The sequence below is a fragment of the Mustela erminea genome, chromosome 20, assembly GCF_009829155.1.
Source record: "Mustela erminea isolate mMusErm1 chromosome 20, mMusErm1.Pri, whole genome shotgun sequence".
Classification (NCBI taxonomy): domain Eukaryota; kingdom Metazoa; phylum Chordata; class Mammalia; order Carnivora; family Mustelidae; genus Mustela; species Mustela erminea.
The window spans coordinates 9,740,748-9,884,580 of record NC_045633.1 but is presented as its reverse complement, the minus strand read 5'-3'; the positions used below and the strand labels follow the sequence as shown (position 1 = coordinate 9,884,580).

The 143,833-nt window shown below is 47.8% G+C and overlaps 2 protein-coding genes and 1 non-coding gene across 5 annotated transcripts; all 3 read right to left on the bottom strand.

The window, feature by feature from the left end:
- Nucleotides 1–29,131: 29,131 nt before the first annotated feature.
- Nucleotides 29,132–49,455, bottom strand: CLEC19A (C-type lectin domain containing 19A). Its single transcript, XM_032327517.1, has 5 exons — nucleotides 49,247–49,455; nucleotides 40,497–40,662; nucleotides 34,806–34,899; nucleotides 31,891–32,023; nucleotides 29,132–30,727 (listed from the first exon to the last, which is right to left on the bottom strand). The coding sequence occupies exons 1-5, from the start codon at nucleotides 49,335–49,337 to the stop codon at nucleotides 30,648–30,650; spliced, it is 564 nt and encodes a 187-aa protein (XP_032183408.1). The 5' UTR covers nucleotides 49,338–49,455; the 3' UTR covers nucleotides 29,132–30,647.
- A 7,128-nt stretch (nucleotides 49,456–56,583) lies between these two features.
- On the bottom strand, nucleotides 56,584–140,033 carry SYT17 (synaptotagmin 17). 3 transcript variants are annotated; one of them, XM_032327515.1, is made up of 8 exons: nucleotides 139,581–140,033; nucleotides 135,858–135,875; nucleotides 135,036–135,184; nucleotides 128,396–128,544; nucleotides 124,880–125,499; nucleotides 87,660–87,780; nucleotides 85,964–86,119; nucleotides 56,584–56,844 (listed from the first exon to the last, which is right to left on the bottom strand). In XM_032327515.1, exons 1-8 carry the CDS (start codon nucleotides 139,593–139,595, stop codon nucleotides 56,648–56,650), a joined length of 1,425 nt encoding a protein of 474 aa, XP_032183406.1. In that variant the 5' UTR covers nucleotides 139,596–140,033; the 3' UTR covers nucleotides 56,584–56,647. The 3 variants fall into 3 exon arrangements, with proteins under 3 accessions (XP_032183406.1, XP_032183405.1, XP_032183407.1); XM_032327514.1 differs by lacking the exon at nucleotides 139,581–140,033 and adding an exon at nucleotides 136,041–136,324 and having other exon boundaries at nucleotides 135,858–135,880; XM_032327516.1 differs by lacking the exons at nucleotides 56,584–56,844; nucleotides 139,581–140,033 and adding exons at nucleotides 68,468–68,724; nucleotides 136,041–136,326 and having other exon boundaries at nucleotides 135,858–135,880.
- Nucleotides 104,904–104,976, bottom strand: TRNAK-CUU. The gene has a single exon. It is a non-coding gene; the product is annotated as a tRNA-Lys (tRNA).
- Nucleotides 140,034–143,833: the final 3,800 nt, after the last annotated feature.

Below are 143,833 nucleotides of genomic sequence, written 5' to 3'. Positions count from 1 at the left end.
TTTCATGTAGAGTTAAAATGGGTTAACTGGATGGTATAGTTTTGAGTATTTCTGATAAGCTTTAAAGGAAGGAAAGAAAGCATGTAATATAGATGGCTGTGACTGGAAGACACAAGCCCAAATGCCTGGCAGGTAGCCCAAAAAACATCTTTTAAAAGGGGGTGGGAGCTGCTGTCAGCACCAGTCTATTGTTCTGGCACGGGAAATAAGCCCCACTATTGAATCATCTTCTGACTTTTCAAAATAAGTCAGAAATGTGGGATTTGGTGTGAAATTTCTGATTTTTAGATGTGTACAATTATACCAGTTGGGGTTATCCAGTGCTAACAGAATTCTCTCTGGTTGGCTTAAGCAGAAGAAGGGTTAAGGAAAAGTTAAACAGTTCAGAAAATTGCCCTGAAGGTGTAGAGCTGGGCTCAGGAAATGGGCAAGAACCATGAGAGGCTCAGCAGCTGGGGACATATAGCCAGATTGCGCCAAGGGAGGTAGCTGGTAAAAATAAAATCAAATAAATAAATAAATAAAATCTTAAAAAAAAAAAAAAAAAAAGGATTGTAAGGACTTATAAGAATATGACTGTGGGGGCGCCTGGGTGGCTCAGTGGATTGAGCCTCTGCCTTCAGCTCAGGTCATGATCTCAGGGTCCTGGGATCAAGCCCTGCAGGGATCCTGATTCCCTCCCCCACCCCCACCTCCGCCTCCTGCCTCTCTGCCTACTTGTGATCTCTATCAAATAAATTAAAAAAAAAAAACAAAAAACCACATTGGTAGCTCTGCCTCAAGACATTGGGCAATGGTCCCCTGGTCCATCAGCCCCACTGTCTTTTAACTTCCCCCTCCATTCATAATGCTAGGGCTGCCCTTCCAGTGGCAGCACCTGCATCCCATGTTCCAGGAACTAAGAGAGGGAACATCTTCCCCTTTGACTTCCTTTAAATGGGAGAAGGACCTATTGGGGATTCTTATTTTTTTAGAATTTAAATGCTGGGAGGTTAAAAAAAACTGAGCACAGCAACCAGATTAGGAATGCTTTAGGCTGCAAACTACATAAATAGCTTAAAACATAAAGACACAAGAAACCAAAGACTGGCAGTCAGAGAGCTGACCCAGTAACAGCAGTGTCATCAAGGACCAGGTTTCTTTCTCTCTGTAGTCATCCTTTCCTTACTGGCTTTTTTTTACTCTTTGTCTCGTGACCACAAAGTGGCCACCACAGTTCTAGCATCACATCTCTATTCCAGTTGTGACTAAGGATGGGCTAGCATCCAGCAGTGCTCCTCATGAATCTGTCCCTTTTATCAGGGTTTGGTCACACAACCACCTTTAGATTCAATATAGGATAACATGGTATCTGGCTTTTTCCTTTTCTTTTTAAAAAATTTTCCCTTATTTTTATTAATTTTGGTGACTTCATTCTGAAATAATTTCAAACTTACAGCAAAGTTGCAAGAATAATATTAAGAGCTTCCAAATATCTTTACCCACATTCCCCAACTAACTTTTTTTTTTTTTTTTGGCCACATTTGCTTTATAATTCTATATTTTTTCATACCAATGTTTTCTGCATTATTTAAAAATAAGATGCAGGGGTGCCTGGCTGGCTCAGTCAGTAGAGCATGTGGCTCTTGATGTTGAGGTAATGAGGGTAATGAGCTCAAGATCCACATTGAGCCTAGAGCTCACTTTAAATAAATAAATAAACAAACAAACAAATAAATGAAAGTTGCAAACAGAACGCTCTTCATCTCTACACATTCCAGCATGTATTTCCTAAGTACAAGTTTCTTTTTACACATAACCACAATAGAATAATCAAATTCAGGAAATGACACATTTAATACAAGTATCTGGCTTTTTTCAGTCTCTGAAGTGGATGACTGGCTAGGAAGAAGGGAGTTGGGAAGAGCCATTGGGGTAGAAAACTGTAGCAACTATTTTTGAAAAACTCTCACCACATAGAGTGTCTGTAGACCACATCTCTCCGAGAGCCACTGATGTGGCTTTCCTGCTTTAAACTTCTGCTGAACTACATTTCTTTTCATCAGAATCGTGAGACTATTTGTATACTACACAATTCCACGTTTCATATTGATGTCATTTACTTCCTAAATGGTGTTGGAAAACTTCTACTAGAGAGAACAGGGAGGTGTAGGAAGAGTATTATTCTTTCCAAATTTTTACTGAATGGATAAAAAATGAACAGTTATTTTTTCTTTTCCTTCAATTTCCTGAAAACCTTCCCTAAATGATGTAATTATGTTGCCTTAACTCAATTTATAACGAAATCAGAAAATAAAAGAGGGATATTGAGAGTTCCTCCTCATCTCCCAGAATAATTAAATCCAAATTGTACTTGGAGAGATAGGAGATGGTCACGTGGAATGATATTTTTATATTATCTTTTAAATGAAATTGAGGATAGGAAGTGTTCTGCAAAAAGTGAGTGTTACAGGGGCCTGGTCTGCTTGGGGGTGTGGGGATGGTTATGTGTGACTGGCTAGGGGAAAGTCAGGGATGGGAGAGGTGTTAAGAAAGGAGGAGGGGGGCAGTGAGGTTTTACATGGGGAGAGGGAGAGGGAGAGACGTTTTGACTGTGTGGAATCTTTTGTTGTCTGAAAACTGTACCTCCTTTTGCCATCTTTCACGGATGTGCTGGAGGGTCTGAGCCCCAGGCAGAGGTTTAAGCAGGAATATGAAAGAATGGGATATAATACAGCTGGTCTCCACTCTGACAGGGAGGGAATTATTATTATTATTATTTAAAAAATTTTATCTATTTATTTGAGGCAGAGAGGGAAAGAGCTTAAGTAGGGAGAGGATCACGGGGAGTCGGCTTCTCCCCACTAAGCAGAGAGCCTGACTCAGGGCTTGATCCCAGGACCCTGGGATCATGACCCAAGCAGAAACAGATGCTTAACCACTTAACCGACTGAACCACCCAGGTGCCCAAAAGGAGTCTGTTTGGTTTTTTAATCATTCAAGAATATATAAATAAGGAGCTGAAGGGATTTTGCTGGTTACATTGAAAGCTAGGGTTCTGGAGGCTATCCAAAGGCAGCAGACATCCATGTTGACAAAAGCCAAGATCTTACTCATGACCAGCTTGAGGTCTCCCAGTGGCTTGATTACTGGGAATTGTGTGTAGGATATCATGGCAGATACTGTTAGTTGTTTACCTAGTAGACATTTTCCCTTTTTACATATCAACCATATTCTGGTCTTGTACAGATATTCTGTGGTCATGAGCTTCAAAGAATGTTGGTTGCCTCCCCAGCCCCATTGAATGGGGAGGGTAAATCCTGAATATTTCAAGCCAGCCATAATAATTCTGCTTCCTTGCCAGTGACCGGTTAAAAAATGGGCATGTGACACAATTCTGCCCAGTGAAGGAAAGCCCGGAGAGGCGGGCCTCTGCAAAAGTTTCCACATCTCATAAATGGACACAAGGAGGAAGTATATCCTCTTTTATTGCTTTGACCTTGGGATGTTGCTTTGAGGAGATGTGATTTTTGGACCTGTGGTAGTCATTGTGCACCCATAAGAAACAACACTGTATTTGGCAATGTGGAAAGCTCTAAAGAACTTAGGTATTTCATGATATTGTTGAACAATTAGGGACATCCCTCCCCTTCAGGCATCTTCTCATATGATTGTTTCGTACATTGATCCTATTCTGCAACCTTGTCAAACTCATTTGTTCTAGTAGTTGTTGTGTGGATACTTCAGGCTCTTCTCTGTAAATAATTATGCCATCTTCAGAGACTGTCCTACTTCTTCCCTTCTGATCTTTTTTTTTTCTTTAAAGATTTTATTTATTTATTTATTTGACAGAGAGAGAGAGAGAGAGAGAGAGATCACAAGTAGGCAGAGAGGCAGGCAGAGAAAGAGTGGGAAGCAGGCTCCCTGCTGAGCAGAGAGTGTGATGTGGGGCTTGATCCCAGGACCCTGAGATCATGACCTGAGCTGAAGGCAGAGGCTTAACACACTGAGTCACCCAGGCGCCCCTTCCCTTCTGATCTTTATTCAGAGTATTTATTCAGATCTTTATTCAGAATTTATGGTTATTTCTTTTTCTTGCTTTATTGCAATGGCAAGAACTGGCCTTACAATGTTGAAAAGAAGTGGTGAGAAGGAGCATTCTTATCTTGCTTATGATTTCATCCTGTTATTTGAGACTGTACATTTATCGTTGTTTAAGCCAGTTAAATTGTGGTTTCTGCAAGCCTTAATGCTTCCAGCTGAAAGTGCTGTTGCTGACATGTCTATTAAAGGAAAGAATGATCCCAGAAGACCTGGTTGTATATAGGTTGGTGTTACTGGTGAGATGGTGGAAATAATAACATTCAAGTTACTTCTAACCGCAGATCTGTTGGGTAGCATTTGAAAATACAGCTTTTTTGCTCCTGGGAATCCCTACTGTTCTCAGCGGTGTTGAGAACTGGATTTGAAATAGGGTGACCCAATCAGGCCAACATCTATGTCTCGTGAAATCCTGCCTGCATTCCCCACAGAATCAAGAAAGTACTAATACGGCTACATATTTCTGTGACGGGCTCCCAGTCTCCTAGGAGGAAGGCTGGAATTTGAGCTCTCTGATGCCAATTATCCAAAGAGGATGTGATCCAGAAGCCAGATAAGGATCAACAGGGCTCAGCTGGGATTTGGCCTTCTCCAAGTGGAAGGCATAAAATCTTTGGTTGGCTCTGAAAATGAAAACTAAACAAAATCTCAAGCGATCACAGACACAGTTCTTTGCTATCTATGAGCTTTTTTTTTTTTTTTAAAGATTATTTATTTAATTATTTGACACAGAGAGAGAAAGATGACAAGTAGGCAGAGACACAGGCAGAGAGAGAGGAAGGGAAGCAGGCTCCCTGCTGAAGCCCGAGGCGGGGGCTCGATCCCAGAACCCTGGGATCATGACCTGAGCCAAAGGCAGAGGCTTTAACCCACTGAGCCACCCAGGCACCCCTATCTATGATCTTTTTAAAAAAAAAAATTTTTTTTTAAACAAATGTTAAGATTCTCCTGTGTGGATCTTGACTTCGGCTTTTATGCTAAAACCCAACATCCCATTCAAAGCACCTGCAAGCCATATGTGCTCCAGCAAGGGCTTTGGGAATATCAGGGGGCACCGGTGGGCACTTTTGATCCCCACCTGCTGCCGCATGAATGCCCAGACCCATGGACTGCCAGTGCCTTTCTGAGCAGCCACCTGGAAGCCTGGCCAAAATATCGTGAAGCCAATTAAGATGAACAGAGGGCACCTGGCTTTCACCTGCAGCGCCCACCTTTCTAATACCGGAGGCTTTGAGGTTTTTCAGTTCCAAAAGCCATACGGCAGCTCTTAACCTGGAGAGAAGGCACATGGGAGAAGTGGCATTCTTCCAAAGCCTTGATTTCGGTCGTTTGGGCTAACTGGATTTTAAAATGCTGGTGCCTGTCATGTTCTTTCCAGCCTGACATTCGGGAGGAGGCGTGTCTAACTTTATAAATTTATGATGCATCATGAACCATGGAGAAATCATTTCAAGAATGTATTCTGGCGGCTTCTAAAGGGCCACTCCCACGGCTGCTGACACAGGTCGTTGACGGTGCTTGGATGGGGGTTATGAACAGTCAGTCAGTCACCGTATTTGGTTTGCCCTGGTTCTGAGCAGAGCTGAGCTCGCCGGCTGTTGACTTACGGTTTTGCCGTCCGTCATTAGGGCACGTTCGCAAGTCCGCAGGCTGGAACACAGCTCTCTTCTGCTTGTTCAAATATCTCTGTATGGACAGCAATATCCTTTGAATAAAACAGTAATATGAAACCCTCAGATCACATGTCATCTGTCCAAAATAGCTCAGACACTGTGACAGGAACAAATGAATATTTTTTTATTGTGGTAAATCGCACAGCATAGAATTTGCCATTTTATACTAAACGCCACTGAATTGTACTCAAAATATCCACTGTGTTACTAATTGCTTTGTGGTAATAGGATTTGGCTAAAAGTAGTTCATTTGGCAGAATCTTACTTTCCATCTGCCAAAGCCAAGGTCAAGGTTGAAATGGACATGCAGCCTCTTTGCTACTGCCATTTTAGTGTATTTTTCTAAAAGATTTTATTTATTTATTTATTTGTTTGTTTGTTTGTTTACGTGAGAGAGGGAAAGAGTGCCTGCACACGAGCAGGGGGAGGAGCATAGGGAAAAGGAGAAGCAGCCCCCCCCTCCCCACGCCTGGGTAAGCAGGGAGCTGGACACGGGGCTTGATCCCAGGACCCTGGCATCATGACTGAGCCAAAGGCAGACGTTTAACTGACTGAGCCACCCAGGCTCCTCTGTGTGTCTTTATATGTACTTGTGTGTGTGGGAGAGAGAGAGAGAAAGAGAGAGAGAGAGAGAGAAGTGCCCAAGATCACAGGCAGTGGCAAAACCAGTCTTTGAACTTGGCTCCTCTGCTCTGGCTTTTTTCGTTACTTTGTGCTGCCCTTGGTGGTGGAATTAGCAATTGGGAAGTAGCACCCTGAGCCCTGTAAGGGAAGCAGGAAGATAGGCAGACCTGGTTTGAAGCCCAGCATTACCACCCACTGGGGGACCAATTCGGAAACCAATTCCAGAGAACAAAAGATGTTAACTGACTTACTGTTTTATCTTCTGGGTCAAACTGACCCAGAAGTGTGGGCACCGGGATGGGCAAATGATGTGGGGTCCTCTTGAGTCAGGTGTTAAAACTCTGGCTCTATCACCTACCAGGTTTGTGACCTTGAGCAAGTCACTGGAGCTCCGTGCCTCAGTTTCCTCATCTGGAAAATGGTGACATCAGAATGGACCTACCCGGTAGGGTTGTGATGAAGTCATCTGCATACACAATAAGAGCTCGGCAAGTCACTATAAAATATAATGACAATTTTCTCTATGTGGGTGCATTTCTAGGGATGTTTTAGGACCATGCCTGTGACTCGGCACCAACTGTCCCATCCCTTAATTCAGTTTGGGACCTTCTGGACCCCCTCCCAGCCCCAGCCACTTTGCTAATCAGGTTCTCATCACCTCTCAGTCTGGGCTCTCCCAGACCAGGAAGGGACCCCCTGGGTCCTGCCAGCCTCCCGCCACTGTCTGTACAGCCCTCAGCTGGGGAGACAGAAACCAAATCCTTCCCAGAAGGATGCTGGGAAATTAGTTTAGCACCGTCTGCCGGTGTGTGGTGACTCAGAGGCAGCCAGCGTGGTGGGGCTCGTGGGCTCTAGAGTTTGATCAAGATTCATGTCATGAATGCAAAGTGAGGCGAGGCTGCTGGGCGTCCCGGAGGCTGGGGGGCAGGGAGAGCCGGGGCCTTCTGTCTGCTTCTTGGTTCTCCTAGGTGAGCTAAGGTTTGGGGCAGCAGGGCTGTCTTGGCCGCGCACTACCAGACGGCAGAGAACCCAGAGGGTTCTGAGGGGAGGCACTGGGGTACAGGGGAAAGCTAGCAGTTGGTTGGACTAATGTCAGTGGGCCCCCATCCTGATTGCTTACTGTGTGACCTTGGCAAGCAGCTTAACCTCTCTGAGCCTCTATTTCCTTGTTGGTCAGCCACGGGGGTTGCTGGGAAGATGAGTGAGATCCTGGATGTGAAGACCAGAGCTAAGCACAGCGCACCGTAAACGCTCAGGCGTCACTCCAATCACTAAGGTGGGACTTTATATGCTCCCTGTCTCTTCCTTTCTTCAAGCATTCCCATCCCTTTGGACACTTCAAAAGGACTTTCTGAAGGCAAACATTCACCAAAAGTGTGGAGAAGAAAAGGACCGGAACAAGTGTTGTGAGTGGGGCGCCTGGGTGGCTCAGTGGGTTAAGCTTCTACCTTCGGCTCAGGTCATAATCTCGGGGTCCTGGGATCGAGTCCCACATTGGGCTCTCTGCTCAGCAGGGAGCCTGCTTCCCACTCTCTCTCGGCCTGCCTCTCTGCCTACTTGTGAGCTCTCTGTCAAATAAATAAATAAAATCTTAAAAAAAAAAAAGTGTTGTGAGTGTATGTGTGTGTGTGTATGTGTAAGAAAGAGAAGGAGAGAGACACCCACACAGAAAGAGAAAGAGAGACGGGGGGAGTGGGGCTCCAAACCCTGGCTCTGCCACTCACTAGCTGTGTGACCACAGTCACTCAACTTCTTGGTGCCTCACCTTGGTCATCAGTACAACAGAGACAGCAACAGCCCCTTCCTCATTTCTAGGGTGAGTGTGAAGATTAAAGGAGTCCCTATAAAGAGGTTAGTAGAGAGCCTGGTACGTAGAAACTGCTCAGTGAATTGTGGCAGACAGGATTCCAAGATGGCGCCCCCGGTGTCCAGTCCCTATCCAGTCCCCTCCCCTGGAGCGTGGGTGAGACGTGGGAATATGGTGAGGCATGATCACTCTGCTGATGAGGTTACGTTATTCGGCAAAGTGAAAGAATGCTGCAGACGTAACTAAGGTCTCTAATAGCTCAGTTTACCAAATGAGAGATTATCCCGAGTGAGCCTGGTTTAATTATATCTTCAGAGACAGAAGAAATGAAGAAAATCAAAGCCTCCGCGATGCTCTCCAGTTGGCCTTGAAGAAGCAAACAGCCGTATGCCGAGAGGGCCCTGTGGCAGGGAACAGTGGGAAGCCTCCAGGAGCCAAGACCTCAGTCCCATGGCAGAAGGAACTGAGCTCTGTCAACAACCAGGAAAGCCCGGAAGAGGACCCCAGCCTCAGAGGAGACCCTAGCTGGCACCTTGACTCAGGCAGGTGAGACCCAGAGACATCGTGGTATTAAGATACTGACCCAGTCTACAGCTAATAGACGTCCGGGTTGTTTCCCATTCCAGCTGATACTTTTGCTTTGCTCTGCACACTTCTTCTTCTTCTTTTTTTTTTTTTTTAAATAACAGGGCTGATATAAAACTGTGAGAAATCCTGCCACTCCGTATTCATGCTACGGTTTGGTTCTACTTGGATAAGAGCTTCAGCTGAACCTAGACTGTGGCCCCTCCCTTGAACTTGGAGCCGGAAGGAGAGATGACCACCTAGACCAGCCCCATCACGCTACTGTTTGCAGAAGGGGAAGTGCCTTCCCTGAGATTACAGGGGAATAAACTTCCAGAGTAAGTTCATGGTTGAGCTGGAATTAGATCCAGGCATCTCGGAAAGAGCGTGAGCTTTGGAGTTCGGAGGATATTGGTTCCAACCACGCACTAGCTCCGTCATCTGGGAAAATCCCTAGGGCCCTCTGAGCCTCGGTTTTCTCATCTGTAAAATGGGGCATCTAGTAACACCTTGCAGGAAGGATTCATGAGTTAATACTCGAATGTGCTCAGCACAGTGCCTGGCCCTTAGCAAGCATTCAGGGGAGGGGTTCTGATCCCCAACGACACCCCTCCCTACTCTGGTGTGCTTGTCATGCACCTCGCTATCTACTTAATAACACGAAAGGGATCCCACGGTCTGAAAAGCTTCTGGCAGAACTCTGGCCAGACTCCTCTCAGTCCCTTCCCAGAGATAACTATTTATTCATCTGGAAAGATCTATCTCGGCTTATCTACAGTGAAGAACGTGTTTTGTTCCTTTAACGTCTGTTCTAGGGGCAGTAGACAGGAGCTGGTTTTTCACGGGAGGTGGAAGGAATGCCCCAGAGACAGGAAAATCAAGAGCTCTCCCCACCCCACCCCTAGCCCCTTTCTTTTTTCTTTCCTCTCTGCAGTCCCTTCATTAAATCTTCTTATGCCAAATACTAATACTCTTTAGTATCTGGGAGTACTTTCAAATTTTCAAATCCCTTCACGTCCTATCACATTTTAACTCCACAGCAATTTAGCTCTTAGCACAGGGCTATCAGAGGCTAATAGCTGGCAGGATAATAGTTATGATAAATGATATAATTATATGATAATTTAATAATGTCTAATATTTGTTGGTCATTTACAAAATGTTTGGCACTGTTTTAAGTGCTTTTATGGGTGTTATGGGTCTTTTTTTAAAAAAGATTTATTTATTTATTTGAGAGAGAGGGTGCATGTGCACGTGAGCGGGGGAGGGGTAGAGGGAGAGAATTGACAAGATGACTCCTCACTGAGCAGGGAGCCTGAGTCGGGGCTCGACCCTGAGATCATGACCTGAACTGAAACCAAGAGCAGGATACTTAATGGACAGAGCCACCCAGGCGCCCTGATGGGTGTTAATCTTCACAACAATCCTAGGAGGCAGATACCAATACAGCGATCAGTCTATAGGTGAGGAAACTGAGGCACAGACAGGCAAAGCAACTGGCCCTAAGTTGCACAGCTAGTAAATAGAGGAGCTGGGCGTTGAATCCAGGCGGGCAGAATTTTCTCCCTTTGTCTCCTTTGATCCAATGACTGCCCTTCTCTGCCCCACTGTGTGCTCCAGCACTCGACCTCTGTGGCCTGTTCCCTTGTGCTCTGGTTTCCAGCTGGGTCCAGCCAGGGCGAGGTATGGAGGACGGGAAGAGCTCTGGCTCTCTCTCACCTTCCTGCTCCCACTGTCCTGGCTGCAGTTTTGCTTGGCCACGCCTCTGTCTAGTGGCCCTTTCCCCCCCATCCTGGCTCTCCTCTGGCTCTGGGGACATGTCCTCTCTTCCTGTATCGAGGCGGGTGGCCCGGCTCCCTGCTTCTGCTAGTCCTGCCTGTTGTACAGCCTCATCGTTAAACTCTTTTAAAATAAACACTGTAGGGGCGCCCGGGTGGCTCAGTTGGTTAAGCAACTGCCTTCGGCTCAGGTCATGGTCCCAGAGTCCTGGGATCAAGTCCCACATTGGGCTCCCAGCTCCATGGGGAATCTGTTTCTCCCTCTGACCTCCCCTCTCATGCTCTCTCTCACTCTGTCTCTCTCTCTCTCTCTCAAAATAAATAAATAAATAAATAATCTTAAAATAAACACTGTAGCAGGTGCCCTATGTTTTCCTGGCTGAGACCCCAAGTAATCCAACCTCCGAGCCTGAACACTCAGCCACTACCTTACATTGCCTTGACTCAGACAGGAAGCGTTAGGATTCCCCTTGGAGAGGGAAATGAGAGAGCCTCTAGTCTAATTATCTCATTTCACAAATAAGAATGCTTTAGAAGGTGCTGCGTGAGCTGTCTTGCTTCTGACTGTAACAGATGCTGGTGGGGCTCTGGGCTCTCACCATTCAGTACAGACCCACAGCTTCTTACTGCCATGCACCTGTGATTTTTCTGTCTGGGCCACTCTGTGGCCCCAAGAATCAGTTCATGAATCACTCCAGTGAAGAGCTTCAAGCGGTAACAGAGAGAGGCTGGTGGATAAATGCCTCCACTCCCTCCCTGCTTAGATGAGTTTTAAACAGTCTCCCTGAAGTCCCTGGCTGGATTGGGTCCCAACAGTCCTAAGCAGTAACCCACTCACGAATGCACCCAGTATTGGTTTCCCTCTGGTCCCTGAGACTTCCCCATGGCCTGATGGTGCTTTCCAGGGGGTAATCTTGCAAATAAACTACTTGCATCAAATTCTTGTTTCTGGGATCTGCTTCTAGAGCTGGGGAGTGGGGTCTATCCCACTCGAGCCAAGGACTGAGTGAGAGTGGGGAGGAAGCTTCTCAGAACAAAAGGAAATTATAGGACAAGAGAAATCCCTGAGTGGTCCCCACCTTAGTTCGGGTTCTCTAGAGGTGGGGGGCACTCAGGGAGCATGGAACTCCATGCCCTTTCCTACATACCTTGCCCTAGATCTCTGCCGTCTGGTTATTCCTGAGTTATATCCTTTATTGTATCCTTTTGTAATAAACCAGTCATCTTGTAAATACATGTTTTCCTGAATTCAGTGAGTCTCTCTAGCAAATTCATGAAACCCATGGAGGGGGTCACGGAAACCTGCAATTTACAGCTGGTTGGTCAGAAGTAAAGGTAACAACTTGGACTTGCAATGGGCATCTGAAATCAGTTTGGGGGGTGGGGGGTCAGTCTTGTAGGACTGAGCCCTTCGCCTGTGGGATCCGATGCTAACTCCAGGTAGACAGTGTCAGAATGGACCAGAACTGTAGTTGGTGATCAAATCTTAGCGTGTCACTCAAAGCCAGACTCATAGAGATCAAGGTTAAGACTACCGGTAGGTAGAGAAGCCCTCCTTCCATGGGGTCACTGAATTCTATGAAGAACGGCGGTGGGACTGCCAGCAGACCTCTGCCCCCTCTGAGAGGAAGCTTGTCTACGAATGAAGCCAGCTCCAAGGAAAACAGGGCTGAGAGCGAGAGGAAAGAGAGAGACTTCTTTACGGCACTGTCTGTATCCCTATTTCATACGGTTTTGAGTTTATTTTATTATCTTATTTTAATTTAATTTTTTAAAAAGATTTAATTTATTTATTTGACAGAGAGAGAGAGAGGGGAAACACAAGCAGGGGGAGCGGGAGAGGGAGAAGCAGGCTTCCTGCCAAGCAGGGAGCCCGATGCAGGATTGGATCCCAGGATCTTGGCATCATGACCTGAGCTGAAGGCAGACGCTTAATGACTAAACCACCCAGGCACGCTCTATTTTTTGTTTTAAAGATTTTATTTGCCAGAGAGAGAGAGCACAAGCAGGGGGAGTAGCAGGCAGAAAGGGAGGGAGAGACGCAGACTCCCCGTGGAGCAGGGAGCCTGATGCCTCCGGCTCTATCCCAAGACCCTGGGATCATGACCTAGCCGAAGGCAGATCCTTAATAGACTGAGCCACCCAGGTGCCCTGTAGGTTTGTTCCTTTTTTTTTTTTTTTTTTAAAGGTTTTATCTATTTATTTGAGAGACAGAAGGCAAGCACAGGTTGGGGGGAGGGACAAACAGAGGAAAAAAGCAGACTCCTCGTTGAGGATTTTTTTTTTCCCCCAAGGTGGGGCTTGATCCCAGGACCCTAAGACCATTGACCTGAGCCGAAGTCAGACGCTTAACCGACTGAGCCACCCAGGTGTCGGGTGAGAGTCTTTATTGTGGTTTCTGGGGGAAGGGACCGGTGAGGCAGGGTGAGCAGGTTTGAATAACTTCAATGGGCCCTGGGGCTGTCCCTAATTGTTCATCTCCTGGCCCTGGGGCAAGAAGAGCCGGTGACTGGCACTTGGGTGTGATGAGGCCCCAAAGAAAAGGTGATGAGGGCGCAGACTCTGGATTTGTGCCTGGAAAGCACATCTGGAGGAGTTCTCGTGAGGAGCGAGAGTGACAAAGGAGGCAGGGGGCCCAGGCAAGGTGACTCGGAACTGAGGCCTATTATCGGGCTGTCTAGAACAAGGCGTGTCCAGCATATGCGGTGCAAACCGTAAAGCAACAAGTTTCCAAGATCTAGAAGCAGAGTGAATGTTGTCCCTGGATCCAGCCCTCTCTTGATTTTGGACTTAGTCACAGGAGTCAATAAATTCCCTATTCTTTTGCTGAAACCCTTTGACACGTTGTCACTTGCAAACCGGAAGAATTACGCCTCTGGTTGAAGGCAAGTTTGGCAGTAAGAAACCACACATCTTAATATCCAGGCCAGTCTTTCTTCCCATCGCTCCCTTGATTATGTTCTATGTGCCACGTGACCCCAGGACTGCAAGAACAGGGTGGGGGTGACAGGACTCCGTGGAGATCAGAATGACACCCAGGTGACCAGCCCCAGCCTCCCATCAAAGCTGGATGGGCGAATCAGGGATGAGACCTGTGCTCAGCCCGGGCAGGAAACCCATCAGCATGGGCTGGGCACCTACTCCTTCATTTCAGTCTCCCCAGGATCACAGATTAAAATTCCAGAAATGTGCACCTGTTCTGTATTCCGGAGATTGTTTTTGTGCATAAAGAGACCACCTGAGGCCCTGTAGGCAAAGACTTAATAGAGCTGAGTCAAAGTCTGGGAATGTGAGGAACTCACGTCCTCGGAGAGAGATGACTTGTGGGCATAAACGAACAGAGCAAATGTCATGGGATGGTGAGGACATTGCCGCTGGAAAGCGCTTTCCCATCCTGCGGGGTCTGCTACCAAAACAAAGCAGATACGCAGCCGCTCCAGAGGGTTTCATCCAGAGACCAGAAGTTCTCTGAATGCGGGAGAGGGAGATAGGACATTGTGTCGGTTAGCACAGCGGTTTGACGACTGTAACCAAAACTCAAAATAATTCCGGCTCTAACAAGATGGAAGTTTGTCTTTCTCTCTCAGGCAGAAGTCCCAGCTGGGACTCAATGAGCTGGGGCTCATTCTGTGACGTCATAAGGGTGCAGGCTCCTCCCATCTTGTCAGCCTGCCTCCCTGGGGGTGTTGCCCCCATCTGTGAGTTCCAAGATGGCCACCCCTACGTCTGAATTCCAGACATCAGGGAGCGGGAGAAGAGGAAGAAGAAGGCACACTTTTTCCTTGAAGGGCACTCATATTGCATTGGGCAGATCTTGGTCACATGCGGTCATTATTCCTGGCAGCCCGTGCCCAGCTGAAAATTAGGACTTTGTACCTTTAGAGCTTGGTTCCTTGGCCTTGGTGCCATTGATATTTTAGGTCAGATAATTCTGTGTCGTGGTGGGAGGGAGGGGGGTGCTATTCTGTGTGTTATAGGGTGATGAGCGATGTCCCTGGATGCCAGGTGTCCTCTCCTCCTCCATGCTGTGACAACCCAAATAATGTATCTCCAGACATCAACCAATGTTCCCTCCGAGGCAAAACCGTCCCTGTTTGAGAATCCAGTGAATGGTGCTTTGTAAAGATAAAGAGTTGTCTCTCACATGAAAAAAATCTGGAGGCAGGTGTCCAGAGTCGGAAAGAGAGCTCGGCATTGTCAGCAGAGATCCAGGTTCCTCTGGCTTTCTGCCCAACCATCATTAGCACGTGCCTTTCAATCTCAAGGTCGTCTCATGGTCACAAGTAGTCGCTGCAGCCACTGCTCTCTCATCCCCATGCCAAGTGGCAGGAAAGAAGGGATAGGAGCAAAAGCACGACTATCATCCCCTTTTCAGAGAGCTTTCCCAGAAACCTTACCCAACAACTTCTATTTCCATCTCATTGGCCAGAATTCTCCCTGAAAAAGGATCTAGGAAATAGAGTGAGTCAAATTCTGAAAGGAAGCATCAATCCTAGGAGCTGTTGGGTCTGGGTTGAGGAGAAGCAGATCAGGGCAGAGCTGGCTTGTCACTCCTATGCTGGGTCTTGCCCTTTTGGCTCTTGTCTACCGGAGAGGCTAAGTGCATGAGAGGACCTTGGTCAGGTTCAGGCTCATCCTGGGTACATGACTGAACCATCAACGTAAGCTCAGCTTGGCGGTTCTCAGGGATGGAGATGTCTGTGGCCTTGGGGATGGGTAAGGGTATCTGGATCTCTGGATCCCATCGCCACTTTGGTGGGTGGAGTCAGAGGTCAAGGTGGGAGGAAGCACTAAGCTCCAAAGTGCTGAGCTTGGGGCTCTTTCAGGGGCCTCTTGGCTGGATTCCTGGAGGAGTCCTGGCTCTTCTATGAAGTTACCTGGGGCTTTTTGACCTTGGAAGTCTTGGAATGCCCACTGGAGAGTTTCGAGCCTTCTGAATTAGGCTGGCGCCCTGTCTGGGGTATTCGTGATATAGGTTACTCGTTTTGTGAGTGAACAATAATAGGTCATGATCTCTGGGTCCTGGGATCGAGCCCCGCATCGGGCTCTCTGCTTGGCGGGGAGCCTGCTTCTCTCTCTCTGCCTGCTTCTCTGCCTACTTGTGATCTCTCTCCCTGTGTCAAATAAATAAATGAAATCTTTTTAAAAATAAATAAATAAATAAATAAATAGGGGTTCCTTGTGTGCCCACTGTACCAATGAGGTTTGTTCTCTCTTAGGATGCCTTTGTATTCCAACTGACGGACAAATTAAGTCAGGAATCCAATGAAGGGTCCTGGTTAAACATAGTAAATAGAGACAGCCCTGCCCCCAAGGCAGTGGCTTATCCTGGCTGCTTTCAGGAAGTTACCAGAATTTGGGCACCTCAGTGAGAAGGCCCAAGAGGACAGCGATATTATCATAGGGAGGGTGCTGGCCTGGGAGTCAGCCAACTTGGAACCAGAATCTTGACTCGCTCGGCTAATTCCTAGTTATGAGACTTGGGCCAAGCTACTTAAGTTCTTTATAGCTCAGTTTTCACATCAGTAAAATAGGAATAGTATCAATTAACCCACTGAGTTCTTAGAAGTCTCAGTTGAGATTATGCAAATAGAATGGCTGGCACACAGCGGGACCTTGAGAAGCACTGGCTCCTGGTATCGTCCCCCTGTTACAGAGTGCGTCCCACTCAGCTGCAGGTCCATTATTTTTATGTGAGCACTTGTCTTCCATACTGGATTATAAACCCCAAAAGTGGAGGCTGGATATAATCCAGTGTTTTCAGAGGCATACCCACCTGGCAGGCACCAGAGTAGGGTGATCAAACAGTTAGCAAACAACATTTCTTTAGATCTTTCCCCTCTTTTCCCATAGACTATCCCTATTTTTAAAAAAAAAAAAAGATTTTTATTTATTTATTTGACAGAGAGATAACGTGTTTAGACGCAGACCTCTTGATTTTTAAGCTACTTCCTCCATTTGCCTCTTTCATTAGTGATGGGCTCTTGGAAGGAAATGATTGGGTCAAAGCCCATGGAACACAGCCCACCTCTCGGCAGAAACCTCCAAACTGCCTCCACAAAAGTGTTACAACTTAAACGACCCAACAATATATGAGGGTGTCCATTTCACCATAACATCTCCAACAACAAATCTTTTCTGTTTTTTAGCTTTTTGCCTATCTGAAGGATGGAACCATCCGGGTCCTAGCCTTTACTTTACTATAGAGTCTGAATGTTATTTCCTACAGTTACTGGCCATGTGGTTTCCTATGAGACACCCTTCGGCAGTAGGGGCCATGCAGCTTGGATGACCACATTGGGACCTCTTTTTCATGTTTTCAAATTTCTGTGCTCCCAATGCCTACCACAGGGTATGGGATGAGGCTGGCCTTCCTTTGTGTCTGTTGAAGGGCACTGAATCTTTTTGCAGTCAGCAACGGTCTAACTAAGCTGTTCCCTGGGGTTGGAAACCATCCAGCTCTAGAAATCATACAAAAACAAATTGCAGAGAGTGAGCGGAATAAATATTTGAGCATTTCAGAGCCACGGTGGCTTTGATTGTTAAGCTGAGTGTCTTGCTGGGGGGCAGGTGTCTAGATGGACAGATTACAGGCTGTACAGCCCTTTGTGGGCCAGACCCACTGTGCTATTTGCCAAGTCTGTCCCCAAAGATTCATTTGGAAGCCACCCAATGAAGAGTCCAAGGCTACTGCAAGAAGCGCTGTCTCACGGGGCATGTGCTGGATGTGACCTGCCCTGTGAGTCAGAGGCTTCTTGGCTGCAAGGAATCCGGAGGGACCAATGTGAGCCTACCCTGACCACCAGCTTGCCACGTCATGCCCTTCACGACAGCCAGACTGCCCATAAAATTACCCACTTGTCCCTGAGCCTGGCCCTCTGCCGTGGAGCCTGGCCTTGGTCATGCTCCCCCAAGTCCTATCTACTATTATTTCCATTCCCTGCATCTTGAGCACAAGTGTTCCCACTTCCTTGGCTGTGGGCACGAAGTTTGAAATCAGAGACCTCTGCATTCACATCCTGAGTGCTGAGCGTGATGTCTGGTATATAAGAACTCCATCATCAATTAAAAATAAATGACTCCTTGCCACTCAAAGGAGGGTCCCTGAATCAGTAGCAAAGGCATCGCCTGGGAGCTTGTGAGAAACACAGCATCTCGGGGCCCTGCTCCAGACCTACTGGAGCAGGAAGTGCATTGTAACAAGACCCCCAGGCGATCCATATGCACCTTCGAATTCGAGAAGCACTGTCCTAATTTATACGCTTGTCCTGAAAGTCAATGACATCAGGTGTGTATGTGCCTTGCAAAGAGCTTGGTATATTACAGATGTGCAAATAACATGAGTCATTTCTTTCTCTGTCCCTTCTGCCCTAGACTGCAAAATCTCTGAAGCTAGGGGCCATGTCTCATTTCTTTTGAGATCACTAGTCAAGTTTAGTACCTGGCTTGTTGTCACGCTTATTAAGTTTTTAAGTGCTAAAGACGTAGGTTATCTTAGTAGAGTGATCTTTCCAGTTGCAGGTGGAAATCCATTAGTGGGTAGGGAAATAAACTAAGTGGGTTGCAACCATTTACAAAAATAATTAGGCGGTGCCTGGCTGGCTCAGTCCGTAGAGTGTGCGACTCTTGATCTTAGGGTTGTGAGTTCGAGCTCCAGGTTGGGTATGGATAGTACTTGCGATATAAACAAATAGATAAATAAAAATTAAAATAGAATAAAAAACAGAGTGCATCCCATGTAATAAGGGTGAGTTTTATTTTGTGAGATCTTGCTTTTGTCTTATGTGTGCATGTGTGTGCCTGTGGGTATGCATGGGGTCACTCTGTCAAGGGTAATTTCTTCCTGAGAGTCACAGTCTAACTTGGTCATACTAATCCATACTTAGTAATTCTGTGTGCAGTTCTAGAGTCAGAGAAAGATGGATCCAAATCCCCGTTCTCCTATTTATCAACTTTGTGGCCTTCGGCAAGTTACTTAACCTCTCAGTTGCTTCCAACGGTGAATAAAGTTGTTATAAACATCTATGTGCAGATTTTTGTGTGAACATAAGTTTTCAAACCCTTTGGGTAAATACCAAAAAGCATGATTGCTAAGTTGTATGCTAAGAGTATGTTCAGTTTTGTAGGTTTTTAAAAAGCTTTTATTGAATTCTTTTTTTTTTTTTTTTTTTTTTTTAAGGAGACTCCACACTCAGCATGGAGCCCAACATGGGGCTTGAACTCACGACCCTGAGATCAAGACCTGATCTGAAGTCAAGAGTAGGACACTTAATGGATTGAGTCATCCAGACGCCCCTTAAAAAGTTTTTATTTCAATTCCAGATAATTAACATACAGTGCTATGTTAGTCTCAGGTATAAAATACAGTGATTCAACTCTTCCATACATCACCCTGTGCCCATCATAACAGGTGCATGCCTTCATCCCCATCACCTGTTTCCCCGATCCCCCACCCACCTGCCCTCTGGCAACCATCAGTGTCTTCTCTGTAGTTAGGAGTCTGGTTCTTGGTTTGCCTCTCTCTTGCTCTTTTTCCCCACTTTGCTCGTTTGTTTCTTAAACTCCACACACGAGTGAAATCATATGGTATTTGTCTTTCTCTGACTTACTTCCCTTAGTGTTCTACTCTCAACCTCCATCCACGTCATTGCAAGTGGCGCAAGTATGCTTAGTTTTATAAGAAACCACCAAGCTGGCTTCCAAAGTATCTGCACTCTTTTGCATTCATTTCCACGAGCAATTAATCAGCGTTCCTGTTGCTCCCCATCTTTATCAGCATTTTTTTATTGTCAGTCTTCTGGATTTGGGCAATTCTAATCGGTATGCGGTGGTATCTCACTGTTGCTTTGATTTGCATGTCTCTCATGACATCTGATGTAGAGCCAACAATATGTTCAAGGTTCATCCGTGCTGTAGCAGGTGTCACTGCTTTGTTCCTTTTTATGGCTGAATAATACTCTCAATTATTTATAGTAGAAGAAATAAAGGAAGTAGGTCCTGGGTGTTTTGGTTTATTTTGTTTTAATGCTTCAACAACTACATGGGGGAAAATAAAAGTCACTTGTGTGTCATTTTCATGATGGCAGTATCACCTCCACGGTGCGAAGAACTGTCCCTAATGAACCTGTTGCGTGGCCTTAATATGCTTCTGTTTAAATTAGCTCTGCTGGAAAGAAGTTATTTGGTTTCCCCCACCACCCCTGCTTTCATTGGGCTGGTGATTTGGAGCTGGCAAACTGTGTCGAATTTGTATTATATCAATAGAACTGCCTTTCTCAGAACTTCCGTCCTTGCAGGGTTCCCCGTCAGCATGAGCTACAGACATATCTGTGCAAGATCTGAGAGCTGGAATTGGAGTGGCTGCCATGTTGCTGTCCATACGACAGAGATTATCTGGGTTTTTGGCTGTTGTTTTTCTGGTGTGGTTGTGTCCTTTTTTTTGCTCTCCCAACTAATCACCCAAGGCCAGGAGAAAGATCCAGATTATATAGAATCGGTTGGAAAGTATGTTCAGTGAATGGAAACCTAGAACAAAACATATGGATATACTTCCCAAATTTGAAAATAAACAACAAAGAGAATAAATTGGAAATGTGTGAATCACCAAATTTATTATGCATTTTCCCATATGAATCCCTCCTGTGAACACCTCCTCAATAAGCCCCTTGCACATACGTCCTTGTCTTGGGCTCTGCTTCTTGTAAATGGGACCTAAGAGAGCAGGAAGTCCTGGATGCGTGGAATGTGTACCTCCTAAATGCTGGTCTGGGGTCCTGAAAAGTCCGATAACAACAGCCCTTACCCACCTCTATGGGGACAAGGGACTATGTTTCCCAAATGCCAACTGCCTACAGGTCCATTTCACAAATCCAAATGTCTCCATGGCCTTTAAGATACTGATAAGTTCCAGGAAAAAAAAAGGAAACAAAGCAAGGAGTGTTATGGCACCATATAGCGGGGTCATCCCCTACCCCTCATCCTAGAAATGTACCTAAGAGCATGAGGTGGAGGGAGATGGTGGGAGCTGAAAGTGGGAGAAATACCATGGACTTGCAGGACTACTCCAGTGCAATGAAATGCTGATGTTAGGACTTGGACTTTGGGTCTTGCCTGCTGGGAGCACATTATGAAATCGGTGGGCAATACCTCTGATATATTGATGTGTTTAAGTCCCTGACTCACCCACTGTTAAAACAACAACAACAACAACAACAACAACAACAACAACAACAACAAAAAGACAGCCCACTTGGCCTGGGACTAGGGGCTTGGGGTGATGGCTAAGGAGTGTGTGTTTCCTTTTGCGGGTCATTAAAATATCCTAAAAGCGGGGTGCCTGGGTGGCTCAGTGGATTAAAGCCTCTGCCTTCAGCTTGGGTTCTGATTCCAGAGTCCTGGGATCGAGCCCCATGTCCGGCTCTCTGCTAGGCGGGGAGCCTGCTTCCTCCTCCTCTCTCTCTCTCTGCCTGCCTCTCTGCCTACTTGTGATCTCTATCTGTCAAATAAATAAATAAAATCTTAAAAAAGAAAAAAAAAGAATCTCTTAAAATATCCTAAAAGCGATTACTGTGATGGGTGCACACATCTGTGTATGTTCTAAAAGCCATAAACAATACACTTCAAACGAATGAATATTATGGTGTGTGCTATAGACCGAATGTATTGTTCCCCTCAACCCCCCTCCAACCTCTAATTCATAAGTTGAAATTTATCTCCAGTGTCATGGTAATCAGAGGTGGGGTCTTTGGGAGGTGATTAGGTCATGAGGTGGAATCCTCATGAATTAGTACGCACACAAAAGAGACCCCCAAGCATTCCCTCGGCCCCTCTCACACTCACGCTTTCCACCACATAAAGTCATGGTGGGAAGTTGGCACCATCTATGAACCAGGAAGCGGGTTCTCACCAGACACTAAATCTGCTGGTGACTCTCTAGTAGTGTGAGGGAGAAACTTGTTTATAAACTACCCAGTGTGCGGTGCTCTGTTATAGCAGCATGAACTAAGACAGCGTGTGAATTATATCTCAGAAAGCTATTTGAAAAAGAAACCCACCCAGACTTATTTCTGGCACACTCCCATGGTGACAGCAGAGGTGGTGTGCCGTGTGGCCACTTGGATGGATGGGGTTAGCAGTCGGGAGAAAATGATGGCGAAAGCAATCTCTCCCCAATTTATTGGAGAATGGCTACTAAGTCTTGGGAAGTCCCTTATACCAATAATAATCAAAATGTCACCCAATTGCCAACATGCCCCCAAGCCTTCTTGGCTGCCACTTTGATATTTGCCCCTCTGCACCCCCATTCCACCTAGGAATTGTTGTAGAACAACCTATAAGGTAGACCAGCAGGCCAGCTTTTCCCCAGTCCTTCCTAGCTTCTCCTAGGACTGGTTGTCTGCTCTCTGCTCAAAATGAAAGGCCTCCTCATTCCCAGAGCTTTAGGAGAGGGCTCTCCAATCTTTAATTCTGAGAACTCATGAGAAGGAAGTGACTTTCTAGACCATGTATTGTAAATCCTTACAGATCACTGAGTATTACTTAATGATCTTTTGGTTCCAAGTGTTAAGAACAATTATCCGCAAGTTTGAAAAAAGACAGCAGTAAAACTTTTCAAAATTAAATCAGAACACTATCTGCTTTAAGGTTATCTGATTTTCGAAGGGATGTAACTGTTTGACTTTGTTATTGACGGGGCCCCAATTCTATAAAGGTAGGTGTTAACTTGTAGAAAATTGATGAGTTGCAAACGATTTTTGTCCTGTGGAGATGCAGCTATTTTTGCCCAGTAGAGACAGTAATCTCAAAGATTATTGACATGTTATTATCTTCGAGCAGGGGTCAGCAAACTTCTTCTGTAAAGGGCCAGACAATAAATATTTCAGGCTTTGTGGGCCATACTAGTCCACTCTGCCATTGTTACGTGAAAGCCGCCATGGACTGCTGGGAATGAGCATGGTTGTGTTTCAATAAAACTTCATTTATGGGGGCACCTGGGTAGCTCAGTGGGTTAAATCCTCTCTGCCTTCGGCTCAGGTCATGGTCTTAGGGTCCTGGGATCGAGCCCCGCATCCGGCTCTATGCTCGGCAGGGATCCTGCTTCCTCCTCTCTCTCTGTCTGCCTCTCTGCCTGCTTGTGATCTCTCTCTCTCTGTCAAATAAATAAATAGACGTTTAAAAAAAAACTTCATTTATGGACATTGAAATTTGAATCATATGTCATTTTCATGTTATAGAATATTGTTCTTTCTTTCCCTAGCTGTGCAAAAATGTAAAAAAAAAAAAAAAAAACAAAACAAACAAATATAGGTGGTGGGTTTGATCACCAGGTCATAGTCTGCTAATTCTTGGCCTAAAAGTTGTATTGTCCTGGAGGTCCCTAACTAGTTTCATATTTAACTTAGAAATTTATTCCAATGTTCTTTTTCTTTTTAAGATTTTATTTTATTTATTTGAAAGAGAGAACACAAGCAGAGGGAAAGGGCAGAAGGAGAGTTCTTAGAGAAGCAGACTCCCCACGAGCAGGGAGACCCATACAGGGCTCAATCCCAGCACCCCAAAATCACGACCCAAGCTGAGCTGAAGGCACAAACTCAACTAACTGAGCCACCCAGATGCCCCCAAGATTTTGTTTTTTTAAGTAATCTCTACATCTAATGCAGGGCTCGAACTCACAACCCCAGCTCCACTGACTGAGCGAGGCAGGCACCTGGCATTCTTTTTTTCTTTCGAACCCTGTGCAGGTATATATATGGTGGCCATGTGGCTGTATTAGTTTCTTCTATTCTCTGAACCAGTTTTGCCATCTAACTGGTCCCTCCATTAATGGCTTAAGTACATCTTTGACACATGTCCACCATGTATTTCCAATTGAATGTGGAACCGTTTGGCTATCTCTTTCGTTCCCTGGGCTTCCTTCCTCTCCACCAAGTGCTTTATCAAGATGTTTGCCTAAATAAAGTCAGGTCTGTGCCTAAGAGAAATTCTGATGCCTATGACTTTTCTAGCCCTCTACTACTACGATGAGGCCCTTTGTGCTACAATATCTTCCCTCAAGAGACCAATTGCTGGATCTGGCAGTGGGCTGGCTTGTCTGGATGGAAGGTAATGAGTTAATGAAACAGATAGGGGGACATGCACAGCGGGGCTTGGCAATGAGTTACCAGTGAACGTCAAGCTGCCAGGACCCATGTGGAGGAAAGCAGGGCGCGTGTAGCCCCCAAGGACTCCTGCACTGTTTCCTGCTGTCTCTCCCCTGCCTCCATGCTCGCAGCACAGCTGGGCACTCATTCCTGGGGTGTCATTAGCAGGAACCAGGGCTCCCTAGAAGACTTGGCTCTGACAGGCCAGCGTTACTGCTGGAGACTTTCTACAGTGAGACAATAGCAATGACTCCAGTGGGCGTAGCGAGAAGCTAAGGCTCCTGCCGAAGGGAAGCTCTGTGGATGCCTAGTTGTTATTTGGTTCCATGGCGGGTAACTACCTATTAATTAAATAGTCCCTGGGTGGCAGGAGGGGGGGCTCTTCCCAGCTGAGGAGGGCTGGAAAGACTGGTACCTCTCCTCCCAATTCAAGATGGCGGCAATCACTATAAACAAATGCTCACCCTCACTGGTAATTGAAGAACTACTGTTTAAAATCAGAACCGGCAATGAATGTCATTATTTTTGTCATCTTTGGCTAGATTAGGGTGGAAATGGGTAGTAGCTTCTGGAAGGCATTTGGCAATAAATATATTAAACATATTGGTGTGTTGTCATGATTTCTGCAGTTGGTCCTGGGTCCCTGGCCAAGTCAAAGCTAACCTTAAGGGTTATGAGAGATAATGGGCTGAATTCAACATATTTTAGAAGTAGCTACTGGATGGACACCCCCTAGGGATCACAGAAGGAAAGATCTGTGGCCACAAAGAGATTCTCAATAGGTGCAGTCATCCAGGTTGAGTACAAAATGGGCGGCGTCCTGTCCTTGTCCTAGCTGACGAAGTGGGGATACCAGTCACCATAATACTGAGTGTCTACTGTGTGCCAGCCACTGCGTAAGCCCTCTTCATGGAGGGTCTCGCTCCAACCTCACAGCCTCAGAGGAATACTGGCATTCCTATTCGCATTTCCAAATGGAAGCCTGGCAAGGTGAAGCAGCTTGCCCAAGGTTACATTTTGCAAATGAGGCAGCCAGGGTCTGAGCCGTGAATCTGACTCCAAGCCCATGATCCTCACCTTGAGGCTCAACAGGGCCCCTGGTGTGGGGTTGTGGGGAGGACTGCATTGACTTCCATGCCTGAGGTCCCTGACAGTCAGTAGACGTTAGGAAGAAGTGCTGTGCGGTTAAACCTGGATAGAAAAGAAAGCTCTGGATTCTTCTAACATGGCATATTTGTGAGGACTGGCTTCCTCAAGAGAATTCCCCAGCTGGTGACAGCCTCCGTAAAAAAGACGGATGCTGGGCTTTTGGCTCCGAAATTCGCTTCAGAATAACAGAGGTCTGATTTCTCTGTTGTTTTTTCTTCTTTTTTTAATATTATTATTATTATCCTTTGAATTGGGCAAACCACTTAACGACATCCCACGTGTTTATTTTGACAGCTGATACAGTTCCTGATTCTCTTTTGCAGCTCTACAGAGAATATCCTACTTCTTATGAGCTGAGAACAGGGAAAAAAAGAAAAACTTCCTCCAAAGACTCTTCAAGGGAGTGAGTTGTGGTCTTGCTCTTCTCTGGGAAGACTGCCCTGAGGCTGCAGTTAGCTTTTTCTGTTTTCAACCTAGTTTGAAATTTAGAGTTTGTTCCTCACTGCCTTCTTGTGCTAGGGGTATTTTATTTTGTTTTCAATATGGCTTCCATTAGTTTTGTTTTGTTTTTGTTTTTTTTTGTTTTACAAAACTCACCTTTAATTCCTTCTGGAAAACCATGTGTCTTTGTTCTCAGGCTTGATTGCATGGACCCTGATTGACTTAAACAACCAATCTTATATCTTCCTGGCAATGATGATGGGTTGAATTGGCCAAATAACCCAGGTATAGCCAATGATACGAAAGGAGATGTTTGCCAGGGCTTCTGAGAAAGAGACACCCCTCTTTCTCCTGAAGGATATAAGATGTAGAATTATAATGGCCATTTTTGCTTTCCCAAATGGAGCGACTGGAGCCTCAGGATCAAGGCAACACCATGGAGACAAATATCTTTGGCAATATAATTTAAGCCCCTAGATCACGCTGAGCCTGAAGCTAGATACCTCTGGACTGTTCAGCTAGAGTAGATCAAAGTCTTTTTGTGTTTAAGGCAGGTTGGGTTGGGTTTTCTGTCACTAACAATTAAAACAGTCTCAATGATGCACTTGCCTCTGAGGACTGCCAAGGGAGCAGAAGGAGTATCCATCTGCTCACTGGGGCACAGTCTGAAGGTAGGGACCAATGTGTTGGCAAAAACACAGGTGAAGAAGAGCTCTTGTATACTGTAGGTATGAGTATAAGTTAGTATGAGCTGTTGTGGGAGTGTTTCATTATATTGTAGGTGTTTATGTGTTAATCTGGGTCCTCTGAGAAGCAGACGCAGGGATGGATTATATGTGCAAGGATTTTATTAGAGGAAACGCCTTTGTGAAGAAAATATGGAGGGAACCAGGGAAAGCTGGGAGAGGTGTCAGCCTGTGATGCAATCTGGCCCTCTAGTGAAGGACAGAAGGTGAAGGCTTCCTAGACTGGCCTGTAGTCTAAGTCAAGGTCAGCAAGGCCATCAGGGTATCCCTGACCCAAAGTCCACTACCAAGGTAATGCCATCCCCCAGGAATAAGGCTGCCTCACTTAGTCATGGCCTGAGAGCAGCTTATGGGAAGTAAGGCCTGCGAGAAAACAAAATGATGGATTTCACCCACCAAAGACAGGACCCTCAGTCAATTTCGTCCCTGGGAGTAGGAGGCCCTCGAGGTCCATTCTTATGGTGCTCAGGGTACACATGCCCAGAAAACACTATTAAAAGGTCAGTAGTGGTTAATTCTGGCTGGTGGGATTATGGGAGATACACACAAGACACTTTATAGATATTTCTGCAGTCCACATGCATATTTTTTGTAATAGAAAAGTAATCCTATTTTCCAAATGTGCTTACACTTTGAACTGGTAAATTCCACTTCTAGGAATATATCCCCAAGAAAATAATTGAACGTGTATGCACAGATGATTAACACCGTGCTATCTGTAGTCATGAAAACCTGGATGGCCCTGAAAAGACTACCAATAGAAGGTCTGTTAAATACATGTTGATATGTCTACATGTTGGGATCACATGTTTCATTTGTGATGATCGTATGGCTGATATATATTTACTGTCATGATCACCAGCCTCCCTGTCTGTCTGCCATCTATCTATCATCTAGGTTTCTCTAAAAATATCTCTTGATTGTTTCCACCCTTTCCTCTATCCATCCATGCATCCATCCATCTACCCATCTAACCATGTGTCCATCCTTCCATGCATGCATCCATGCATCATCCATCCATCTATCCATCTATCCATGCATCATCCATCCAACCAACCATCCAGCTACCCATGTGTGCATGCATCCATCCATGCATTATCCATCCATCCACCCATCCATCCATGCATAATCCATCTACCCATCTAACCATGTGTCCATGTACCCATGCATGCATCCATGCATCATTCATCCATCTATTCATCTATCTATGCATCATCCATCCAACCAACCATCCACCTACCTATGGATGCAGGCATGCATCCATGCATCATCCATCTACCCATCTAACCATGTGTCCATGCACCCATGCATGCATCCATGTATCATCCATCCAACCACCCATCCAACCATGCATCATTCATCCTATTCATCTATCCATGCATCATCCATCCAACCGTCCATCCATCCATGTATCATCCATCCATCTATTAATCTATCCATGCATCATCCATCCACCGTCCATCCATCCATGTATCATCCATCCATCTATTAATCTATCCATGCATCATCCATCCAACCAACCATCCACCTACCCATGCGTACATGCATCCATCCATGCATACTCCACCTACCCATCTAACCATCTATCCATCTACTCATACATCCATCCATGCATCATCCATCTACCCATCTAACCATGTGTCCATGTACCCATGCATGCATCCATCCATCTATTCATCTATCCAACCATGCATCCATCCATCCATCCAAGCATGCGTCCATCCATCCATGCATTATCCATCCATCCACCCACATATCATCCATCCATCCATCTATTCATCTATCCATGCATCATCCATCCAACCAACCATCCACCTACCTATGGATGCATGCATCCATCCATGCATCATCCATCTACCCATCTAACCATGTGTCCATGCACCCATGCATGCATCGTATGCATCATCCATCTATCCATCCATCCATGCATCCATGTAGCATCCATCCATCTATTCATCTATCCATGCATCATCCATCCAACCAACCATCCACCTACCCATGCGTGCATGCATCCATCCATGCAATCGGCCATTCATCTATTCATCTATCCATGCATCATCCATCCATGCATCATCCATCCATCCATCCATGAATCATCCATCTACCCAACTAACCATCTGTCCACCTACTCATGCATGTACCCATGCAACATCCATCCATCTATTCATCTATCCAACCATGCATCCATCCATCCATCCAAGCATGCGTCCATCCATCCATGCATTATCCATCCATCCACCCACATATCATCCATCCATCCATCTATTCATCTATCCAACCATGCATCCATCCATCCATCCAAGCATGCGTCCATCCATCCATGCATTATCCATCCATCCACCCACATATCATCCATGCATCCATCTGCACATCATCTATCCATCCATGCATCACCCACCCATCCATGCCTCCCTGCGTCTGTGCATGCACGCATCCATCATCGATCTATGTCCCCCACTTTCCCCCCACCCTCTCTCTCCCTCTCTTTTTCACAGATTATTCTCAGGCTTGGTTGCCTGGCTTCCCTGCCCACAGCATCTCAGCAGCAACAGTCTAGAAAAGATGGGAGATTCTGTGGGCTGTCAGAGACTGGCACAGTGACACCCAGATATGATGACAGGCGACAAAAATACCTGAAGTAGATGAAGCGCACATGACCCTGAATCATCGAGAAAAGACTAATCTTGTTGAATATCATCTGTTTAGGGAAGCAGGGAAATGTATACGTGGTTTAAAAAGATTGCCACCCAAAGTAGAAAAAATAGAGATAGTTGTGATGTTTGGGGAATGAGTTTCAGTTTTGGGAAAAGTCCCCTATGCAGAGCTCCTTGTTCCCCAGAGCTGTCTGATAAGTCACAGTCAGAGCTGGAGGGGAATGCATCTCCATTCTATAAATGAGGAAACTGAAACTCAGAGAGGTTAAGCCACTTTCATAAGGTCACATGGTAAGCTGCAGTGGTGGGATTTGAACTTTTTTTTTTTTTTTTTTTAAGATTTATTATGGGGGCGGGGCAGAGGGAGAAGAGAAAGAGAATCTTAAGCCGGCTCCACACTCAGCACAGTGTCCGACTCGGGGCTTGATCCCATGACCCTGAGATCATGACCTGAGCCGAAACCAAGAGTTGACTGCTTAACCAACTGAGTCACCCAGGCGCCCCCAACCTAGGTCTTTTTGATTCCAGTTGTGGTAACACGGAGTTGCACTACCCAGATCCCCCTTCGAGAAAGACAGCAGAGAGCTTTCAACCGTCAGCTCCTTCAGGGTCAGTATCAGCTCTGGAGAAATCACATCCTTTCTGGGGAAGACTGCGTCACCCACTGTATAAAGTTCGGGTCTAAAGATCTGGCCCTTTCCACCCCATGTGGTCCACTCTGATGGCAGTATTTCTTTCTCTTGCATCTCCCGCTAGGACCTTTGCCAGGTCACACCCCAGTTCCACTTCTTCCTCCGCTCTCCCTTCACAGGTATTGATCCTTAAATGATATCTACGCCAAATTTCGTCTCAGCGACGGCTACCAGAACACCCCATCTGGAACCACTGATATGGGAAACGGTCTGAAGAAGCAGGCAACAATGCAGGGCTAAGGAGCTGGATGGACTGCCTCCAGGCTGGCAATCGGTTGTGGTGGGTGGAGCATAGTCCATGGCACGAGGTGGTTTAAACCCTCTGGAGTGAGCAGGGAGGGTATCCTGGCAGGAGGGAACGCACCAGCAGAAGCCATGGATCGGGTAATTGATGAACAGAGAAAATAGTATGCAAAAGCATAAGTGGGTTGGATGGCTCTTGCTACAAGGCTTTGACGTTCTACTGTTCTACTGATAAGTAAGGATACTTATCAGTCAAGGATGAGTAATGGGCCCTTGCTCTGGGACTGAATGCCAGAGAGCCTCTTCGGTGGAAGACAAAGAAGACGGCAGGCCAGGACTCAGAGTGACCGAACTTCAAAGACAGTGTAGGTCCCCAGGTAGGCATGCATTATACTATAGTCAGGGACCTGGCTGGGACCCTGACCCATGGGATGAGGTCATCTGGGTGGTACCCCCGAAGATGTTTCCACTTTGGGGGCCATTCCAAATAATGCTGCAATGACCCCTCATGGTATATACCCAGAATTAGCATTTCTGGGTCATTCTATGTTGAACTTTTTAAGGAAACACCATCCTGTTTTCCAGAATGGCTTCACCATCTTATATTCCCACCAGCCATGTATGAATCTGTTGATGTGTTTCCCTCAGGAACTGCCCACCTCTTTGGGCCCACGTGGTTCAGAGGATATTGACTCCCATCCCTTTCTGCTCCAGAGATGGGCATCTAAGTGGGGTCTAGCCAAGGACATATGCCTAAGTGGAATGTGACTGATCCAGGCCAATGAAATTCAACTCTGAATCTAGAACAAACTTGGACTTCTGTTACTTAGAGCAGGAAATCCACCGCCCCCTTTTATTTACTAAGCCAGTTTAAGTTGTGTTTCCTGTCACTTATGACCAAATAACCACTCTGTAGCATTAAGGCTTGCTTATTTAAAATCTCTGCCTGGGAGCTTTATCTCCCCTGTGTTTCACATTTATTGAGTATTGGATCTACACTCAGTACAGCTATAAGACGGTGCTGGAGTCGGGCTCCCTGGGAGGGGGCAAGACCGGATCAGTGAATGGTCAGAGACGCGATCTTGCAGACAAAGGGGAACTCGTGGTTGCAGGTGTTATCATTCCATGACCTCAGAGCTGCGGTGGGAAGAAGCAGAGAATCTGGGTGAGGTCCACCTACCACAGTAAAAGTCACCTCACCACCCCACTGGAGTAAAAGCCCTCTCCAGTGGCTCATGTCTGCACTGGCACCCCTTTCTTGCTGATGTTTGATGAGGCTGCTGTCCAGCCTCTCTCTCTCATGAGGCTGATCTTGACTTGCCACTGTGCATGGGGCAGGACAAACTTCATGCAGAGGCTTGGCCCACCTCTGGCTCCCAGGAGTCCCCATTCTATCCCTTCTTCCTCTAATCAGGAAAAGATAAAGGAGCACAGAGGAAGTAGCAGGTGAGTGCTTGACTCTGGACTTTGGTAGGTTTTTTTGGAAATCTGCTTCACTACTTGCTGTGTGACCATGACCAAATCACTTAAGTTCTCTGAGCTTCCGTTTCTTCTCTGCTAAATGAAAATATTAATAGTTTCTACTTCTCAAGACTGGTTTGAAGAGTGATGATGTTGCTAATGCTGATGGCGGTGATTGCTCATACCCCATGGGGGCCACTGTGGCCACCTGATGTACATGAGCTTCTTTCTTCTTCACAGCAACCCGTTAAGTATCACGAACCCATTTTGCAGATGCAGCCACTGAGGTACCAAGAGGTTAAGGCATTCACTTTGGGCCACGCGATTCATAAGGAGTGGAGCTGTGCTGGACCAACTCTACCTCCTAGAACCTTCAGATCTGCCCTGTGGGTTGGAACGATTACTAAATCCATTCTACAGAAGAGGAAATGGAATGTCCGAGAGAATAAGTAATTTCCCACAAGGACACAGAGCTAGAAAGCAGCAGGGCCAGGGCTCGAACCCAGGTGTGTATTCTTCTCACTGCTTACCCCCGAGTACGGCCCCAGCACACCTCCATTCTAACACTCAGGAGCCTGGGGTAGGGGCTGACACTTGGGTACCCTGGTGAGCAGACACAGAAGCACCGCCCTTTGACCGATCTTTGTACAAATCCTTCCTCTGACCCGCCCCCACGCTTCTGCCACTAATACCTTTCCATGCAACACTGCACCACTATGTACTGTTAAATCTATCCGCCACAGAGAAGAATGCCCCAGCCACCCAATTCGCCGGTCTCCCTGCCGTCTGTGGCCCCTCCCCAGCACCCCTGCGAGAGTCCTGATCTCAGGGGCACCCACCGCTGGTGGGCCGGTACCATATCTGCACGCAATCCTCCTCTTCTGGGTCCGTGTGCAGGCCACCATCCGGCTGGCTCCCGTCCCAGTAGCTGTAGTCATAGGAGGAGCCGTCGGTCCATTCAAACTGCCCTTCCTGGGCACGCCCATCCGGCGCCGAGGAGGAAAGCCGGCGAAAGAAAGATCTGGCATTAGTGCCAGCCCCAGCTCAGGGACGACGTTCTAACACCTCCACGTGGAGCAGCGCAGACGTCCTCACGGAGATGTGAGATACTGTTATCGCTACCAGGTTTGCTGAAGCCTTATTAGGTGCCACGCCAGGCGCTGTCCTCCGAGTGGGCATCCCCATCTCCCTTTGACAGAGGAGGAAACCGAGACCCAGACGGGTCTAGGCAAATTCACACTCATAGGGCAGTGGTGCTGCGATTCAAACCCACGTCTTGACTGCGGTACCCAAGACCTCACCTGCTCCACTTTTTCAAATTTCTTATTTTTTTAATTTACCAGCGGACGGGGGTCACCCTTCATTTCTTACCTTTCACATAGTGTGTGTTTTTTCTCGCCCGAGGTGGGACGGCTCTGTCCAATTACAAGAAAACGCCCGTTGGGAATTTGATTGGTGTTAAAATAAATGTGCAAATTAAGTGGGGCGAGAAGCACGTCTTTGCAGTGTTCTGGAACACAAGCCGTTTCTGCATTTGTTCAGGCTCTGAGAAAAGTCTCCCCCGAAGCACTGATGATTACGGAGGGGGCGTCAGATAATGGAAATAGCATGCCGCCTCTGAGCGAGAGGCTCCAGCCTGCCGTTTGGGCTCTACCCACTTCCTCACTGCAGGCTGGACAAGGGACTTAACCTCTTGGGGCTCTCTCTGCACCTTTACAACGGGGCTAATGTCTCCCCCAGAAAGCTACGGTGAGGACTGACGACGTCGAGGGGCGCAAAGGGCTCGCGCGGTGCTCACCCGAGACGTTGAAAACACAGACCCTTTGACTCTATTGTTTGTAGCTATTATTCTTAAATCTTGGGATACAAGTTCCTTAAACCCCCACTAAGTGTATTTGTCATTCCATTTTATTAAATAAATATTTTTTAAAAGTTGGTTTGTTTGCTTAGTTATTGAAGTACTCTCGGTGCCCAACGAGGGGCTTGAACTCAAGACCTCAAGATCAAGAGTCGCATGCTCTTCTGACTGAGCCAGCCGGGCACCCCTCTAATCCCACTTTATTTTAACATTTATTTATTTATTTGAGAGAGAGAGAGAGAGAGAGCACGAAAGCACATGCACATAGTGAGGGGAAGGGAAGAGGGAGAGAAAATCTTCAAGCAGACTCCCCGATGAGCACGGAGCCTGACCTGGGGCTTGAGCTCATGATCCTGAGATCAGGACCTGAGCTGAAACCAGGAGTCAGACACTTAACCGACTGAGTCACCCAGGCAGACCCTGCCTCACCACAGTCCCATTGTAAAGTTCCTACTACGAACAGAAATTTTGTGGGTTGGTTGTTGTTGTTTTTTTGTTTTGTTTTGTTTGTTTTTATGACTTCTATATCTCTGCTTGCCAGCCAAATTCTATGGGTTTAAAAGATGTATCTCTCTTGAGTCTGGACCCTGAGGTTACCTCTGCTTCTTTGCCAGCAGCTCCCACCAGCCTTATGAGCTGGGACAGTGTGCCAAGCACCAGGCTAAGCTCATTGACTTTCTACAGGAAGCCACTATTACCACTATCCCCATTTTCTAGCCGAGGAAACTGAAGCTCAGAGAGGTTAAAAAAAAAAAAAAATTGCATGAAGTTTCCTACCACCCAGTCAGCAAAAGGACAGGAGCTGGAACCGCAGCCCGGTTCCCCACAGTACTCTGGGGCCGGGCTGGTAGCATTCGTCTCTCAGAACAGAGACAATATTCAGCTCACCCAGGGAAAGTGTGGAGACAAAATTTCCAGCTGGAGTCTGCGGTGATATTGCCAGGCATAAGCTCTCTGGTGTCCGCTCTCTTTTTTGGCCTAATGCTTCACCATGAATCCATTGACCCCCGACCCTCTCTGCTTCCCAGAACCATTTGTCTTCAATGTCCTCAACTGGGTCAAGATCGTTCACACCTCAGGCCTTTTGCCCATGCTGGTCCCTCTACCTGGAACACTTCTTCTTCTGGCTGACTCTTATTTAACCATTAGATAGTAGCTTAAATGTCTCTAACCTGGGGAGGCTGCGGCAGCCACAGAAGGACACTGCTTCGAGCTCCTTTAGGAGGACTGGCTATAGGGAACATGGCCAACTGACAGCCTCAGCTCCCCTGACCCGTGGGATCCATTCCTACATTCACAGTGAGACCAGGCTTCCCCCAGGCTCTGCCCCAACAATAACCCAGCAAGAACTCAGCGGTGCCAGTGCTGGCCCAGTTCTGCACCATGCGGTCTTCCTCTCCTGGCCCTCCCCTGCCTGAGGACTCCCCACTGGCCTCGCCAAGTCTTTCTCAGAACTCTGTGATAATCAGAGGCTCTTTCTTCCCCCACTCTCCTCTCAAACACACACTCTCAGACACACACCAACTGTCCGGAGACATTCCCTGCCTCGTTATGTCCCCTCCTCTTGTTTTTCTTCCCAGATCTTTCCCCTCAGAAATCTCTCTGACATCGAATCACATTTCTGTGTCTGCTTTTTTCAGAACTCAAACCCAAACAGAGGCCTTCCCTGACCATATATGTTCCCATCATGCTCACACCGCCGTATTCTAGTATTCACACCACACTATGTTCACACCGCTGTATTCTAACCGGGACACGTCGGTGTCGGATTTCTCTCCGTGGGCTGGGCATGGAGCAGTGACCTGGCATACAGGTTCCATGGGCAAGGCTGGCTAATTGGAAATGGCGTCTTGGCTGGGAGCTTCCAGGAGGACCTGGTGGTCATTGCTTCCTTACCTGTCTGTGATCGTGAAGCCCTGTCCAGACGTCAGCTGGGATCCCGGGCACACAGCTGTTCACAAGGTCATACACAAAGACATTCTCTTCCCAGCTGCAAATGTGAGCAACAAGGCAAGAGGGTTACTCCTTGTCTTTTTGCATAGGACAGAGTTGAAAACGGAAAACAATTCTTCTTAACCTTCTGGGACCACAGTAAATGGAGGGTATGCCGCGACTCTGCCTTTTCCTTCTTTTTTCTTCGTTAATTACATCACTCATATGTGACGGCCCTTTCATAGACCCCTCCAGATAGTATTCACGCCAGTTTAAAGCAGATCTCAGCACGGCTATTCATCCTAAAAGTTTACATCTGCCTCAAAAGCAGGAGCAAACAAGGTGGATTCTACTGACAATATCATGAAGACAAAGAAAGAGGTTTATGCCGCCTTGCACCCATCAAACAACTTAATGAAAATCTCCGCTAGACATTTTTGTTTTCTCTCAAAAGCCCTCCTTAGGCTGCCAGTCCTTATTTATCCTATAATTTTTTTTTCTCATGTACCATCTCCAGAATCTTCTGCTTTCCTGGAAAATTCACCTCTGGGCTTGAACTTACAGAGCTCACTCAGCAAACCAAAGCCCTCCAGTGAACAGGCCACTCTCCTTTAGAAAGTGTCTTAGCCTTTTCAGGCTGCTGTAACCAAATACCCTGCCCTGGGTGGCTTTCCAACAACAGAAATGTATTTTTCACAGTTCTGGAGGCTGGAAGTCCAAGGTCAGGGGCCAGCACAGTCAGGGGAGGGCCATTGTTGGGGTCACAGACTTCTCACTGTATCCTCATGTGGGGGAAGGGGGTAGGGAGCTCTGCGGGGAGGTGGGGGATCTCTGGCAAAAGGGCACTAATCCCATCCATGAGGGCTTCACCCTCATGAACAAATCACCTCCCAAAGGTCCCACCTCCCCAAACCATCACCCTGGGGGTTAGGTATCAACATATGAATTTGGGAGAGACACAAAGATTTAGATCATAATGGGATCTATTAAGCAACTCCCTGAATTTGACTGCCTGGAGAATCGTGTCAAGAAAGATTCAGAGTGCCAGAAGTCTGAGTGCTTCTGGAATGAACTAGTAATTTCTTCCACAACTGCAAAATTAAGAAGAATAAACATGTCTGCCTTGATTTGCTACCAATGGCTCAAGACAAAAGGAATTTCATAGTGGGCATTTCAGACAAGGTGGCAGCCTTTGGAGAGCAGCAATGACAATTGCCAATGAGAGACAAAGCCAATGAGAGCAGATAGACTTTGTGGCAACTTAAATGGTAAACACCAACTTGGTCCTATTTTGAAGTGTCGTTAGGTATTAGGTCCAAGGCTGATAATTATTCCTTTATCATAACCTCTTCAACCCACTAACGTTTACCTTTTAATGTCACATGGAAGCTAAAAATGGGAGTCTCTCATCCAGTGGGATCTGGTCTTCAGGGGGTGGGAACTATTTGAGTGGAGTGTGCCTGTTGTTTGTGCACTGGCTCGCAACCCCCTTGCCAGCCTTCTGAGCTCGGCCAATGGCATTGTCCAGCCTCGCCGATGTCCGGGCACTGGGTAAGCCATGATCTTCCTCTAGGGTCTTCCTGCAGGTGCTCCAAGGACCATGTCCCCACATGACTAAAGCCCAAGAAGGAAAGGCAGCGATGGAAACTGGGCCCTTTCCACATGCCTGTGTCAATTTATCAGGGAGGAGAGTACTTCCATGATGCCCCTTACAGACTTCCCCTAATATCCAACTGGCCGAACTGGGTTTTATGGCCAGTTGGGAGCTGCAAAGGAGGCTGGAAACTTCTTACGCAGGCAAAGGGATTAGTCATGGCTGTGGAGTGAGCAACCAGAAGGGTCTCATTCTGATGGAAGTATTCAATAAGTTCATGGGTGCCAAACACACAATACAGTACTCAGGAAACACGTTGACGATCGAATGGAAGTGTCTGTATGTCTCTCTCTGTCTATTCACCCATCTCCATTTCTTTGCTGTTTTAGGCAGCAGATCATCTTGAGTGTCCTTCACTGATTTCTTTTGTAAGGTGAATTATTTTATAAGCTCTTTGAAAAAAGGAGGTGAGAATCTCCCAAGGAGACACCAATGCCTTCTACTATGGTTTGAACATTTGTGTCCCCACAGAGCTCCTATGTTGGAATCTTAATGCCCATGTGATCATATTAGGAGGTGGGACATTTGGGAGGTCCTTAAGTGGAAGGTACTTTGATAAAAGAGATGCCATAGTGCGCTCTTGCCCCTTCCACCACGGGAGGAAGCAGCAGGAAGAGGGGCCATTTGTGAACCAGGGAGCGGGCTCTCACCAAGAACCCAACCATGCTGGCACCCTGACCTTGGACTTTCAGCTACCAGAACTGGGAGAAATAAGTTTCTGTGGCTTATCAGCCCCCCTGTCTGCAGTTTGTTGTAATAGCAGCCTGAGGGACTAACGCAGATACTACTGGAGGAAAAGGAAAGGAAAGAGGCAGGACTTATGTGCCCTAGAAAAGATGAGGTGACATGGGAACGCTAAGTAAGAACTGACCCCCTGAGACGCCGAGGATTATAACAAAAGAAACCATTAACAGCCCCCACTGTTGAGCACTCACCGCAGCTAACTGGAAGGGCTTCAGAGGCTTGGTCACCTTGGTCAGATTATGCGCAGACGAAGTGATGGGAGTTGGGACTAGTCCAGGAATGTCTGACTCTTGTCCCTTAATGCGCATCACATCTCCTCCCAATGGCTTCACCATCTGGAATATCTGCTGTTCCCATTCCTTAAGCTTCCTAAATTCTTTATGGTCCTGACCCAGGACCAGCTCTTCCAGAAAGCCTTCCGTGAGCACCCCCTATCCACTCTTGGATCGCCTGGAGTACCCACTTTTGACCTCCTAGGGGGCAGGCTGGTTGATTTAGTTCTCTGTTTCTTAAGGTCCCATCTCTCCAAATGGGCCACAAGGACCACAGAGACCATCATCAAGTCTTATTTGTATCTGACACCTTCTCTCATGCCAACAGCAGGCTCTAGTCAATATCAAAGTTCCAAGAGTGTGTGGTCTGACATGGGGAAGGATCCAGTTTCTGGAGACATAGTGTTCTTCAGCCCAGTGGGTCACTGACCTTGGTCCTACCCAGCTGGGTAAGCGCTAGCTCCCCCAATGTCTCTCTCGTGCCCAGCTTGGCTACACTGACTGCTGAACATACATTTCAGGCAGTCATCTGGTGGAGAGGCTGCCTGGTCACTTTTAGCGATTTTGCCATCTTTGTTCAACAACACCTGCTTGGGAAACTATTTCAATATTTTATTGCATTTCCCCCAGATCTGGTCAAAAATAACAGGAACAGAGAGAAGCCCAAGGTGCTACTGCAAGTAATAAGGAGTGTGTATCAGATGAACTTAATTCAATTCAGCTGTCGCTTGAAACGAAGATGGAAATTATTAGGTAAGCAGAAAGTATGAGGATCTTAAGCTTCAATCAGATGCTCCGCAGACATAAGCTGATTGTGTGTGTAATTATGAAAGAAAAAAACTAAAAAGGCATGAAGAGAACACCAGAAATACTGGGCTATGTCTCAAAGACAAGATGTAATTAGGGACTTTATAACAGTGTCTAGCTTCATGCCAACTGAACTTCATGTATTTATGAATTTATGAATTTATTTACGTCTTTATGAATTTGTCAATGAATTTAACTTTCCTCCATGTTTCCAGGACAGTATTATATGCCAACATGGAAATCTACCTGTAAAGGAGAGGAAAGGGAGAGAATCTTAGTATAAAAAAGGCAAGGAGGGGCGTTAGGAGTTGAGAAGACAGGAAGTGGAGGCAGGAAAGAACAGGAACTGGGTCAGAGGTTGCCGGAAGCCTCCCAGATGGCCTGGAATCCTTTCTGACGCCCCGCTAACCAAGGTTGAGGTTACAAGCACCATGAGCGGGCTGAGCTACCCTTCCCGTGGGCTGGCTAAAGGGAAATCTTCATTGAGAAATTTTTTTTTTTAAGAGAGAGAGAGAGCTGGGGTGAGGGGTGCAGAAGCAGAGGAGAAGGGACAGAATCTTAAGCAGGCTCTGCCCTGAGCGTGGGGCTCGATCTCACGACCCTGAGATCATGACATGAGCTGAAATCAGGAGTCGGGTGCTTAACCGACTGAGCCACCCAGGTGCCCCTGGAATCATTTTAAAACTTACACTTCATCACCTGGATCTCATTCTCCTTCTTAAAGGCTCACAATTTTTGAGAACTTCTTTGATCCATTCTTGTCAGTGCTAACCCTGGGCTCTGTTCTCTGTTCGGGGATTTGCCCCGAAGACCACTCTTCCTCGGTTTTCTTGTCAGCTGCCCTGCCCGTCGGGGGAAGCACAGATGATGGGGTGGGGGGGGGGCGGCTGGAGAGAAGCCAGGGCATCTGTCTCTCCCTCAACCTTGGGATTCGCTGGCAGGGGCTGCCCCACCTCGGTAGCTCCAGCTCCCCTGACAACGGTCTGCCTTCCTCTTACGGGCGGGTTTGGTTTCCTGCCGTTGTGAATCTCTAGACTGCCTCACTACTGCCTCCTTAAGTTCTTAGATTCCATTACTCATGTGTTTTAAATTCTCTGTTGAATATTAGTAGTGGTTCCTATTCTCCTGACAGACCTGCCTCACCACCTTCTTCAGCGCCACTGAGGAGACAGAGGGAGACGCATGAATCTCCATATCGGTGGGACAAAAACATGGAGGATTCACTTCCAAACCAAGATACAGGACCCCTTCCCTGTTCTTACCAAAATTCAGCAGCCCTAAAGCATAAAGAACCAACGGTCTTTCTGACTTCAAGTCCCTAAGAGTCTTGAAAGACAGAAGCAGGATTGTGAAGTTGTCGTTTGGGTGCCAGTGGGACACGGCCTACTTGGCTTCAAGGAACCCACACACCGCGAGGACGTCTGAGGTGAAAACACGTCATCATAGGGTGAGGAGAAAAGTGCTCTAGGAGAGGTGGGCAGTGAGTGCAGCTAGGGTGCCATGCAGTCAAGGTGACCTCAGTGAAGACAGGAGAAGACAGGGAAAGGAATTCTCAGCTGAGGGAACAGAATGTGCAAAGGTAAAGAGGAGCGAAAGGGCTGGACCAGACTGGAGAACTCTGAGACGGTCTGTGTGGCTGGGGCTTGGGAGACACAGAGGAATGTGGAAGGAGGCCTTGGCGGGGTGGCTATGGAATTTGGCTTTTTAGGTTCAAATCCCAGGTCCACCACTTTATAGCTAGCCAACTTTGAGCAAGCTACGTTTCGGGAGGATCAAGTTTTGTGTGTGTGTACAATGAAGATAGCTCCCTCATACGGTTTGAGAGAGCTTCAGTGTGCTGATGTGTACAGATGCCGAGGAAAGGAATGTCAATTATTATTTCTCATATTATAGTCTTTGTATGTATGTTACACGAGTGTATCACAGGGTCAAGCCCTCTGCACAAAATCAGCGCTTAAAGAGATGGATCCAGTAGATTGCTTTTTGCCACCCAGGCTCAAGGCTTTGCCTTCTACTATTTCAATGAGAAATTGGGCTCGACCCTCTTCGACGAGAATTCGGGCTGGATCAAAGTTAGCGAGAATTACCCAAGAGAAACACCAGTAAGAATTGCCATTTTTCACTTCCCATTCCAAAGGGGGTGCCTGGTTGGGTCATGGGGGACGGACGTCTACTCACCTGTGGATGGAAGCCAGTTTGGCAGACTTCCTCCCAATGGAGAACTCAGAGCAGTAGAAGTCAGCCTCGGCCCAAGTCTTATTGAGAGGGAAAAATCTATAGCAGTGGCCTTTGAACTCCATCCAGAAGAGTGGGCACAGGGAAGCCCGGGGCAGCTCAGGCATGGCTGTGGGCAGAAAGAAAACAGACTGGCAGGAGGGTGGGCACTGTGCAAACATTGTACCTACAGCTTAGGACATCTTTTCAAGAGTGAACATAAAACATGGCCCAGGGGTACCTGGGTGGCTCAGTGAGTTAAAGCCTCTGCCTTCGGCTTGGGTCATGGTCCCAGGGTCCTGGGATCGAGCCCCACCATCAGGCTCTCTGCTCAGCGTGGAGCCTGCTTCCCCCCACCTCTCTCTGCCTGCCTCTCTGCCTACTTGTGATCTCTGTCTGTCAAATAAATAAATAAAATCTTTAAAAGTAAAATCTTAAAAAAAAAATAAAAGTAAATGTAAAACTTAAAAAACCAAAAACCAAAAACATGGCCCATTATGATTAGTAAAATTCTACGCTTGAGGTCCGGAGAACACGTGCATACCTAACATTTACCAAAAGGCAAAAGTTAATATATGCTCCTTATAGAACACCTGGAAAAGTGTGACCGCTCTGGCATATTTTTCTTCATGTCACGCTTGAATGCAGTGGTTTGTAGAAATTCAGTTGTTATATTGTACTATACATACATGTGAGTATTCCAAGTTCCAAAAATGAGAATATATTCCCCCATGTCATTATACATTTTTGTAAACATTGTTTGAAATAGCTCTTGAATCCTCCGTTAAGTGGCTCCCCCCCGCCCCAGTTTATTTAATCATTTCCCTATTTGTGGATAATTAGACTGGTTCCCTTTTTTAAAAAACAATTACACCCAATGCTGAGATGAACAGCCCTTGTGCATCAAGCTTTTTCGGCATTTCTGCTGATTTTCCGAGGAGAGATTTTTAAGGCTTTGATACAATTTGCTAAATTGCCTCCTGAAAGCAATTTATACTCCCACGGCAATGCCCGAGAGTGCCCATCTCACAGTGCCCTTGCCAGTGCTGAGTGTTACGGCTTTCATGGCCATCTTTGCAAATTTTATAAGCAAAAAACGGTATCTCGTTTCAATTTGCAATTCTGGGCTCTCTGGTGAGCGTGGAGATTTTTCCATGTGTTTATTGACAAAGGAGAGCCCATCGAACTATTTATATCTGGAAGCCCATTGAACTACTGGGGTTCAGGATGTGTTCTTAATTCTGAAAAAAACGCATGGGAAATCCATGGCTGAGACAATAAAGTTCTCCCAAGCATCAGCCCCCTGGAAGGCTTCTTAGAAGACACTCGTTTTGGAAACCATTCAAGATGACTGGTTGGAGGTAGGGGCGGCCGGGTGGGGGGTTGGGGAGGAATGCATTCTGAGAACCATCCTTGAATAATGATAGGTGGCTCCCCCATGGCTGTGGGCAGTGGGCAGTGGTGCAATCTGTTGGACTGGGATCTGGAGGCCGGGGTCCCAGCCGGGAGCTCTAGGCTGGACGTGCCCTGTGACAATGGTACATTCTCTCCCTTCTCAGCTGTCAAACTGGCTAATCTTTGGGGTCCCTTTGTGGCCACCTAAGAATTTGGGATCTTTGCCTTTCCAGCCACTGGAAGAGCTGGTTGAATTCTTGAATAATTAAGTAGTAGACAACATTCACGGAGCCTCTGTGATGTGCTAAACACATACAGGGAAACCGAGGCTTAGATAGGTCAAGTGACTTGCCCAAGGTCATCCTGATAGTCAGTGGCAAATAGGGATTTGAACTCAGCCTCCAGACACCAAAGTCTTTGAACTGAAAGTCTGCAGGATGTTTCATCATGGGAAATCAACACAGCTGAAAATGTGTCACAGTCTTTTAGCACCTACTTCTTGAGGTTGGTAGGCCAACCCACTGGAACTCGCGAATTGTGACATGTATGGATTGCTTTGTGACAGTATGATTTTTAACGACTAGCTCAAGCGTTCATAGCCAGGGCTGATGGGGCTTCAGGGATCCAGCGAATCCCTTGAAATTAAATGCAGAATCAAAAGTGTGTATGTGTGTGTGTGTGCACAGGCATGTACCTCTGTGCATTTATTAGGGGAAAGGAAGAGTCCGTTGTTTTAATTGAGAGCTATGCTACGTAGACACCTTCCAAGCTTCCCATCACTGACCACAGCCACTGGGCTCTCTCATTTGACCAGGACCAGCTCTTCCCCGACCCAGGCAGCTGTGCTCTGCCATCCTGACTTGTTCCTTCTAGCAATGCTGGGCATTGCTGAGCTCTTTGTAGGGACTTTGTGGCACTACATTTTACATAGAAAGAGCTGGCAATAATTAAATGAAGGGGGCTGGAAGGGGAAAGGAGGGGGCCAGGGCCCTTGCTCCCCTCTCCCCAAGGCCCAAAGGCTTCTCCTGGGTCCTAAAGCCTGGTGGATATTTTAAATCAAGTCTCCATGTGGAAAACAAGCTCCCTCCTCCACACGGCTGGTTCCTTTGATTTTCCCCACTGAACAAATGGCGATTATGGATGCCTGGAGTGAAACATACCAGAAAATGGGGCTGTGACAGGTCACCGCTCAATTACTCCCTTTTCCACCTGGGCAGGCAAAGGCCTTTAATTGGAAGGATCTAGGAGGAGGCAGCAAGCCACGTGTTTGCACCGGGATGATAATGAACTCCACCCTGCCTGGTATCCCGCACCCCCTTTGCCTCTAGGATTTGAGAAACTGAGAACTGAAGAGGATCTCTGAGGCCATTCATCAGCTTGAACCCCAGAGTAGCCTTGGCTAATCCGAGTCTCTCTCATGAAGGGATTTCTCGAGTTTTCCAGCTTCACAAGTCAGAGAATGACAGCAATATAATAAACAGGACCAACACTACTGAGCTTCCATCTGAGCCGGCTTTGTGTCAAGTTCTTTGTACCTATCAATTCATTTATCATCCACGCATCCTACAAGGTAGGCACCACAACGACTCCTACTTTACAGAGGACGAAACCGAAAAACGGAGAGGTTGAGTAACTTGCCCAAGATCACACAGCTCCCAAGCAGCAGAGATAGTTTTTGAAGTCAGGCTGTGTGGCTCCAGACCTAATTTAGGGATTCCTGCTGCATTTAAGCCCATTTCCTTTTGCCTCAGTCTTGATGGTCTGGTCTTCTCTCGTTCTCTTTTTCATTCAAGAGGTCCTATTGGAGATCTTCTTGAGCTCAGGGTGTTAGTTGGCTACATGCTGGAGAGACTGTGGACGAACAAACATACACACACAAACAGAGGCCCCCTCTGACCTCTTGGGTCTTACCGTTTAATGGAGATGGACATTAAGAAAAATGAGCACAGATATAAAATGTCATTAATGTGTCATTTGTGGGTGTGTGTCATGCAGGCAAAAACTTGAGGGAGTAGCCCCCAAATTATTTCTGGAAGTTGGTTATTTGTTTGCCCCCTTTGTCTCCCTTAGTTGAACTGGTGGCCGCCCCAACCCTCTCTTCAAGGAGCCTGTGATTAAGGCTGATTAAGGGTGATTAAGACAGGGTACCCGAATCCCCTTCCCAGATGGGGGAATTTCAAGGAGTTGCCACAGGAGCACCTAAACAGGTCATATAAGGATTTGGAGATCTGGGAGGCTTCCTGGAAGTGATGATGTCTCATCTGACACTTGAAAAGGAAGAGTCAGAGAAAATGTTTCAGGTGCTGTGTGGACACAGCAGGTGCAAAGGCCCTGAGATCTAAGAGAGTGGAACATTTGGAGAACATCTGCAAATGGTTCAGCCAAGCTGGGAATCTGAGAGGGGGGAAGGCAAGAGATGAGGCCAGAGGTGACAGGGAGGGTGGGGGGGGGTAGGGAGGGGAAGGGATGCACAAAGGAGCTTGTTGCTCTGGAAACCAGGAGGCCAACTGGTAAGGTCTTTTACTTCAATTAGCAGCACTAAAGGCCAACAAGGTCTCCCAGCTTGGGGGGTGGGAGTGGGGAGTCAAAGTCTTTGGGAGCTCTGGGCTTGTGAAGAAAAAAGAACACACCAGTGGAGTTCAGGGCTCATTTTTTTTCTCTCTCTCTCTCTCTCTCTCTTTTTAAAAGAATAAATTGTCACCTTCCCACTCAATCTGGCTGCCTGCTCCCCTGGCCCCAATCCAGCCGCCTACAAACGCACTACCCTGCTGCCTCCTGCCCAGAGCAGCCTTGAGAGCCAGCCAGGAGAGGTGGTGAGTGAGGAAGGCTCTGGGGTCCACATCCCAACCCCCACCCCACTCCCACTACTGGCCCCCAGAAGTCCCAGGAGATAGGAGGAAGTGTCTTTCGGTGTCCTGGAAGGCGGTGACTGGGAGGGGTCACGCTCACCACACCCCTTTCCTTCCCACTGCTTCCCTGGGTCACTTGTCCCATCATCAGACGATGCTCCTCACCACTGAGTCCTGGCTCTGGTTTCCAGAGCTGGTGGCCCTGGGTCTCACATGCTGAACTTGGCTTTCCCCTCTCTGGGCCATGCTTATGGCCACATGATACAAAGGGGAAAAAGCACTGGGCCATGTCTTCTATTGCCCAAACAGCGGCCATACACTCAGTGGTGAGTATGTAACTGCTGAGACCAGCCTCGGAGAGTATCAATATCATTCCCATTTTACAGCTGAGGAAACTGAGTCTCGGAAAAGCTAAGTCACTTATTACCATATCTAGCAAGCTGGGCGGGGGTGGGGGGGGCATCAGGATGAACTCAGAAATCCCTAAACACTAAGAAACACCTAAACACCAGAAAACATCTTTTTTCTGCCCTTGGTTTTCTCATTTGTAGGACAAATATACTAAACACGAAATGTAACAGTGTCACGGACTGAACGTTTGTGTCTCCCCCTCCTCAAATTCATACGTGGAAGCCCTAATCCCCAATGTCTTTGGAAATGGGGCATTTGGGAAAGGACTAGGGTTAGACAGGGTCATGGTGGGGGCACCCATGATAGGATTAGTACTCTTATAGAAGAGAAAGAGAGGCCAGAGCTCCCCGCCATGTCTGTCTCTGCCTGTGAGGACACTGTGAGGACACAACACAGTGGCCATCTTGGAGCCATCTTGAGTCCTCGTCAGGACCCAAATCACTCAGGATCTTGATTTTGGACTTCCCACACTCCAGAACTGTGAGAAATCAATTCCGATTGTTTAAGCCTCCCAAACTGTGGCATTTACAGATTTTTATTTGTTTTACTAAAGATTATAGCGGCCTGAGCTAAGACCAAAAGTTAAGCAAGTAAGTCCATGTCTCCTGGACACCTATATGAGTTGGAGGTCTGTGCCCTCAAGTCACTCACAGTCTGGGGAAAGGAACACACGCCTGGCAATGAGTCATCGTATACTATGATGCAGCCCAGAAATATGCAGAGTGTTCTGTGCCCATAGAGTTTGGGTGGGGAATCGGGCCAGAGTGTCCATGGGGCACTCTGGGATCTGACTCTATGATCCAGACTCCAAGGGGTACTCTAGGAAGTGCAGACATCCCGTCGCTCAGACCTGTAGGCTCTAGCTTGGACTCTGGAGTCCTCAGCTCTTCATGCCTCCATTTTCTCATCTATAAAATGGACATGATGATAATGCCGACCTCACAAGGAAGCCATGGCCTGGCTCTGAGTTGACATTAGCTACTACCGCAGCAGAGACGGCCTGGGCCTGGGACCGCCTGAAGCTGGGGGTGCAGAGTCAGCCTGATTGCCACCCCCTGCCCAACTCCTGACGCCCTGCAGCAGCAGCACCCCAGCCCTACCCCCAGCTCCAAATGCCTTGCTGGAATGGCCTTTGCTGTGGAGAATTCTTGGCCTCGGGAGCCAGGAAGGGAAACTTGATGGTAATGGTTGAAGAATCACAATAGCAAATTTTTGTGCAGCTTTTCCCAGGTGCCAGGCTCTCTTCTAAAGCACTTTACACTCCTGAATCCCCTTGAACAATGCGATCAAAGCTAAGTTCGCAGAAAAGGTTTTGGGAAATGGCTCTAGTCTGGCTAAATCCTCCAAAGTCTCTCAGAAGGATCTAAAGGGTTGTTTTTTTGTTTTGTTTTGTTTTTTTTCCAAAGCAGTTCTCAAGGTGTGGCTGAGTTGCACTCTGTGTGTATATTTACACGTTCATGGAAGGTCGGGAGACTTGGGATGAGGATGAAATGCTCTGTTCTGCTTTGCTCGGGAAAGCTGGGATCCAGAGCAGGAAGGCAAACAAGGTTCCTTCTCAATAAGGAGGGCTCACCTCTTTGGTCTGCAAAGGCCCATCACGACCCTAGAGAAGCCCTTCCTAGGCACACATCAACAGACACACTCTTGCACACACATGCACACAGACACTCACACATTCTCCTCTGGGTTGAAGTCACTTTCCTCCAGAAGATCTGTCTGCTCGGGCTTGAACTGGCTTTCTGCTGGGATGGGAACCCAGAGAGTAGAAGAACTACCACTTGGATGGATCCTTGGCAGGGTCGCCGGCCTCCGTAGGCCTCGGTTTCTCCAACTGTAACACGAAGGGCGGGCTGAATGGATTTCCCGATCCCTCCTGCCAACTCCAGCTCCGAGCTCTCCAGGATGACTGGGTTTGAAGTGATCTCGGTCCGCCCCTGGGAGGCCTGGAGGGTGAGCTGGAGGTGAGACGTCTAGAAGGTCCTTTCTCCAAGGGAGGCTTCTGTCATGCCAGAGAGCTGTGTCTCCTGACCATTTCTATCCTATCTCCAACAACTGCAGCAGCAGAAGAGCAAACAGTAATAATTCTCATTCTTTAAGCCCTTGCTATGTGCTAAGCCCTTCATCCGCACCATCCCATTGGAGATCCCAAAAACATTTGGTGGGAGCCATTATTATCCCCACTCTCCAGGGGAGGACACTCGATGCTCAGAAAGAGTGGCCACAGGCACAAGCTAGTGAGGGAGAAGACTCCCCGGGTGTTCCCACAGGCAAACTCAGCCTCAGGCCCTTCCCACACAACACTGGACAGAAAGACAAGACTGTGGGATATACAAGGCAGACCTTGAGGATATTTTGTCCAACTTCTCTCCTGCTCGCCCATTGCTTGGATGAGGAGACTGAGGCCTCAGAGCAAGGATACGAAGTCACCGTTATGGACTGAATTTTTCTGTCCCCTCCTAAATCATATATTGGAGCATGAACGCCCAATGCGATGGTATTTGGAAGTGGGGTCTTTGGGAGGTGATGAGGGTTACATGAGGTCATGAGAGGGACCATGATGGGATTAGAAGACAGACCAGCATGCGCACAGGCTCTTTCTCTCCCTGCTACATGAGGACTCAACAAGAAAGGTGGCCATCTGCAAACCAGGAAGAGAGCCCTCACCAGGGAACAGAATCAGGCAGCACCTCGACCTCCCAGTCCCCCAAAACTGTGAGAAGTAACTTCCTGTTGCAGCCCGAGCTGACTAAGATGCTCAGAGAGTTTATGATCGATCAGAGCCCCTAATGCTTGCCCTAATGGACAAAGGCCACCACCACTCACCTTGGTTTAAGAGAGATGCCCAGGTACCTCCGAATTTCAGATAAACAACAAATCACTTTAAGCCCATGTCCCATGCAATATTTGATTGTCTAAAACATGATTGTTTATTTGAAATTCATTTCTCTGAAATGTACCTGGGCATCCAGTGTTTTATCTGGCAACCTTGTCAGCCCACAGTTTCATTTCACCCCAGCACTGTGACAGCCCAATGATGGGGGTCTTATGGGATTCTTAGGAGTCTGTCACTATGAGTTGTACTTTAATGGGGACCAAAATATTATCTCTGCCATAGACTTACTGCGGAGGTTCAATAGATCCATACACAGAAAGGGCTCAAAACGATGCCTGGCACATAGAGAGGACTATGTAAATCTTAACTGGTGATAGGTATTATTATTACTTTAAATATTTTAAACAGGGTTCGGCAAGAGCCCTCCCGGTGGAGGTGACCGGCAGGATCCTCAGCCCGGAGCAGACTGCAGGATTCAGGAATCCTCTCTCCCAGATGGGGATCCCTCCCAGTGAGCTCCCCGGTCTCTGGGTCTCTGGTTCTCCGCATTGCAAAGAGGAAGACACTGAGCTCCTTTGAAGCCTTGAGTCTTTCACGAGGGATATTGGGAGGCCACATGCTGGTTAATTGCTGTCCTAATTGCTGGGGACACAGAAAACCCATAGAAGTGGGCCACAGAGCAGTGACCTCCAGGGAGGTCACAAGAAGGACAACTGCATGCCCAACCCATGGTGGCAAACAGCAGGTCTGAAGGGTCCCTGGGAACAGCTGTCACAGCCAAGATGGGGGTGCGGAACCCCCCACCCATGCGAATTCCCTAATAAAATAAATCCCTTTTTCAGATCTTGTTGTGGTGTCCAGCACCAAGCATGAAGCACTCTCCCCACTTTATCTTACTTCCCTAGTAGATTCACCCCAGAGGATGCTACCCTGACTCCCATTTTCCAAAGGAAGCTGAGCTCAGAGAGGTTAAGAAATTTGGGCAGGTCACACAGTTTTTAAGATGCACTGCTGGGATTTAAAAATCAGGACTTTTGGGGTCTGAGCTGGGGTGGGGTGGGGTGAACATTACCCCTGGGGTGGGGAGAGGGGAGCCGGAGGGGCTGCCAGGAGGCTCAGCGCGGCGCCCACTACTCCTCAGGTCAGCTCAGCCTCACTGACAGAGCCTCGAGTGTCTGTGGGGTGTCCTCCTCTCCACCTGCTTGGGTCCTGGCCCCGGGGCTCACCTGGGCTGATACTGATGTCCGTCTGCGGAAAGGCCTGTGCAGGGAGGAGGGTCAGGGAGGCCGCCATGGCCCACAACCCCCACCTTTGCATCCTGAGGCCCGAGGAAGGCACCTTCAGGCCTGCGTGGAGAAGAGAGGCCCTTTCACTGGAGCGCTCTTGAGAGCCGGCGAGATCTGCCGGGAGCTCAGGACACACTGGACAGCCTCCAGTCTCCTCCTCCACCCCCCCCCGCCCCTCCTCCCTCCTCTCTGGAGGGCTGAGTGACAGCTTGAAGGCCGCCCCTGGTCAGCCCCCTTCAGGAAACTAAGAGAAACCACCGCTATGCTTCTGAGCCACCCTGTGGCCTTGGGCCTGTGCTCACTTCTCTGAGACTCAGTTTTCTCCTCTGTGAGATGGGACAGTAACAGAGCTTGCATCTGGCCTGTCACAGGAGATCAAGTATCTCGGGCCCCCTCAGAGGAAATCTATACCAGAAGGTAAAAACAGAAGTCAGAGGCCGAGGCAGAAGTCATGGGGCCTGTGTGCTTGGGCTCAGCTCGCCCCCATCTCACTCTGGCCTTAAACGCACTGACACACCGCTTGCCTGGGAAGCAGGAAGGCAGGCCTAGATGGGTTACCCTCCTCCCTTGCCCTCCACCGTTCAGGGTTTCTTAGGGGTTAAAGGAGGTTCCAGTAGAAGGTTCTTGGCCCAGAACAAGCACTCAACAAAGAGAAGCACATGTTACCTTCGTGCATAGGTCTCGTGTGTTTGCTCCAACTTAACATAAATGTTTTCAAACCCACTGTTTTTCATTGGGAAGGTCACTGCACTTACGAATTAGTATCTCCGAAAATCGGGATCATTCTCTCCCCCACTTCCTGTGTGGTCAGGCAAGTCATTCTGCCTTTCTGAGGCCTCCGTTTCCTCCTTAATATAACAGGGGCTACCAAGAGAACCTACCTCGCACAGATTCAATGAAATCACTTGTTTGTAAAACTCAGCATAGATGCTGGCGAGCAGAAGGTGTTCAAGAAATGATAGGCGATTTCGCTATCATGATCGTAGATCCTGTGCAAACCTTTTCCAGGCAGGAGACCCTGCATGCCACCCCCCACTCCGCACCCCCGGTTCACTCCCCGTTTCCTCTCCGGAGTGCTCTGACACTGTGTGTGGCTGGCGCCCACAGGGACGACTTGAACCTGTCCCAGGCCCTCACTTGCTCTCTGGTCCACCAGCGAGGCCTAAGTGCATTCCTCTCTTGGCACCGGCTGGAGAGCCAGCCAAGGCCGGACTCAGGCTCAGTTTCCTCCTCATGTCCCACATCTACCGGTTCCACCAAACTCTCTGCTGGGGCCCACCCCAGAGCGCGCATGTGTACTTATTTAGGAAGGATATACATTTATTATCCGAGTGTTGGGCCCAGCTGACTTACTGTACTGAGAGATCAGGTCTGTTATAAAAGAGCCCTCCCCCACACTGACATTTTTTTTTAAAGGTTGATACAAAACATAAATATAAAATGTGCACCTTTTCTCCCCACTCTCCATCACCTGCGGCACTGCATTCCCTCCTCCCAGCACCCCCCGTCAAGGGAATCACGCACCCTCCAGAGGGGGAACCCACCAAGTGGGGAGGAGGGTGATGGGACAGAGGCCACTGGAAATGCTTTTGAAAAGCGGAGGATGCTTTGATGTGGCAAACAAACTAAATGATCTGTGTTGATAACATGTCGTTAGGTGACGGCTGCAGATTTTTGGTAAATGGGTTCATGACCCCTGTCTGGATGGAAGCAAGCGAAGGTATGCCCCACCCCATGCACTGGCATCTCCTGGGAGCTCGTTCAAAACGCAGAGTATCAGGCCCCACCCCAGAACCACCGAATCAGAATTAAGGGGTTGTGTGTATATTAAAGTTTGTGAAGCATTGTTCTAGGCAGGGGTAGGCTAACTTTATTATTTTAATTCCACTTTTTAATAAAACTTGCACCTATCAGAGGTATCCAACATGATGATTCAATACAGGCATGCGCAGTGCATCGCTCCTACAGTTGAAATGATCAACGTAGCGTCTCCTCATACGGTTACCTTCTTTCTGGTGGTGAAAGCCCCTGAAATCTACTCTCTTTGCCAATTTCAGTATTCAGTCCGGTATCATTATCTGTCTTTATTATGCCATGCTTTCATTCTCTGCACTCATTCATCCTCCATTTTTGTGACTTAAACTTCTACAAAGAGCCAGACAGCAAGTGGTTTTGGCTCTGCAGGCCACACGGACTCGGTCTCAACTGATCAGCTCCGTCATAGACTATAGGAATGCGCCCGGCACGCTTCCCACAAAACTTCATTTCTAAAAACAAGCAGCAGGCTAGATTCAGTCCATGGGCCAGAGTTGCCAACCCCTGCTTTAGACCAAGTTTACTAACCAGAAAGTAGGTAATTTCCTTATTTAACAAATCAATCTTTGCTATCACTTAGAGGTTGTAGAGGTCTCCTTATAACATATTATATGGATCTTCTGCTTTCCTAAAGTCTTATTTATAGTGTGATGGCATTCTGTTTCCTCCTGTCCCCAGACCCACATCTACCCACACTGTGTTCACGGTGGTCTGAGGATTCAGACCACCTGCTTTCCACACTTCTCCCCTCTTCTATCTATCTATCTATTATCTATCATCTCCATTAGTTTCTTACCTCCTAAAAAATACTGTTTAGGGGCACCTGGGTGGCTCAGTGGGTTAAAGCCTCTGCCTTCAGCTCAGGTCATGATCCCAGGGTCCTGGGATCGAGCCCCGCATCAGGCTCTCTGCTCAGCAGGGAGCCTGCTTCCCCCTCTCTCTGCCTGCCTCTCTGCCTCCTTGCAATCTCTCTGTCAAATAAATAAAAAAATAAAATCTTAAAAAAAAAATACTGTTTATATACCAATAAAACAAAGTTCCCTGCGCCCTCACCACCATTATAAAAGGGACAATGGAGGCTCGTTCAATTTCATGGCTTTCCCTTCAGGCGCCGGTTGCAGTATGGTCAGATGCTGATTACATAATCCCACAAGCCTCAGTTTCCTCATCTGCAAAATGGGAACAAATCAATGCTTGCCCCATACAAGTGCTTAGAAGAGTGATTGACATGATAAGCACTTAATATACATTAGCTGCCATCAGATCACGATGCAACCTTCGACAATACTGTAGAGGACGGTATACAGTCAAGCGGTCAAACCACCTCCCAAAGAGTAACCGCTGTCAACCTCGAGGGCGATGCCATCCAGTTTTGTTTTCCTAGGCATTTATTTTTAGTTTTTAGATAATGGTGATCGTTCCTGAGTTATTTTTTAACACTTTGTTTTTTAAGATTTATTTGAGATAGAGAGAGAGATTGCCCATGTGTGCATGGGGGCGGGGGAGGGACAGAGGGAGAGAGCTTTCAAGCAGACTCCCCACTGAGCATGCAGCCTGATACAGGTCCCCATCCCACCACCCTGAGAGCATGACCTGAGCCGAAATCAAGAGTCAGACACTTGGGGGCGCCTGGGTGGCTCAGTGGGTTAAGCCGCTGCCTTCGGCTTGGATCATGATCTCAGGGTCCTGGGATCAAGTCCTGCATCGGCTCTCTGCTCAGCGGGGAGCCTGCTTCCTGCTCTCGCTCTCTCTGCCTGCCTCTCTGCCTACTTGTGAGCTCTGTCAAATAAATAAATAAAATCTTTAAAAAAAAAAAAAAGAGTCAGACACTTAACGGACGGAGCCACCCAGTGCCCCTAAGATTTTAAGTCATCTCTACATCCAACACGGGGCTCAAACTCACAACCCCGAGATCAAGAGTCACATGCTCTACCGACCGAGCCAGACAGGGACCCCAATCCCTGAATTATTTTCAATGGTCTTCTTAAACATGGAAAAGGGCAGGTAGCCCAGTGACGGTGGAAGACAGGCCACCCAGGAAGGAAAGGAATCCCTCTTTCTTCCTCTGCTGTGATTCCCAGTGCTACAGAAGAGAAATATCAGAGCTCCAGACAGCTGTTCCTGGTGCACTATGATACAGTATGTCTGAGGTTCTGTCATCTCCTGGGGGTGGACTGAAATCCCGAGGGGCCCTGGGGTCCCAAGAGACATGAGAACTCAAGGACTGGCTGTGAAAACAGACTCAGCTTTCAGACTTCACCCCACCGCTCCTGCCCACCTCTTCCCTTTGAACTTGGGTCCAAAGACGGTGTGTAGATGGTCTGTGACTCTCCTTTCCCATCTTCTATTTGAGGAGGAGGAGGAGGAGGTTGCTAATGAAAACAAGCAGGTAGCCCACGACAGGGCACCTGGAGCCCAAGTTTCTATAGAAACCAAGTCATTCCTTCACCTTCCAACACATTTCCCTCATCTCCTGACAAGACTCTCTCCTTGGAGACGTGGACAGCTCTGACATCCATCCCACAACTGTCCCCTCCGGCCAACCAGCAAACATCGCCTGATGTGCACCTTGTAGGAAGAGCCAGCAGGTAGCTCGTGTGAAGACTGTGCAGCCATTATCCAGGCTGGTCCTCGTATGAACCGCACGGGGTAACAACAGTCACCTGAGTTTCAGACAGGGAAGTCTAGCATGTGGTTAGCCATAGCAGCTTTGCACTCATCTTAGGCACAGATGGGGTGGCTTAAATGCCAGGAATTCATGGTCTCACAGTTCTGGAGGCCTAAAATCCAAAATCAAAATGTCCACAGGGTTGGTTCCTTCTGAGGGTTGTGAGTGACAGATCTGTTCTGGTCTCTGCCATTGTCTTGTAGACGGCCATCTTCTCCCGTGTCTCTGCCCATCATCTCCCCTGTGTGTCTGTCTCTGGGTCCTAGTCCCCCACCCCAACTTTTTTTTTATAAGGTCACCAGTCATACTGGATTAGGGCCCCGTCAATGGCCTCACTTCAACTTGACTACCTCTGTAGAGACCCAATCCCCAAAGAGGTCACACCCTGAGGTACTGGGGGTCAGGCCGCCATCTTTTTTTGAGGGGCCACAGTTCAGCCCATAACAGGCTCTCAAGTCCCACAGGCCTGAACGGGTATCCTACTGTATCGCTTACTGGCCGCTTAATCTCATCTTCCGTGTGGGCTTCTGCGTGAGGACTGCATGAAATGTTTGGCACTTCCCGTGGTGCTTAGTCAGCCCTCGTTACTACTGATGAGGGAGGCAGATGCTGGGGATTCTCCACCTCAGCTCTCAGGCCATCTGACTTTCCCCGTGGCTGTGGCACTTGCAGATGCAACACCTGGACGAGAACCTGACCCTCCCGCCCGCCACCCTGTTCTCTGCCTGGCGATTTCTCAGTGCTCCTGAAGCTTGCTCAGCCCACACAGGATAGTCCGGAAGTGCCAAACATTTCATGTCTCCAGGGGCAACCCTCAGGCCCTGAAACATAAGCGCCAGGAGTTAAACTACCCCAGCTTCCCTGCCATGATTATCCTCAAGTGTATTCTCCGGGGTCCCCGGCATGGCTGCGCCCCAGCCGCCCAGTGCTAGCCCAGGCAGCCTTCAACTGCTTTTCTCCTTTCTCTGTCTTGTTCTTCCATTTAATGCTTCCTGGGGTCCCCTTCCCGGTAAACAAGCAGCACCCAAGTTCTTGCCTCCAGGTCTGCTCTCGAGGTACCCTGACATAATGAGGAGAGAGAGAAGTTACGTGACTTGTGCAAGGATACAAGGTTAGGGGGCAGGTGAGTCCACGATTTGAACCACGGATTCTTTGGCTCCAGAGCCCGTGGGCTCGGTCACTGGTGTTCCCTCCTCTCGAGTGCCCAACACCTGCTATGTTCCTAGGCCCTCATTCTCTTTGTTCTCTCGTGCTTTTATGCTCTTCTTTTTTTAATTTTTTAAAAAAGATTTTGTTTATTTGACAGAGAGATTGAGATCACTAGTAGGCAGAGAGGTAGGCAGAGAGAGAGGGGGAAGCAGGCTCCCCTGCTGGGCAGAGCCTGACACAGGGCTCGATCCCAGCACCCCGAGATCATGACCTGAGCCAAAGGCAGAGGCTTACCCCACGGAGCCACCCAGACGCCCCTTTTATCCTCTTCTGTACAACCACGATAAGGAAGTCATTCTGTAGAAAAGGAAAATGGCTTCCCTCTTTTTCTCTTGAGAAGCTTAACCTAACCTAGCCCTCCTGCCATCCCCCTTGACCTCCAAGCCATATCAGGGCTCTGAGTCATGGGGACGGTTTGTTACGCAGCAGGGGTAGCCGAAACACCTCGCACTCTTCGTGCCCCAGGTTCAGGAAGAAAAAGATACTCAAATGCATGGCACAAATAAATCATCTTTAATTTCAATAAATAGCTCCCTGTTATATCAGACAAGAGGCTGTGGGAAAGATACAGAAGCATCCAACAGGGAGAGATATATTCTAACTGCACTAATTCCTTAGCATGAGAAAAATGACTTTGGTTCACACACAAATACAGAGAGATGCTCAGAGTATGACAAGGAAGGAGTCCTTTCGGATGGGAGTGTGGTGGCCGTTTTAATCCAGGTAACTGCTTCTGCAAGTCTTCCATGTGCCACAATCACCATGAATCAGTCCAAAAAAGGTTACTTTTGCTCTATCGTATTCTATTTACTTGACATACACACATGCTGTTACTGAAGGAGGGGCCTTGACAGACAGGAGGAAATCGGGTGAAATTTCACTGGGGGGCGGGGCAGAGAGAGGGGAATGCTTAGGACTGAGGTCCTGCTGACCACCTTGCTCACTGGGCGGACACACAGGGACACACATGAGAACATTCCCCATGGGGAGGGTGGTTCTTAGGAATAAGCTAACACAAGGACAAATTCAGTCAAGCCAGGGAGGTTTCTTATAATGGAATATTTTTTGAGGCCATTTGGTTTCTCCAAATAGTCTGATCTACCACGTCCACTAAAGAGAAGACAAAGTACTTACACTTTCGGGGAAAGGTATCAGGTTTGAAGAACCCCAGGGAAGAGGAGCCTATTCAGAAGCCACCCAATCGGCTGGTGTGCCTTTTGGGTGTGGGCGTCGGGTCTCCCACACACTGGCCAAGCTCCTGGAGAGTTTCATCTCAATGGAGGCTGGCACCCTTGGGGAGGCCCTTTCTCTGGCCTGCGGGTTTAAAGTGCATTTGGGGGAGGGGTATCAACAGTAGCAAGCACTGTCAGTAAGTCTCACAGCAGAGCCCACTCAGCTCATGACCTAGAGATGGAGTTTCCAGAAAGTTCTCAGGCTTTGCTCATTGAGGGCAACCATTTTGTGTTTAATAGTCAGCTTCCTCTCAGTTCTGAGAGGATTTAGTGTGTGTGTGTGTGTGTGTGTGTGTGTGTGTGTGTGTGTGTTGTGTGGATGTCTTCGACATGTGACACGTTTTCTTTCTGTCTTAAATTTTCTTTCTTTCTTTTTTTTTTTTTTTAAACAACTGAAAACTGCTTTTGCCGCAGCCCTCAGGTCACCTCCAGCGAGGCAGGAGACACGCGGTCACACTCGGCCCGAGACCTCAGGCTGTGCCACTGCTCCACGGCCGTGCGGTGAGTGTTCAGCATCCGCCGCCAGTGGTTGGATTCGGAGGGGCCCGAAGAGTACTGGCCGATGACAATCCTTCCGATGAAGTCATTGCTGCTCTTCATGTTGTGGCCAAACACTGGGGAGCCAGAGGGACGAGGGCGGCGGGGAGGAGGTCAGAGAAGGAGAGAAACGGAACAGGGAGGCGGGAACAAGACAGAGGTCGTTAGTCTACTCGTTCCTCAACTGCAGACACTGGGCTCGTTGCTTTTAGGACATCATCTGTTTCCCTTCATGGGAAGAACGCCCCACTTCCCTCATCTCACGCGCCTGTAAGTCCCTTCGCTCCAGGTATACCAGATGGTCGGCCGTTCCTCACCACGCCAGGCACGTTCCCGCCTCCTGGCCTCCGCAATGACTGTTCCTGCTGCCAGACAGCTGCGTCCCCCACAACAGACAACTTTAAACTCACGGCCACTGCCCTACCGTGCTGTGTACAGAGCACCACAGCTGGGGAGTTCTACGGGGACAGTCAGCCATCACTGAGTCTGGTTGAGTAGTTAACCCGGGGTTTCTCAATGGCGGCCACCATGAACGTTCCTGGTCACAGGAGCTGTCCTGTGCACAAGGCTGAGCAGCACCTCAGGCCTCTATGCACTCGATGCCATGAGCAACCCCCTCACCAGCTGTCACAATCCAAAAATGTCTCCAGATGGGGCCCAATGTCCCCTGAAAGGCCAGTTTATGATGGAGAAGAGCCACTAGGTGAAGCCGTGGGCCACAGGCCAGACATCCTCGGTGACCATTAGGTTAGCTCTGCGACCTGAGACAAGGGAAGGAATCTCCCTGAGACTCAGTTTCCTCCTAGGTTAAAGAAGACTCTTGCCAGTACTTTACTTCAACTGTCACTGTGAGATTTTGAGGAGACAATTTGTGTAATGTCTCAGCACATGGTACCTAGATAAGCACTCAGTGAAGGTTATACTGCGATTCTGACCCCAAATTTCTGTCTGGTGGAGCCTTTTATAAAAGAGGCTTTATGTTTCCTCTGTGCCAGGCAATGGAGGCAAGTTCCTGAGAGAAACGGCCATGGCGATTTCTTCTACCCCTTGTCGTACTGCGTGTCTCTTTGGAAGGCTTCTCTGTTAATTCCGATGCAAGCTTAATTTGTGTCTTTCAAGCCTAATGAGATGGTTAGCTTGATTTATCTTCCCAGCCAAGTTCTGCCTAATTCTTTATCTGCGTGTGGGTAGTCCGGGCATGCCATCTCGCTAACGGGAAAGCAGGCTGCGTCTGTGTTATAAATGAAGGACTGCAGAACGGGAAATATCACAGATTCACCCAGCATGAGCCGAGCAAAAGCGGGCTGGATCCCAGGAGGGAAGCCGATTATCAAATAAACCAGCTAAAATATGCAGCCAAAAACAGAGTTTGAATGCTAATGAGCCTCTATTCTCCCCCATGGGGCTCACATCAAGAATTCTAAATGATAAAAATGGGGGAGGGGGCGAATGGGGGGGGGAAGAAAAGAAAAGTAGAAAAACAAAAACAGAAACAAAACCCCACCCATTGTCTAAATACCAAAAAGACCCAGGGTGAACAAGACTAGCCTGTACCAACCAAGCCCGCTACCACTCTGGTATCCAGTACCTGTCAGCAACGTCGACAAAAATTGGACCCTGTATAGTTTTTGTAACTTGGTGAAGTGTTCGGTACGCACAGGGGAATGTTTACATGAAGATCCCTTGTAGAAGGGGAAAACTAGGACAGGAATCTTCAATTAATAAACAACATTACTAAGGAGCTCTCTAAGGCATTCCAAGTTTTTTTTTTTTTTTAAGATTTTATTTATTTATTCATTTGTCAGAGAGAGAGAGAAAGAGGGCACAAGTAGGGAGAATGGCAGGCAGAGGGAGAAGCAGGCTCCCCACTGAGCAGGGAGCCTGATGTGGGGCTCCATCCCAGAATCCTGGGATCATGACCTGAGTGGAAGGCAGACACAACTGACTGAGCCACCCAGGCATCCCTTGAGGGTTTTTTTTTAAAGGTAACACTCAGGTTTGTTTTGAACGACGCCTAGTGGGCAGTATAAGGTTTGAAAACAAATTAAATGAAAATAAGTTACTGGAGTCCCCTTCTCTGGGGGCCTTGGTAAAGCAAGATCCTAGCAGGAGGCCATTCCAGGCTCTTTTTGGTGTTCTTCCTCGGGGGTAAAATGTTCTATCTTCCTATGCCTCTCCAAAGCTCAAAAATGAAAATGCAGAAACATCCTCAGAGATGAGTGTACTTTCCCCTTGGGAAAAAGGTTTTAGGAAAGGAAATCTCAAGCTCTCCCATGTATTGTGGGTGTAAGAGGAAGCTGGTTCAACTTTAAGGAGAGGTTCACAGTGGCTACTCAAAATAAAAATGTTGTAACTTGTGATCCAGCAATTCTATTTCTAGGAATTTATCCCATAGAATTATCTGCACAAACGGACAAAGATATACATACAAGGATATTCTCTGAATATTAGATATTGGATAATACCTGGGTATTAGAGCCTCTAAGCCAAATCTGGTCCACTACCTGTGTTTTGTAAATAAAGTTTACTGGAACTTAGTCCAACCCATTCACAATGTCTACGGTTGCTATTACACTACAGAAGCAGAGTTGAATAGGTGCAAAAGAGACTGTGTGGCCCACAAAGCTGAAACTATTTTCTGTCTGGCACTTTATGGAAAAGTTTGCCAACTCCTGCCCTAGAACACTGTGAGAATGAAAAATGTAAATAACAAAAAGTGTCCACAAAGAAGTGTACCTGTGGCTGTGGTGCCCTGTCTGCCCCCTCAGCCTACCCTAGAGGCTATCCCCCCAGCTCTCAAGCACCCAGAGCCCTCGCCAGTCTACACCAGCTATGCCTTATGGTGGAGTCTTTGGGCCACTCAACAGCAGTTTGACTGCTGCAGGGGCTGGAGACTGGAGTCAGCCACTTGGATGCCTACAGGACAGATCGCCTGATCGATACCTGATGCCAACGCTTGTGTGAACCTCCCTAGATGGCAATCCTTCAAGTGCGTCTCCCCACATCATTCCTGGGACAATGAAGTGCTGTCCTCACAACTCCACTGGGAGAGAGCAACTGGAAACTCATTACCTGTTCTCTGCTGCACTCTGCCCTCTGTGCCTCTTTCCTTTGCTGATCTTGGTCTGTTTCCTTTTTCTGTAATAAACTGTAACCATGAGTGTAATAGCTTAGCTAAGTCTGTGAGTCCTTCTAGTGAATCACTGAACTTGATAATCTCGGGGATCTTCTAGGCTGCAGTGACCCACTCATCAAGTATCCCCAATTAGCTTGCCTCCCTTTTCCATTCTCTTAGCAGTACTTCCTGGGGTCACCTCCTTCATAGCCTACTTGAACCCAAATCATTGTCTTAGGATCAGCTTTGGGATGCACCCAGACAAAGACTGGCAGAAACTAATTAAATCGTTTCTGATGTAATAATACCATGGAAACCAATGTTGCTGTCAAACGAGATAGATCTCTCTCTCTCTCTCTCTCTCTCTCTATATATATATATGAAATAGAAAAATCTCCAAGACATATTGCTAGGAGACAAAAGCAAGTTGCAAAATAGTATATGTAAACACAATCTCTTTTTTGTTTAAAAAAAAAAAAGTTAATATATAGAATAGAAAACTATCTGGAGGAATTTCACCAAACTGTTAAGAATGGCTCTCTCTAGGGAGGGGAAACAGGGAACTTTCTGCGTTTGGTATTATGCAAGTATGGTTTGCACTTCTTACAGCACATACCGTTTTGGAAAGAAAACAAAAGAAAAAAAAAAGTTGTCATTAGAGAATCCACATCTAAATCGCCAGAAGGGAAAGAAGACTAAAAGGAAGTCTAATATCCTACGCTCCTTTTCCCCACTTGCAAAGTTACTCGGTGTGGTGAATCACTTGGCCCTTGAAAGGTAGGAGCTCCTAAGTGATTCAGCCTTTCGATGGGAAGCAATTGCGGCTGTGACCATCTGAGTTAATTGGCAGGCTTCGGCACTTGCAATTCACTTGGTAAAGTTATGGCAATCTTAACAGACTTAAAAATCGAACATTTGAAATTCAAATGATAATAAAGTCAAAGCTGAATAACACTAATGACTTCTATGATAAAAGTCCCCTGAGAGAATGTCAAGATTTGCCATCTCTGTAAATTCCAGGGAGCATGTTGCTGGAGAAATGGGGAATTAAGACCGGATATCTACAGAATCCGGAGAGGGGCTCAGAGACACAGCGCCAGAGGCCCCTAGCCCCCCATTTGACAGATAAGGAAACCAAGTTACTGAGCTAGTTGGTGATACAACTTGAAGTATTTGCAGCAAATACCCTGGGAAGGAAGCCAACTTTTTTGTCACTAGATCCCTACTGTCCTCCTCCTTAGAGACAATCACAATTAGAAATTTTGTCGCAAGTCATCCCCAAATATCCCTACTGGTGGTTACGGGGGACTCCTTCTACTGCAGTCATAGTGTCATTGCAGGACCATGTACCCTAGTCATCTGGAAGCAGCTTCCCAACACCCACACAATCCAGAGAGCAGCACAAAGGCATTGCAACCATCAGAACAGGTTCAGAATTCGTGCACGAAACCCATGGAGAGGGCTCCCCACGTTTCCCCCGAGAACCTACATACTCTGAATACACTTGGTCATCTCATTTCCCCCTCTGCAGTAATTAATTTTTTAATTTAATTTTTTCCAAGATTTTATTTATTTATTTGAGAGAGAAAGCACAAGCCAGGGGGAGGGGTAGAGGGAGAGAGACAAGCAGACTCCCCACCATGCAGGAGGCCTGAATTGGGGCTTCATCCCAGGACCCTGAGCTCACGACCTGAGCTTAAAGCAAGAGTTGGACACTTAGCTGACTGAGCCACCTGGGCACCCCAAGAAGTTTAAAAAGTACAGCAGAACGGGGCCATTTGGTGAAGGGGCAAACAGCCCTGTATTCGCTCACAGAGCCAAAGTATACTCAACCATATCATCATTTATTTTTATAGTCATGACTCAATCAGTCAGAAAGCTCAGGGCTCTCTAGTTAATAAGTCAAAGGAGGTGTGATAAGTTCTCTATCAAACACAGTAAAAAAATGTGAAGCCTTTTTTAACATCAAAGGGGAGTGGATTCAGTCAGCGGAAGCTGCGCTCACACAAAACCCTTTAGTGCCCCTCCCCGCAAGGTTACAGAGTAGAGCAACCTTCCCACCCAGCAAGGTGCTCGGTTACTGGTCACTGTGTTCCCTCCCTAGCCTCAACAAATCTCAACTGCCCTGATGCGACAGTCTCAGAGGATGGCCCTCCGTGCAGAGAGACAAGCCACCAATGTCCAGCTCTACCCTCGGGGCTTGGGTACTCCTGGAATATTCCACTTTCTGGAATTTAAGACTCAACTATCTCTAAAGAATGACCAATCTATTTCTGTGGCACCAATCACCATGCCAATTTAGGTGAGGGAAACCTCTTTGGAAAAACCAAAGCATGCTGAGAGGCACCCGCTGGGCTCAGGGACCAGGTTCTGAAGGAGCGCAGAGATTAACACTACTTTATTAAGCACCTACTATAGGGGCGCCTGGGTGGCTCAGTGGGTTAAAGCCTCTACCTTCGGTTCAGGTCATGATCCCAGGGTTCTGGGATCGAGCCCCGCATCAGGCTCTCTGCTCAGCAGGGAACCTGCTTCCTCCTCTCTCTCTGCCTTCCTGTCTGCCTGCTTGTGATATCTGTCTGTCAAATAAATAAAATCTTAAAAAAAAAAAAAAAAGCACCTACTATATATGTATGGCCTGGGGCTAAGCACGTCATGTGGGTTAACTTGCCAAATCTCCCTGTCCACGCTGTAGGGTCAGGTTTCTCACCTTGAGTACTACTGACATCTGGGACCAGATCATTCTGGATTGTGGGGCTGTTCTGAGTGGTGTAAGATGTTTAGGAACATCTCTGGAAAATGCCACTAGCCGTCCCCTCCCCAGCTGTGACAACTCAAAGGTACCTCCAGACATCACTGTGCATCCCAGAGAGCATCCTCTAACCCTTCTCCACCGAGAACCACAGCTCTAAGACAGCTGCTACCACTGGCCCATTTTACAGCTGAGGGGATGGAGGCCCAGGGCGGTGCAGAGGGAGACTGCCCACTGCTCCGGTCCAAGCCTCGGTGCCCTGAGTGAGTCAGGGGCAAGCTGAGGCTTTCACATGTTGATCCTTGCTGGGAAAATGAATCTGTCCTTCCCCGCAAGAGCTAAACTCTTTTGGTTGCTAATTTAGTTTGCCAAGGCAGCCGGTCTGGAAGGGAAGCTGGATGACTTAGCATGTGGGTGTCATAAACACTGCAAATTAAAAGAAAAAAAAAAAAATCTCAACAGCTCCCCATTTTGCATATTTGGTTCCAAGGTAATAACCCCACATGCAGCTTCGAGGCTGATGGCACAGTGTAGGGGTGCCCCAGGTCATGGTCAGAACCCCATCTCATCACAGGCCCCACTTGGGTACTGAGTTGCACTACTGGTCCATTTCTGGGGAAAAAAAAATGCATGAAGCCATCAAAAAGTTGTTTCCCAGTCTTCCTAATTCCTCAGCATGGAGGGATCCCCACACGTCACCTGGATTTTCAAGTTATCTCAACCCTCGGAAAAGCCCCGTAACAAAGTCCCTGTCCCTCTTCCTCCTGTGCCTCCTCTCCAGGAGCCAGCTCAGATACACCCCCCAAAGATGGTACCCATTCTCTTCTCAACTTTTGCAAAACTTTCTCAGCCTATAGCACTCCCTCTTTTTTCTTCTTCTCTCTGAAAGCTAGATGCTGTTTCAGGTGTTTCTTCAAAACAAGATAAATCACAGCCTCTGCCTGGGCCTCAGTTTACCATTTATATAATGGGTGGGTTTATGTAGGTTTTAAGGCCCTCTTCAACTCTAACATTTCTTTGGTTCTAAGAAGTTTCATCTGTGTCTTCAGAGTGAGGTTTCACATTTCTGACTGTGAGAACTGATCAATATTCTTATATGATTTAACTTCTCCCCAGAATTTATTCTGAAATGTGACATGATATGAGGATCTTCTAAATAGATTTATTTATCCCATAGCTATCTATTGTCCCTGAACATTACTTCCCCGTTACTTTATGATGTATGTTAATTATTAAAATTTTTACACATAATAGTATTTGTTTTTGAGCGACATTTTTGCATAAATCTGTCTTTATATCAGCACCATAATATTTTAATGATTGTAGTTTTATACTATCTTATAATCCAGAGGGCAATTCTCCCCACTCAATACTCTTATTTCTCACAAATATGTTATTTCTGATGAAATTTATAATCACTTTTGATAGTTACTACCTTGCTCTCTGTACACTATGTTTAGTTACAAAACTAATGTATGCTTATTATAACAAATGCAAGTAATGCAAGAGTAAACACACACACACACACACACACACAAAGAGTGAGGTTTCATCTGGGCGCCTGGGTGGCTCAGTTGGTTAAGTGACTGCCTTTAGCTCAGGTCATGATCCCAGAGTCCTAGGATCAAGTCCCACATCTGGCTCCCCACTCCATGGGGAGTCTGCTTCTCCCTCTGACCTTCTCCCCTCTCATGATCTCTCTCACCGTCTCTCTCACAAATAAAGAAATTAAATCTTTAAAAAAAAAAAAAAAGAGTGAGGTTTCATTTTGTGATTCATAGCAGCTGCTCGGACAAAACGTTTTCCTCCATGTTTTTCCTTCCAATGGTCAAAATGAAGAGTTTAGGTAACAGTATTATTGTAATTAAAAAACAGCAATACTAGGACCCCTGGGTGGCTCAGTGGGTTGAGGGTCTGACTCTTGACTTTGGCTCAGGTCATGATCTCAGAGTCATGAGATCAGGCTCTACACTGGGTGAGGAGTCTGCTTAAGATTCTCTCTTAAAAAAAAAAAAAAAAATGCTCTCTTTCCCTGTCCCCCTGCCCCTCCCCCACCATTCCCCCCTTGTTCATGTGCACACACACACATGCTCTCTCTCACTCTCTAAAAAAAGAAAAAAAAAAAAAAACACCTCAAAAAACAAAACCAGCAATACCAAATCCTGAGTCCTGTATGCTAGGCACCGAGAAGAGTAGTTTATATACATTTTTTCACTCAATCCACACCACAGTCCTATTAGGGAAGGTACCATTTATATCCCTTTGCAGACGGAGAATGTGAGGCTTGTAGGGGTTTGGAGGTGGAGCGCCCGAGGTCACAGAGGCGGCATGCGGCACAGTAGGGACAGACACTCAGAGCCCAGCAACACTTTTCCATCTCTTGTCTCAGAAAAGTCTCACCCATTCCCCCTTCCACTGAGCCCGCTGTATGACAAAAACAAGACCTGGAGCAGAAATACATTGCATGCATGTGTGTCAGAAGGGGAGTGAGCCCCCCACGATGGCCTGTAGGGCAAGAGGCGTCAAGAGTCAGACCGAGCCTCGGAAACCCCTTGCGAAAGGGCCACAGTGGAGACCGTCGCATCGTCTCCGCGGGGTCCAGCAGGGTCAGGTTTGCCTCCATCATCTGAATGGCCTCTTCTTCAGCTGGCCAGCAGACACAAAAGCTGTCTTATGTCTCCAGACTAGTGCTATGAAAACTGTCCCAGTGGCACCTGACACTTACACAGCACTTATCACGTGTCAGCCCCCGTTCCATGGACTCGCGAAGACACCAAATGATTTTATCCACATGTCTATTCACAAGGAAGTCGATCATTATCTCTTGGGTCTAGAGCTCACACACCACCACCCTGGCCGGCTTTCCTGAGGAGGGCCTGGAGAGAGCCCTGAGCACGGGCTGGGACGTCACCTCGACTCGCTGGGCTTGCCTTCAGTCCTCTTAGCCCACTGAAAGCACAAGGCCCAGAGGAGAGGCCTCTTGTGGCCAGGTCTTTAGGAACTACCACCGGATTAAAGTGAGTTGTTTGATTCCGTTAACACAGGGGCTCTCAGCTGGCCCCATTCTGCTCCCCAAATTGACTGTGGAGGAGACACTTGGATTGTCACCACTAGAGAGGAGATGCTGCTCGCCATCCTACCGTACTCAGGACAGCCTCACAATAATCTACCCGCCCCAAATGTCCACAGGCAACGGGGCTGAGAAATGCTGCCTTCAGGGGAAAGCATGCGACCTGGGGTTCCCCTTCATTAATCCACCATCATGAACTGGGGAGCGGAGGAAGAGGTCTTTGAGGGGAGAGGGGCAAGAGGTCGCCATGGCTTCTGGATGAGGTCTCTTCCTCCTTCCTCAAGACCCAGGAGTCAAAAGACTGAAATTCTTTTTAGGGCACCTGGGCGGCAAGGTGAGTCAAGTGTCCGACTCTTGGCTTTGGCTCAGGTCGTGATTTCAGGGTCATGAGATCGAGCCTGAAAGGGCAGAGTCTGCTTGAGACTCTCTCCCCCTCGGCTCTTCCTCCCCCCACCTCTCTCTAAATAAAATAAATCTTAAAAAAAAAAAAGAAAAAGATTAAAATCCCTTTTAAAACTCTCTTGGACCACGGCTGGGCCGTTTCTTTACTCCTCTGTGTGGAAACTGAGCCATGCGGAGCCTGCGTTTATCAAGACGACATATGGGTTGAAGCATCACTTTCAGATCTGAATCACACCCGTCTAGAAGGAAGCATTTAGAAGTGTGACGATAACGTAATGTGCTTGTTTTTACACGAACAACCAAAATTTGTCTGTCTGAGAGAGAACCACCCTTGTACACTAGTCTCAGAGACGCTGGCATTGCTCAGGGGGAAATACTACAAACCAGCTTCAGAGCCTGCTGCAAGACACCTGCTGAAGCTTCCGGGGGATAATTAACCAAATCTTCCCCCTCTCTGTCCTCTGAAATAACTGAGAAACAACTGGGAAAACAAAGGAGAAATCGACCGCAGACGTGCAAATCCCTGGAAAGGCTCTTAAAGAAATACTAGTCCCGGGACGCCTGGGTGGCTCAGTTGGTTGGACGACTGCCTTCGGCTCAGGTCATGATCCTGGAGTCCCGGGATCAAGTCCCACATCGGGCTCCCAGCTCCATGGGGAGTCTGCTTCTCCCTCTGACCTTCTCCTCGCTCATGTTCTCTCTCACTGTCTCTCTCTCAAATAAATAAATAAAATCTTTAAAAAAAAAAAAATACTAGTCCCCAGACCCCAGCCCAAGAGGTTCTGTTGATGGGTTTGGGGCGCAGGGGACTGGATGCCAGTGCTTTTCACAAGCTCCCCGGGAAGTCTCATGGGGTCAGGTTAGGTACACGGTGTTGGCTGCAGAACAACGTTATCAGCAGGATTGGTAGTTCAGTTGGATTGTAGGAAGGGGCCTGACCTTAGTGTTTGTTCCCCTGGAATTAAACTTCTCTGACCAAACACAGTGCAGGCCTCGTTGGAGCATGGGCAGGCCTGACCAGCAGGCTCAGGGAAGGAGCTACAGAGAATGCTCTCCGTTGTGGGCTTGTAGGTCCCAGCGAGAAAAGGAGGGCTGGGAGACCCTGAACACCTTAATCCCATCCAGCAGAAGACCGTGGACCTTCAGATGGAAAGCTTACCAGGTCCCAGTCAGGCAAGTCAATTCCTCCCTGGGCAAGTAAATACAAGATAACAGAGAATAAAGCAAACAGTAAAATGAATAGGGGCACCTAGTTGGCTCAGTCCGTTAACTGTCTGCCTTTGGCTCAGGTCACGATCCCAGGGTTCTGGGATCAAGTCCTGCGCTGGGCTCCCTGCTCAGCGGGGAGCCAACTTCTCCCTGTCCCTCTTCCCCTCCTCCTCCTCATGCTCTCTCTCTCTCAAATAAATAAAATTAAGAAAAAAAATAAAATGAATAAAGAAAGCCCAGAGGTGTTACTTTAGTACAAGGATAGGCAGACTTTTACCATAAAGAGCCAGACAGTAAAGATTTTAGGCTTCAAGGGCCTAGAGTCTCTGTCCCAACTCCTCTGCCATTGTAGAAGAAAGAAGCCGCAGCCTATATGCAACTGAAGAGCCATGGGAGTGACATAAATATATATATTTGGTCTCTGCCCCGACTTTCTGACACAAAGCTCCTAAAACTCTTGTAATTTCCCAAGTGATGGGGTGATAAGAGCATCTCATGTTATAATATTTGGTCTTAGTCCTGGGATCATGTCCCAGGAGCTTCAAAGTTCCACGGAATCGTCAAGTGATGCGTATCCTCCCGTATACTAATGAGATGGTCGGTGGCGGAGGTCGCCAGATAGTTTCAGGATGGGAGCTGCTGCCGGAAAGACCAAGGCGTGATTAGAGGGTCAGACCTTTCAGCCCATTCCAACCCCCAGCCTCCAGAGAGGGGAGAGGGGCAGGAGATGGACTTAACCACCAACAGCCAACGGTTTCACCAATCATGCCTATGTAATGATTTTCTCTAAGCTAAACTCCAACAAAAAGTCAGCTTAAAAAACAGATGAATGGGACTAATGTTTGTAACTGATCTTGAAATGCTTGAAAAAAATATGAACTGAGAGACAGAGGTATGGATAGATGTGTAAAGCAAAGAGCAAAATATTCATTGTAAAATCTAGGTGGTGGGAATATGGGTGTTGACTGAATAATTCTTCCAATATTTTTTTAAAGGTTCTCCATAAAATGTTGAGATCGTAAAAAACAAACACACAAACTCAACTGTTTCACTTTCATAGCTGTTAACCTGTTTTGTTTTGTTTTTTAAGTAGGTTCCATGCCCAATGTGGGGCTTGAACTCATGACCCTGAGGTTAAGAGTTCCATGCTCAACTGAATGAGCCAGCAAGGCACCCCCATTAATCTGCTTCTTTATGCCAGAGAAATATCAGTTTTTAGGTCTGCATGGCGACCCCATCCACAGACTGGTCATGGAGTTGTTGAATCCCAGACCAGAAGGGAACCTGGTGAGCCACTGGGGACACAGGAATGAACAAGGCTTCTCTACCTGGAGAGATGCCAAGCAGTGCCTGGTGGGTCCTGCCAGGTTATCCCAATGACCACAATAACCAGACCACATGTGGCCAGAACACTGTCCTGGGCCTGAATGGAAGGGTCCAGAACCCTGATATTCCGTCTGACCGCAATAGCAAACAAAAGATTCAAGTCTACTTTGGACCAATGAACACACTGGATCCTGCTGGGGCACGCCCCTCCCTTCCACGCCTTCCTCCTGCCATAGGTAAAGCCCATGAAAGATGTCCCGTACCATGAGTCATCCAAGAAATGCAAAATAAAATCACATCCACGTGTTTTATTTCAAAAAAAAATTTTCCCCTTGGTTTTGTTTACTGAAGTATTTTTTTTCCTAGAATAAAATCCACCCATTTTAAGCACACAATTGGATGAATTCTGATGACTGATGGAAATCATTTAACTACCACTACAATCAAGATAGAGTTCTCTCTCCCTAAAAAAAGTTTTCTCTTAGAAACAAACAAACAAACAAAAAAACCCCTCTTTCCTGACCCCAGTGGGCCAAGTTTCATTGTCACTAGAATTTCATAAAAATAGGATCATATAGTATAGACTCATTTGCACTCATTTAGCTTACTGTTTCTGAAATTCAGCTGTCTGTATGTGTATTCGTATTTTGTTCTTTTTTATTGCTGAGTAGGATTCAAAGATACAATGTATCACAATTGGTTTATTCATCCAAGATGGGCACTGGGTTTATTCAGTCAATAATGGGCATTGGGGCTGTTTTCAGTTTTTCAGTTTTTTGCCCATTACAAATAATGCTGTTAGGAACATGGGTGTACACGACCTTGTTGGACACCTGTTTTCATGTCTCTGGGGTAAATCCCTTCTACTTCCAGCAGCATCGCTGGTTTGTATGGTCAATGTGTGTCTAACTTTATGATGTCACGGCATCTACTTTCCAACGTGCTTATCGCCGTCTGCCATTCTCACCTGAAACATAGTAGAGTCCTAGCGGTCCCACGTCCTCACCAACACTTAGCATTTTTTGTCTTTACACTTAACTGTACTAGTGGGTTTGCAGTGGATCTTACTGTGGTTTTACCTGGCATTTCTCTCTTTTCCTTAAGATTTATTTATCTGACAGAGAGAGAGAGAGCACACCAGCAGAGGGAGCGGCAGGCAGAGGGAGAAGCAGGCTCTCCACTGAGCAGGGAGCCCGATGCAGGGCTTGGTCCCAGGACCCTGGGATCATGACCTGAGATGAAGGCACAGGTGCTTAACCGGCTGAGCCACCCAGGTGCCCCTTTACTTTGCATTTCTAGTGACTAATGAAGTACAGCATCTTTTCAGGTGTTTCTTTGCCACTGCTGCATCCTGTTGCAAAGTGCATCTGTTCAAATCTTTGCCGACTTTTTATTGGATCCTAGACTGTTTATCTTGTTCCTGAATTACTCAATTTCTTTATATATTCTGGATACAGGCTTTTCATTGGATATGTTTTACAAAAAATTTCTCTTGGGATGTGCTTTGCTCTTTTATTTTCTTAACTACATCTTTCAAAGGCAAAAGTTTTACATCTTGATCAAGCCCATTTATCACGTTTTCACTCATTTCAAAATAAAATAACTGCACACCCTGGGCTTTTGAAGCCAGGGACCAATGTGGAACTGCTTTGCCTAGGCCAACTGAGAGATGAAAAACTAATCTAAGACAAATTTGGGTGGGGGGGTAAAATGACTGCCTGTGATTTTTTCCCCATATATGTGAAGTATTATACAATACAGAATTAAAAATCAAAATGCTTTTTAAAGGTAAAAATTTAACATCTCATAGTTGTTCAACACTTCATAATCTTCAAAGTCTGTTTATTTCTGCCTTACAAGAATCCTTTTTGTGGGGGAAAAGGAGTTGGGGCCTTTGTGGGCCATAAAGGTGTAAAAAATTCGCCAAAGTCATCTGTTTCAAATGCATACTGCAAGAAGACACAAGAGTAAAAATTGTTGTCACTTTTTCGGGAGGACTGCAGATTTTTTTTAAATTAATTTATTTATTTTAGAGAGCGAGTGCAGGGGGAGGAGCAGAGGGAGAGGGAGACAAGCAGACCCCCGCTGAGCAGGAAGCCCAATGTGGGGCTCGATCCCAGGACCCTGAGATCACGACCTGAGCCAGAACCAAGAGCTGGATGCTTAACCAGCTGAGCCACCCAGATGCCCCTGCACTGCCCATCTTGACGACAGCTATCCAAATGGACAAACATACATGCTTCAGCCAAGCAAGCCCCACCGGTGTGTTTTTAGCTCATGGTACACTGAACATACCCACGGAGACACGCCGAGGGTGCCCACCCCAGTAACGTTCCTAAAGGGCAAAAAAAAAAACCCCTCTGGAATGAATCCCAATGTTACCAACAGGGGACTAATTAAATACATTCTTCAACTCCTGGACTTAACGAAGTAACACGCGGTCATTAAAAATAATGAGGGGGAATGCGCACTCCGCGTCAGCCCCACCGATCCCACGCGCTCTCCCTCCCACCTAAGAGCTCTGGCCCTCGATATTCTTTTTGGCTGCGATGCTCTTCCACGTGGCCCATCTCCCACCTCCTTCCCATCTTGGCTCCAATGTCACCTTCTCCGTGAGGCCCGGCCGTCTTAGAAAAAGCTGCCATCCTGCCCCAACCTTCACGATTCTCTGTTTCCTCCTTAGCACGGAACCGCACCAGACAGTTGCTTTGTTTACTACCTGACTTCCCACATTCAGGAAGTCATCTGATGACACCACGGTTGTTGTCTCATTTGCTCACTACTGTATCCACAGCACCTGGCCCGCATATGTGTAAACATGCCAGCATGGAAAAACATCCCCGATCTGTATGAAAGGAGCAAGGTGCATCAAAGTAGATCTATTCTGGACACTAACACTAGTGGACAGAGATACACACACACACAAACACACACTCCTGTACACCTGCCCCCATACACACGCACACACGGGCACATTTTCACACACACAGAAATGTATCTGTTCTTAGAGCGAAGGCTTGTGAGGAGTGATTACCTTTACGTAGGAAGAATTAGGTTTTTTTACTTTTTAGTCTACTCTCTTCTATATGGTTGCACTATATACACACATATATTCATACGTATGTATATATGTCTGTATAAATATATATTCCTTATCATAACAACACTGAAAAGCCACCAGAACCCCTTTTTCCCTTATAAACCCTCGGTGTCACCATACACAGGTGACAGGCACCCACCACAAGGTGGGGAGGAGCAGAAACCAGATTTAAACATCCTGAGCGGGCTCCCCACCCCCTCTCCCACGGAGCCAGGCTGCGGGCCATCTGTCCAGGTCACACCACCGGGGAGACGGGCTCGTGAGCCAAGCGGGCAGGTTCTGTCTGCCCAAATTCTTATGGAAGCTGGGAAGCCATTTGAAAAATCTGCACAGATGAGCACAGATTCCCTCGGGTTTCTGCCCCTGAATTCTTCACACTCAGGCAGCCAAAAAAAAAACTGCTAGAAATGCAGAGAGGAGAACAGGCCATCGGGAGAATCAACAAGCCTCCGAGAGGGGCAGGACTGGGGCAGGACTGGGGCAGACTGGCTCGGAGCCGACACCCCCTCGCCGACCCTGCTCCGCAGACTCGGAGACCAGCAGAGACCACTGCCTAAGCTCGTGGGTGTGGCCACTGCGGAGTGGGGGTGGTGGCTGGTCCACGCACTGTGGGATGTGAGCAACATCCTTGACCTCGACCTATGACATGCCAACAGTGCGCCTGGAGTTCTGACAACCACGAACGCTTCTGGACGCCACTGGGGGACAACATCAGCCCAGCTGAGGGCCCCGGGTCTGACGACTTGCCCACGTCAGCAGGTGTCCAGTGCTTCACAGCCTAAAGGTTATGTGGCGAATTCACTAGGAGGTCCGCTCTCGCCAGGCGGAAGTCCCTGAGGCTGGGGACACTCATGGCGAACTCAGGGGCATGGGGGGGCTTGGGGAGGCAGTGGACCAGGCTTGTTAGGGGCCCAGGATGGCTTTTATTTGCCTCCTTGGGTAGCTACGGCAGAGGTGGCTGTGAGGTCACCAAAGTCTTTTCTTCCCAGACTATAAAGCCAGCCTCCCCCGCAGGGAGTTGTAGCCGAGAGGGTCGGAGTGGAAGTGGAAGGGATATTCCCAACTTCTAGACCCAGCCTATTAAAACTTCCCACACAATCCTCCCCTCTCTCCCTCTGCTAACCACCGGCTGGGGCGAAACCTTCCAAGGCCCATAAAGATGGCAGAGCCACAAACCGGACAGGGCCTGGCTCGCGGAGTCCTTGCACGGAAGGCCACTCGTGAAAGGCCCCACAGACACCAGTGCACGAGCAAGAGATCAGCTCTGATGGCGGTAAACCCCAAACCAGCACGGCCAACCTGCGACCGCAGCCTTTCCTGACCTCGGCTAACACAGGAACGTCTAACAAGTCAGCTGAGTTTGTTTCCTCCTGTGTAAGATGGGTGTAACACTGGTACCTCTCTCATTCAGTGGTTGTGAGGATCAACTGAGAGAGTCTTTGGGGCTGTGCCTGGACTTACTAAGCCTTAAGGGAGGGGGCCTCTATTAGGAGTGAGAAGACAATGTACCCCCGAATCTCTGCCCTTCCCATTACCCCTTCTGTGACTTCTTTTCTGAGTCACGCTCAATAACCTGGGGAAGGATGATTTGCCCCAGTCCTCAAATGCCTTAGCGACATACAGAGGCTTTAGGGAAACTTCTGGTAGTAAGGCTGGGGACCCTTATTTTCTCACACAGCTGTCCATGCATGTCCGAAGCGTCCTGGCTCTTCCTTACCAAAGATTCCACTGAGAGGCCACGGTGACCTTGAATAAAAATGGAAGAGGATCCCACAGACGAATCAACCTTAAGGCTGTCCTTCTTTTGCTTTCTCCATCCCCGATAAAATTAAGCAAGATAAAACCTAAAAGCCGGAGCACCTGGGGGGCTCAGTCAGTTAAGCATCTGCCTTCTTCTCAGGTCATGATCCCCGGGTCTGGGGACTGAGCCCCGTGTCAGGCTCCCTGCTCAGGGGGGAGCCTGCTTCTTCCTCCGCTGCTCCCCCCGCTCGTGCTTGTGCCCCCTCTCTCGTCCTCTCAAATAAATGAATAAAAATCTTTAAAAAAAATTCTTAAAAAAGCCTAGAAGCAAACACGTTCACAACTTGGGCCCTGAGCCAGTGGACAGTCTTCCTGGGTCTGCTCTGTAACTCAGGATCACAAAGAGCGTGGCCATGGGTTACGCCCCCAAAGACCCTGCCTCCCCTGGCCAGTGTGGGGGCACCACACAGAGCGGGAAGGCCGACCCCTGTGCCCACTCTGCTGATCTTTCACCCACCTGTTTGTGGGCGAATAATGCCCTCGGCCAGGCAGTCTCTAGAAATGATTGCCATTACAAGCCAATGACTTCCTGCTTTAGTGTGGGGGCTGGGAGCTAGGCAGAAACCCAGGGGAGCAGTTTTCATCAACTTACACGCAGGGAAAGAGAAAATTACGCCCACTGAGCGTCTGCTGTGTGCTAAGTATCCCCGCACACATATTATCTCACTCCTTCGTGAAGGCAGAAGCCACATCTGTCGCGTTCACTAGTTTCTCCAGTGCCTAACAGTCTTAGGCACACAGTAGGTGTTCACTAAATACTTGTCATCTGAGCTTACCATGACCCCTACTTATTGCTCTGGATCTCACGTGTAATTTACTCCCTGCATTAACTATGCTCTGGCCACTTTCACCTTTTTACTCACTCTGCCCCAGGGCCTTTGTACTTGCCAATTCCTCTGCCTAGAATGTTCCTCTCCCCGATCTTTGCACAGCTGGCCCTTTCTCAGCTTATATTGCCCAGTTTAAAGGGATGCTCCAACCCCCGTCACCACAGTCCATTACTACTTAGGTATTGATTTGTCTCACCCCAACTAGCATGCCAGTATCAAGGAAGGATTAATTATTTCTGCCTTTCTGCTATTTCTCCAGCAACTAGGCACTGCACTTCAACATAATAGGGGCCTGATAAAGATTCGAGGCTGTGTAATCTGGATTCTGGATCCACATCACCTGACTTTGAATCCTAACCCAGGTCCTGGGGCACACTACTCCTCCGAGCACTGCCTCAGTTTCCCCAATCATAAAATGATGGTAATTCCTACATCACAGAGCTGCTCTGAGGATTAAATGAGTTAATGCATATATGTCTGCTGTCATTTTTAGAGACAGAATGAGCCATCTCAAGGTAGATCTTAGATGCGTCCAAAAGACAGAAAACGCAGGCTCCACGAGACGAAAAGGTCCTGCTTGGGCTGATTCAGCAACCAAGCTCTTTCGGACCTGGATCTCTGACATCTAAGCCGAAGCTATTTTCACAAGGTTTCTCCGAGATGTGGGGAGAGAAAGGACACCCAGCCGGTGCCCCCCCAGTCCCTAGCCTTTTAAAGGTTAAGCCTTCACCCCACTGACTGGCGGCTCGGGGCTGGAGCAGTAGAGAAGGCAACGGACAGAAGGGCTGTCCGGAAAGGATATTCTTGGTTTCTGATTTCTTCCATGTGGCAGCCTTCATCTCACAGCCACCAGGCTCTGGCCCTGGCTGCTGAGCCCAGCTGCTTCTCGCCAGCTCGGAGACCCAAGGCAAAGCTGAACCTGACCTTCACTGGCTCCCCTTTCGCACTCCCAGCTAGGGCTCTGCAGGGACACGTGTGGTTGGACAAATCCCCAGCCCCCTGATGCTTTCCCCCATGGGGAGGTGCCTGGAAGGAGGCTCCATCCAAAGGCACCAGAGTCATTAAACAGCCACACAAACGGAGTAAAGCTCCCAGGAGCCCTGGCAGCTGGACTGATCTTTAAAGGCTGCCACCAGACCCCAAAATGAATGTTTAAGATCCAGCCAAGTTTTACCACCTGGGTGGATGGGTTTTGGCAGCTCAAGGAGCTCTCTGGAGGAAAGGTGAGGTGGGAGTGCCACGTGGGCTCTGTGCTCTGCCAGGAGAGCCCCAGGGTAGCAGGGGTCTGCTTCCATCTCCTGACTGCTTGGCTGGCTTTCCACCTCTACCCACGTCCAGGTTCAATGCCACAATCCTTAGTGAGCCCTCACTAAGGGCCAAGCACTATTCTAAGCACGTTACATACTTCATTTCTCTTTGTCCCTACGACACCCTAGGAGAGGTGGGGGCTGAAATCTACTGACGAGGAAATCCTCATTCAGAGGGTTAAGTAGCTTGCCCAAATAGAGCACTGTCCTTTATATCTGATCCATGAGCCCTTTCTGTTGACTCTGCCTCCTACATTATTTCCCACTGAGTAACTTCTCTGAAACCCTTCTGCTACCTCCCTGGTCCAAGCCACCATGCCCTCCCGCTTAGACCAGCGTCCCAGATGGTCTCCTGGGTCCGCCTCTTGTCTCCCGACAACGCCAATCTCCATTCAACAGCTGGAGGGATACTTTAAAAGAGGATCATAGCACTTCCTTGGTCAAAACCCTCCAAAGGTTTTTCTAGGCACTTAAGGAAAAAAAAAAAAAAATAGAGCTTCTAATCTTACAGGCTCTAGTCAACCTGCCCAGTGCTACTTTTCCAAACTCACACTGCCTTCTGTGCTCTGGACATATTGGGGTAACATGGGAGAATGGATGAAGTGTCTTCTTGCTATTTGAAGTGTGGTCTTTAGCCCCCAGCATCAGCGTTACCCAGAGCTTACTAGAAATCCAGACACTGGGATGCCTGAGTGGCTCAGTGGGTTAAGCTGCTGCCTTCAGCTCAGGTCATGATCCCAGGGTCCTGGATGGAGTCCTGCATCAGGCTCCTTGCTCGGTGAGGAGACTGCTTCCTCCTCTACCTCTGCCTGCTGCTCCCCTGCTTGCGTGCGCTAACAAGTAAATAAAATCTTTAAAAAAAAAGGAAAGAAATCCAGATGCTCAGGTCTCTTCCAGACTTACTGACTCAGAATCCACATTTTGACAAGGTCCCCAGAAGATTCCTACGCTCATTAAAGCGTAGTGGTTAAGAGTGAGGAAGACTTTGGAACCAAAGAACTTGGGATGGAAGCCTGGCCCAACCACTCACCAGCTGGGTAACTTGGCATCAGGGACTAGCTACTTCCTGCGTAGTGAAGAACTCATCTTATCCAAAGAGAGACTTTGGCTCTATACCCCTGGCTCCTTGGAGGTGATTTCCAGGCTCGTGGAATATCTGGTAAAGGTGTCTTTGTTCATCTAGGGCTCTAGCCACAGGCAATGGGGTTTACAGTGACCGCTTTGGGGGCCCCTAGAGAAACTGACGACTAGAGGTATTAGCGGGACCTCCAACAGGCGCTGGAGACCAAAGGCCAGCTCCCTGAGAGTACAGGATTGAGCCACAGCAAAAACTCTGGACATCTAAGGCTCAGGGAGCTCCCTTTGCTAGCAATATTCTGTGCACATGGCCCAGTCGGTTAGCAGGAGGAGGTAACACCGTCCATGACTCCATGGGGACAAAATAATTGAAAGCTCCACTTCCCATCCTCCGTGTGTCTCTTCCCTGGGCTGATTTTAATCTGCATCCTTTTGTCATCCTAAAAATTACAGATCTAAGAAACACCTTCCTGAGTCCTTGAAAGTCATTCTCATGAATTACTGAAACCACATGGGCTCAGGGACCATGCATGTCCAGCCAGCTGGTCCAAAGCCAGCGCAGTCTTGTGAGGACCAGGCCCCCCGACTTTGCAATTAGCTCCACTCTCTGTTGTTCCCTTCGCTGAGCTTCAATCTCCCCAGGTGAAAAATGGCTATAGAGCAGCTCACACCTTCCACGTTTATCAAAAGATTAGATGAGATAATGAACGCACCCGAGTTCCACGATAAACACAAGTACGATGTCCCCCGTGGTTGGGTCAAGGAAAGGGAGGGTCAGAGAGGCAAAGCCATTTGCCCCCAGTCAGAGGCTGAAGCTCGGTCTGACTGACCCGAACCCTGGTGTGATACTGTCTCCTCGTGACTTGCTATCGCTTTCCGGGAAGGTTCTGCTGAGCCCACGGTCCAGCAACCTGTGAAGGAAGTCGTGGGGCCTTTGGGGAAAGTCGCCCGCCGCGGTACCTCCTGTTTCTCCTCGCTCCTCTTTTCGGGATTCGCATGACGCGAATACTCGGCTGCGTCAACGTTGCTCCATAGGTTTCTTTTTTCCCCTTCTGTTCCTCTTTTCCCCCAATCTTTTTATTCTGTTGCTCATCGTGTGTACTTTCTCTCCATCTATCTGTACGTTCCTTAACTCTTTCCTCTATCATCTGCATTCTGCCACGGACCCCATCCAGTGAACATTTTATTCGATTCGAAATTTTCTACTCAAGTTCTTTTCTTCTGTTTCTCTACCAACCCGCGGCAGCCTCCGTCTCAGCATACTTTTCAAGAGGATTCACCCTGCCTTCTTGGCGCATGGTAACAATCACCGCTCTAAAGTCTGTGTGACCATCCCACTGTCTGGGTCATCCCGTGGTGGGTGCCTGCTGATTATGTTTTCTCTGAGAATTCGACAGACTGGACTGGTTCTTTATCAATCAGGTTGTTCCAGATGGTATCCTGGACGTCTTGAATATTAGAAGACTCTAGGTCTTGCTTGATCCTACTAAATATATGGACTTCTTTTTGGCTGTACCAGGCAACTGAGTAGGTTGGCTTCAGACCACATGTTCTAACCTGCCTTCGAGGAGCTGTTAGGCCAAAGTTTTTTCAGTTTTCAAAGGGTCCTCAAAGGTCAGCTGCAGACTGGGGCGGTCATCTACACTATGAACTGTAGTTCTCAAAGTCTCTCCTATACTGTTCAGGGTCGTATCCACTCTGTGAGGGCAACTCCAGGGTGAGCCCAGGAGTTCATACCTAAGTCTGTGGGCCTCCTTCTGGAGCTGTGTCCTCTCTGTAGTGTTTCCCACACTCTGGCTCCCAGAGGCCCCCTTTCATTACCCGCCGTCTAGAAAGTGGAGGCTTTGGTCCCCCCTGCTCTGCCGCTTACTTCCCATGATTGCGTCTGGGTCTGGAGCCAGGTGCCCCCGCCAGCTCCCGCCACACGCTGCCAACCCCAGCACCCAGAGGGGAGCACAGACCAGGCCGGTTCTGCAGCTGAGTGGGCGCAGCCAGTCCGTCCCTGGTTCCGGGACACCGAACCAGCTGGTAGCTTTAGGGCGATGGTGATCAGGAGCGGACACTGCTCAGGACGCGACCCCGGCCTATTCACCTCCAAAGAGCCAGCATTTCAACGCCGGAATTATTAAACAACACTGGAATTATTAAAACAATGGGCATGATTTTCCAAGGGGCTATTTCCGGGATGGGCAGGTCCATGTGCTGAGCTGCCTTTAGTTCCCATGAGAGGAATGATTTGCTATTTTAAACATGTTACAAAGACCCGGCTCAGAGAGGGGGAGGTATCTGCTTCAAGTCACACAGCTGGTTACCAGTGGGGCCAAGATTCCAACCAGAGTCTGTGTAATTCCAGGGTCCGCTCTTCTACGGCAGGTCCAACAGCACCGTCCTCATCACCACCGTCACCACCGTCACCACCACGTTCGGTATTTGCTGAGCACGGCCTATGCAGAAGGCACTGTCTAAAGTTCTATGATGTACTGAGGTGGGAAGAGAAGGAAACTGCATGACAGGGATGTCATTTGCCCAAGGTCACATACACCTGCTGAGCGGCAGAGATGACATCTGAACCAAAAACTGCATCTCACTCCCACCGGTCCTCGGAGTGGCCCTGCAACCGTTTCTCTCGTAGGCGGGGCTGGGCCTGGTGCCCAAGGAGTCGGGTGGGGAGAGAAGACAGAGGCTGTGGGGAGGCTGCAGGGAGGAGGTGGGGCAGAGGTGGGCTGAGGCCAGATGTTGGGGAACATCTGTGTCCCAGAACAAAGCCACAGCACCTCTCCATCTCAAGGGATCTTCTGGCCCTTGCAGAATGGCTATGTCCCTCTCACAATAATTTCCTCCTCTCTCCTCTGCTGGAAACCCTCAGCTTCTCCAGGTCTGCTTTCGCAGCATGTCCTCTGGGGCTCATCCAGCCCTGAGGTCTTCCCGGTGGCAGCATTGCTCTCTACCTCCCCTCTCCTCCTCTGCCGCCACCCCCCCCCCCCGCACCCCTCCCCTGCACCTCAGCTCACCAGCAGATTCAATTAACCAATTAGATGCTGCAGCCACAGAAAGCCAAGCAATTATGGAAGCAGACCAGGTACCTTGGAACTCAGTCTCACAGAGGGGCCTGGGAGGCCTCCAAGCACACGGCGTGGGGCGGGGAGGGAGGCAGAACACTATGGGCAGTTGCTGCCAACCCTGGGTTGGGCGAGAGAAGCCACTGGGGAGCTGTGAAAAACACACCCCTCGCCCCGAATACAGATGCCCTGGCCCACTCCGTTGCCCTGCCTGGGGCCTGGGCATCGGGATTTTTTTACAGTCCCAACATAACACTAACGACAGATGGGATTAGCAGTCTAGTGGCGATGCAGGGGTAAGAATCCCTGCAAGAGCCTGATTCCTTCTAATGCACGTGGGATGACTGGGGCTTACGCAGCCGCTCTTCTGGGGTCTCCTGTGTATTCTCTCCCCCAAAGTGTGGTCTGCAGACCCACAGCACTGGCAGCACCTGAGCGCCGTTGAAAGGCAGAATCCCAAGCCGCAGACCGGGCTGACTGAATCAGGACCTGCGTTTTGAACAAATCCCTAGGAGACGTGATGGATGGAGACTCCACACTCTCTAGTCCTAGCTAGACACACTAAGGTTGGCAAAACAGCTAGGAGTGTCGGTCACTGCCTTGGTTTCTCTTCTTGCGTGTTCCGCAGCTGCCCGGACCCTGGTTATCACTGGTGGACTTCCCCTCCTTCTGAGCCTGTGCCCAAGGTAATTCCCATAGCAGCTGCCTTGAGCATGGGGCTTCCCTGCTGACCCCTGTTAACCTGTCAGCACCCAGGCTGAATGATGATGTTGGCCTCCATTTCCCTCCAAGACCTCAGTTTCCCTTCTGGGCTGGAGGCCTGTCTGCTCTCGCCTCACTCCCCACAACCTTCCACATCCAGCTGACCTATCACCGGCTCACTCCCCGGACAGGTTGGGCATTTGCAACACACCTTGCTTTTCTCCTTCATAACCTCTAGACTGATTCACAATTACGTCAAGATTGCTCTGGCCTTGGACTGACGTCCGCCTGTCCCCCACTAGAATGAAACACCATGAGAATGTATATGTCACAATAGGGCGCCTGGGTGGCTCAGTTGTTGAGCCTCTGCCTTCAGCTCAAATCATGGTCCCAGGGTCCTGAGATAGAGGCCCACATCCGGCTCCCTGCTCAGTGAGAAGCCTGCTTCTCCCTCTCCCACTCCCCCTGCTTGTGTTCCCTCTCTCACTGTGTCTATTAAAAAAATAAGTAAAAAAAAAAAAAAAGAACATGGGTCATAAATGTCTGGTTCTCTGTTGAATACATAACACATAGTAGGTGCTCAAAAAATATTCAGTCCGTGGAGACTGACACTTGGTCAGCTCCTGCCCCAGGGAGCTGAAATCTACCCCCACCCCCGCCCCTGACATCAGAGGCAGCTTCTACTCTCCTTTCTATCAATCTATCCACTGGAGGCACCTCACGTAAGCAGCATCCTATAGTATTTGCCCTTTCATTTCTGGCCTACGTCCCTTAACAGAATGTCTCCAAGATTCACCCATGTTGTAGCATGTGACCATGTCCCTCCTTTGAAGGCTGAGTAACTGTGCCCTGAATGGATAGATCCCACTCTATTTATCCATTTATCCATCTGTCGATGGACACCTGGGCTGCTTCACCCTTTTTGCTACTGGGAATAACGCTGCTAGGAGCCTGGGGGCGCGAATGTCTGTGGGGAGTCCCGCTTTCCGTTCTTTTGGGGATATTCCCAGAAGGGGAATTGCTAGATCACAGAGTGACTCTATTTTTAAATTTTTTGAAAAGGCCTCATCAAGCTGTATTTCTTTTTTATTTTTTTCCTTCCTTTTCTTCCCCCACTTCCAAGAATAGCCCACTAACCTCAGTGGCCAACTCTACTCTACGTTTCCGGAAGGCCTCTGGGCCGCACGTCATTCTCTCACGAGCTGAAAAGCAATTTTTCCCCTTTTTTTAAACTTCAGCTGCAGAAATCACCTGACTGAAAACTGAAGAAAAACCCTCACCCCACACAGGAACGGAAGGGCTTAACCAGCCCCGCCCGCTGGCTGATTATGGGCTTTTACCAGGATTCTTGGCATTCGCTCTAAGTGCGGCTCAACCTTACTTTTTTTTATCAAGTGTTTGGAAACAAGCTAATAGGCTAGGTTTCAGAGCCTTTGCCTGGAGGTGACAGCTCTCCACTCCTACCTGATAGATAAAGCAAGTTAGAGAGTCATGGATTCGAATTCGGAACAACGGTAGCTTTGCCCAGACAGATCCCAGCTATACGGGATTTCTTTTATCACTACGGTCAGTGCCCTCTAGGTAAAACGCCACCCTAGCTGCAATTTCCATTCACAGTTATGGCTCCAAACCCTGACTCAGCATAGAAATATCTGCTTTAAAAATACATAAACACAGATAGGGAGACAGCCAACGTCCCCAGCGGGTCATAGTCTCCGGGGTGGGGTCTGGTCACTGGCAGCACTTTATGTTATTTTTTTCAAGATTTTATTTACCTATTAGAGAGAGACAGAGAGAGAGCTCGAGCAGGGGGAAGCAACAGAGGGAGGGGGAGGAGCAGGCTCCCCACTGAGCACTGGGGGTTGATCCCAGGACTCTGAGATCGTGACCGGAGCTGAAGGCAGATGCTTATTAACACAGTGAGGCACCGAGGCGCTCCTAGAAGCACCTGAAAGCTCCAGCCGATTGTCAAGCGTAGCCTGAGCTGAGCCTGAGCTTCCTTCCTTAAGAAGGCAGGAAGACCTCTGGTCCTTCCTTCTCTAGAAAGAATATTTTCAATGGGCTTTAACCTGACAAGAGGCACCCCTGAGCTGGGGCATGGAACCCCAACATTTAAACAGGAGAAGCAGGCGTTCCACAAATGGAGAGCACGGCCTAGTCTGATGGGTGCGTGCGGTTGATGCCAGTCACCCGCCGTGCGGTGGGGCACGGGGGTGCTGCTCCAGTTCAAGGCTTTTGCCTGATGGGATTCACATAGCGGATTCAAGGGGTTCAAAAAAAAACCCCTCTCAACGGAAGGCAAAATTTTCTGTCCTTCAGGGTGTTTTTCTGGGAAGGGTGCCCCATAGTCTTGTCACCTCATCTCAGGTTCCGTCACACGCCCCACACCTCCCCACATCCTCCCCTGCCCCCCTCCACGAGTAACGCAATCATTAAAAATAAATGGGGCGCCTGGGTGGCTCAGTGGGTTAAAGCCTCTGCCTTCGGCTCGGGTCATGATCTCAGGGTCCTGGGATCGAGCCCCGCATCGGGCTCTCTGCTCAGCGGGGAGCTTGCTTCCTCCTCTCTCTCTCTCTGCCTGCCTCTCTGCCTACTTGTGATCTCTGTCTGTCAAATAAATAAATAAAATTTTAAAATAAATAAATAAAGAGCTAGGTCCATCCACATTTGCACTGACCTAGAGGGACTGGACACAGTCACGTGTTAATGAAACAAAAGCCACTTTTTCAGGGTGGTGTCCACAGAATGATCCGTGAACCCCCCCCACCCCCCCCGCCAAGAGCAGGGGCTGTCCGTTTTGTTCCTGGCCATATTCCCAGCACCAGGAAACTGTGTCTGGCCCGGAGAAAGGGCTTCATCCCCACTTTTGGAATGAATGAGTAACTTCCCAAAAGAGCTGAATCCTCTATATGCGGAAGATGTTTGTGTGAATGATGAAAAAAGCGTGAAATGAAGCATATCAGGACATTACGGGCAGTGACCTCAGGGAGAAGGGACTGGAGGGGGGTGAGAAAGAGAGTAACCCTGCCTATTAAGAATAGTTCCTGGTTGGGGCACCTGGGTGGCTCAGTGGGTTAAAGCCTCTGCCTTCAGCTCAGGTCATGATCTCAGGGTCCTGGGATCGAGCCCTGCATCGGGCTCTCTGCTCAGCAGAGAGCCTGCTTCCCTCTCTCTCTTTGCCTGCCTCTCTGCTTACTTGTGATTTCTCTCTCTCTGTGTCAAATAAACAAATAAAAGCTTAAAAAAAAAAAAATAATAGTTCAAGGTTACTGAGTGCTTGTCTTGCACGAGGGATGGTGCTCAGCACTAATTATACCTTGTTCTCATCTGAGCCACACAACAATCCTTCAAGACATCCTCGAGTGGTTACACCCATTGTACAGCTGAGAAAATCTAAGCACACAGATCTTGCTCAAGGCCATAAAGCCCAGACCCAGGCCCTGGCTCCACAGCCCGTGCATTTAACCCCTCTGCTCTTCTGACTCTCCGTCCAAACTCCTCTTTTGGTTATAACACTCACTGTGACCAGCACATGCTACTTGTGTCCTAAAATCTTAAGTAAAATATAAAAGTGTCACGGCTTTCCTTCTGGAAACACTTGATGTCCCCCTGGGGTCCCTTACTGATCTAAATGTGCAACATAAGTCCTTCCCTCTCAATAGGGACTTAGGATCCATGCTTGGATCTTATCTCGGGTCAGCAGAGTTTCCACTGCCTAATCCATACCATTTAAAGATTCAGTGAAATCACGGTCTCTGGCTTTACCTGAAACCTTGGGGAGAGTGGGACCCGTGGACAGCAAGCATCCCAGGCTGCAACAGATAGGACTGTCAGACCTGCTTAGGGCAGGCGGGCCCTGACTGGATGCAGACTCTCCGGGTGACAGGCCCTAAGAAAACCCAGAACCAACATGCCTCAGAGGAGTCTTGGAGCATGGAGCATTTGCCATCTTGGTAATGAGAAGCAGTAAGGCCGTGCAGAGGAAGCCTTGCATGCAAGGATTTTCTTCAGCCATGGCCTTCTTTCTCGGGAGACCAGCAGCTAAGGTGTTAGAGTAGATCCGAACAGATTAAGCTTCCGATTACTCTGGAGCACCACTCCTCAGTGTGAGCTCAGGTCCCCCTGCCAGCACTCCCCAGATGTTTGGGGAAATGCAGACCCCCTCATCTTTAGATCGAGGAAGACCAGAGCTTAAATTTTGACTCGACCAGGAGGAGACTGGGTGGACTGCTTAGGTTTTAAGCCTCAGTCCCCAGCCTTATAAGCCGATGAGGATGACGCAGACCTGACTGGGTGAATTACGATGCGTATTAGCAATAAGGTGAGTGAAGCCCTGCTGGGGACAAGACACAGGATGTAACAACCATTACTTCTATGGACTTGATGCGGTGAGAGCCACGTTCTAAAATGGCTCCCAGTGATCCCCATCTCCCAGTACTCACATGCTTTTCTCATATTCCCCTGGAATAGGAGCTGGACCCAGTGCATTGCTTCTAAGGAACAGAATACGGCAAAAGTAAAAGGATGTCAATTCTAAGATTTGGTCACTGTAAGACTAGGGCTTCCGTCTTGTTCAGCTGCCCACTCTGATGGAAACCATCCGCCATGTTGTGAGCTGCCCCATGGAAAAGCCCACGTCGTGAGAAAAAGAGGAAGGTCACCGGCCGACATCCAGGAGGAAACGGATGCCTCCAATCCAATGCACCCTCGCTGTGAGGAACTGAATCCTACCAACCACTAACTACACGAGTAAGCTTGAGGACAGGTCCTCCCCCAGATGAGCGTTAAGACCGCAGCCCAGCCAATATCCTGACTGCAACCTTGGCAGAGAACCTCAGCCAGAAGCGCACAGAGAAGCTGAGTCTGGGTTCTTGACCCACAGGAACCATAAGCTTAATAAATGTTGCTTTAAGTCATTATATTTGTTCTGCAGCAGTAGATAACTAATATACCCTGAAAACAATAGATTAAATTCAACCAGAGCAGTACATGAAGCCTTTTAAAGTCCTCCTCTCCAAGTTAGGTCACGTGTTTCTCACGTTTCCCTATAAGGCTATAAGCTACTTGAATCACCATAGCGTCTAAATGAACAGAGTAAACACTTATTATTTTAGACTTGATTTTACTTCATTGTATAGTCTCACTGAATCTTACAAACCTATGGAGCACGTACTGTGATTGCCCACATTCTATAGATGAAGAAACCGAGACTTAGAGGGGCCAGGTATCAGCAATTATGTAGAAGTTCCAGGAAATGTGGCTCTAAAATTCACATTTGTAATAATTATGCTTTATGGTTCTATGAATCTTGCCCAACTCCACAAATGGTAAGTGGACTCACACCCAGGAGGCTGAACACCAGACACGACCCTCTCTAGACACCTTCTCTCTCTAGGACAGTAAGTAGGCTATATGTCTCACCTGGAGTTCATCAGGGTCCCACTACCTACCTGTAAACACTAAGCTGGCATTTTCAAGTTCTTCTTGGGGAACTTTGAAGCTGAAGGATTCATTGTAGAAAGGATCAATTGTGCCTCTTAAGAAGGATGTCTTCTTTGTTTTCACAAGTTTGAGTCCATGTACCAGCTGGATTTTCACAAAAGGGTCTGAGAATTGGAGACAGAATTAAAGAACGCTGGAGCTCATGAAACTCAGTCCATCCATCCAACTTCCCATCTGTCTGATAACCCAACCACCTGCCTATTCTTTCTTCTCTCTTTTTTTTCCTCATTCCACCAATCTTTCCGTCCATCAGTCCAGATATCCACCCCCTTTTTCCATCCATCCGTCACCCATCCCTCCTTTTTCCCATCCAGCTGCTTATCTGCTCATCCCTATCTCTCTTCCTCCAACCATCCAAGACTTTTTGAGCTCCTCCCATGTGTCAGGCACTGTGTTCATTTTACAGATGAAGACACTGAAGACTCAAGACAGGAAATGGTCTGCTTAAGATCGGACTAGTGGAAGAAAATCCAGACCCAGAGCCTGCCCTGGTTTTTTTGTCCCTAGAAATCCATTATCATGTCAGTGAGCCCGTAACTCCATACACGGGAGCATAGAGATGGCAGATTAGTAACTATCATTCTTAGATCGCTTTACAGTTACAAAGAGATTCATGCACACTATCTAATTTAATATTTGTCTAAGCAACCCCATGAGATGGATACTGTTGTTATCTCAATTTTTCAGATGGAGAAATTGAGGCTTAGGGAGATTAAGTATCTTCCCCAAGGCCACATCATTTGTGAGTAGTAGAACGTGGACTTGGTTCCAGGCCGTTTGACTCCAGAACCTTTTATCATTTGATCCTATTGCTTCCCCCATCGTGGTGAGTCTGAAACTCTCCAGCCTTAACACCATTCCCTCCACTGACCCCTCCCAAATCTCTATTTTTATAATGTGGTTTCTGAGAATGCAAGTTGTCTTCTAGAGGCAGCTGTCAGTTTACAGCAAAAGTAATTTCTTTTCGCTACTGTCCTTAGAGGAGACAGTGGTTTCTCCAAGGAGCTGAAGAGGTCCCAGAGACCCTGGCTACTTTCAGGATGATATTCTTTGCTGTCATGGGAGAAGCTCCATACAGATGGAAAGTAATCTGTTGCATTTCATGAAAAGTCATCTTTGAATTGGTTTACTATAAAGAAGACATTTTAAATACAGTCTTTTCAGAGCCGGGATTTGTAAAGATTCATGGTACACTTGAAATGAGCTGAGAGGAAAAAAAAACACCTCAGGGCCTGTCCAGCGTGGAGGAAATGGGAATGGGTGGTCGGTGCACACTGGCGCCACCCGGAGCCTGACATCTCCATTGCAGGCACAGCCTCCAGAAGGGCGGGTCCCTTCCTCAGGGGCTTCGTGTGCACAGAGGATCTGGAGGTCAGTACTGACCACACATGGTCTCAGTCAAATCCCCCATTCCAATGGGGTTACTGAGATACCATCATTTACCTGCCTCACCCTAAGAGACATCTGATCATTTATTTTCCCTCCTGATCCACCATCCTAGTTCTAAATGCTATCTGTTTATCCTTGCGGGGTTTTAGTAATAGTATCCGAAATGCAGAAAAAAAAAATTTTTTTTTTGGCCCTGGGTCAAACAAACACAGACGTCTCGTTAAGGAAATGGGGGAAGAAGGGGTCGCACCGTACCTGAACCTTGGCTTACATCTGTCTGAAGAAGTTGCTTGGCTCGAATGACATCAACATTCAGTCTCCCAGCACTAGGGAGGTAATTCAGTGACAGAAGCAGCTCCCCCAGCTCTACTTCATTCTGCAGAGAAAGGACATGGTCGGGAAGTTGCTTTTTTCTTGTATTCCTTCTTGTACCTACTGGGCAGGAAAGTGACTCCAGCAGGTCACACATGGGCTTCTGTAGGTAGATCAGTTGACAATGGGTACCTCTTTCTTTTACTTTTTTTTAGCCTCTGCCCCCAGTTATCCCATGTATCTCAGAAAGTTCTTGGGGCGCACAGGTGGCTCAATCGGTTAAGTGCGCAACTCTTGGTTTTCGCTCAGCTCATGATCTCCCTTTCGTGAGATCGAGCCCCGTGTTGGGCTCTGGGGTCTGTGCAGAGTCCACTCCAGACTCTCTCCCTCTCCCTCTGCCCACCCCCTGCTCATGCTCTCTCTCTCTCTCTCAAATGGAAAAATAAAAAAATCTTTAAAGAAAAAAAGTTTTTTCTGTTCTTGGACTGCTTAACAGCAGCAATAACATACTAACCACAAAACTTGCATAATGATAACACATAAATGTGACACATCAAGTTCTGTGCTCAGCACTTTATATGTAATAACTAGTTCAATCTTCATAATAAATCTGTAAGATGTTAGAATTACTCTTTTTTTTAAAAAGATTTTATTTATTTATTTGACAGAGAGAAATCACAAGTAGGCAGAGAGGCAGGCAGAGAGAGAGGAAGGGAAGCAGACCCCCTGCTGAGCAGAGAGCCCGATGTGGGACTCGATCCCAGGACCCTGAGATCATGACCTGAGCCGAAGGCAGCAGCTTAACCCACTGAGCCACCCAGGCGCCCCAAGAATTACTCTTATTTAATGATAAAACTGAAGATCAGAGCAGTGAAATGATATGTCCAAGGCCACACAGCCAGAAAAAGTGGTAGCCCTTGCATTTGGACACGGGAGACTGATTTCAGGTAATCTGACCATTATCCTTTTCTGCCTCCCAGCAGGATAAACTGGGAGGGGGAGAACTGGGGGTCAGAACACCCTGCAGGGCAACTATGTGGCTAAGAAATCTGTTCTCAACCTGCAGTCCACAACAGAGCCCAGGCTTCCCATCTCACTGCACCAACACTCAGCCTGTGACACAGCTTGTTAAAAAATACTCATTCCGTGGCTCAGATCATGATCCTAGGGTCCTGGGATCGAGCCCCACATCGGGTTCCCTGCTCAGCAGAAGGCCTGCTTCTCCCTCTCCCTTGGCCCCTCCTTGTGTTCCCTCTCTCGCTGTGTCTCTCTGTGTCAAATAAATAAGTAAAATCTTAAAAAAAAAAAAATACCCATTCCCTGGATAACAATACTACCACACTGGTGGGAAATTCACCCAGGGCATGATTCCTTCCACACTTCTAAAAGTACCACGAAAACATGAGGCCTCCACTTCTTTGTCCCATTTTTATTATTTATTTATTTACTAAAAGATTTTATTTATTTATGACAGAGAGAGATAGTGAGAGAGGGAACACAAGCAGAGGGGAGCTGGAGAGGGAGAAGCAGGCTCCCCGCCAAGCAGGGGGCCTGACATGGGGCTTGATCCTAGCACAGCGGGACCATGACCAGAGTTGAAGGCAGATGCTTAATGGCTGAGCCACCCAGGTGTCCCTCTGACCCATTAAAAAAAATTATTGTAAAAACTTGCAACCACATACAAATTACACAGGGGACTGTAACAAATCTCCATATACTCACCACCCAGTGGTAACAATTATCAGAATACTTCTTTTGCTAAAGGCTGCTTCATTGTGTCTTAGTCTGTACTTGTCTTGGTTCATATAACAAAAATACCATAGACTGGGTGGCTTATAAACAACAGAAATTTCTTTCTCATAGTTCTGGAGGCTAGGAGTCCAAGATTAGAGTGCCAGCATGGTTGGGTGAGGGCTGTCTTCTGGGTAACAAACTTCTCGTGTCCTCATTTGGTGGAAGGGACTAGGAACCATTGTGGGGCCTTGTACGTAAGGCACTAACCCCACTCAGGGGGGCCCCCACCTTCGTGACCTAATCACCTCCCAAAAGCCCTATCTTGCAACACCATCACATTGGACGTTAGGATTCCAACATACGAACTTTGAGGAGATACAAACCTTCAGACCACAGCATATCTACACACTGACTTGCAAAAAATTTTAGTTGAATATTTTAAACCACGTCCCAGACATGATGTCATTTTACCTGTATATCCTTCAGGGTGTATCTCCAAATGGTAAGGACATTAAATAAGTATTTTTAGCATGGGAAATTTCCAATCATATTCAAAAGAAAGCACAATAGTACAAGGAAACTCGCTCAGATTCAATAATTATCATCTTACAGCCAATCTTGATTTAGTTATACCCTCATTCAACTCCCCACCATTGTGAAGTAATACCCAGACATAAAATTTTTCTGTAATATTATATATAAATATATATATGTGTGTGTGTGTGTATATATATATATATAAAAGATCAGATTGATCTATGTATTTACCCAACCATCCACCAGCTATTCAGTCTTTGTCCACCCACCCATCCATCTACCCATCCATTCAACCTTTCTTCCTCCAGCCATCCATCCATCCATCCACCCACCCATAATCTCTATCCATCCCTTTCATTATCAGTCATTCCAGCAAATTCATGCCAAGTGGCAGCTCTAGAACATAGCTTGGCACACAACAGATACTCAACGAACATGGGTTGACTAGATCCCCAGTCAAACCAAAAGATTTCTGTACTGAGTGAGCTAGTCCCCAAACAAGAAACAATCTCACACATTAACTCAGAGGTTGCAAACTATCAGCCCGTAGATGTGTTTTATTTGGCCCACGTCAAGCTTAAATGTAATTGCCTAATAATTACTTAAAAATTCAAGAATCAAGATATCTCACACGTTCAAAAAAAAAAGATCTAGATTTCCTGCCTTGCTTGAAAAACAAGAAGGTCCAGCAAGGCTGGGCCCACATTCCTACCTGGCAACATCTGGTCAGAGCATAGCGTCCCCTGAGGATGGGAATTACCTCCTTCATTTAATTAGGTCCCCATTTATCCTTCACTGCTTTACATATGAGCTCACAGGTTTTTCAAGACAGAAATGGTGAACTCAGTGTCCTGAGCGATCGAAAAAATTCCAAGCCCCTATACACAGTTTCTAGGGGTTTCCCCCTTGTTCATGAAGGCCTGGAAGATGCTGTATACTCAGGGCCTGACCCTGCAGACATATTTATCCTGAGACAAGAAATACTGAGAATTCAGCTGGCTCCTTCCTATCCTTGTGGAGTTAGCGCAGAGCCTTCCCTGCTTCTACAACTAACCTGTGGCTCATCTCATGATATAGCTTCACAGGTAAGGATCCTAACTTGTAATTCAGTCTGCTGACCTGGTGAAAAACAGATTTGGCCAATCTAGTGTCATCAAGGGTAGTTCAGGTAGAGATGGACCCAACTGAGAACAAAACAATGCAGCAGGAAATCAGCCTACAGACATAGACCAGTGGTTCTGGGAAAATTTTGCCACCACCACCCTCAATGTCTAAAGACATTTCAGATTGCAGAACTGAGAATGGGGGATGCTACCGGGATCTAGTGGGTAGAGGCTAGGGATGTGGTTCAACATCTTCCAACACAAGACAGCCCCCCGACCCCCAAAACAAAGGATGATCCAGCCCCAAATGGCCACAGCATTGATTGAGAGACAAGCGACAGAAGAGAGAAAGGGGAGATAGATATCTCTTTTACAATAGAAAAAAAAAGTCAATATCCGTTGACTCAGTATTTCCATTTCCAGGAACTTACCCCCCTGACATACCTCACTGTGCGTCACAATGTGCATACAAGAATAAAAATTACAGGATCATGACCTTGACAGAGTGACTGTGGGCCATGACGTGCAAGCGCTGGGAAGCAAATAGCCCTGCCTTCATGGAACATACACTCTGGCGGGGGAGACAGAGAGTAAACAGACTGAAAGAGACACAAACAAGGTGATTTCAGATACGGTGGAGTACTAGGGAGAAAAATCCAGCAGGGGAAGGGAGAGGAGAGTCCTTTCTGGGGTGAGGGAAATGTCTGTGTCTTGATTATGGAGGCAGTGACATGGGTACATTTGCCAAAGATCAACTATTCAAAATGCACAAATGTACTGTAAGCAAATTATATCTTAATAAAGTTGATTAAAAGAGGGGGGGGATTTGACATAAGTAAGTAGGGCAGAATATTATTAGCACTTGTCAAATCTGGGAGATGGGTACCTGGGGGTGTATCACTTTATGTTAGAAATATTTCATTTAAAAACATATTAAACATGTAAAACATGTTTTAAAAAATAAATATTAAAAAATCAAGCACAACAAGTTAGGGTAACAAAATGGTGACTGATAAGGTGCGCTTAGGGGCCACCATGTCTGCCGCGGTGGTCAGGCAAGGCCTCCCTGAGGTGAGGTTTGAGGAAGGCCTGAAGGAAGTGTGGAGGGGAGGGGGACACAGGAGCATGGAGGTGGGAAGAGGGAGAAATCCAGGAACACAGTGAAGGCCAGTGCGGTTGGGGTGTGCTAAAATGTGGGTTCTGGAAAGGTCCACGGGAGCTAGAGAAAGCTGCCCAGGGGTTGACCTGTGGGAGTGTGCCCATCCCCAACCCTACAGGAGATCGTAGAAAAGGAATGAGGCCAGTTACCAGCTCTCATTGCCTAAGGAGGCCCTTGATCAAGCCCTTTCCAGAGTGGAGAGAGTTGGGCCACTGACCAACCTTCAACAAGACAGCTGTCTGGTGTCATCCCCAATTTTTCTCTTTCTGAGAAGATTGTTTTTTCATCTCAAAAAAAAAAAAAAAAAAAAGGGAAAGTTCTTTTCTTCCTCCTTCCCTTTGAGGGCTACAAGCGTCTGCTCTCTCCGCCCCACCCCAACCCCAACACAAGCCTAGCAAGGTCTGCACGATGTATTTTTCCAGGGGAAGTTGTCCCATAGACCCAGCCCTTCTTTTTGTCTGCCACACTTTGGGAATGATCAATCTGCAAGACAGTCGTCTGTTCCTCGGGGTACAGTTGGTAGAAATAAAAAAGAGGGCTAACTAAACAATATCCAAAGGTTCACTGCTTTATTAAACAAACATTTATTCTACAGTGACTCAGTCCTAGGCACCAGGACCCCGCAATCATCATAATTATGGCAAACTTTTACTACGAAATCACCCTAGGCCAGGCACTGGTTCTGCTAAGGCTAAATCTCATTTCTTCCCCTCAACAGCTCTAGGGGCTCCCACTTTACAGATGAGAGAATTGAGACTCAGAGAAGCCAAGGACACCTCACGATCACATTCTGAGTAAAGACAGGATGCAAGCGCAGCCTCCTTTAACTCTTATACCACATTGTTGGTAGTGAAAGCACAATGCCACCAACCATTCAAGTCTCTTGGTGGGGAATAAGGAAGATATTAGGGAAAAAAAAAATCAAAATTTCAGTGGCCTCACACTCCCTAGGTTGGCTCTAAGAATGCCACCACACTAACAGCAAAGAGAAAATAACAGGTATCTGATGCGGGTGTGGAGAAAGTGGGAGCCTGTGCCCAGTTGGTAGGTTTGGAAAATGGCACAGCCGCTGTGCTCCGTGGTCTGATGGCTGTTCCTTAAAAGGTTACAACCAGAGTTACCATATGACCCAGCAATTCCTCTCCGCGGTATTTCTATTCTACCAGGAGAACAGAAAAACTTGTACATGAATGTTCGCGGTTGCACTGTTGGCAACAGTGGGGAAGGTGGAAATGGGCCAAATATCTACCAATGGGTGAATGGACGAATGTTACGAAAAGAAATGACATATGATACATGCTATGGTATTGTGTAGCTAAACCTTGTTAACATTAGAGTAGGTGAAAGAAGCCAGACACAAAATCTTATATGGTATGATTCCATTCCTGAGATATCCAGAACAGGATATCAATCTCTGAAGACGAAAGCAGACGGGTGGTTGCTGGGATCTGGTAGGAGTGGGGCATGGGGGGCAGATACGGGGAGCGATCGCTTAGTAGGCATGGGGTCCCCTTCAGAGTGATAAAAATATTCTGGACAGGACACGGTTCTATTGGGAATGTACTAAATGTCACTGAACCGCACACTCTAAAATGGTTAGATTGATGTGATGTGAATTTCACCTCAATTAAAGCAATTTATGGGTCTGCAGTATTAATCAGCCATATAAACCTGACCTAGTGCAAGACATACTGAAGCACAACCCATGCCGGTGAGGGGCATGGTCAAGGAAGCCTTCCTGGAGGAGGCCTTTAAGTCTTTAAAAATAAGTAGGATGTGTTAACTAACCATATCATGGTAATCACTTCAAAATATATACATGTATGAAATCAAGACATTGTACCTTACACTTACATAATATTATGTCAACTATATTCCAACAGAAGTAGGAAAGAAAAAAGATAAGTACAATTTTGTCTAGCCAATATTTCAGGGAAGGACACCCCCTGTAGATGAAACAGAATGAGAGATCTTTCACCACAGTCCCAATACCCTTTGTTGTTCTGGCCCTGAAGTTCTTTATTTCCTAACAGAAAGTCCCAAGTAACTTACTATTAATAATAAAGCAGGCAAGATGATTAATCACTTGGATTTCTACAATAATCAGTGAGTCTCTCCTTACAAGTAACATTACTGTCACTCATTTATAGTCTTGGTTTTTGAACATCGCTTTATTTGTTTTTTAAATGGGAAAGACAACGCTGGCTTCACCCTTAGGCAGAACAGGTATGTGCTCTCAATGCCCCCAACCTCTATTTCAAATTAAAAAAAAAAAAAAAGAAAGAAAGAAAGAAATACATTTTTTGGCAAGAATATAATATCTGGATGTTCAGAAGTAATGGTGAAGTCATCACTATGGAGAAATTAAACCACTGCCGTTATCCTGAATGACTTATGATGGGAGGTTCCACAATTTTCAGGGCTTAGGATCTCAAGATCATTATCTTTACCCAGGCCAGGAGAAAGGAGAAGGTTCTCACTAAACTCAGGGTCTTTGTCCCAGAATATGTGATACATCTGAACAACAACGTTCACTCAGACATCAAAAACTGCAGCTCTAAATAATCAGAGGGCAAAAACGTTCTTTGAGGGTTCCTGAAGACAGCATCTTCTTTGTCCTTCTTCCATAGAAATATCTGATGCTAAATTTATAAGCTGACCAGCGGCCAGATGGTAAGGAACTTAGATTATGGGAACAGAAAAAGTAGGACCATTTAGTCAGTAGCTCCCGAATCTGCTCTTCCTCCCCCAAAAGAATCACGAAATTTATGGTGATCTTTGTGGACCCCATTAAGTACTGGACCCTTAACCTTATATCAACCTGAGGGCAATTTTGCCCTCCCCTACACCTCTAGAACATTTGGCAATGTCTGGAGACATTTTTTTGTTGTCCCAAGTGGGATGAAGGTTGCTACTGACATCTACTGGATGGGGGCCAGGGATGCTGTTAAAAATCTTACAAAGTACACCCTCGCCCCCTCAATACAAATGATTTGGCCCAAAATATCAGTAGTACTGAGGCTGAGAAATCTTAACTACGATTCTTTTCTTATCCGATTCCAGCCTGAACAAATGTTAACAGCAACCAAAGACTGAATTTTTCTCCAAGGGATATGAGGACAAGTCCATTCACTAGCTCAGATGAGCCTCTCTTGGATCTTCTACAGACCAAAAGAGGATAGGGCACTAGCTGTAAGCCAAAGATCAAGCTAAATTCCATCCTTTCTCTTCCTCCTTGGGCTGGTCTTCTTCACTGCAAGCAAAGACCCAAGTACCCGATACAAAACCCCTCCCAAGAAGTGGGCTCAGCTGCCCCAGGAAGAATGGACTGCTTATTCTGGGAGAGTCTCCAACTCCAAGAAGTCTCCCTTCTCCCATCCAAATTTAGTCAGATAAGGTTGGCATGTCACAGCGAGAATAATTTGGTCCAACACTCTAGGTTTATAAAAGAAAACTGAACCAGGACATTCTCTCACTTCCCTATGTAATATCCTCCATCCACCACTCTTAGAATGAAAGCCAACGTCTTTAGCCTCATCTAGAGGCATCTGGCTGGCTCAGAAGAGTATGAGACTCTTGATCCCAAGGCTGAGAGTTCAAGCCCCATGGTGGGTGGGGATTACTTAATTAAACATAAAAAAAAAAAAAAAGAAAAAGTCCTAGCTTCATCTAACACAAGATTTATTTATCAGCCTCAGCACTACTTGGGGCCAGATCATTTTATGTTGTGGGTGCGGTCCTGTGTACTGTAGGATGTTTAACAGCATCCCTGGTCTCTACCTACTTGATGCCAGTAGCATACCAACCACCTAAAATGTCTGTATACACTGCCTAATATCCTCAAAGGCAAAATCCCCCTACTGAGAACCACTGATCTACCAGAATCCAAAGAATTGGACCATGACCTCCATCTCAGACCTCATCCACCAGCCCCATCTGTCTCCTTTCTCTATTCCTTGAAAACACAAGACCATTCCTGCAGCAGGGGCTTGCATCTGTTACTCCCTCAGCCTGGAAATGTCCCTTCAAACGTCACCTCCTTATCTCTGCATTCCTGGACTACCCCATCAAAAATAGTCCCCTGTCTCCCTCACTTGAATGCTTCTTTTCATTTTATTTCTTATTATTTATTTCTTATTATTAATTTATTTCATTTTATTTCTTTCTTTCAAGGCACTTTGTCCTTACATGATGTTTTCTTGCCATCCACGAAGGCAAGGACAGTATCCAACTCTCCATCACCATGTCCATAGCGCATGGAGCAAATTCCATCCAGATGACCATGAGAACAGGCTACTCAGGGAGGAGCAAGATGGCGGAGGAGTAGGAGACCTAAATATCATCAGGTCCCAGGAGTTCAGATGGATAGTTATCAAACCATTCTCAACAGCTACAAACTCAACAGGAGAGAGAAGAGAAAAGCAGCAATTCTAGGAACAGAAAACCGATCGCTTTCTGGAAGGCAGGACGTGGGGAGAAGTGAATCAGAGCCAGCATTCAGGAAGACAGACTACGGGGAGGGGCCGGCTCCCAGCAAGTGAGAGAGCAGCGGAGCACAAAATCAGAACTTTTAGAAGTCTGCTCCACTGAGGGACTTCACTCTAGAGGCTAAGGGCGGGGGTGGGGGGTCGGTTCCTCACGGGAACAGTGTGGTCTCAGGACCCGCAGGGGTACAAAAAGACCGGGGGTGTCTGAGTGTGGCAGAGCTGCCAGGTATAGGAGCAGAGAAGCCTGTGGCAGAGATGAGGGCTCTCAGCTCGGGGTTACCTTTAACTATGATCCACGGCACAGTCGGGACACTGCTCTTTAGGCAGGGACCCCCCCCTCAAGACAAGTGGCAGATCTGGGGAGACTCACCTTCCTCCTCTGGGAGAAGCGCTACAGGAGCGAGCTGCAGGGATCTGCTGGGTTTGGAGACTCCAAATGGAGCCGTGGGGCAGAGATAGAAATGCTCGGTCACAGGTTGGGTGAGCTTGGTGTGCGACTGGAGACCACGGAGAAGGGGGAGGGATTGAGTGCTTTTCTCTGAGCGCGCACTAAGAAGTGGGGCCCCGAGCTCTTAGCTCCTACAGGCTGAAGCATGGGAGGCCGCCATTTTAATTTCCATCCTCCAGAGCTCTACGGAAAGCGCTCAGGGAACAAAAGCTCCAAGAACGAACCTGAGCAGATTACTTAGCCCAGCCCCTGGCAAGGGTGGTGCAATTTTGCCTTGTGCAAAGACATTTGAGAATCACTGCAACATGTCCCTCCCACAGAAGATCAGCAAGAACATGGAGCCAAGACTAAGTTTACTGATCAGAGAGAACTGCAGAACTTCAGAGAAACGGGAAAGCAACACACAGAATTCATGGCTTTTCCCCCACAATCCTCTAGTCTTTTAAAGTTTATTTTTAAAATTTTTTTCTTATTCTATTTTTAATTTTTCCTCTTTCCTATTTGAACATTTTTAAACTATTTTATTTTATCAATACCTTTTTAAAAATCTTTTAAAATTTTCATTGTTATAGTCATATTTTATCCCTTCATTGTATTTAACCTTATTTTTGGTATACACATAGGGGTTTTTTCTTTAAAATTTTGGGATACAATTTCTTCTAATAAATCAAAATATACCCTAAATCTAGCACATGGCTTTGTTCTAGTCTCCAGCCTGATCACATTTTTTCTTTTTTTCTTTTCCTTTTTTCAACCAACTTCTTATCAATTCCTTTTTTAGAATATTTTTAAATTTTCATCTTTACAGTGCTATTCCATCCTTTCACCGTGTTTACCCTTATTTATATATATGTAAGTTTTTCTTTCTTTAAAATTTTGGAAGGTAATTTCTTCTTTTTTTTAAATTTCTTCTCACAGACCAAAATACACCCAAAATCAAGTCTGTGACTCTGTTTTATTCACCAATCTAATATATATATATAAAATTTCATATATATATATGAAATTTCTTTTCTTTTTTCCCCCCTTTTCTTCTCCCCCCTGGTTTTCAGTCTCTTCTGATTTGGTTTTGTATATTTTTCTGGGGTCATTAGTATGCTTTTAGTATTTTATTCTCTCTTTCATCTATTCTTATCTGGATAAAATGACAAGGTAGAAAAACTCACTCCAAAAAAAAAGGGAACAAGATGCAGTACTGATAGCTAGGGAACTAATCAATATGGACATTAGTAATACATAAGAACTAGAGTTCAGAATGATGATTACCAAGGTGCTAGCTGGGCTCAAAAAAAGCATGGAAGATATTAGAGAATCCCTTTCTGGAGAAATAAAATCCCTTTCAGGAGAAATAAAAGAACTAAAATCTAACCAAGTTAAAATAAAAATAGTTATTAATGAGGTGCAATAAAAAATGGAGGCTCTTACTGCTAGGATAAATGTGGCAGAAGAGAGAATTAGTGATATAGCTGACCAATGATGGAGAATAAAGAAGCTGAGCAAAAGAGAGACAAACAACTACTGGACCATAAGGGGAGAACTCGAGAGCTAAGTGATACCATAAGACAAAACAGTATTAGAGTAATTGGGATCCCAGAAGAATAAAAAGGGAGAGGGGCAGAAGGCATATTGGAGCAAATTACAGTAGAGAATTTCCCTAATTGGGTGAAGGGAACAAGCATCAAAATCCAGGAGGCACAGAGAACCCCACTCAAAATCAAAAACAGGTCCACACCCTGTCATCTAATAGTCAAACTTAGAAGTCTCAATGACAAAGAGAAAATCCTAAAAGCAGCTTGGGACAAGAGGTCTGTAACATACAACAGTAGAAATATTAGATTGGCAGTACAGAGACCTGGCAGGCCAGAAAAGTCTGGCATGATATATTCAGAACACTAAACGAGAAAAGCAGGCAGCAAGAATACTATATCCAGGTAGCCTGTCATTGAAAATAGAAGGTGAGATAAAAGGCTTCCAGGATGAACAAAAACTAAAAGAATTTGCAAACACCAAACCAGCCCTACAGAAAATATTGAAAGAGGTCCTTTAGCAAAGAGACAGCCTGAAAGTAATAGACCAGGAAGGAACAGAGACAATACACAGTAACAGTTATCTTACAGGCAATACAATGGCACTAAATGCATATCTTTCAATAATTACCCTGAATGCAAATGGGCTAAATGCCCCACTCAAAAGACACAGGGTATCAGAATGGATAAAAAAAAAAACCAAGACCTATTGATATGCTGTCTACAAGAAACTCATTTTAGACCCAAAGACACATCCAGATTTAAAGTGAGGGGGTGGAAAGCAGTCTACCGTGTTACTGGTCATCAAAAGAAAGCTGAGGTGGCAATCCTAATACAAGATAAATTAGATTTTAAGCCAAAGACCATATTAAGAGATGAGGAAGAACACTATATCATACTTAAAGGGTCTGTCCAACAAGGAGATCTAACAATTTTAAATATCTATGTCCCTAACATGGGAGCAGCCAATTATACAAACCAAGTCATAACAACATCAAAGAAACACATCAACAATAATATAATAATAGTAGGGGACATTAACACCCCCCTCACTAAAATGGACAGATCATCTAAGCAAAAGATCAACAAGGGATAAAGGCTTTAAATGATACACTGGACCAGATGGACATCACAGATATATTTAGAACATTCCATCCCAAAACAAGTGAATCCACATTTTTCTCTAGTGCACATGGAACATTCTCCAGAATAGATCACATGCTGGGTCACAGATCAGGTCGCAACTGGTACCAAAAGATTGGGATCATTCCCTGCATATTTTCAGACCACAATACTTTGAAACTAGAACTCAATCACAAGAGGAAAGTTGGAAAGAACTCAAATACATGGAGGCTAAAGAGCATCCGACTAAGAAATAAATGGGTCAACCAGGAAATTAAAGAAGAATTTTAAAAATTAATGGAAACAAATGAAAATGAAAAAACACAACTGTTCAAAATCTTTGGGACATAGCAAAGGCAGTCCTGAGAGGAAAGGATATAGCAATACAAGCCTTTCTCAAGAAACAAGAAAGGTCTCAAGTACACAACCTAAACCTACACCTAAAGGAGCTGGAGGAAGAACACCAAAAAAAACTTAAACCCAGCAGAAGAGGAGAAATAATGAAGATCAGAGCAGAAATCAATGAAATAAAAACCAAAAGAACAGTAGAACAAATCAATGAAACTAGGAGCTGGTTCTTTAAAATAATTAATAGGATTGATAAACCCCTGGCCATACTTATCAAAAAGAAAAGAAAAAGGACCCAAATTAATAAAATCATGAATGAAAGAGGAGAGATCACAACCAACACCAAAGCAATACAAACAATTATAAGAATATATTATGAGCAACTATACGCCAGCAAATCTGACAATCTGGAAGAAATGGATGCATTTCTAGAGACGTATAAACTACCAAAACTGAACCAGGAAGAAACAGAAAATCTGTACAGCCCCATAACCAGTAAGGAGATTGAAGGAGTCATTAAAAATCTCCCAACAAACAAGAGCCCAGAGCCAGACAGCTTCCCAGGGGAATTCTACCAAGCATTTAAAAAAAAAATTTTTTTAAGATTTTATTTATTTATTTGACAGAGAGAGAGAGATCACAGTAGGCAGGCAGAGATAGAGAAGGGGAAGCAGGCTCTCCACCAAGCAGAGAACCCAATGTGGAGGTCAATCCCAGGACCCCAAGATCATGACCCAAGCCAAAGGCAGAGGCTTAACCCACTGAGCCACCCAGGTGCAGCTCTACCAAGCATTTAAAGAAAAATTAATACCTATTCTTCTGAAACTGTTCAAAAAAATAGAAATGGAAGGAAAACTTCCAAACTCATTTTATGAGGCCAGCATTACCTTGATCCCAAAACCAGACAAAGACCCCACCAAAAAGGAGAAATTACAGACCAATATCCTTGATGAATAAGGATGCAAAAATTCTTATCAAAATACTAGCCAATAGGATCCAATAGTGCACTAAAAGGATTATTCACCATGACCAAGTGGGATTTATTCCTGGGCTGCAAGGTTGATTCAACATCTGCAAATCAATCAATGCGATACAATACATTAATCAAAGAAAGGACAAGAACCATATGATACTCTCAATAGATGCTGAAAAGCATTTGACAAAGGACAGCATCCTTTCTTGATCAAAACTCTTCAAAGTGTAGGGATAGAGGGTACATAACTCAATACCATCAAAGCCATCTATTAAAAACTCACGAGAGTATCATTCTCAATGGGGAAAAACTGAGGGCTTTTCCCCTAAGGTCAGGATCATGGCAGGGATGTCCACTATCACCACTGCTATTCAACATAGAACTACAAGTCCTAGCCTCAGCAATCAGAAAACAAAAAGAAATTAAAGGCATCCAAATTGGCAAAGAAGTCAAACTCTCACTCTTTGCAGGTGATATGATACTTTATGTGTAAAACCCAAAAGATTCCACTCCAAAACTGCTAGGACTCATACAGGAATTCAGTAAAGTGTCAGGATATAAAATCAATACACAGAAATCAGTTGCATTTCTATACACCAACAACAAAACAGAAGAAAGAGAAATTAAATAGTCCCATTTACAATTGCACTCGAACCCATAAGATACCTAGGAATAAATCTAACCAAAGAGGCAAAGGATCTATACTCATAAAACTATAAAGTAATCACGAAAGCAATTGAGGAAGACACAAAGAAACCTAGAAACATTCCATGCTCATGGATTGGAATAACAAATATTGTGAAAATGTCTATGCTATCCAGAGCAATCTACACATTTAATGCAATTCCTATCAAAATACCATCAACTTTTTTCAAAGAAATGGAACAAATAATCCTAAAATTTATATGGAACCAGAAAAGACCTCAAATAGCCAGAGGAATGTTGAAAAAGAAAGCCAAAGGTGGTGGCATCACGATTCCAGACTTCAAGCTGTATTACAAAGCTGTAATCATCAGTACAGTATGGTACTGGCACAAAAACAGACACATAGATCAATGGAACAGAATAGACAGCTCAGAAATGGACCCTCAACTCTATGGTCAACTAATCTTCGACAAAGGGGGAAAGAATGTCCAATGGAAAAAAGACAGTCTCTTCAACAAATGGTGTTGGGAAAATTGGACAGCCACATGCAGAAGAATGGAACTGGACCATTTCCTTATACCACACACAAAAATAGACTCAAAATGAATGAAAGACCTCATTATGAGACAGAAACCCTTCAAAATCCTTGAGGAGAACAGAGGCAATAACTTCTTTGACCTCAGCCACAGCAACTTCTTCATAGAAATATTGCCAAAAGCAAGGGAAGCAAGGGCAAAAATGAACTATTGAGACTTCATCAAGATCAAGAGCTTTTGCACAGCAAAGGAAACAGTCAATAAAACCAAAAGACAACTGACAGAATGGGAGAAGACATTTGCAAATGACATATCAGATAAAGGGCTAGTATCCAAAATCCATAAAGAACTTATCAAACTCAATACCCAAAGAACAAATAATCCAATCAAGAAATGGGCAGAAGACATGAACAGACACTTCAGCAAAGAAGACATCCAGATGGCCAACAGACACAGGAAAAAGTGCTCAACATCACTTGGCATCAGGGAAATACAAATCAAAACCACAGTGAGATATCACCTCACACCAGTCAGAATGCCTAAAATTAACAGGTTAGGAAATGACAGATATTAGTGAGGATGCAGAGAAAGGGGCCCTTCCTACACTGTTGGTGGGAATGCAAGCTGGTGCAACCACTCTGTAAAACAGCATGGAGGTTCCTCTAAAAGTATGAAATAGAGCTACCCTACGATTCATAATTGCACTACTGGGTATTTACCCTAAAGATACAAATGTAGTGATCCAAAGGGGCACGTGCACCCGAATGTTTATAGCAGCAATGTCTACAATAGCCACATTGTGGAAAAAACCTAGATGTCCATCAACAGATGAATGGATAAAGAAGATATGTATATGTATATGTATATATATGTATATGTATATGTGTGTGTATGTATGTATGTATATGTGTGTATGTGTATGTGGGTGTGTGTGTATATATATATATATATATATATATATATATGATGGAATATTATGCAGCCATCAAAACTCCCCCCAAATCTTGCCATTTGCAATGATGTGGATGGAACTAGGGGGTATTATGCTAAGCAAAATAAGTCAATCAGAGAAAGACAATTATCATATGATCTCTCTGATATGAGGAATTTGAGAGGCAGGGTGAGGGATTGGGGGGTTATGGAGGGAAAAAAATGAAATAAGACAGGATCGGGAAGGAGACAAACAATAAGAGACTCTTAATTTCACCAAACAAACTGAGGGTTGCTGGGGATGGGGGAGTAGGGATAAGGTGGTTGGGTTATGGACATTGGGGAGGTCTGAAGATACACAGACCTGTACCCCTGGGGAAAATAATACATAATATGTTAATATAAAATAAAAATTTTTTAAAAAATTAAAAAAAAAAAAAAAAAAAAAGAACAGGCTCCACAGCCCCTCTGTGGAGGGTCACCACCGCCACGTCACAGTCTGAAGCGGGGTCCCTCCCACCCCGGGTCTATTGTGTGCCCTACTCAACCTCAAGAGAACTGGAGCTGTGTTGGGAGAAGAAACTGGGTGACAGGTGCCATTTCTCCCTTTTCCCATTTTAACGCCATGTCACAAATAAACAGTCCCGGTTTCCTTTTTGAAGAGCCTGATGTGCTTAATTTGGTTGAACCACATGGGGTGGGCTTGGGAGAACCAAAATAGACCATCTGTAAATTACTCAAATGAATCCAGAAGCCATCCTACAAGCCCTTACAAGCAGCTTGTACAAATGCTGCTCTGCTCCCTACCCAGACAAAAACTCTCTCCCCCCTACCCCCCCGGCCCCACAGCCTTTGAAAACCACTAGGTTCTAATCAGTAAAAAGGAACTCAAAGAAAACCATCTGGGACAAAGGACACTTTCTGTGAAAAACAATAGCCTGGCTCTCCTGGTCTACCAGGAGACATCTATCACGACATCTATCACATCTATCACGAGACAGATGTCATCGGACATTCGAAATGGTGCTCGGGCTCTCACACGCCTAGCAGAGGCTTCCAGATGTCACTTTCCACGAGGTCCGAACAAGGCTGCTCTGTGCTTCCCCATCTTTGTTCTCACAGGTCGCGAGAAATCTTTTGTCTCTTCACTTACTGCATGAACAACATTAAAATAGGAATGGATTTTTAAAAAAGCAAAACTCCAACGACCATCCCAGCCACACTGCGTCACGCCCTCTAGTCTGTTGCCTCCACCCTGTCCCCTTTGGAATTCTTTCGCAGTCCCTGTCAATACACAAAAATATTACTTGCATAACTGCACTGACAACACAGGCACATTCTGAACCACCCCCCAAACTTAAATGAACAGACATGCTTGTTTCTCATGTTAGCACCTAGACATCATAAGTATCTTACTCATTCATTCATTCTTTTTTTCTTTTAAAGATCTTATTATTTGAGAGAGAGAGAGAGAGATACAGGAGAGAGAGAACACAGCAGGGGGTTGTGGGAGAGGGAGAAGCAGGCTTCCCACTAAGCAGAGAGCCTGATATGGGGCTCGATCCCAGGACCCTGGGATCATGAGCTGAGCCGAACAACTGAGCCACCCATGCGCCCCATCATTCATTCTTGAGTTCTTTGCCCAACATGGGGCTTGAACTCATGACCCCGAGATCAAGAGTCACATGCTCTACCCACTGAGCCAGCCAGGCGCCCCATTAGTTTCATTTTTAATGTCTACACAGAATATTCCATTAGGCTAAAATACTGTAATTTATTTTAACCATTTTCCTATTGCTAGGTCCTTAGGTTATTTTTAATGACCTAAGTGGGCATTAAATGACCTAAAATTGGCCACTAGACTCTTCTTTTAGATTATATCCTTTTTTAAAAAAAGATTTTTATTTATTTGAGAGAGAGCATGAGAGAGAGTACAAGCAGGGGGAGGGGCAGAGGCAGAGGGAGAAGCAGGCTCCCCACAGAGCAAAGAGCCCAATGTGAGGCTTGATCCCAGGACCCTGGGATCATGACCCAAACCAAAGGCAGACACTTAACCGACTGAGCCACCCGAGCACCCCAGATTACATCCTTCTAATAAAACCCACTAGTGATATTATGGGGTCAAAGAGTAGATCAAGATATATCAAAAGTGTTTTTCTGCTGATATTTTTCTGCTGCTCAGTATGAACTGCAAGACCAGCTAAAAGGGCTGAACTTAATTTCATGATGACCAGCAGAAGGAAAGGACAGAAGTCTCCCCACAAAGCCACCAGGACTGAATACTACCATTGTGACCGGGCATGGGATCCAGTCGGGCTGCTAAAATATTTAGTTTGAATGACTATCTAGTCATATACTGATTTAACTGCATTTCCTCTTCTGCACGGAAACGTTGATGTTCTTTCTGGGTGAGTTCAATGCCCCTCTGTATGCCCGCGGTGTGCCTGGTAATATGTATTTCAGACTGGACTGTGTCTGTCTTTTATGGTAAAGCTTTCTAATTATTCCTGTCCCCTGGAAATCTTATTCTGGATTTAGTTTGTATTTCCCTGGCCACTTTCATGTTCATCGGCTCTTTATACTCTCTCGTTCATGAAAACCCTGTTCATTTCTTTGTGCCCATTTTTCTGTTGGGTATTTGTCTTTCTCTTATTCATTTACCAAAAGGCCTTTAAATATTATGGATACTATATTACCCATAGGTTATGTGTTGTTATGGGTTGAGTTGTGTGTCGCCCTGCCCCCGCAACCAAATATTCATGTTTAAGTCCCAACCCCCAGGATCTCAGAATGTGACTTTACTTGGAAATAGCATCCTTACAGATGGAATTACATAGGATGAAGTCATATGGGAGTAGGATGGGCCTTTAATCCAGTATGACCAGTATCTTTATAAAAGACAGAAACTGGACACAGACATGCATGCACATTAGAGGGAGAGCTATGCGAAGCATTAAGTTAGGTTTCCAAAAGCCGTGGAATTATCAGAAACCAGGAGAGGACTCCAGCAGATCCTTCCTAGAACCCTCAGAGGGATCATGTCCCTGCTGATATCCGGATCTTGAACTGCTCGCTAGCCTCCAAAACTGTGAGACAGTAAATTTCTGTTGCTGAAGCCACTCAGCTCAGTTTTTAGTACTTTGTTACAACAGCCCTAGCAACCTAATACGTGTGTATAGCAAATATATTTTTCCAGTTTGTGGCTTGACTTTTAATTTTTTTAACCATATTTTCTGATGAGCCGAGTGCAGAATTTTAATGTGGCAGAATCACCCAATGTCTTCTTCCACGGCTTATGCTTAATGACTTTTTTAGAAGTGCTTTGCTATGCGCAAGTTGTAAAAATAGTCTCCTTCTTTTCCTTCTAAAGGTTTGGCCTTTCAAGTCTAAGTCCTTGGACCATCTGGACTTGGTTTTGGTGTATGGTGTGAGGTAAGGCTCTGTTTTCATTTTTTTATTTAAAGATTTTATTTATTTATTTGACAGAAAGAGATTACAAGTAGATAGAGAGGCAGGCAGAGAGAGAGAGAGAGGGAAGCAGGCTCCCTGCTGAGCAGAGAGGCCGATGCGGGACTTGATCCCAGGACCCTGAGATCATGACCTGAGCCGAAGGCAGCGGTTTAGCCCACTGAGCAACCCAGGCGCTCTCTGTTTTCATTTTTGAGGCAGTAACCATCTTTCCTCCTGTCTTTCTGCCCCACAAGACAATGACCTCCTTGAAGGTAGTGATTTTACGTTACTCTGTACAGAGAGAGTCCTGATGAATGCTGACGCAGAGCAATGTTTGTTTATATCCTGCAAATGAAGCTAAACCTTCCAGAGAAGACAAGAGAGCAGCTCAACGGGAAGATACGGAGTTTGGGTCTAGCATTCAATGGCCATCTAAATTCAGTCAACGTACTGCAGATCCACTCAAGCATCTCAAGAGCGAGATCCTGACTCTATTGTAAATTGAGCTCCTCCTGAACATCTTATAGCCAAGATGTTTGTTCTAAGAGAGATTGCTCCAGAACATGCAATGGTATCCACCCAAACTGGAAAGGACAGCATGAAGCCTTGTCTCCTACCACCCACCTGAGGCTGGGGCAGAAGACAGGTCAGTTCCTGCTTTGTCGCCAGGTGAGAAGAATGGACTCACCTGAGAAACAGGGAGCCACAGAAGGCTTTAGGCAGGCAGTCACCTAATTAGACCTAACGTTTTAAAAGGACTTCTCTGGCTGCACCTCACTGCTCTCTGCCGTTTCAAGCCACCTCTCCTAACGACTCCCTCTTCTGCTCACGTTGCGCTTACCTGCTTCTCGTAACAGACCCTTTTACGAGGCTCCTGGACTTTTCGTGTCCTGTAATTTCTGCGGGGAGGGACCGCACACTCCATGTTTTCACGCACCCCTCTTTTCTGCCTAGCATTTGGGGTTAGGGTAGTTGTTACACATTAGACTGTTTCCATCAAAAGACAGGCTGAAACCCTAACCTGTGACACCTGTGAATATGATCTTATTGGGACATGAGGATCTGGTCATCTGTAATTAAGACGGAGACCATACTGGCCCTGGATGGGCCCTGGTGTCGTTATAAGAAGACAGACACACATGGAGAAGAACATAGCGTGACAATGGAAGCAGAGTCAGGTGATACGTCTGGAAGCCGAGAAGTGCCGAGGACTGCCATGCCAGCAGAAGCCAGGAGAAGGGCATGGAACAGGATCCCCCTTGATGCCTCCAGAAAGGAACCAACTCCCGCCAACACCTTGATGTCAGACTTCCAGACTCCAGAACCACGAGAGAGCCATGAAAAAATAAATTCCTGCTGCAGTGGTATACCACCCGATTTGTGGGAACTTGTGACGCAGTTCTGGGAAACTAACACGGCGATAGATCAGGCAAAGGACTGAGGTCACAGTCCTACATTTCAATGCCAGCTCTAGCACATACTGCCTGTGTGGCCTTGGACTTGCTGCTGAACCCCTCTGGGCCTCATTACCTATCTTCCTGGGGAAAACAGGGGACATAACAGACACCCCCATGAAGTTCTATAGTGGGGAAAGCTCTTCTTGAAATTCCCGTTGATTGGATGACCGTGCTCCCTCCCAGCTTCCAATTCTTGGTCTTCATTGTTCTCAATCCCTTTCTTTTGCTGGTAAATGAAGTTTTCCCCAGAATTCAACCCCTAGGAAATTCAACCTTTTCTTCCTACATTATCCAGTGTTACTGGGCGATTCTGTGCCAGGCACGGGATTCTGAGTCCTTTCCTTTATTTTCTCATTTAATCCACACCACAAGCATTATCCTGGAGAGGGACTAGCATTATCCTCACTGTACCCATGAGTAACCTGAGATGGAGGACGGCCAAGGTGTGTGCTGGACATCACAGCGAGGAGGTGGCAGAGTTGCTGCGTGACACAGTAAGAAACACATACTTGGTTTCTGTCCCCAGTTTCTGGCACACAGCTCCTAAAACCCTTGGAATTTCTGGGGAAGATAAGAGTGTCCTCTGGATGTTAATGAGATGACTAAGGGCTGGGGGTCCCCAGATAGCTTCAAGAGGAAGGCTGGTTGCCAGAGAGACAAAGGCACATTAGAGGGTTGTAACTCTCTTGGCCCCAAACCCCATCCTCTAGAGAGGGGAGAGAGTAGAGGCTGAATTCAATCACCAATGGCCAATGGTTTAATCAACTGTGTCTACGTAATAAAACTTCCATTAAAAAAAAAAAACTCCTAAATAACAGCGTTTAGAGAGCTTCTGAGTTAGTGGAACACATTAAGGTACTAGGAGGGTGGTGGACCCCGAGAGGGTCCTGTGCCCCTGCCCCAATACCTTGCCTTGTGCTTTGCTTTCCATCTGGCTGCTCCTGAGTTATATCCTTTAAAAAAGAAACAAACAAAAAACAGGAAAATGTCTCTCTAAGTTTTGTGAGCAATTCTAGCAAATTACGGAAGCTGAGGCAGAGGTCAGGAGACCCCCTGATTGATAGCTGGGTTTGTCAGAAGCATGGATTCACCTTGGGACTTGTGACTGGCATCTGAAATGGGGGCGGTCGGTGAGGACGGAGCCCTTCACCTGCGGCATCTGAGCTAACTCCAGGCAGTGAGTGTCAGAACTGAGCTCAGTTGTAGGACAGGTGCCCTGAAAGTAAGGGTGTGTGTGTGTGTGTGTGTGTGTGTGTGTGTGTGTGTGTGTGCGTGTTTAATAACAGGGCTTCTGAGGGCAGCTGACATAAGAAAGGAAAAAGCGGGGCACCTGGGTGGCTCAGCAGATTAAGCATCTATCTTCGGGTCAGGTCACGATCCCAGGGTTCTGGGATTGAGCCCCTCATAGGACTCCCTGCTCAGGCTCTCTGCTTGCTGCTCCGGGGTGGGGGGGGGGGGGGTTGCCTCTCCCTCTCCCTCTGCTCCTCCCCCACACTCACGCACTCTCTCGCTCTCTCTCAAATGAATAAAACCTTTTTTAAAACCCTGCACTTTCTCTCAGTTTCAGGTTTTAGGGAGCCCTACAGGCAGTACGTGTTGTTTTGGTCTATTCGGCATCCGTCCCCACTTACTCTGGTCCCAGAACCTCTTCAGCTGTGGTTTGGGTGGGGCTAGGCCTGGGCATCTGACCCCATCAGACAAGTCCATGGAGCTCTGCTCAAGAAGGTCCCAGAGCTGCCCGGGGGCCTCGAGGTTCAATTATTCCTTTGCTTCTATGAACTACTCCACCACCCTTCAGGACGGCCTTCTTTTTCTCCCAGAAAGCTGGGATGAGTCTCGGCTCTACTACTTATTCTGTGAGCAGATTCCCCAACTCCCCTGCCTTTGTGTTCTTATCTGTGCAATGGGATCGTAAGAACACCTATCAGGCCGAGTTGATGAAAGAATTAAATTGTTAATAAGTGGGAAGAGCTCAGAGCCCAGCATTTAGTATGTGAATCTGTTATCATTTTATTTATCCTTTCCCTTAAGCCGGCCAGACTCAGTCTGCTGCTGCTGGAACTGAAGACCCTTCCCTTCGGGCTCCCCTCATTTTCACCTTGTATCCTAGTGATCCATGGCCATGACTGTTTCTCAGAGGCCACTCCGGGAAAGGAGGACGTGTTGAGGTCACCTCAGTTCAAGCCCTGGCTTCAACATTTACTCCTTGAACATCTGAGGCAAGTCATTCACTGGCCAGGACTTCTGTTTTCTCATGTGGAACATGGGGCTGATCACTGTACCTCACAGGCTTGCGTGATTCAACGGGGTCATGTACAGAAAACGCTTCCCAAGCACCGACAGGCTTGGTCACCATTTGTTATACTGAGAGTCTTGAAGGAAGGGACCGGGTCTCACGCTTGTCTGTAGCCCCAGAAGCTGCCATGAGAACAGCCTCAGTCCACGGCGACACCCCCCTGAGACCGTCCACCTCTCCTTCTCAGAGCAGAGCCCCAACATTCTCCCTAAAGCTGCCAGACACCTGGGCCGCCCCAACGTTCTCTCTGAAGCTGATCGCCAGACACCTGGGCCACCCAACCAGCCAGCTGCTCAAGAGCTCCAACCTCATCTGCTCAACCCCAGCTGGCGTTGACGAATTACTTGCTGGCCAGTGTTGCTTTAATCCTCTTGGTCACACGGAGTCCAAGTTCCCCGGCTAAGATTTCGGCACCACGATCACGGTAATGATGGACAGCAACATTTCCTCACGGCTTACCAGCAGTCAGCGCACCTGATGTGAGGACCTGTACTGTGCTGGGCCGGTGTGAACACGGCAGGCATAAGCAGATGCCACCCTCCCCACAACTCTTGAGCTCCAATTTGCTTTTCCTGCCATTTTCCACGGGAGGAAGCTGGGCCTCAGCGAGACAGGGTGGACCGGAGCAGACGCCAGATTGTGAAGTCAGACTCCCCCATTCACTAACTGCATAGCCCTGGGCGAGCTCCTCAGACTTTCTGCGCCTCCGGTTTTGAATTTAGTTTATTTTAAACTTTTTTAAAGATTTTTTTTTTTTTAAGGTAACCTCTACCCCCAAAATGGGGCTTGAACACACGACCCTGAGGTCAAGCATTGTACGCTCTACCAACTGAGCCAGCCAGGCGTTCCCGTGCTTTGGGTGTTTAAAATGACAAGTGGGGAATAATGACAGTCCCTCAGGGATTTTCAGATGTATATGGAAAGCCCTAAAACAGGGACAAGCACAGGAAGAGTCAGCAATTGTCATTATCAGCAACAGAGAGTAACCGCCCAAGGTCACACGACAGGAAGTGGCTGGGCTCCGGCTGGGCTCCTGCTGGCCTGAGGACTGCGGGACTGTGGGGCTGTCCTCTTCATATGGCACCACTGTATACATACGTCAAGGCTCTGCACTTTCAGCCTCGAGCAAACTAGCCCCCTGGTAGCCCCAAAAAAACACCCTGAGGAAAGTACACTATGGTCAGTGATGTGCAGATAAGTGTGTAGCCCTCCAGGAGGGGAAAGGGCTCCGACTGGTAGCATGGGTCCATTTCCTACACAATGGCTTACTTCAGTGTGAAGTTAATCGGCTTGTGAAATGCTTGAAAATTTACAATTAGCTCTGTGAGTCAGGGGAAGCTGGCTCCAGCACACGATATATAACCCTCATTTTATAGACAAAGAAACCGAGACTTAGAGATGACACGGTAACTCTCTGGGCCCCACACCTCTAGAGGGTATAAAGGCCAGGACTTGAACTGAAGTCTGTATGTTCCAGGGCTCTCGGGCACCACAGATCCTTTCCCGTGTGAGGTAAAACATTGTGCCACAGAGGTAAGACCTCCCACCTGGAGGCCTAACTCGTCTCCAAAAGCTATCGCTGAAAGCTGTGTGACCTTGGACAAGTGACTCAACTGCTCTGTGCTGCAGTCTTCTCATCCAGAAAACAGGCTCGGACCAAACCATCTCTCGTTCCCCTTCTAGTTGACATCATAACCAGGAACCAAAAGCTCATTTTGAGGTCTGAGATGTCAACTCCATCTCTACTTCAGGAGGAGGAAAACAAGAAGGACCACATGAAAAGAAACTTCTAGTTAATGCTGCCTTCTAAGGCTCTGGCCTGGGCCCGGCACTGGCTGCACAGTGTTGCCAAAACACAGATGCTCACCAAAACCTAGGCGGGGAACCCTTTTCACACACAGAAAGGCCAGCATCCTATTGAACGAGTCAAGGCTGACGGCAGCTCAGGGTAAGTTAAAGAGGAACGCTCATTAAAAAACTGACATTTGCTTTGTCCAGGGCTTCGCCGGTTCAAGTATCTGGCGGCGAGCCATCTCAAGATCCAATATGCGGTCAGGAGGGGCTGGCAGTGTGTGTGTCACTTCTGGCAGTTTCCAGGTTCTGGGCCCAATCAACACATAACTCTGGGTGTCTGGAGTCATCGCCGGTTTTTCCTTCTAAAAAATGTCCTAAAATTCTTTCTATCTCTATCTGCCTGGGACACGGTAAGGTCAAAGTAGCATCTCCTGAAACACAAATCAGAACCTCTGGCCCATTCCTCATGGCCTCCGCCTTACTTGCTTCCCAATGTCCCCTTCCTCTTTTCGGCTTCCTCCCTCCTCCTTCCCCACACGGGAGCTCCCAGTTAGTCCCTACTCGGTGTCTATTATACGCCAGGGGCTTTGCCTGCCTGATCTTGGTTTATCAAGATGGAATATAGTGGAGTAGAACGGCTAACAGCTGGACAGCCTGGGTGCAAATCCCAGGCCTGTGGCCTTGGGCATGTTACTTAATGCATGCCTCAGTTTCCCCATCTATAAAATGGGATGGTAACAATTGCTAATACAATAGAAATGCTTAGCCCCCTGCCTGACACAGTGAGTACTAGGTCAGAGTCAGCCCTCTCTATTGTTATCCTCACATCACTGCCCCAACTTCCCATGCTGTAAGCATTGCGTTATTATCCCTAACTGACAGGTGAGGAGTGGGGCTCCAATTCACACAGCTGGTAAAGGGTGAAGCCGGGACCTTCACCAGGTCCCAACTCCTTTAGTCTAACTCTAAAGCTAATCCCCTTTACACAACAATATTTATTCAATTCAGAAAACATCTATCGAGTTCCTTCCCCATGCCAGAAGCACCGAGAATACACAGAAGCAGAAGCTGATGTTAAGGAGAGTCTGGCCAAGTCTTAAGCTGTACATCAACAGGATACGGAGGGGGACATCCCCTGCTGTACCCAGAACTGGCTGCCTGGGCCCACAGCTGGGAACAAGGGACAGGCACTAAGGAGCAGACAACTGGTGGGGCCTAGCGCCTCGCTCTGGGATTTCTAAAACGCAGAGACCAGATCCCGCAATATTCCAAACCATCCCTGCTCCCTGCCTCTGGGAGCAGAAGAGGAGACACTGGCTGAGCCGGGAAAGCTGAGGACTGTCCCCGCCCACCCACCCCAGCGCCGAGAGAGATGGCTGCCAAGAGATTCACTTGCAGAGATCACACGCCCCTGAAGGAAGGAGAGACCAGCACCTTCTCCACAGGCATCTGTTTAACCCGGGGTCTTACCCGTCTGCTTTTCAGCATTCTGACCGGATGAGAGGAGGAATGGAGAAGTGGCAAGCAGAGGGAAGAGAGAGCACAGATCTTGTACTCGGAGCCCTCACAAGAGTGAGTGTGGGGACGCAGAAGGTGCCACCCGCCCGCGGGCCTGACCGCATCCCTGCCAGAGACGGAGCTCCCTACTGCCAGCCCTACCTCTCCCCGTCATGAGGAGTCTCTGGGGCCACCACAGTCCTCCCTCTCCATGTCCATGAAACAGGCTGCAGGAGCCCAGGGAATTAAGGGTTTCTGGAAGCAGCCCTCAGCCTCCACCTGCAGGGAGCTGATGAGGAAAAGCTCGGGCGCCATCACCCCTATACTGAGTGCCCAGGCGGATCACGACCCAGGTGCCCAGAGTGGTAAACTGCCCTATAACACATCCTTTAGTACAGGTCTCACCCTCCCGCTTCCCCTCTGGTTCTTCTTGGCATCACCCTGAAATACAATACTTGCACTCAAACCTTGGTCTCAGGGTCTGCTTCGAGGAGAGCACAGCCTAGGTCAGAGACCACTTGCCCAGGGCCAATGTGCCCTCTGATTGGGACCCATCCTGGAGAGCGCCTCCCCCAGGGAAGGAAGCCCAACAGCGAAGAACCATGAGGTACTCTCCTCTACTTCCAGGAACTTCCAAAGAGTTGACATTCGCCTGCTACCAGGGCCCTGCCTACTCAGCTTCTTCAGTTGGGGAGGTTGGCCAGGAAAGCGTTAGCCAGGGAAGCGGCAACAGAGAAAGAAAGAACCGCCACCATGGCAGCTAAGTAAGAAGACATTCACCCTTCCTTCGCCCAAACCACGCTCACTCCCACTGCAAGGCTCCTGAGTAGTCGCCACCGGCCAGAATATGGACGTGGAACCACATGGTAGAATAAGAACCAAACTTCTTCCATCATGTGGGCAAGGGCAGGACTCAAGGAAGGACAGGCCCCTGAGAATCCTTCCTGGGACTTCCGGAACTCCTAGAAGACAGGACCTCTCTTCCCCCACGTATGTCCTGGTTGGTGGAAAGGAAGCCTGGGCCAACTTGCAGCCACTTTTGCTCCTGTGCACAGGAAGGATCTTCCTGAGAAGAAAGATGTTGGGAGGAAGACCCAGTGGAGGAACACTGCAGCTGAGAAAGATTCCCAAGGCATAACCTGAACCCCCCCAGACCCAATGGCACTGGAAAGCCCACGTGACCACAAGCCTTCCTCTTTGGCCAAAGCTAGCTTGAGATGGGTTCTGCCAAGTTTAACCAAGATTCCTGATATAAATAGACATTTTGAGTGCCACACAAGGAAAGTAAATCTCTTTATCTCAAGGTTATGCAATTTTTTTTTTCAATTCCTCAATCAAAAAAAACAGCAATCCCACACTGACACTTGTCTTGGTTCCCAAATCAGACTGTCCTGTGGACATTTTAAAAAATCCAGTCAGGGACGCCTGGGTGGCTCAGTTGGTTAAGCAACTGCCTTCGGCTCAGGTCATGATGCTGGAGTCCTGGGATCGAGTCCCACATTGGGCTCCCTGCTCAGCAGGGAGTCTGCTTCTCCCGATGACCTCTCTCCTCTCATGCTCTCTCTCAAATAAATAAATAAAATCTTAAAAAAAAAAAAATCCAGTCAGTTTGGTGCTGCTGAGGAAAGCCATGCGCACGCCCCTTGAACTCTGAAGGCTCTGTTCAACAACACGTTCCAAGCAAACACAGAATTCCTTCTAAGATAACTCCAAAGGGGGAAGGAAGCAAGGCACATATTCATATAAAAATGTGGTTATACTTATGAAAAATGCAGTCTTATCCCACTTGACTTACATAGGCTAGATCAATTTACAAAGTCATTGGCCAGGGCTTTCTCCTCAATAGATTATGTACGGGTGTAGGCTTAGACTCAGGCTCAGGTTCCATTTCCCATTCCAACTGTGCAACCATGGGTTAAGTACCTTAACCTCTCCGAGCCTCAGGGTCCCCCATCTATGAAATGCAAGTGTCATTACCATTGACCTGGTCGGGTAATGTAAGTGTTGCACACCGCCTAGGTTCTAGGATGTGTGAGGACCCAGAACATATTTACTGCTAAATGTAAATCGTTCAATCTTACTTGGCAAAGGCAATATACAAAGACTTCGCTTCCTAAGCCACGGGGCCCCGAGTGCTAGGCATCAAAGACTGAAAACACGTTCCTTCAGTCAGAGCAAATCTCAGGTGAAAGCAATTTTCTGAAACATAAATATCCAGCATTCCTGTGTGCAAATGTCACTTTTGACGTAACATATTTTCTTCTTCTGAGTGCAAGTCAAACATTCCTCCTCAGTGGAAAATCTGGCTTTGTAATAAAGGATACTACACGCCATGCAACGCAGAATTATCCCCCAAGAACTTTAAAGAGCATTCCAACCTGAGTCTTCTCCTTCCCAAATGGCCCCATCAAACATAATCCTGATGGCAGCTGATGTTGGCCACGCAGCTCATTCAACCACCACAAGGGCCAGCCAGTGGCAGAGCCATGCTTCTGAGCCGTATGTCCGGCTAGGACGGCTAGCTCTTCCTACTTCCCTCTGGCCACTCAGCATCGCTCAGCATGAGGATCAGAATCTCCCCGCACGTTCGCTGAAGTGTGATTCATCCAGGACTCAGGACCTTGGAATCAGGGAGGCCAAAGTCTGGGAGCCTCTGCCCCTTGTGAAAAGGCGAGAACAGCCAGCATGACAGCAGAATCCCCACTCTGTCAGGCAGCCTTGTTTACAGCGCCCCCAAAGCTGACATTGAACGTCTAAGGGCTGGTCCTGGGCCTTCTAACCGTCTCTCCACCTGGCCCCTTGTGCACCTGTACCTCACACCAGGTCTAGGACATCGCCTCCTGCCTACAAGACTGCAGCAAATCACTCCTAACTGGTGCCTCTGTTTTCTTCTCTCTTTGCACTCCAACATGTTATTATAAGAACTGTCAGATCCAGAAAAGCTGAAAGATCTGTACAGTCCCCTCCTTTATACACATCACCTAGCTTCTGCAATGCAGCTATTAATAATTCTACATTAATATTTTAAAGCCATGTTATACTTGCCTTATGGTGCATCTAATGATCTTTTTTCTTTTTTTTTTTTTTTTAAGATTCATTTTTTTATTTGAGGTGGGGGAGAGGCAGAGGGAGAGAGAAAGTCTCAAGCAGGCTCCCCGCTGAGCACAGAGCCCGATGTGGGGGCTCAATCTCCCTACCCTGAGATCATGACCTGAGCCAAAATCAAGAGTTGGCCTCTTAACTGACTGAGTCACCCAGGCGACCCTCCAAAGATCTTTTTTGGAAGACATCTTAAAATAGGCTACAGACATTGGTAGACTTCCCCCTGAAGCCTCAGCAGGCATGTCAGTAGCCTGAGCCTAATGCATCTTTACAGCATCCCGCCCCCCCGCAAATAACATTTACACCCAACAAGATGCACAAACCTTACATGTGCCTGATGAGTTTGACAAATGCATAACCTGTGTACCAAAGGCCTGTCAAGATGCAGAACATCACTATTCGTCCAGAAACGACCCTCCTGCTCCCTTCCACTCAACCCCCTCCCCTACTGTCCCCTGCCCACAGCCACTGTTCTGATTTTTTTCACCACAGATTAGTTTTGCTGGTTCTCAAACTTGATACAAATGCAGCCGTATATATGTGTTCTCTTGGGCCTGGCTTCTGCTTAGCATGATGGTTGCTCAGAAACATGTTCTACTTGGCATGTTAGTGACATTCACCCGTGTTATTGTGTGTATCCCAGTACTTTGTTCCTTCTTATTTCCGAATAATGCTCCATTACAGGAATATACCTTGGCTTGTTATACTTCATCCTGCTAATGGGACACCTGGCTGCTTCCAGTTGGGGGACCTATGACAGGAGAAGGTGCTGGGAATACCTCAGTGTGATTTTTTTGTGTCGACATAATGTGATCTCTCTTCGGCAAATACTTAGGCGTGGCAGTGCTGGATCATGGAGGTAGATAAATGTTCAGTTTCACAAGAACTACTATCACATTATACCCCTCTGCTGTCTGAGAGTTCCGGCTGCTCCACGTCCTCATCGACATTTGGTGTTGTCAGTCTTTGTAGCTTTTAGACATTCCAGGAGGTGGGTGTGTAGATATTTCGCTGTGGTTTGAATCTGCAGTTCTCTGACTGGCTAACAATGTCAAGCACCTCTCCATGCGCTTAGAGACCATCTGTATGTATCTTCTTTTCTGCAGTGTCTGTTCAAAACTGTTGCCCATTTCAAAATTGGAATTTTTTTCTTGAGAAGGAGAAAGGGAGTGGAAGCAACAGGGAGGGGCAAAGGAAAAGAGAGAGAATCTTAAGCAGGTTCCATGCCTAGCACAGAGCCTGATGTGGGGTTCGACCTCAAAACCCTGAGAATCACAACCTGATCAAAAATCAAGAGTCAGATGCTTAACCCACTGAGCCACCCAGGCACGTTTCTTTCTTTCTCTTTTCCTTTTTTTTTAATTTTTGGGGCATTGCTGTTCTTTATATATTTTGGATGTAAGTATGCTGTCCCCCAATGATTTCTCTCCAGGGTAGCTTGACCGGGTCACCTGTCCTTCTCAAAACCCCAGGGCTTGCCATCATACTTACGAATAAAACTAAAGTCTTCACCTATACCTTTAAGACTGATGTGAAATGACCTTTTACACCAATTCAACTTCATCCCCTATCATGCTTTTCCCCCCACTCTACTCTAGTCACCAAGATGCCAAACCGGCTCCTGCCTCAGGGCCTTTGCACTTCCCAAAGTCACTATTTGGAATGTTCTTCCTCCAGACATCCTCCAGGCTCATGCCCTCACTCCATCTAGCTCTCTACTTAAATTCATCTCCTCGCCCATTTATTTATTTATTTATTTTTAAAGATTTTACTTATTTATTTGACAGACAGAGACCACAAGCAGGTAGAGAGGCAGGCAGAGAGAGAGAGAGGAGGAAGCGGACTCTACTCGATCCCAGGACCCTGAGATCATGACCTGAGCCGAAGGCAGAGGCTTAACCCTCTGAGCCACCCAGGCGCCCCTCCTCGCCCATTTAAAATAGCTTCCTCACCCTCACCCCCCAGCCATCCCTCTCCAGCCCCTCATCCTACTTTGCTGACTCTCTTGGCAATGACAGTGAAACCTGGCATTATTTGTTAAATCGTTTATTTGCTACAAGTCTCCCTCCACCGGAATGTAAACTCCACGAGGGCAGGGACTTTTGGCTTGTGGGAGAGAACCAGCACAATGCCGTGGTTATGGCACACCATTTTTTACGTCAAACAGTCTCAGTCCTACCACTTAGCAGCACAGACAAATTATTTCCCTCTCCCCAGTTCCCACATTTGTAAAATGTACCCTTATTAGGATAAACTACTTGGGCCATGTACATCATTTAGAGCGGCACAGACACCAACTTATGGCTCTATCACAAGTCCCAGACCCTAGAACACAAAAAGCACCTGACACATACAGAATGCATAACTGAATAATTTATACAGGCACGCTATTTTTATTGTCGATTTACTGGGTCAAAATCATTATCATTCTCCCCCGGTTCAAGGGACTTTCACTTCCAAAAAGTCCTTTCTCCTGAGAAGAGCTCACATCCGTGCAAATGCACGGTAAGGGACACAAACTCGTAGGTACTAGGTCTCTGCTCGGCACAGGCAAACCAGTACCCACAGGTTATGTTAGTCTAGCCACAAACCAGAACAAGAACTCTGCTCCCTCCTAATGTTCTGGGAGGTTCTGCTATGTCTATGCGGCATCTACTCTCCCCACCACTTTGCCCATCCTTCCCAACGCCACAGGATCTTAAGAAAATAAATTTCCTTCATCTTGGGTAGGTTTCTGGCTCAATAAAGGATTGAAGAAATACCTATACACCCGTATTCATCACAGTATTACTCACAGTATTATTATATACTGTAGTATAGGGCATATTAACATCTAATAATAGCTATCCCGTTTGTTATATAATAATATGTCAAAATATATGTTGCAGGGCGCCTGGGTGGCTCAGTTGGTTAAGCAACTGCCTTTGGCTCAGGTCACGGTCCTGGAGTCCCGGGATCGAGTCCCACATCAGGCTCCCAGCTCCATGGGGAGTCTGCTTCTCCCTCTGACCTTCTCCCCTCTCATGCTCTCTCTCTCAAATAAATAAATAAAATCTTTAAAAAAAAAAAAAAAATATATATATGTTGCAATATCTACTACAGTATCACAAAGTTCCTCACAAGAAGCAGAAGGTAGAAGTGTCCACTGACGGATGAATGAATGAGCAAATAAAACGCGTGGTTATGGCACACCTTCAGTATACATACAGAAGGGGGTATTACGCAACCTTCAAAAGGAAGGTCATTCGGACACATGCTCTGACATAGATGAACTCTGAGGACATTATGTCACAAAAAGACAAATGCTGTATGACTCCACGTATAGGAGGCACCTAGAGTCAGATTCATAGAAACACAAGGAATGGTGACTACGGGGCGCTGGCGGCCAACAGGAGATGAAGAGCTATTGTTTAATAGGTATAAAGTTTCCATTCTGCACCATGAAAAGAGTTCTGCAGACAGATGGCGGTGATTGTTGTATAATGCCGTGAATATACTTAATACCACTGAAATGTGCACTTAAAATTGGCTAAGCTGTTGCACTGTAATGTTAACTAGCTAGAATTTAAGTAAGAATTTTTAAAAAATGGGTAAGCTGGTAAATTTTGTTATGTGTGTTTTGTCATAATTACTAAGACTTTTTTTTTTTTTTTAAAGAAAGAGTAGAGTCTAGGGGATGCCTGGGTGGCTCCGTCAGTTAAGCATCTACCTTTGGCCAAGGTCATGATCCCAAGGTCGTGGGATCCAGCCCCGCTTAGGGCTCGCTGCTTAGCGGGAAGCCTGCTTTTCCCTCTCCCTCCGCCCCTCCCCTCCACTCATGCTCTGTCAAATAAATAAATAAATTCTTTAAAAAAAAAAAAAAAAGTAGAGCCTCCAAAGATTTCACATTCAATGGCCACAGTGTTGATCTGCTGCCGTCCACTTGGATAAGTAGAATTTCTCTCAGCGGTGAGAGTAACTTCACACCTGTTCGATCACCCCATATGCTTTCCATTTCTCTGTCCTCATTTTCATTATCTCCTAGCCAGACCTTATCAACGAGACCAAAAACTGACAGAAGCTCCATTAGCCGCTACTGTCCTGAAGGCCAAGATCAAAAGATGCAATGTTCAAAGTCACGAAACAGCTGGGACGTTCTGCCGCGAGCCAGACTATGCCTACACGCCGGCCTCACCCGCCACCGCTCCCGTGGGTTCTCCAAGGCACAGACATGCAGAACTCAGCCCTAATAGCCACACTGATCCCACACCGGCGAGGCAGGCTGAAAACAAGAAACTGCCAAGCTCTGCTTTCCACCCCCAGACACGGCTGCATTTACCCCTTCCATTCAGCGCTCGCTCGGGGGAAGGCAGACCCTGGCCTGCCAGGAAAACCAGCATCAACGTCCAGTGGCCTCCAGGGCACCGTGTGAGGATTTTGTTTTCTGTCTCCAAGGCAGGCCTCCTTTGCACAGTATGGATTTTGGTTCAGAACTAGTATCTCCTTTTCTACGTTTGGGATGAAAACACACTTACCTGGATGTCTGCTCCTAACACCCTCCGCCCCTGGCTCTCCCTGCTTCCCAGCGACTGTTCTTCCTGGAAAAACGCTCCCCAGCCTTCGGGGACCAGCCCTGCCCTCATCTTGCCTGCATGGCAGACCCTGTTGCTGACCTTGAATCTCTATTTCCCCTTCTTCCACTGTGGGCTTTCTCCCTCTGGCACTACGGACGCTTTGGGCTAGAACATTCTTCGTGGTAGGGGCTGTCCCGTGCACCGCAGGTGCTCAGCGGCATCCCGGACCTCCACCCACCAAACCCACAATGCTTCCCAGCACCGTCTACCATCCTGAGAGCAAGACTGGCCCTGGCTCAGAACCACCATTCTGCAGGACAGAAGCTGCAGGCAGGCCCAGGGCCACCCCCCCTGAAAATCAGATTTCCCTGTTGGGTCCCCGCCAAAGACTGACAGAGGTGGGAGTACCAATGACTGGCTCCCAGTGTGAAGGAGGAAGCGCCCCACAGCGCCATCCTGCCATCCACAGTCCGGCTCCCCACCCACAATCAGGGTGAGGCTAAGCCCACAGCCTCCCTGGGCCATCACCCTTCCCTAGACTGCTTCCATCCCCCCTCCCCTGCAGGGCATTGTCCTAGGTCCTGTTGTGGGTTCAATGATCCCCCCCAAAAGACATGTTATCATCCTCACTCCCATCAGTCCAGAACGTGACCTGACTTGGAAATACGGTTGTCGCAGATGTGATTATTTAAAATGGGAACATAATGGGGTAGGGTGGGCCCCTCATCCAATAGGACTGGTGTCCTTGTAAGACAGAGATGCACACAAAGAAGGTCACGTGACGACAGAGGCGAGATTTGAGTGATGCAGCTCTAAGCCCAGGGATGCCAAGGATGGCGAGCAACCATCAGAAGCCAGAAAGCGGCAAAGGAAGATTCTCCCCTATAGGTTTCAGAGGGAGCATGGCCTTGATCTTGGACTTCTAACATCCAGACTGGGAGACAATGAACTTCTATAGTTTTAAGCCTCTCATTTGTGACGTTTTGTCACAGCAGCCCTACAAACGAATCCACACCCAAACCCTTACCTCAAGCTCTGCTTCCAGGGAACCCAAACCTCGGACAACTGGCCTTGCTACTCACAGAGTGTAATTTCCAGAGCCAGCCCGCGAAGGGAGCGGGGAGTCCATTCTTCCCTCAGCCAGTTTCCATGAGCCTTTCTTAGAGCGAGATGCAAGGAGGGAGGAGGGGGGGTGGCAGGTGAGAGAAAGACACTCCCTTCGGGCAGTCCTTCCTCCCGTCCATCCTTCCTTCATTCAACAAAGATTACTGAGCGCTACCTGCCACACGCCAGGCACTGTTCTAGGCACACGACATGGAGAAGTGGACAGCAAAGATAAAAATCTGTCCTCGTGGGGTTTGCATACTAGCAGGGGAGACATACCAGAGAATGTATGACGACGGGAGGGGGCCAGGGAGGGCCTTAGGTGGGGGCCACCAGGCCAGCAGAGGGAAGCGGCAGATGCCACCTCTGGTGCCAGCTACAGACCGTCCCAAAGTCCTGCTGGGGCACGGTATCAGCTCGGGCAGACAGCTGTCCCTGAGGCTGTGCGAGCGCACCTGACCAGCAGCCAAAGAGCCATTCTGGCCCCAAGACCCACCGTGGCCTTTCCCCTTCCCTGTGTTCTCCTGTTCTCCTCACCCCCTCACTCCTGCTTCCTGGGATCACCCCTAAATAAACCCCCTGCACCCAGGGCCTTGCCTTGGCCTCGGATTTCGGGAGAATCAAACTAGGGCAGATGGGCCAGGCCCCGCTGACTGAGACTCTAACACTTCACACTACAGCCAAGGCAAGGTGTGCGGGTGTCCAGATTCTCTGGGTGTCCAGGGTCCTCCACTTGAATGTGTACAATCGAGCTTGGCCACACAGAGTCGATGTGGTCCAGTGGGTCTCCCTCTTTCAAATTTCTTAATGGTTGGAAACCCAGTGAGAAGGCTACACAGAAAGCATCCACTATGTCCCGGTCATGTGATGGGAAAGAGGACATGGGATTATAGCGAACACTGGTAACACCGGGACCACCCCGTCCCCATCCCGATCGCTTCAGTGCATGTGGGCCCGAATGCGGCTGCCAGCTCTCGTGCTTTCTTTTTTTTTTTTTTTTTGCATCTGTGGATATCAAAGATCTCTTTATCCACCAGTGTAACGGGTCAGAAATGCCAGGGAAGAAGCGTCTCCATCCCCCACAGCCCTCATTCAATGGCTGATAGGAACTGGCGTACAAACACCCCAGCTCCCCCGTCCCCCAGGTGGAAAGACTCGTAGGCATGTGTCTAACACTGGCTTCTCCCTTCCTTAGCTCGTTTTGGCTCCATTCACCCACAGCGGTGGCCGGCCGGGTAATACACACGTTATGTGACTGTCCCACTCCTCCCTGGTGTGTCCTCTGGTGTCACCTCCCTGATAAATTATTTCCCTTGCCTTGGGATTTTCTCCATCTTGGGGGATCCAAATGAAGAGAAGGACAAATCTATCTTTGAATGGAAACACACACACACACAGTAGAGCAACCCCTCTGGTCCTCACGTTTAAAGCCTGTCCTCGGGTGTGATGCTGGCTCATCAAATCCCTGACCAGGAGAGCTCAGCTCTGAAAAGCACCTTGGTATGTCAGACCTAACGTAATCCTGCCTGCGTTACACATGACTGTCACCCTCGGCGTGAATGGACGACACTGGCCTCCAACCGGCTGGGTCTTTTCCTTCCCTGGGGCGCCCACCGCCTCCTTCCGCCCCCACGGAGTGCACTGTCATCCTCCAGTCCCCAGAATGCCCAAGCGAGGGATGCTCCCAGCCCACTGGGGACAGAGCCTGGTCCGTGGGTGGCTTCCCCAGCAGCCAACTGCCTGTCTGTGGGCTGGTCGGGGGAAAGAAGCCAATCTCACAATTTGCCTGAAACACATCCATTTATCATCCTGTTCTTCAGCCCTCATTTTATTTTTCCCAAATCAATTTCTGAAAGTCAAAATGACTGATGGCTTCATACCCTGGACCATCATTCTCCTTATTAAATAACCCGGCATCGACAACAAAAACCTCTCAGGGTGGTGATGGTTACGTGAATCTATGCATGTGATAAAACTTCATGGAACTACATAAACACACACACACACACACAAGCACGCACGCACGCACACATACACACGCACGCGTGTGCACGCACACACAGTGGTGCGTGTAAAACTCTGCAAAAATCCAATAAGGTCCGGAGCCTCGTGGCCAACATCACTTTACTGCCATTGCTGACACACTCTGGTTGTGTAAGATTTGTGACCGGGGCTGCTGGGTGACAAGAACACAAGAACTCCCCGTGGCGTCTGCGACAGCTTGTAAGTCAAAACTTATTTCAAAACTGAAAGTTTTTTAAAATGCAAAGGCGATTTAAAGAACGAAATGAAAATCAGCTTTAAAAAAAAAAAAAAGAGAGAAAAATCTCCCAGCAGGTAAGACCGCCAACCTGCCCCTTACCTGAGAACTGGGGACCAGCGCCTTCCACCAGTGCCCGCCTTTCACCAGGTCAACCTCGCACAGGGGCACGGACACCTTCCCAATGACACAGTGGCGGGAGAACTTATCAAAATCCACCACGGTCAGCAGCAGGGTCCTCCTCTGCGCTTCTAGGAAGGGGATCTCGAAGGTGTAACGCTCCTCAAACACGGGTTTCTGGGTCTTGCGTTTGACCCCCGTCTGCTTCGAGTTCTTCTGGTCCGGCAGGAGACAGATCTTGACGTAGGGGTTTGAGTGCGCCATGTCCTGGCGCGAGCCGTCGTGGGAGATGGGGGGCGGCAGGTCCCTGGCCTCGATCACCCTCACGGTCAGGTGGTTGTGCAGCAGGTCGTACTGGGTGCTGAAATGCAACATGCCCAGCTGGTACTTGGACAAGATCTCCTCATCGGTCAGGAAGTCCACGTCGTCGCTGTTGGAGTCGAGGGAGTACAGCTGAGGCTCGAACTTTCTGAAATAGTCGTCCGGGGTATAGGTCCGTCTGAGCACCGAGGGCTGGATGGGCTCCTTTTTGGCGCTGAGCACCCCAAACTCGATAGGCTTAATATCAATGAGCGGGGAGCTGGGCCGTCTGGATTCAAGACCTAAACAGCCGCCAGAAAGAACAATTAACACCGCCACATGTGGGCCCGAACCCGGGCGGCTTCATGAGACTGGCAACACTTCCTAGATTCTCACGCTGTTCACCCTGTTTCCTAAGGCTCTTCGCCATCTGCCCTCTATACCTTGAGATCCTCTTACCGATTCTGAGACGCAACATGGAGGCATGACCATCCCCATCACAACCAGCCACGGTTCTCAACGCACTGACGTATCAAGTCACCGACCTCCACAAGACAGAGATCCCTATCTCTAAGGAGCAGCGATCCCTCCTCAACAGATGAGGAAACAGAAACTCAAAGTAACTCTCCAGAAGTTACGTAGGTAGTAAAGAGGCAGAACCAGGAGTCAAACCCAGCTTTTCTGGCCCCTGAGTCTTGAGGCTAACCGTGACCCTATACTGCCTCCACTTCCAGAGAGTGGACTCTGGAGCCAGACTTCCTGGGACTTGGATTTCCCATCTGTAAAATGGACTCAGTCACGGCACCTGCTTCAGAGGATGGTGATTCATGGAGCCAACGCATGGAAAGGACTCGGCACAGAACGTGCCCAGTAAGAGTTTACTAAACAAGTTATTGTACTTCTTCAAGGATCACCTTTGGACTTTCCCATTCATGGGGCACCTCTCCCCTTCCCCTCAACCAGCAGATTTCATGGCTCCCAAGTCCATCATTCGAATCTTTGCTCACCTCTCGATTCTAGTAATGAGCTCATGGTAAAAAAAAGAAAGAAAGAAAGAGAGAGAGAGAGAAAGAAAGAAAGAAAACAATTATTTAACTGAGGGACAACTAACACACAAAAATGCAGTGCATATGAGCTCAGAGGGAAGTATGCACCCATGAAGCCATTGCCACACTCCGTGCTACAGACATACCCATCACCTCCCAAAGTGTTCTCCTGCCTTCTTTATGGAATTTTTCTGGGGATAAGGACCTTTAACACAAGATCAAGTCTCTTAGTAAAATGTTAAGTATACAACACTGTTAACTGTAGGCACCATGCCGTCCAGCAGAATTCTAGAACTTACTTATCTTGTGTAATGGAAACCAACACTGCCCCAGGTCCCGATCCCTGCAGAACTCAGTAACTACACTTTCCTCTCTGCCCCTACGAGCTTGACCACTAGATTGTGCACATAAAGCAGGGTCACGTAGCATTCATTCTTTCACAACATTCTTATTAAGTGCCCCAACACCTGTCCTGTCCGCTAACATCATGAGACTTTGGTCTGATGCATGGTTGCTACTCTGGTAACTCTGTGCTAAATGGAAATCGTCTGTGTACAGAGCTGGGCAGGAGACCTAGGAATCATCTTGATGGGTTCTATCCAAGACATATATAATGGGGTTCAGAAAGACAAACAACATAGGTAACTTAAAACCGTCTCATTTGTAAGAGGGCAAAGAAACGGGTGAAATGAATGTTAATATGTTCAACATCTTATCAAAACGAATACATTTTAATGAGACAGTTTAAATTCTCTCGTGTTTCCTGGCTTCAGAATCGTGGGTATTTAACACATAGAGCATGTCTCCACGGGGCTTAGCCCCATTTAAATGCTCACCAGTGACATGTGGCTGGAGGTCGCTGGACTGGACGGTGCAGGTCGAGAACAGGCCTCTTGTTTTACAGATGGAAAGACCAAGGCCGAGAGAAGCCTCAGGTCCCCTCTGTGTCACTCTTTCAAGCCCTTGAACTTTTCTCTGCTTCCTCCCCGCCACGTACCCCCGGGAAAGATCAGACACGAATATTTCGAGTGCATTTACTTCATGAATTGTAAGCTTTTCCCCCTCTGTTGGGTGAACTGCAGACAGCTGAACGAGAGAGGAGAGATACTTTGGGGGAGTGAAGGGAGGCTGGGAGTCTCTGGGCTTCATCCTCTTCCTTCTTCCTCACCCAAATCATCCCAACTTGTCAAACGCAGATGCTGTACATCCGAGTGGACCAGCTGGGTGGGGGTGGGGGTGTCTGTGGACCCTATCTGACCCTGAGATACATTCTGTCTGGGTTTAAAGCTGAAGAAGTTTCAAATAAAAACCGAGATTGCCAGGGCAGGCACTACGGAGCCCACGGTCTCGTTTCCACGGCAAGAATGAGTCGCAGCTGTCCCTTTCAGTCGGGGGTAGCTTCCCAAAAGGGCCACAGTCCCCACCCTGCCCTGGCAACTGAGGCCAAGTCAGCTGCCACTTGTCACTGCGTTCGAACAATCCTCATCTCTGCTCGACCCTTTGCAAGTCACTCACTGACACGACCCGCCTGGCCCCGAAAGTTACTCGAATTTGCACCCTTTGGGGTCTGAAATGATACACGCGGTTCATGTCAATCAGCTGAGCCAACTCGGTGAAACTTGTGATCAGTAAAAAGAAAAATTGATCAAAGTAAGTGCTTCTGGGGCGCCTGGGTGGCTCCGTGGGTTCAAGCCTCTGCCTTCGGCTCAGGTCATGATCTCAGGGTCCTGGGATCGAGCCCCGCATCGGGCTCTCTGCTCAGCAGGCAGCCTGCTTCCCCCTCTCTCTCTGCCTGCCTCTCCGCCTGCTTGTGATCTCTCTCTGTCAAATAAATAAATAAAATCTTTAAAAAAAAAAAGTGCTTCTGACTGAACCCAGCAGAAATCAGGTGCAACGCACTCCTGTCACACGGCCATTCTTCCGCCATCCTCTTGTCTCCCGGCTGCCCTCCCACTGTCCCCTCTCCAGAGACAACCCTGTCCCTCATCTCTTTCCTTGGGGATGCCACCAAGTGTCTGGGAAAGCCAGCTCTCTCCTTTGGTCCAGAGGGCCGGGCTAATGGGATTTTTAATCCGGGGAACCCGCAAGGAAGGGGAACGGAACAGGACCACGTGAGCCGCGACCTCTAGGCAGTCACAGCGAAGATACTTACTTGAAATCCTCCGGGTCAGGCTGTACGTAGACTTAGATGTGTCTGAGGACGAGCATCTTCGATCTGGGGAATTGGTCCGAGGGGTCAGAGGGACGTCACTGCCCGTGTGGACGGAGTCCCCGTCCTTGTCACTGCTCCGGCTGGCCATCCTATAGGAATGAAAGAGGTCTCAATGGTTGTTAAAAGTCCCCAGGGACTGGCATCTCTGTCCCTGGGAGGACAGCCCCGTGATCAAACAGCTCTCAGATCCAGTGTCTACAACTTGCAGTAACACAAACTTGAATCAGCGTGGCAGGCCTAAGCTCTCAGTAATGTCTTACTTTTTGCATAAAATGTGAAATGATATGAATAAATTCTGTCAAGAATGTGCTTAATTTCCAGAAAGGACGGTGGGAAGGGATATGTACTTATTCAGGCTATTGCCACATGGGGGCGCCACGTTGGCTAAGTCAAGTCAAGACCTCTTGATGCTGTCTGGAAGGAACCATGGGGTTGCCTATTCTCGTCTGAACTTCTGCAAGTGGCTTTTGGTGGAAATGGCCTGCTATTTCAATCCTGTGTCTATACTTTAACATCTTTAAAAGTAACCTACGGGGGCACCTGGGTGGCTCAGTCATTAAGCCTCTGCCTTTGGCTCAGGTCGTGATCCCAGAGTCCTGGAACAAGCCCTGCATGGGTTTCCTGCTTGGCAAGAAGCCTGCTTCTCCCTCTCCCACTCTCCCTGCCTGTGTTCCCTCTCTAGCTGTCTCTCTGTCAAATAAATAAATAAAATCTTTTTAAAAAATAAAGAAAATAAATAAAAGTATCCTATAACAGTGTCAACTCAAGAGTTCTCTGAGTCGAGGTTAAAGCTACAAAATGGCCCTGACAATCAATGACTTAAGAGCAATAGTTTGATGGGAAGAAATAGCTAAAAATGAGCAGCAGCCATGATCCAATGCGCTCCCAAGAAGGATGAAAAATACTAAAAGAAAAAGCACTGGGTCGGGGTTGGGGAGTTACAGGGTAGTAATTAAGAGCACAACCTCTTGGTCTGAACTCTGGCTAGGTGACCTTGGGCAAGGCCCTTCCTCTCTCCATGCCTCCATCTACCCATCTGTCAAGTGGGAATAATAACAGTACCTACCTTAGATGGTTGCTCTCAACACTGTATGAGTTAGCACATATAAAATGCTTAGAACAGTCCTAAGTAGTAGGTATGTGCTCAATACATTTTGGCTGGTATTATTACAATCTTTAAGAGCCCCCCGTTGTCAAAAAGCTAGGTGAGGATGCCATGGGGAGGGGAAGGGAGAGGAGGGTTAAAAAGGTGGCGGAGTGGCTGAGAGACGGATGCTGCTATTGACCCGCCCCTAAGCTACCCTGGCTGTAGATGGATACCTCCTGAGACCGCACCCCCCACTCCCCTCCTCAGCTTGACATTTAAGCCTGTGCAGAAGCCAGTCTTGAAAAAAATGCAAGTTTCCAATTCTAGGAGGTCTTCAGATACATCCTGTGCATGAAATGAGATGGAGCTGATGTTCTCCCAAAGCAATATAAGGGTCACAGCCAGGACAAGACCGGGCATATGATGAGGTGAGGGGTGGGGGTGGGGGGCTGCAGAGGAATGCCCCGTCCTTGCTTGCCTCCCGCTCCCCGTCTGGAAGGGGTACACGTAGCAGATGGAATGGCGGGCGGTGGGGGGGTGGGGCAGGGGAAGGCACAGAAATGCAGCCATACTGTACACTTGATTCTTCTCTCGAAGGTAGAACCACCTCAGGCACCCCCAGCCACGTGCCTGTTTCCTGGAGCGTCGCTGCCGTAGGTCAGTGCGGCAGCCACCTCCACCTGTGAAGTCTCACCTAGTTTTCAAGGCTCAGCTGAAGGGCTGTGGCCCCTGAAGCCTCCGATGAGTCCTTTCAGACAACGACTGAGCCACCCCTGCTCCTCTGTACTCCCCGGGCTTCCCAGCCCTTCCCCCGGCACACTGAGCTGAGCCACGCTCTTCCCTCTGCCCAGAACACTCTTCCTGTCTCCATCTCCATCCTGAGTCAGGTCTCAGCTTCAACAGCATCTCCTCGGAGAGGCCCCACCCTGTCCCTACCTATCGCCTCCCCCCCCCCATCAGCCTTTCCCTCCCTCTTCAACGATGCAGGAAAATCGTCTTAAGTTGTGGCTTATCTTTTGCGTCTGACACTAAATTCTGACTCAGTGTCACTCGTTCACCACGGCCGACCTTGCCCCAGTACGGCATCTGGCACGTGTGGGGTCTTCCACATTTATTTCTCAATAAACGAAGGAATGAATTCACCCTTCTTAGGATTCTTTTTTTTTTTTTTAAGATTTTATTTATTTATTTGACGACAGAGATCACAAGCAGGCAGAGAGGCAGGCAGAGAGAGAGAGAGAGGAGAAAGCAGGCTTCTTGCTGAGCAGAGAGCCCGATGAGGGACTCGAACCCAGGACCCCGAGATCATGACCTAAGATGAAGGCAGAGGCTTAACCCACTGAGCCACCCAGGCGTCCCCCCTTCTTTGGATTCTATTCTGATGTATCTTGACTCAAAATGATCTGCGTGCATATCTTGCCGCCCCCCCCCCGACGCCCCCCCCCCCCCCCCCCCCCCCGGCCACCGCACAGCAGGGTACACTCCTTAATGGGGGCATCTGTACTTCTCTTGATTAAAGGTACCAGGTGTGTCAGGCACTGTGCTAAATGCTCTGTCTGAACCATCTCATTAATCCTTAAAACAATCCAGAGTTTACTTGTTATTAAGAAGGTTTACCCCATTTACACATTGGCGGGGGGGGGGGGGAGGGTGTGGGCACGAGGGACAGGGGGTGGGGGATGGGGTGGATAATTATTTTGCACCACTGTTACACTCCCAATGCAGTCCAGCAATACCAGCATGCCCCCAACTACTGAGCTGGGGATCCCTTGTGAGACCTGTCAGAGTACGGACATGATAGGTCCTCGATACGTGCTTGATGGACAAAGAAATGACCTGATGTTAGTTCACTCTTCAATGAGGGTCTTTCTGGCTTCGCTCCAAAAGCAGCCAGTCGGACTGTATATGGTTTTCCCGACCTTCACCAGCCCAGCCCTGCCAAGGAAAGCTGGGGGACCCAAATGACAGGAGCATGTGTGACGATGAATGGTGTGGTATGTTCCCCAAAATCCCACACACAAAGAACTAGCTCATCTGTCACAGGCCGCCCCAAGGAAAGGTATGTCCTGTGGTTCTTAGCTCAAATGTCACAGTAGGAACGGCACTGCAAAGCCTGTACACTTGACATTTCTACTCCCTGCCTGTTTGATAACATGCAACTGCCCACTTGGTAAATAAATCTGGGGAAAGCGCAAACTGCAAATTCACTTTTTGAATGATTTAACCCGCCTCCCCTTTACAGATTTCTCTTAACATTTTGCATTACGTTGAATGCCAAAAATGTATACTAAGGTGCTACCCAGGATTTAAGATATTCATCCTAAGCACGGAAAGTCATGTACCGTTGTTCAGGCTCTAGACTGCAAAGTTCTAGGTGGTATTCATAAGGACCGCCAGGCGAACGGGGCCTTCCGGAGTTGTGTGGTGTGTCGGCCCTGCTGGGAAGGTTCCAGCCCTCTTCTCAGCCTGTGGCAAAACCAAAGCGTCTTCCCAGAGGGTCTCCACCCCTTGCCCCCAGAAGGAGTCCCCCACTTGCACAATGGGTCAGCAGCCAGGGGAAAGTGCAACTGTCCTCCAGCTCAGTGCTAGAACCTAGGCCATGTATCCGTAACACTCAACATCTGGGCATCTGCGGTAAACAGGTAGCTGACTGTGATTTTCAGGGTCCATCAGGATTCTGCACTGGCTCAGCGGCCAACTCATATTCCTGATCTGGCATTCAAGACCCTACAGGACCTGAGCTTACAGGCTCATTTTCCATGATTTCCCCAACTCTTCCTGGGTGCTGTGGAGTTTGCCACCCTGGGTCTATTCCCTCTGTAACCACTCTGGTTACAGCACCCAAACTATCTAATACAAAAATCGGCAAACTATGGGGCCTGATCTGCTGCCTGACTTTGAAGTAAGACAGGAACACAGCCATGCCCGTCCAGGAACGCACGGTCTATTGCTGCTCCCACACTATGTCTAGGAGCGGTTGGGACAGACTAAGCCCTTTCTAGGAAAAGTCTGCCCGGCCCTGGTCTACAAGCTCGGTTCACGTGTGTCAGGGGGGATGGCCCTTTCCCTGGTTCCAGGGTGGTCAGACAATCCAGGCATGCTCCTAGCACCACGTCCTCCAAGCAAAAGTGACTGGCTCAACTGATTTGGCACATGACCCAAATCAGACAAATGAGACAAATTCCTGCTGTTGAGAATGAAGCAAAGAAGCAAGCAAGCTTAAGAATGAAGCAAATATGGGGGGTGCCTGGGTGGCTCAGTTGGTTACGCATCTGACTCTTGATTTTGGCTCAGGTCATGATCTCAGGGTTGTGAGACTGAGCCCTGCATTGGGCTCTAAGCTAGGCATGGAGCCTGCTTAAGATTCTCTCTCCCTCTCCCTCTTCCCCTCCCCACTCCTCAAAAAAGAATGAGGCCAGTATAGAAGAAATGGGATGGGGATGGCGGCGGGGGGGGGGGGGGGGAGAAGAGGGCACAAATGCATGCCTGTGACAACATACGACCCCTGGATCCAGCTATGCCTGAAGCCACTGTCCCTGGATTTTTCTCTATGAGACTATGCAAAACTGTCATAAAGGTGTGCAGGGTGTGAATGCACAACTCTTGGGGGTGGCTGGACCTACGTACCTGCCTTATCCCCTCTACCACATTTAAAATCTCCTGAGCACAGTAATCAGACTCTATTGAGTCTCGGCATCCCACAGTGCCTGGCCCATAAAGCATACCAGAGACATAGTTACCAAAGAAACAGATTAAGTTTTCAACCAGATGACTGGCACTTTCTGCCTGTAGGTTCAATTTCTGCCTACAGGTTCATCAGCTGGTCAAGAACCATTTTTTGGAGTGAACAACACAGATAAAAACCATGCCCTCACTAAGCTGGCATCCTTCTGAGCATGGCTTTCAAGATACCAGATGCGCTGAGCCAACCTCAGCGACACAAGGCACTAGACAGTGGGAACGATCTCTCCATCATTCACCAAACATCTCAACTCCGTGTGTACCTGCAGGATTCAGGCTATATATACCCCGTGACTAATGAAAGCATTGCTTAACACTGTCTTTACACCAGTTTAAAGAACCTCCATCCATACCTACAAATTCTGGGAAAAAAAAAAAGAAATGAACACTTTACTACTCTGTGAAGCATGTTATGTGCACACCTCATTACTCTGAATCACAACCCTATAAAACAAGTTCTATTACTATTCTCACTTTACAGGCGCAGAACCCAAGACCCAACGGGGTTAAGACGAACCACTTACATTAATGCCTGCCAAGCAAATGTCAAGCATTTGTAAATGCTTTTCTGCGTACAAAGTCAGGCAGTCACCACAACCACCATATGACATAAACCCTATTATTTTTATCATCCCCACTTCACAGATGGGAAATCAAGGCACAGAGATCTAACAACTTGCTCCAGGTCACAGAACTGGGAAAAAGTAGGAGACACAGGATTTGAAGGCGCAGAGCCTGACACAGAGCCATGTTGCTATGGCGATATTTGATGCTTCTAAGAAGAGCAAGTGAGAGGACGGAGACGTGACCCCCCCAGCTTGGAGGGAAACTTCCAGAAGTTGTGGACTTCCAGAACCTGGAACAGCTCAAAGACTGAGCTGGAACAGCACCGGGTTCCCACTGCGGCTCTGGCTGTGGGCCCTCGCATTGCCTCCTGCCCTCTCGCAGCTCCCAGCTCTCACTCAGGAGGAGCTGGACTCAATGACGGCCAGGTCCTTCTCAGTGCTGGCCTTCCAGACTCAACCCAGGCTCTCTGGCCGAGTTCTTCCCTTAAGCCACCGAGAGGTGGACCAGACACATGGCTGAGAAGCTTCAAAACTATGTTCCCAAAAATATCTGAGCGACTGGCAGATGGAGACGTTGTGTGCAGGCGCGGGAGGAGCACGAATTGGAAATAAAATGAAAGATGCCAGAGAGAACATAAACAGCGTTGGAGGACAGGATGGAGCCTGGCGGTGCTTTTCTGCTTGCCTGTGCCTGAAGTTCTCGTTCAGACCAGCAAAAAGGCACCTGTTTGTCCACTCGGTCTACCAACCGGGCAGCAGCTGGACCTGAGCATCAACTCTGTGCCGGCCACTGGGTCAGCGGGGGCTAGGACCATGGGTCGTTCTGACGTGGACAGCCGTCCTTAGAATCCGGACATCCCTTGAGGAATGCAAGTGCTCCCAGATCTCTCCTTCCACGTGGAATGACACTCAACGTTGATGAAAAGCACGCACAGGCTTAGCACTGAGCGGTTCGCGTCTCAGAGGAACCGAGGGAAACGGAGGGGAAGCTGGAGGCCGGCCACAAAACGACAGGCGCGCAGCCGGTCCCCGTGCGCAGCACAGAGGTCCAAGGACGCCCAGTGTTTCCCCTCTTCCACGCCCCCGAGCCCTCCTACCCGCACCCCCCACACACCAACAGAGCAAAGCAAACATCTCAGAGATCGAGAGATCGCTTCCAAGGAAGTTCAGAGCAGTTTTTACTTACAGCCAGGGAGGGGTCTGGGCAGGGAAAGGTCCCAGAATTTCAACTTCATCCTCACTCGACTGACAACAGCTGGATTCATAGCACCTCTGACAGCAGTGCCTGCAAGTCCATCTGCACAGTAGCAGATCGGAGATTCTAGAAAGAAAACCCTGAGGCCATCGGGGGAGGTGGGCGGTGGAGAGGGGGCGTGGGGTGGGGGGGGAGGAGGGGAGAGGAGGAAAAGGAAAAACACCCGAAAATTACAAGCGGCCGATCCCTGCTGGGAAATAAGGACATTCAGGAGGTCTGTCTCTGCGGCTGAACACTTAGAACAAAATGTTTTCCGTTTCTATTTACCAACTGCAGGCCCCAAGATGGCAAACACCAACTCGCTGAGCCGTTAATAGCGAGCAAAACATTTGCAGGTATTTTCCTGGGTAGTTTACGTGAATGTCTTTCTTGACAGGTGGGTGGTTTATACAACATCGGGAGGGCTTATACAATATGTTCTCGAGACACAATGAATATTACTCTGCCTTCTTGAGAGCAAAGCAAAAGAGGTTTTTTTAAAAAAATCACCTCAGTGACGTGAAAGTAAACAGAGGTCACTGAACAGAGTAAGGAGGGGATAGGTGGGGAGCAATCTAGCCCGTCTACAGGAGCGTCTCCTCGTCCTCGGGATCTCCCTCCCTTCCGCAGAAAGGCAGCAAAACCACTGCCGCTCTAAGCATCCAGTCCTTCTTTAATACCGAACAGCCCCGCAGCCCCACGTAAGACTCCAAAGCGAAAGGCAAGCACCTCTTGATCAGAAACCAGACCAAAGGAATCATCGAATGAACCCACCTCGTTCAAAGGTTCCAACTGCCCTTTTAGAGATCCACGAAGAAGCCAAGGGGCGTCGGGGGGAGAGAGGATTACAAAAAGAGAGACAAGACCAGTTTAGCAATATTCCAGCAACTCAGAAAAGAAAGAAAGAAAAGGAAAAAAAAAAAAAAAAGCCTGCATCTTTCCAATCTTTCCACTTACCATCCTGGGAAGGGCGCTGACTCCCTAACAAGCTGCTGCTGTCTACGGGGCTGCCGGTAGCCTCCTGGCTAACCAGCACCGAATAAATGGGAAACTTTAGCATTTCGATTTGATTTGCACCGTATGCTGCTATGAATCAGAGCGGGTGGATAGATAGTCATGCTATCCAACGCAGCCACACTTCAGAAGAGCAAACCTTCCCATACAGAAATAGCCATGAAGCCAACCCAGAAGGACATGATTAGCTAAGAGGCAGGCAGACACAATGTGTGACTTGGGATGTGATTTGGCTTCTCCCACCCTCCCAGGGGCCCTACCTTAAAATCCTGCTCCAATGGTGATGGTGGGGAGTTCCATATGACCACCCACAAACACAGGGAGCAGAAGAGGAAGCCATAATCTGGTCCTGGGAGGGGGTGGAGGGGTGGGGCTACCTCCCTTTTCAGCCCCACCTTCCACCAGGACTTCTCACAGGTTCCCCAGGCATAGACTCCCTCCCCCCACCCCCCACCGCCAGGGAGGAGTGGCAGTGGCTTAGGAACCAAGGGGCCAAGTAAACCAGATAGATTAGGAGGAGTTCCGCATCCCAGCCTGGGATAAATCCCGGAGATAAACTCAAACTCAGAACGTCGAATCCAGGCAAAGAAAGTTACCCTCTTTTTCAGTTCTCTCACAAGGAGGTGAGGGTCTCAGTTTGGTACCACTGCACGTTAACATGTTTCTAACCCTTGTACATCTACCCCCCCCACCCCCAGCCCCTCTTCCTTTCTAAACAGAGAGCAGACCTCAGCTCAGAGTCTTGGACATAACAAATATGTGGCATTATTATCATTGTGTTTATTTTTCCAGCTGCCTTCTGTTTATGTCAAGTGATCCTAGTTTTCTATTATGGTAGTGACATCAACTTTCCTTTTCATACGACTTTAAGTTAAAAAAAAAAAGTGAGTCCCTTTATAGGAAAAAGTATTAAGTAAATATAGTACAAGTGGTACACAGCTCATGAAAAATTAAAAATCCTTGAAGTGATAAGGGAATGGCTGCAGCTTGGCAAAGAAAGTCTCAGGCACTAATCAAAAACTCTTCCAAAAGCAAAAGTTGAACCACACCACACACAGAACAAGACCGGAAGATGCCTGGGGGCCACACAGAGCTGAGAGGATAAGTGTTAGAGCCGGCTTCACCACCAGCCAATCACGTGACTTGGGTAAATCAGGGGGCCACTCTGAACCTCAGTTACCTCTTTTCTTCAATGAAGGGCTAAGCTAGGACTCTCTGAAAATGCCTGCGTGTGCTGACCAGCTACAAAGTATCTGCACTCTTTCCCTGGCTTTATGAGAATAAGGTGGTTTTGTCAAGACCAGCTGGAACCTATTAGGCATCAGAGACTGTCCTGGCCAATACAACAGTGAAAAGGCAGCAAAAAGCTACACCCTCGTGCACTGACATGAGAAAGTGCTTGAAGATGCTTACAATAAAGTGCAAAGATAAAGGGCTGCTTTTTCCTTGGAAAACAGTCCCTGCCCATTCTTTTCTAAGAGGAAAGCATTTCTTGGGTGTGTGGTGATCAAAAGACACCATTTATAAAATCATGTGTGTAGAGACAAGGCCACCACAGGGCCCAATCATCTAGCTTTCTCAAACCCCAGGTACAGGAGGAAGGTCCAGGAGCAAAGAGAAACTAAGAAAGAAGAGGGGAGGGAACATGTTTATACGTTCCCAGCATGCTAAGTCTTTCTTTACATTGGGTCCACAGCGTTCGTGTATTTGACTGGTTGGAGGATCATTGATTCAAGCCAGAAAGAAAGAGGAAGAAGGAGAATCCAGATATTCTAGAACAGGGGTTGGCAAGCTATGACTTAAAAGGCTATATCTAGCCCACAACCTCCTTTTGTACGGTCCTCCAGTTAAGGATGATTTTTGTACATTTTAGAACAGTTGGGAAAAAATCAAAAGAAAATGAGTACTTGACGTAGCACACAGTATATGAAATTCAAATTTCAGTGGCCACAAGGAGTTTTATTGGAACACAGCCACGCCCATGCATTTACTATTGTCTATGGCTGTTTGAAGCCGTACTCAGACTTGAGTATCTGTGACACAGACCATGTAGTGCTCCAAGAAAAGTATTTACTATTTGGACCTTTATAGAAAAAGTTTCATACCTTGTTGCAGAAGGAAAGTCAGTTTCACCAAGCCAGACTCATTTTAGCTGCTTAACAAATCCCCCACTGATCCCCACCATCTCCCTTTTAGATCCCACCATGACCCCTAAGCAGCTGTGTGACCTTGGGCAAGTCACTGATCTCTGTCCTGAAGGTGGTCATTAAAAACCACAGAAGCCTGTTCTAATAATGTGTATTTCGCACTGGACTATGCATTCTGAGAGGCAGGCTGTGCTGTTTTCACAACTGTACCCCCAGCGCTCATATATAGTAGGTGGTCACTCACCTATTTCTTGAGTGACTACTGAATAGCCCCCCCCAACATTCAGCATGCAGTAAATGTACAATAAATATGACCTTCACTGAACTTGAAAAGAGGACCTAAAGATTCCACAGAAGCCAAAGGAGCGAATCTAAGCCAACCAGAGGGATGGAAAGACCAAGATGGGGGACACAGCACAGAGTTCCTGCAGGTTGTAAAGTCTGAGGACAAGATGTGAGCCAGTGGGGAACCGGGAAATCAGCAGCCCTCCCAGCTGTAGCCGAGGATAAGAGAAGTGAGCCCAGATGCACCCTCAGTGTGGGAACCTGTAGGCTTCGCTGGGCAGAGAGGAGCCAACCCCAGAAAGCAAGCAGCTCAACGGGTCTGACTGCAGGTCTGACTGCATGACCTTGGCGCTGACCTGTCGCCACTTCCCCGCCTTGTATTGAAGGGAAAGGTCTCTGGTCAAGCAGCCTCCCCCCAAAAAGGATGCCTGGAAATGATTTCGGTCCAAGAATTCTTGCAAGAGTTTCCTCAAGGTGATGGGGGTCCACAACTGCCAGACCCCAATGCAATGGCCGAAAACGACCGGTTGCTCCCTCCCCCACCAACAGCGCTTCTATAGTATATCCCCCACCCCTCAGCACCCAGTGCCCGGGAGAGACGACGTCCTTGTCCCTCCAGGCCGGAACAGCTGCCTCAGGCTCGCTCCGCCGGCCAATTAGCCAGAGCCGTCACCACGGCAACGGCAGCTGGCGGGCCGGGCGGCTGGCGCGTCCCGGGCCGCCCTCCCCGCGGCCCCTCCCCTGGGGTGGGGTGCAAGGGGAGGGGATGGGGGCAGAAAAGTCCGCCCCACCCCCACTTCCTCCCCAGGAGGTGAGGGCGCGCGTGCAGAGTCCACAGGGGCCCTTCGTCCCGGGGTGTGGGGGTCCCCAGCCCCCTATCCTGGGTCGCACCCCCGCCACTGCACAGGTTGCGTGCCCTCGGGCACCCTTTTTCTCAAGGCAAGTTTGTGGGAGCCCCGCCGCGTGTCCTCCCTTCCGCGCGCTCACGGCCGGAGGGGGCGCGGCACCCCCTACCCGCACCGCGGACCTTGCCCCCCAGCCTCAGCCCTACCTGGATGTACGCCATTTTCGCCCTCGCGCACTCACTCCGGCCCGGGCATGGCGCCGCCACGGCCACTTTGCCCTCGCCAACAGGGGAGGGGGGAGAAAGCAAAGGGGGAAAGGAAGAAAAAGGCAGCCGGGTGGCCCCAGACGTGACTGGCGTGGCTGATGAGCGGCGCCCGCCCCTCTGCCGGCCGCCCCGTCCTTGCCTTTCCCTGCGTTCCGGCTCCCGGAGTCGGGGCCGCCTCCCAGGTTGGGAGAGCTGGGGCGCCCAGAGCCCCCGCCTCGGCCACTCTCGCAGTCCGGCGCTCCCCCCGAGGCGCTGCCCTGGCTGGAAAGAGGCCGGGGCGCCTGGGGAAGGAGCCCGGGGCAGCCGCGGGGACTGCAGCGACCCCGGCGCAGGCGGGGCTGGAGACGCGGGGCCGGTGCGCGCCGGAGGCGGGGGAGGGGATGGGGAAGCGGGTGGGAGGGGGCGGTGCGCGGGTCAGCCCATCCGGTCGGCACCGGGGCTGGCACCTACCCAGAGCAGAGCCCCCGGGACGGCCTTGAAGCCGAGGGGATACAGTCCTGCCCGCTGTGGAATCTCCCCATCCAGCCCTCTCCCAGTCCGGGTTGGGAAAACTTTATTCCCGCCCCGCCCGACGCGCCTAGAACTGTTGCGGCGAGGAACGCGGAGGCCAAATGAATGGAAGCCTTAAGTGCAGGTGGGGCCTAGGGTGCCCGGAGGAACATGCCGTGGCCAGGGCCGCAGGGGCGCGTGGAGACAGCGGAGCGCCCCTTTTACCCTAAACCTGCCCTAGATGCGCCCTGGGCTCAACAGGTCTGGAGCGGGGCGGCCCAGCAGCGCCACCCAGCGTCGAGCCCGCGACGTGCGCTCCTCTGCCCGCTCAAAGCTCAGCGAACGTGCACCCCCGGGCGTGTCCACCCTGACCCGCCCGCCCGCGTGGCTGGGGCGCCCTGTGTCTGGAGTCCTCCCCCAAACCGGTTCTCCCACCCTCAGCGGCGTCAGAACTGGGGCCCACTCGGCTACTGAGGGATTTGAAGTGGAACATTGCCCTCCGCTGGTTCTCTTTTTAAAATGCCCCGCCGTCTCCTGTTGCCGGTCACTGGTTTATCAATCTTTTAACTCCCCAGCGCCTCCGCCTGTCTTCTTCATCACTAAAAATGGCATAAAATCTGTCCTGCCTTTTCCCCAGGGCCGTTTTGTGGGGATAAATAAGGAACGTGGAAGTAACAAAAGGCGTAATGTGCGTCTGTGTGTGTATGTTGCGTGAAAATCTAACCAGTACACACTTTTTAGTTTGTCCGTCGTATTTGATTCGTAGCAAGTGGCCTGCAGCACATGCTGAGCACTTATCATCTGGGGGACACCGTGATCACAAGCACTTCACGAGCATGATTTCATTTTATCGTCCTCTGCCTTGCTCACTATGTGTCTAGCACACCGCCTGATCAGAGTGGGCACTCAATAAATGTTTTTCTTGTTGGCTGTGGACTCCTCCTAACTATTTGAGGGAGGTGTTACAGTTCTCCCCAGTTCACAGATGAGACTGAGGTACAGTGAGGTAGGACCACCGCCCCCCGCCAAACACCACAGAAGCATGGCGGATATCACCATGTTTGAAGCCACACAGTGTGCCCTCCTAACAACTTAATTGTGTTTACCCGTAGTGTTTCTTCAGCATAGATGGAAAGGGTGCTTGGTAGGGAGAGGGCTTCACAGAGGAGGGGTGATTACCGGGATGGGAGCTTTTGGGGAGAATTTGAGAGAAGTGCAAGAGGTTGCCAGGTGTTTCCAGGAAGAAGAGCTAACCTTTTTGAGACTGTGGGCCAGGCTCTGCTTTAGGCCTTTTACACAAATTGAATTCTCAATTCCCTGATGACCATGAGGTGGGCACTATTATATCCCAGTCTCTAGATGAGAAAAGAGGAGGCATAAAGCTGTTAAGTAACTTGCCCAGGGGATAAATGTCATTGAGGGGCTGGGATTCAAACTAGACAGCCTACACCCAATCTGTCCCCTAGCCACCGCACCACACTGCCTCATAGTACTGGGTATTGGGGAAAGGGAAGGAAATCCTTAGGATTAATTTGATACCTTAATCCCTAAAGACTTAAAACTGTCAGAAAACCAAGCACCCCTCCTCCCATGAAGGTTATTTTAAATGGGCATAACGGAAACTACTTCTGGAGTAATCAATCACTTCTCCATATGTAAAGCACCTGGCATACAATAGGTGCTTAATAAATGCTTGTTGAATGCATTAATGGGTGGATGCTGCCAACTCTTGAGTCATTATCATGGTTGAAAGCTGAGCACTTCGCATGTGTTCCTTTGTAATCCTCGCCAGAGCCCTACAAGGTGGACACTATCATTGTCCCATTTTCCTGATGAGAAGGCTGAAGTTCTGCAAGAGAAAGTGAGTCACCCTAGGTAAACAAGTGAAGAATGACAGGGATAGGACAAAAATGCAGATGTGCTTAATTCTGAAAGCCCAGCTCCTCAGAGCTGTGCCATCCTGCCTCCAAAGGAAGAATGAACAAGACGTCAGTGCTACATCATTTGTCAGATGTCCCTCCAAGACTGGCTTTCAGGGTCCCCAGCTCTGGGAGCCTCTCCCTGCTATTCCCAGGGAACTGTAGTCCTGCTTTGCTTTGAAATGTAATGTGGGCTCAGAGCAAAGCTGTGCCTGTTTGGACAAAGCAGCTGGCACCAACCCAGATCTCAGGAGAAGCTCCTACTTCAGAATTCTGTGGGGCTCCTAAACTTAGGAAGGAAAAAGAGTTACATCTCTATTGTCACTAACCTCTACGTGAAATTCAGTATCGCCTTTCATTATGGATGCAGGCAACAAACCACAATAGCATTAACATTTACCTGGGTTTGTCCCCAGTAGAAAGAGAAATAGAGTAGAAGAGAAATAGAAGTCAATAGAAATCAGGTACATTCATATCACATTACAGTTGTGGCGAATAACTTGAAATTTTATTTACACTCTTTACTGCCTGAAAAATCACAGCTACTACATCTATTTCATGCATTAATGAGGAGGCACATACATTACCATATTTAAATTGGTTTTAATATTTTGATAAGGGTATATCAATAGAATTGTCATTTCATGATAATCCTATATATTCCACTCTATTGTTTAAAGACATTATTCTGAGATGGGGTCTATAGGCTTCAGTAGACTGGGACGGGAGGCGGTCCATGGCACAGAAAGGATTAGGAACCCCTGCAAGTAACATGTGCATTAGCTCAGGGGTGAAAGTGGGAACTGGCAAGTAATTCTCTGGCTGGAAGGAGGGGAGGATGGTGCCAGGTGAGGCTCAACAGGTAGGAGAAGCCAGATGCCCTGCGGACTGGTAAGTTACTCCATAGAAGAGCAGGAAGGGTCTGGCCTGGAAGTATTTTGGCAGGGGTGTGTCTGTCTGTCTGTCTGTCTGTGGACACGGAGTAGACAAGCCTGGAGGCAGCAGTCCAGGTATGAGGCAATTTGGACCTGAGCTTTGGTCACCTCAGTGAATCAGTGCCTGTAACTGAATGAGCAGTGATGAGGTAGGTTGCGGAAGGCAAGAGGAGGCAGGCTGGAGGAAGGCAGGTTTGCTGGGGGAAGAGTTGGGGTTTTATATCTGGATATGTCGAATCTCAGATACGTATTGTGTAGAGTTCCTGGGAGCAACTCCATCCCAACCAGCTTGAGCAAAACAATCTAAGGACTCATGAACTGGGAAGTCCAAGGGCCAGTCCTATAGTCAGGGCTGGATTTAGAGACGCAGAAGAAGTTACAAGGCCTCACTCTCTCCGTATCTCACCTCTTCACGGCTTTTCTCTGAACATTGGAATTTTTTTTCTCCTGGAGGAGGTCTGCTCCTCGCAGCAGAAACATGGCCAGTAGCGGACTTCAGCTTCTGGTGTATTCATTTATGCTCCCAAAGCAAAAGAGACTTTTAAAGAAATCTTAAGGGAAAAACTCGAATTGGTCCTGCTTGGGTTAAGTTCCTATACCTCTGAACCAAGCACTGTGTCCAGAGAAGCCAGCACCCTTCTTGAGTGCACCGAGACCCCGCTGAGCTGAGACTACGAGCCACCATCCCAGGCCCACTACTCTGAGAAAGAAGAGCGTGGGAGTCTCTCAGAAAGACACGCCCACTGGGGCGTGGCTATGGAACCTGGGTCGGGGGCGATGATGCCCAATGAGCAGATGAGTTGGTTCCAGACCTCAGACCCTCCCAAAACAGAATGGTGCTTCCAGTTAA

Excerpts from the sequence above, each read along its gene's own strand:
- CLEC19A (XM_032327517.1), bottom strand. The coding sequence starts at position 49,337 with ATGCAAAGGTGGGGGTTGTGGGCCATGGCGGCCTCCCTGACCCTCCTC. Across the intron at positions 40,663-49,246 it reads GGACATCAGTATCAGCCCAG|CCATGCCTGAGCTGCCCCGG; the intron begins GTGAGCCCCGGG and ends TTCTGCCCACAG. Across the intron at positions 30,728-31,890 it reads ATGGTACCGGCCCACCAGCG|CTCTGAGGTCATGGAATGAT; the intron begins GTGGGTGCCCCT and ends TTCCCACCGCAG.
- SYT17 (XM_032327514.1), bottom strand. The coding sequence starts at position 136,143 with ATGCTAAAGTTTCCCATTTATTCGGTGCTGGTTAGCCAGGAGGCTACC. Across the intron at positions 135,881-136,040 it reads TCAGCGCCCTTCCCAGGATG|GGCAGTTGGAACCTTTGAAC; the intron begins GTAAGTGGAAAG and ends GATCTCTAAAAG. Across the intron at positions 87,781-124,879 it reads CGCTGGTCCCCAGTTCTCAG|AATGAAGTAGAGCTGGGGGA; the intron begins GTAAGGGGCAGG and ends CTTTCTCTGCAG.